This window comes from Coptis chinensis, chromosome 9, assembly GCF_015680905.1.
Source record: "Coptis chinensis isolate HL-2020 chromosome 9, ASM1568090v1, whole genome shotgun sequence".
NCBI classification, from domain to species: Eukaryota; Viridiplantae; Streptophyta; class Magnoliopsida; order Ranunculales; family Ranunculaceae; genus Coptis; species Coptis chinensis.
Window position 1 is genome coordinate 76,947,054 of NC_141464.1, and position 142,466 is coordinate 77,089,519.

Sequence of the window (142,466 nt, forward strand, 5' to 3'; positions counted from 1 at the left end):
TTACCATGCAAATGAACACCATAATTGTTTCGACCCCCACCTACGTGGCAAACGTCCATTAGTAGGAGTCTCTATTTTATTCATTTAATCGATAGGCTAAAGCCCAATTTGTAATCTGTGGATCGTGATGCGGGCTATTAACTCGTGTGTCCGCGTGAACTTAGCGTGGCGTGGCTCACATTAATGTACGTTGATTTACGCCCGTGATTCATTTCTTATCAAAGAGATAATTATCGGTTGAAAGTTATAGTCATCACAATTACTCAATTTACAAGATTACTTAAAATTTCAAGGACTCTCTACTCTACCTATATAAATACCAAACTATTTTTATTGAACCACGTTCGGGACTTGATCCCATCGATAATTTGGGCGTGAAGCAACCGAAAAGGTACAGCCTCATCATTCTCTCAATCACCATCACTTTCCTCACTACTCTTCTGCGTTATTCACCTCTTTTAAAATTAAATCGGCAGTGTTTTGATCATATTTGGTCAAAACAATAATCATTAAAAGCAAGATCATATAAAATACAAGAAAATCAATTTGGATTATCAAGAAAACATACTGAGTACTGACTAATAATTTTCAGCAACACAAATTCAAATTGGTTCACTGGCAAAAATCCGAGTATGTAACGTGATCTCGAATCTGCACCTAACAAGTTGAAACTAAAGTTAAGAAAACATAAAAATAGATAACAATTAGAAACTGAAAAAAAAAAAAAAAAAAAAAAAAAAAAACACTAACAGATCAATTAGAAACTAAGGTACCATCACCATTCAAAAGTTACTTTTACCATTCCTCTAATCATTCATTTATCCTCATGCAAGAATTCAACTACAACCACAATTCCTACATGCATCTTCTATTTCATCTATTCCACATAAAACATCTTCACAACCTACTTCAATTATATTTTACATTCACACTCATCAATTCCAATACCTTTGCATTCAAACGTACCTACTTCTCTATCAAACTCACAGTCACCTATCCAGCACAAAACATTCAATCTCTGCCTCTCATTCCATCTGTAGAAGTTTCAAGTTCAAAACCATTTAAAGCAATCTCCTATACAATTAGAAATTGAAACTACACATGAATGTCAACATATTTATTGCAAGAAAAATATGTGGAACTCATTTTAGAAAACTTTGCTGCAATTAGAAGAGATGAGAGAAGTTTCACATCGTCGGGTCTAAAGTAATGCGCCAATGACTTTATATTTATTGAGGTCCTCCCATTTTAGTTCACTCGAATACAATTAAAGTTGGGCTCATACTATCAAAGAAAATATCGGCATGCATGTAAAGTAATATTGATATTTTTATGGAACATACATGTGCATATTCGTTTAGCTAGAGGAGGCCAGGAGGGTACAAAATATCGGTATGCATGTGGATTGCAATAGAATTGATGTTAATTGGCTGATTCAACTATAAAGCCTGATATTCAAAGTTTTTGTTCATCATCTATTCATCTGTTTCTTAGCCGTTGACATTTGTATCTTCTCTTTTTACCCTTTTCTTTTAGCACTTAGTCCCGAACCACAAGAAAGAAAAGAAGCTCTCCTGCGGCTTAAAGCAGCTCTCCTTTCCTCGTTCTTTTTTCTTTTTTCTTCTCTGTTTATCTTTTCTATGGTTTTCTTGATGTTCCCCAACTCTCCCCACCTCTCTTCTGTCTGTCTTCTATCCTTCTTGGATTTTCTCCTTTAGGGTTCATCTGTTTACGGGTTGGGTCTGAGTTGAGGGGGTTTTGTGAATCCCAGTTAGGTTTGTCCTGTTTGTTTTTTCTCTTGCTGTGTCGGTTATCATGGGGTCTCCACAGGTAGGAAGGGAGAGTCCCTCGAAACAAGATAGTTCTTTTAGAACAAGTGTAGAAAAATTACAAGCTGAAATGCAACATTTGTTCTGCACCAAAGAGAAAAGGGTGGTCACTATTGAAGGTAAGAACATGGAAGAAAGTACCCATGGAGAAACTACTCTGATGGGTAAGCTGTATGGGAGCAAAAACATAGCATTACAAGATCTTGCGGACGAACTACACCGTTGCTGGCAAACGAGGGGCAACACAAAGGTAGAGCTGATTTCAAGGGGCTATTACAGACTGGAATTTGAAGTAAAGGAGGAATACGAGCATGTCAGGAAAAATGGCCCATGGATAATATCTGGGGGTTTCTCTTCTCTCGTGAAGAGAAAGGGATCCAAACCATCGGTGAACACAACGCAGAAGTTCGACTTGGTAGATTTCTGGGTTCAAATGTATGGAATCCCTCGAGAACGCATAAATGAGGAAAACATTCGAAAAGTGGGGACTAGCTTGGGCAAAGTCACTATGGTCGATCTATGTTGCAGAGCGGAGTTTAGAGTTCCAGTAGCCAGGGCAAGAGTGAGAATGGATATCAAAGAAAGGTTAATGAAAGGAATCGAGCTCCGAACTGAGGTAGGGGAATTGATCCCAGTTACGTTCAAATACGAAAAATTGGACATTTTCTGCTACTTTTGCGGGTGTATAGGCCACGACATCCACTACTGCAACCAGAGAGAAGCCTACAGCTTAGAGATGCGCAAGTGTGGAGGATCCCCCAATACCATAAAAAACAATTTTTCCTTTTCTCTAAGAGCCACGGTGTTCTTCAATGGAGTTGCCAGCTCCGGACCAGACATAGTAACTTTTTCGGGTACCCCAAGGAAACCTAGGCCTGACCAAATTCCAGCCAGAAACAGGGGATCACCGCTAAAAAGGGTATGGAAAGGGGCGGGCTTGGTGGCTACACCGATAAACGAGGCTGGGGAGAGTGGAGCTGACGACGGCCCTAGTAGTACGGAGGAAAGAGAGGGCTGTGTGTCAGGATTCAGAACGGCTAGCACAGAGGAGGGGGCGAGTGGCTCAGTGACCGTTGGAAATTCAAATTTGATGCTAGAGAATTTTGGGCTATCTAGATGGATTGTAGGAAGGAAGGCCTAAAGCCCAGCCAGAGAATCCAAAGGAAACAACCGGATGAAGGGCGAGGGGCCCGAGGCCCATGTGGGGGCTATGGTGGTTTGGACCTCAGTAACAGAGCCTGTGGGCATGGTGCTGGATGAAAGACCAAGGGCCCTGGATGAAAGACAACACCCAACACAAACTAAATTGTCGGGAATAGAACCGGATAAGACCAAGGAATGGGTAGGTTGTTGTGCTGGCAAGCTAGAGGGGATAGCTGGGGTGGGTGGATGCTTGGGGACTAGGGGAGATCTGAAGGAGGATCACGCCTCGCCGTTTCTTGAAATCCAAACCACCAACGCTATCATTACCAGTCTTGAAAACATCAAGAGTGATGGGAGCGCGCAGAAGCACCCAACAGGAGAGAGTGTATCAGCTGCGTTTCGTTTTAAGGGACGATCGACGCGTGGAAGAGGCTACAAAACTATTATGTTCAGAGGGTCGAGAAAAGGGCAAGCAAGGAGAAACCAGCAAGGGAACCAAGGGCTACAGGTGGGCAACAAAAGAAAAAGTTCAAATTTGGAGGTTGACAAAGGCACAAACATGGACGATGATGGAGAGAGTAGCCGGAGTTGGAAAAAGGCGGCAAGACAGTCAAAAAGAGTAAAGAGAGAGGCTGATGAGCTAAGGGAAAAGGGATTGGGACACTTGCTAATCCCAGAGGACGCACCGATCATATCGATCTCCAGTGAGACGCTGGAATCAGAAGAACCAACTTTCTCAAACCACTCCATGGACTCAAGTGTGTATTCAGAGGGGAGGTGGGGGCCAGAAATACCAGAGGAGGAGATCCCTTCGGATGCATTCACTGAGGAGGAAGAGGAATATCAGCCTGAAGAGGAAGATATGGACATGGTAGTGTTTAACATGGAGTCCCAAGAAGAGGTCTCAGTGGATACTGCACCCTTGGAACTGAAACAAGGAAGCCAGGAGGAAGATGGTTATGAGTCTGAAAAAAGTAATGCTTGGATATATCATGATCAGCCACGACCTCTGGCCATCGATGATTCAACAGTAGCACGAACACCAGCGGGGGAAGGTAAGCAATCCAGGAAGGGGGAAAGGTATAAGAACAAAGGAAGTGTGTCTAGTGGATACAGTGGGGATGCCAGTTCTAATGGAGAAAGTGGCGCCAAGGAAGCCGAAAGAAGGGAAAACAAGGGAAAGAGTCTCCAAAGAAAAGGAATGAAAGAAGTAGCAAGCAATCGAAGAAGCAAGCGGTGGGGGTCCAGACTGCCTCCTCCGGGGTTCGCGGCAGCTGTCCCTTTGTCCCCATGACGATTCAATTCGGAATTGGGGGATAGGTACCACCACGGCGATTCAAAGCAACTAAAGGACGATGGGGAAGTTTGATGTAGATATATAGTGTCCATGCGAAACCAAGACAAGTAAGGAAGGTATAGAGAAGCTTGGCAAGAGTTTGAAGCTAAGTGGTAGGTTTGCAGTTCAAAGAATAGGTATGTGTGGGGGTTTGGGTTGTCTGTGGAAAGAAGCGTGGACACTGGAGATTCTTGGAGCATCGCGAAACCAAGTGATGTGTAAATTTCAAATTATTTTAGTAAAGATCCTTGGTATTTTTCGTTCATATATGGGGAACCCATGCCCACAATAGAAACAAAGTATGGAATGAGCTAAGGGGAGTAGCCCTCTAGTTCTGGACCTTGGTGCTTGTTTGGTGATTTTAATGCGATATCCGGCCTAGATGAAAAGATAGGGGCGAAGTATTATCACAAAAGTATGAATGAGTTCAATAGCATGATCACCGATCCGGGCTTGGTGGATTTGGGTTTTAAATGCCCTAAATACACTTGGAGCAATGGCGAGGAGAGTTAGTGATCACATTCGAAAGGCTTGACAGAGCCTTGGCCACACCTGATTGGTTGGCGACTTTCCCCAATGCCCAGATCAGGACATGGGCAAATGCTACCTCTGATCATATATCTCTGATTATCAATCTGAACAAGCATGAGGAAAAATTACCTAGACCTTTTAAATTCTTTGATATGTGGCTTAAAAATGAGTCTTGTTTGGATGTTATTGATAGGGCTTGGAACTCGATTACCCATGACCTCCCTGACATTAACTTTGTGCATAAAATAAAAAAAACTAGGAAGGACTTGATGGTTTGGAACAAATATGTTTTTGGGAATATCTTTACCAATATCAAGGCCACTCAGACCAAGCTTAATGAGGTGCTGGCCAGGCCTTTTAGTGTGGATAACTATAACAAGGTGAAAGTTTTAAAAAATGATCTTCAAGATTGGTATAGCAAAGAAGAGGATTTTTGGAAACAAAAGTCCTCTAATGATTGGCTGAGGGATGGGGGAAGGAATACCAAATTCTTCCATCTCTCCACCATCTACCGTAGAAGAAGGAACAATATTGAAAAGATTAGAGACAATGAGGGGGACTGGAAGGAAGGCAGACATGAGGTGGGGGTCTCTTTAAACCAATATTTTAAGGAGATCTTCACCTCAGACAGCCCAGAGAGAAATGAACATATCCTTGAGCTGTTTCAACCTTGCGTCTCCCAAAGAGAAAATGAGATCCTCACTGCCATCCCCACAACAGAAGATATCTGGAAAGTGGTGAGGAAGATGGGGGGTCTAAAGGCACTGGGCCCGATGGATTCGGGGCATTTTTACCGTAAATTTGGGGTATCATTGGCCCAGTGGTGATAGCTTTTGTTCAAGATTTCTTTCACCAAGGGATCCTGCACCCTGAGCTTAATGAGACTCACTTAGCTCTGATCCCTAAGGTGGATAACCCTGACCATGCCTCTAAGTTCAGGCCCATCAGCTTATGCAACTTTGGATATAAGATTATATCCAAGCTCCTAGCCAATAGGCTTAAAGGCCTTATAAACAAGATTGTTTCCCCTTTCCAAGGGGCCTTTATAAAGGGCAGGAGCATTGGAGACAATGTGGGCTTGGCCTGTGAAGTCTTCCATAATATGAAGAACATGAAAAACAAGAAGGAAGGATGGATAGCCCTTAAGCTGGACATGGCAAAAGCTTATGACAGGGTGGAATGGCCTTTTCTGGATAGTATCTTTGAGAAGCTTGGTTTCAATACCAAGTGGAGACAGATGATACACCAATGTGTCTCTACTGTCTCCTTTCAAGTTATGTTGAATGGATCTCCTCTGGACAAGTTTGTCCCCGAAAAGAGGGATCAGACAAGGGGATCCCATCTCCCCCTACCTGTTCATCTTGGTATCTGAGGCTCTGTCTAGGATGGTGGCTAGAAACTTGAGCAAGAGGGTCGATGCATGGTATCAAGATTAAAAGGAATCCCCGCTTCTAACCCACTTGCTTTATGCTGATGATCTCATTCTCTTTACCAAAGCACATATGGGGGAAAGTGGGAAAAAAAGATACTGGATGATTACTGTGAGGCTTCTGGTCAAAAGATCAACTATGAAAAATCCAGTATCTTCTTCAGTAGGAATGTCACTTACAGACAAAAGCTTAAGCTTAAGAGGTTCTGGAGGATGAGGAACTTTGCTCCTAAGGAAAGGTATCTTGGTGTCCCTATCATGCTATCTAGGAAGAAGTCTGAGGACTTTGACTACTTAGTGGATAAGATACATCAAAAGATCAAGAGCTGGAAAGCTAAGGTGCTATCCCAGGCTGGGAGAACCACTATGATCCAAGCTGTGATCCAGGCCAGCCCCCTATATGCTATGTCAACCTATTTGCTCCCTATTTCTACTTGCAATAAGATTGCCGCAGAGTTCAAAGGGATTCTCGGTGGTCCGGATCGGATTACAAAGACAGGGATCCATACCAAAGGGTGGGATCACATCTGTCAACCCAAACAAGTTGGAGGACTGGGGCTGAGAAAGACTAGAGATATGAATTTGGCCATGTTAGCTAAAGCTACCATGGAAAGTCTGACTGATGTCCGTCACTTTGGACTAGAACTATGTACAAAGATATATGGAAAACAATGGATTGGTGATGTGAAGAAACCACCGTGATAAGGCCTCTTTCTTCCGAAAGGTATTCATAAAACCTTTAATGCCATTAGTAAGGGCCTGATCTGGGGCATTGGGACTGGGGATACTACCTCTGTTCTTCAGGATCCTTGGATCAAATGCAATGAACAACCAATGACCTTGACAGAGCTGGGGGTGTTTGATCCACTCCTACAGAACCTGATGGTGTCAGATCTGTTCTTACCTGATAAGAGTGGGTGGGATGAGGCTAAGATCAAAGCTCTTTTTAACCCTCTCATATGTCAGTCCATCTTAGAGATCAAGGTGAGACCTGAGAATGCTCCAGCTGATAAGATGAGATGGAACAAGGACAAACATGGAGTCCATACTGTCAAATCCACTTATAGCTTTCTTAAGTCCGATGAGGAACGGGCCAAAGTTCAACCAAAGAACCCCTCACTCTGAAGCACATTTGGAAGTCTCCTATTCCTGCATACATCCAAATGTTTCTCTCGAAGATGTATATGCAGAGATCGCCAATGGGGATGTGTTGAGAGAGGAAGTCGCAAGGAGAGTTTCTCCGCCCTTTTCGCTACAAGGAAGTTGAAGTCCGAGAACACTTGTTTTAGTTTGTGGCCCGGACTAGAAGTCTGTGGTTCAGTTCACATATGGGACTGAGGATGCAAAAGCTACCAGAACAAACTTTGAGAGAAAGAGTGGATACCTTTGTAATTGGAGTTGTGACTCCAACCACGGACCCAGTATGGTAGGCACACACTCTGCTTTCTTGCTAAACCAGATCTGGAAGGCGAGGAACGAATGCAAGTTTGAAAATAGGAAACCTAACAGAGAAAGGATGCTCAGAGACAGTAGAAAACTGGCGGACAACTGCATTCAGGCGCACAGAGAAGAACATCTCACTTCTAACCCACCTTTAAATTTATTAGACAAATGTTTTGAAGAAGTTTTTCCAAATATACCAAATGAGAGTATAATCATTAGATTTGATGTGTCATATCACAGGAAGACAGGGTGGGCTGGAGCAGGAGCCATAGCAGTAGATAGTGAGGGACGCATAGTGGGAGCAATTTGCCGAAAGGTTCAGGGCCTTGGATGCCAGGTTCGAGCTTGAAGCAGCTGAAGTTGGGGCTTTGCTGGCACAACATCTTGGAGAGAAACATTTTGTTTTTGAAGGAGACAATGCTGAAGTGATCCAAGCCTTACAAGGCACTTCATCCAGATGGGGATGGACAGCGCTAATAGCTAATATTACCTCCTTGTTATCTAGTTGTAATTCTTCTGCTTTTAGATGGATTAGTAGGTTGTTGAACGGAGATGCAGACTCACTGGCAGCTTGGGCTTACCACCAGCTAAGGAGGTCTGAGCTGCCAAGTTGTATGATACAGTCAAACTGTGTGCCTCTAGTAGTTTGATGATATATATATATAAGAGTATGATTTGCACCAAAAAAAAAAAAAAAAAAAAAAAAAAAAAAAAAAAAAAAAAAAACTATAAAGCCTCTCCCAGTATCTTGATGTACTTCCAATCTCCTTTTGAGTAAGGCTGGCAGCAATAGATTCCTGATATAAGAAGATGACACGGAATAACAAATGTTAAAAATTAACTACATACAATATGGGACAATGAATTCACAACCAGAATATTGGCAACAATAATTCCCTATTGAACTTCATGCCCCTACCTACCCCACACCACCAATCTGAACTTAAATTACATTTGGTATGCTAATGTAATGCGTCGATGTAGTTTACATGCTACTAGGGCAAGATAATTGTGTGAACTTTTAGATAAATCATAAGAATATTTACTCATATTCAATAACAAAGAAAGGGAGAATTGAGACTAATATCTGAACTAAAAATCTGTTTTTATCTCTGAACTAACAATTACATATTTCATAATCAAGAAAAAACATGTAAGAGACTTACATTTTTTGTCACATACTCCCATAAAATAGATGAATGATTGATTATTTAGAAGACGTGTCTATCCGCATAATCCGTATAGAAAAACAAACTTCAAGCAAACAGTGACAAACACGAGCACTATATATGGAACACAACAACAAACAAATTAAGAAATAACTAACAAAATTAATAAAAACAATACCAACACCAAAATATTAACCACAACAACTCATGATTCATGACTAAACAAGAAATCAAATTGATATAACAAATATATCATGAATAAACCTTTAATTTCAACAAACAAACAAACATTTTAGTTCAACGAATGAACTTAATTTACCAATTATTAAATCCGAGCTTAGTGATGACCACTATGTCCTTAAGACAGATTTTCCCCCTCACGGTTGATCTGTTTGTAAAACAGCAGTCGGGTTTGTCATTTCATTCGCATTTTAATGAAATTGCAAAATGTCATTTATAAACAAAACTAATCTGATCACGTGATGTTTGTGAAAATGGATTTAGGTGAGAAAATGATGGAAATACAATAAAATAGACTTTGATTTTGGAGATAGAAAATCTGTTTGAGCGAATCATATCTCCGTTAAAAGAGTTAGTCTCGATTTTTGATCCCTAATAACGACTGTTCATCTCTGAACGAGCGTTATTAGCGCGTGGAATCGATTCAGCACCCATCTCTGGGTGAACTTACTCGATTTCTAATCGTTATAATTATCGAAACACCCTCTCTAACGGATATAATCCTCACTCGAGCAGAGTTTCTGATCTGAGATCACAGAACTAAAGTGTTATTCTAATTAACATAAAATAAAATTGAATTAAAAACATTTTAATTAAAAACTGAAAATTAAATTCTTCATTATACTAGAAAAGCAGTAAACTACTCTACTCCTATGATGGAATGCTGACCATTCTATGAGAAAAACTAAAACTAGACCATTCTATTTATAGTTTTTCTGACGGTCTAGATTCAATCCATCTAATCTAAATCTAATGGTTACAAATAAAATATAATATCCCAGGGAATATTCTAGGAAATATGCTAGGGAATATTCTAGGAAATATTCTCTAGAATAGTAATGGGCTTGGACTAAATAGTAACAGGCTTTGGCTTTATCTTCATATTCTAAACCGTACGACCATTTTTTGGAAGCTAGATACCGTTGCGTAGAGTTTTCTGCGCTGATCATTTTAGCTAGTTGAATGCTTGAATCAAGGTTAGGATACGGAAGATATCACCATTTGAAGTTTCTCCTGACTTTCGGGCTGATTTAGGTCAGTTTGACCAAAATCTCTTCTTTAATTAGTTGGCTTAGGGACTCAAGTTTGGATTCTTCAACTTGTTTCATGATTCTCCGAGTCCATGAGCTTTAATGGCAGTTTGGAGTTTTAAATGAGCTGATACTGAAGATTTCAAGTCCAAGCTTTTTTCGGATGTATTTCATGCTAAAACGCAGGTTCTGTGTGTATTTTATCGTTGTCTGTTGAAACTTGTGAAAACATGAAAATATAATTAATTTATATTTATTAAACACATAATTGACCCGAATGTAATGTCTTTACGGGGTTTAAAACACAGTTTTGGGTACTTATCAATGGTGCTTGAAGGTTGATGGAAAACTGTCTCCCAAGATAGAACGGATTTCCTTCTATAGAAAGTTAGCACTTCAATTCTATAGAATCAGCGAACACAACATAGTATTTGACTAAGAACAGGGGGAGAAGAGAAAGATCAGAACTCTATGTGATCTTGTGTGTCTTTCTCTCTAAATTCATCAACTATTTATAGGTGAGTGGTGCCTCTTCAAAACAACACAGTGACTCTTGGAAAAAAGTAAGCAACTATTTGAAAAGTCACATGTTTGAAAAAGGACACACCATTTCAAGCATAAAGCATTTGTTTGAACCGGTGCCTATTTCAAAAGGTCACACCTTTTCAGGATGATCTGCTTGTTTGAACCAGTGCACATTTCGAAAGGTCGCACCTTTTCGGCATGATGCACTGTTTCGAACCAGTGCACCTTTTCGAAAATGTTTTTCTCACTTTACGTACTGTTTCAAGAGAAACCCATTTCATCTCAATGTGGGATAAATTGGGGGACAAATTACTCATTCATATCTCAATGAATTTGTGCAAATCCATTTTTCTAACAATCCCCCACATGAATGAAAATTTGGCTTCTTCTATCATAAATATTAGATTTATGTTCTTTTACAAATGAAAAGATACCATACCAGGTCAAGTAGCATGGGAGGCCTTGAACTTGCCTTAGTGAAAGACGATCGGACATAATTGGACGATCAGTAGACTTCAATTAATGTCCTTGAACTGTTAGCCGTTTGTATAAACCTAGACAATCATTTTCACGCAGTACCTTCTCGAATACTGTTGGTTCTTACGTTTGTGTTCATTTTGGCCTTAAACAATTCTTGGTTTAAGATAGTGCTTTTGAGACATTTGCCTTTAAAATTCTCATAGAAGCGGCCCCACTTCGCACTAACATAGGTGATTTCTATAAAGAGTATCCTGCAATACTCCATTTGGATAACATAACTTTCCAAGATATAGTAAATCATTAAAAGCTTGACCTATCCTGGTTATCGCGGCAGATATGCACTGTCTTATATAGGAATGGGTTAGAGTATAATATTACTCTCTAGTGCTAACTGAGTCACAGACATAATTCAGTTGGCCCATTTAACCTAGATCTTGGGATCTCCAGTCAACTAGGTTGGTTTTTCAAAGTCACCAAAAAAACAAGAGTCTAAAACTATTTGTGTAATGAGGGATTTCAAAGTCACCAAAAAAAATAAACTTCTCACTAAATTTAGTCCAAACGGCCCAGTCATGTAGTTCCATAGAGGGTCCAAACAACCCAACCATGTAGTTCCTTAGAGGGTCCAAACGACCCAACCATGTAGTTCCATAAAGGGTCCAAACGACCTAGCCATGTAGTTCCATAGAGTCCCCAAACGACCCAGAGGTGTCGTTTGGGCTTGGGTTCTAAATGTTGTTTATTTATTCATTCAATCAATCAAGTGTTTTGCATTCATTCTAATCAATGCTCTTGTCACACCCCAAATTTCCAGAAAAATTAAAACTGATATTCAATCATCTGGAAACCCAGGGTGAAACAAAACCCACTAACATATTATCAACTACACTATTTAAAAACTGAGATCAAATTAAAACTGAAAGAACAACGCTTCATTTACAAATAAATTTTTTACTAACCAACTCTATTACCTTTGTTTCAATTCAAAACCATACACTTTCAAAAAACTTAAACCGTAAGACTCCAAGAGCAAATCCAAGTCACGTGTCTTCATCCATCGCAGACTCCACCATCTATGTTCCTAAGAACACACCCACGAAAAAAAACAAAGCAAACATGGGTCAAACAAATTGAATTTCTTTGGTATGAGTAGACTAACAACAAAATATATATATAATAATCTTTCAAATGAATAATATAACATTACAAACAATTTCAACTTGAAGACAATATAGTTCCGCTTTTCCAAAAATCCGTGTAGTTTCTTCCCAAGTAAGATTTCACCCCCAACATACAAATTCCAAGAATCTCATATAATATTACTTTCGTCATTCCCACTTTCCAAAATAACTCACAATACAATACCACTTACATTTCATTTATTAACCGCACATATGATAACCTAATTAAATATGAGTTTGGTATACCTTACCTTTAAGCCCGGACACGCCGCTTAGGGGTAGGATATTTACGCCCCCGCAGAAAAGATTAATAGATCCTACCCTCCCCTCAGAAAAGCGAGTTAGTCATCACAATAAATTGATTTATCTCGGTACCAAAATTCTATTCATGACCCAACCTCATTTAAGACATTGAAGTCTAATTGATATAACTTTGGTTAGCCCCAGTATCTTTGAGGAATACCACTTATCATAATACCTATATCAATGATAGTCATTCATATGACATCATTACGCCATAAAGTTTCTAATGCATAACCATAGATCTCGGACTATCACAAGTCATTAATATTTTTCGTAATAACATATCAAGTTATAGTCATTTCACAGCGGTCACATAGAAATTACAATCATTTACTAATATTATTCACCGTCACACTTCATATCCATAACATCACACAATTCATATACTTTTACTTTAGTATCACTCGCCTACTTATGAGAGCGAGGAAAAGTCACAACCAAGGATACATTCATCCCTTGTGAGTATCAACTCATACAAACCACGTAAACATTTATCATAAGAAATCATATACATCATATCGCGATAACTCCATCACACGTAAAATCAATATTTTACTTTGCTTATTACTTATCTCGTTGACTCATTTATTCAAAGACCACCTAACCTTTAGTTCTACTCCACGATTTGCAGACTACACACATTTGCCAAATCACACATATCCGTCTATTTCACTCACACCGAAGTACCACTACAAGACATACGTCCCAAGGGATATCGCCTCCAGAAACATACTTTCATCTTGTAAACTTCGAACTCATGAGAAGTCACAAACCCATCTCGGGCTTTCCATACACATAATCACAAAGCCTCTTTGGGCATAACAAATATCGGTCATTCATGGCACATTCATGAATACCTCGGTCATTCCCGCCACATTCAAGGAATACCCATCATAACACTAACGGGCCATTCATGGCACATTCAATGAATGCCCCGAGTCATTCCATACCACATTCAAGGAATACCCAAACCTACATTCCCGTACATTCAAGGAATACGACCAACCAAGGCTTAATACCTTAGTTCCTCTCTAGGGGCGGATCCAAACGATTGGGTCATTCATGGCACATTCAATGAATACCCGGTCATTCATGGCACATTCAATGAATACCCATCTATCACATGACATCACAAGTCATAAACATTTTTTTCATTACAAAAATCCCGAGGTGGAGAGTTCTAAAGATGTGGGCGACACATTAAAACATTATTATCACTTATAATTATCTCAAGATTACTCATGTCAAAATAGACCACACATGCAAAGAGTCACTTTTCGTGGCGTCAAGGCAAATCAAAGACTTAAATATCATTAAATGTAAAGCGGACTTATAATCAAACAAATACAATTTATATAACCATACTCATATATACAATATAAAAACAAATAGTTCATTAGCCCAAATTCAAGTCCACACACACTAATGTCTAAAACATATCCACATATACTAAAGTCTATATTCATATACAACTTCTATCTCCCACATATATATTTATGTAGTCTCAAAACAACAAGAATTTCTAACATAATCACATAGTTATCACACAAACTAATATATATATTATAGATATAGTGTAGTAATGACTTTTGCTCAAAGTTTTTCACGTGATCCAAATCTTTCAAGATTGGAATCAAGCCCGTCAGTAGTTCTTTATCACCCACATAATCAATGCTAAGGTTTTTCCTACATTCATCCAAATGACATGTAACTTAATTATTTAAACTAAGGTATTTAGATATACTTTTCATGTTTAAAAAAAAAATACCTAATCATCAAGGTCAAATCTTTCTTAGATAATGACAACCAAAGTTATACAAAGCTTCCACAAAGATTTTATTTACTATATGTGTCCATATAATATACACATAAAACGTAGTATAATTAAACAATCCACGTCCACAATCAAAGTTCCCAATACGCTTTTACACACTACTCACGTCAAATCTAAATTAGATAATTTACCAAACCAAGTTATACAATATCCGAAAAGATTTTTATTACTATATATATATCCATATAAGCAAAAACATATGAAAACTGGACTGGAAATAACATTCATCAACCAAACGGTCAACAAATCAAAAGTCAATCGGTCAATCCACAAAAGGTCAACACCCTTGCGTGGTGAGTCAAACTCAACATGTCATAGTCAAAGTCAAACCGTCTCTAGTCAAAGTCAAACCTGTCCTAGTCCAAAGTCAAACCGGCCCAAGTCAAAGTCAAATGTGAAAGTCAACCGGCCCATGGTCAAAGGTCAAAGTCAATGATCGATGGTCAAAGGTCAAAGTCAATCGGTCGATGGTCAAAGTCAAACCCGTCCTAGTCAAAGTCAAACCGACCAAGTCAAAGTCAAATGTGAAAGTCAACCGTCCATGGTCAAAGGTCAAAGTCAACAAATGATGGTCAAAGGTCAAAGTCGGCGGTCGATGGTCAAAGTCAAACCGTTCCAAAGTTCAAACCAAAGCTGGCGTTTAGGTGTTTAGTCAGGAGTCATGCCTATGGTTCATGGCTAAGGTCGTCAGTGCGATGGGTTGGCTCTGCTCGTGATTACGAAATGGTTCGGACCTAACTCGCTGGCCAAACCTTAGAACCCTAAGTCTAAAAGCCCACTTATTTATTCTACCCCGACCTAATTGGATCTATATTAAATTATATGGACCGCCTAAAGTTAATATTAAACGGGCCCAAAAACAGTTAAGTGGTTCGGTCCAAAAATACAAATGAAACGGGCCCATAGACTAATATTAGAACTGGTCCCAAAACTTACTTAAACTGGGCCCAAACTAAACTTAATAGAACTGGTCCAAACTTAAAACAAAACTGGCCCAACACACTAATGTGGTCCGAAAATTTAACTGAAATTTCGGCCCAACTACCACTGAAATTTCGGCCTAGCCACTAAAACAAAACAAGGTCGGCCCAACTAAAACAAAACCGGCCCAAAACAAAACTTAAGGTTTCGGCCCAAGGCCCAAACCGAAATTCAGTTACTGTTCATCTTCCCCTCCACCAACAGCCACCAAAAATCCGGCCACCACAATTCCAATCGACCACCCAAACAAACCAATCGGTTTTAACCCTTGCACAAACCCCTATAACATTAACAAAGCCAAAAACTCTAATTCTTAACTTCCACATATCGACCAAACCTAGATCTGAGACCGTCCGCCATTAACAGAGCTTCCACCAAGCTCTAATCGACAGCCCCACACACCCTACACTACTCCACTTCACCCAAACATCAACCCATCATCACTCAACCAAAAGAAACCAACCTAAAATCAGCCCAACCCTGGTTCGGCCACCGCCATTAACGCCTCCAAGCTTTGGCAGCACCTTACCATCACCCAAACATCAGTCACTCCCATAACCACATACAACAGTTTAACATAAAAAAAAACATAGTTTATACAATATGAACAGGACGATTCCGTTCCCTTGGCCTGGGCGACGCCATTGACGCCCATTCCGAGCTTGAACAGCTTAAGCTCAGAGTTTCCAAAAACCGAGTTTACACGAAACACAAACCGACATCTTGCTGTGGGGCTTGCGCCGCCATTAACAGCTCTGTCGAGCTTTCGACAGTTTTAAGTTCAGAGTTCAACAGAGAAACAGAGAAGCAAACAAAAAAACGATCTATAGCTTGGGCTTTAACTGCCGGCCATAAAGCTTGGACAGTTCAAATAAGATTTCTCGAGTTTCAAGAAAAACAGATTTACCAATTTATAAAAACAGAAACCTATACACCGATATATGAAAATTATAACTTTCGGTGAGATAGCAAAATAGCTACTCACCTGTATGAACAGCTCGACGAATCCTCCTAAAAATTCGGGATTCGTCAAGGCCCCGATCTTCCAAAGAAACCAAATTTTCTTCCATTTTTAATATATTATATTATCTTACGAACCCTATTTTTAAAGAAAAAATGTTTATATCTTGGGTCCAAAACCAAGCCTCTCAACACGCACTCGGCCCAAAACCGCCCATGTGATCCCGAAATTCCAATCCAAATTAATTTTTAAAATAAACAATTAAATTAATTAATTAAATAAAAAACATGATAAAAACACGGGTGTTATAGCTCTCTTGTAGATTCATTCATTCATTAATTCAATCAATCAAGTGTTTTGATTCATTCTAATCATGTGTTACCCTCATTATTTAGGTTTGATTGCTTTGTTGTTGACGATTTTCTAAGATCTCATTTGTTCGACCAAAGATCTTCTATTTCTTCAACTTCTTCACCTTCACCTTCAACATTTTGTGCGACTTCTTCACTTTCAACATTTCTTCTATTTTCTCCTTCTCTAATTTGTTGTCAGACTCAAGCATTACCTCAAATGCTTCTTCTTCATTTTCGGTGTTCCATTTAGGATTTTGATTGGGTATTCTATGTAGAGAAACTTGAGTATTATATGTAAGGAGTAAGGATTTTGATGAAAAAAGGAGTAAGGAGTAAATGAGAAACTTGAGTATTTTATGTAGAGATATTTGAAATTTTGATATATTTCGAATAATTGAATGAAATATATTTGTAAACCCTAAACCCCAAACTAGTTTATTATTCACAATTGAAAAAAAATGGAAAATAACAAGTTTAGATATAAAACAAATTATTATTTTATATTTGGATAATTGAGTGAAATATGTTTGAAATTAAAATTTTTTTATGTTGGTACGAAATTTGTAAACCCTGAATCCTAAACCCTAAATCCTAAACCCCAAACCCCAAACTAGTTTATGATTCACAATTTGAAAAAGAAAATGGAAAATAACAAGTTTAGATATAAAACAAATTATTATTTCGAATAATTAAGTGAAATATGTTGGTACAAAATTTGTAACCCCTAAACCCCTAAACTAATTTATGATTCACAATTTGAAAAAGAAAATAAAAAAATAACAAGTTTAGATATAAAATAAATTATTATTTCGAATAATTAAGTGAAATATGTTGGTACGAAATTTGTAAACCCTAAACCCCAAACCCCAAACCCCAAACTAGTTTATGATTCACAATTGAAAAAAAAATATGAAAAATAACAAGTTTAGATATAAAATAAATTATTACTTTAGATTTTGGCATGTTTGATTACATTATTTCAGATTTTGGCATGTTTGATTACATTATTTCAGATTTTGGCATATTTGATTACATGTTTTAACTTGGTTATATATATACTATATCATAAGAGATAAAAAGTGCAGAATGCATGTAATTGTGTTGGTGCAACTAATTGTGTTGTTCCTAACCCAATTTTTTAAATCGGATTTCAATTTTGCTAATTCAATTGGGATGTGTTGATAATTGATTATTACTAATTCAATTTTATATATTATTTTTTAAATAAATTATTGTACAATTATGATCGATTAATGATTTTATTTTATAAGAAAAGTGTTCGGTGTTTATGTATAAGAAAAGTATAATTGGTGTTTATGTAATCAATTTTTATTGGTTAATCGGGCTAATCATTGGTTAATCAGGGATTTAATTAGTTAATCGGGCTAATCAATTATTTTAGTCCAAACGACTCACACAAGTTCCCCCATAGTAGCCCCAAACAACTCAGCCATACCGCTTGCATGTGATACCAAATGATATTTTCAAGTCGTTTGAGTGTACACTCAAAATATCGTTTAAGTGTATACGCAAACGACATGGTGGTATCGTTTGAGTGTATACTCAAACGACATGGCGAGACCGCTTGAGTGTACACTCAAATGACCCGGAGGTTTTGTTATGACGAGACCAGTTGAATTATTTGTTGGGCCTGGGCTTTGATGGCAAACTTGTAATTTTTTTGGGTTGCCCAATCCAATTTAATGAGTGCCCAATTAAACTACCCAAAAAATAAATAAATAAATCTTTATATATATATAATAGCGGTCCCTTTTCAGGTTCATTGGGGCTGTCCACGTAAGCAGGGGATTAAGAAAAAATATGAGAAAAAAAATAGTAAGAGTCCCAATTAATTATGTTTCCTTTATATATTAAATCTCTTTTCAAGAGTCCTAATTAATTATGTTTCCTATTTTCTAATCTATACACATCCAAACAAAGAATAATAAGGATTACAAGAGAAACTCTCTTCGTCAAGAGTCCTAATTGATTCTCTTTCCTGTTCCTAATCTATACACATTCAAACAAAGAATAATAAAGATTATATGAGAGACCCTATTCAAATCAGGAGAAAAAAATGGCTGATAAAAAAACCTAGAGAAACAGGCTGCGAGAAAAAAAAAACTAAATAGGAACTAAAAGTCCCAATTCTTGAACTTATAAGTATCTCATATTCTCGAGTTCTTCAATTTACAATTATTGTGCTGATTTCAAAAGTCTTCTTTCTACAAGTCTTCTTTCTCTACCTCCCCAGTATGCGTTGATTTCAAAAGTTTTTATCTTTTGATTTGTGTTTACCATAAAGTTTGGAGTGTTAAAGGAGAATGTAATGCAAGTCTAACATTAGTACGTTTGACTGTGACTTCCGAGATTGACAAATCAGTCTACTTCCTCATCTAGGGAGAATGTTAAGTTATTTATTTTAGTCGTCACTATCTATATACTATCCACATATTTTAGTATGTTCCATAAGAACGTTAGTAAATGGATCTAAAGCTTTAAACCACACATGTATAGTTTCGGAGCTTTGAACTTCTCTTTCATATGAGCAATTCTTTATCAATAAAAATTTTCAAGTAACTATTTTCACTCACCTAATCCTCATCTACTAGCTGTATTTTATATAATGTGTTTAAGACTTATATTTTCTTTTTCTGTAGTTATTAGCAAGCCCCATCCATGCTAACGGATAAATTTCTTTTGACATAATAATAAGATTTCAGTGCATCCTAAATATGTAAATGTAATTACTTATTGATGGATCTGTTAACCAAGTGTTTTTTCCCCATATTCTATATTGTTTTTATTTGTTTCAATATGTGGTTGTTATTTTTTATTCTTCACTCTTAATTTCCTAAGAGCATTTCTAGACCAATTCGTGCATGAGTAGGACATCAATGATTCAATCCATAATTTAGAAGTTGAAGTAATCCAAACTTACTTTCATGGTTGTTATTTGGTTATATTTGCATAATCTGATAAGTTCATGGTCGTTGTTTAAATTTTGAAGGTGGTTCTTGGTGTTAGTAGTGTACTCAAGTGGGAATGAATTACTTTGTACATGTTTAAGGTTTGTGTGTTAGTAGTTTGCATGTCGACGGTATTTTGGAGTAGATAAATTTCTCAGGGAGTGTCAGTGGCGCTATCAGAAATAGGAGATTCTTACATGGAAACACAAATAGGAGATTCTACAATAGAAGGTGAGTTAGTAAACTAAATGAGGTCTTCTTATTTTTTAGGGTATGTTTTGCTGAATATATATATATATATATATATCATAAGTAAACCTTGCAAATCTAATACGATATAATTGAGTTAGGTTGTGTTTTGTGAAGTTGCATACTTAAAGTAAAATGATGTAAACCTACATGATAATATAGATACTTGAGGGAAACCAAAAGGTTCCATGATCATGTACCATAATAGTTGAGTAATATGCTCCTGTAAGTTGTAACATTCATTATGGTATTTGAGTGTATATATTTAATAAATAAATATGTGACATGTGGCAACATCTTCTTAAGGCTTGGATATGGTCTTGGTGTAGGTAGGAAGTATCATAACACCTTTTAAGTCCAAATCCTAACTAACTCACTTCCTAGGTTCGAAAGTAAAATAAGAAAAGGAGGTTCGGAATTAGTTGGAGTAGTAGGCTCGGAGAACTAGAGGTTCATAACTAGTTGGAGTAGTAGGCTCTTAGAACTGGAGTTTCGGAACTGGTTGGGAGTAGTAGGCTCAGAGAACCAACTCCTGACTATGAACACCAAATTCGGAACTACTAAATTTGAAACTCCAACTCCCAATCCGAACCTGAATATGTTTTTTTGTTGTTCAAGTCAATAAATGAGACTTATTGATTTGGGAAACATGAGCTTCAAGAAGAGTCTAGAGTAAATAAGACTTATTAACTTGGGAAACATGAGCTTCTAGAGGAGTCTAGATAAGACTTAACAAGAGATTGTTTCCTAGTTAAATACTAATTATTTAATTTACAAATAATTATGGGAAACCTAATCTATTCTTATAAATAGAATAGTTGAACTATGTTTTGAGTTTGATTTATCTTTACAAAATACGTAGGTAGCTATTAAAGAATATGGTTCAACTCATCATCTTTTAGATCTTTTTTTTTTTTATTCAATACTTCTCAATGCTCTTTGATCATCAACAAAATACTTGTGCTTCTAGATTAGGAAAAATCATCACACAGTATTGATCATGAAAAGTGAAGGAAACATTTAGTATCAAATTGTGCAAACCGTGACGTAATGTTGTTTCAAAAGACGCATCATCCTGTATCCCGAGGGCCACTATATTCAAAACATAAAACTTGGACTAATTCAGTGGTAGCTATGGGCTGCCACCCCACCATAAATTTCTAAATATCTGAACCCTAACTAATAATTATAACAGCTTAACAATGTCCGTTTACACACTCCAACTCATGGCGTTTGAAATTTGTTAAAAAACCACCCCGAGTATCAGGTTACAAAAATTTAGGCCCAATCACTCAAATTGGAAATTATTTATGACTCCAGGACCGGGTAAGATATATTAACGGTTTTAGGACAAATCAACTGGGTTTGTAAGTAATTACAGTTCCAGGACAACTTTTTCTATTTTTGTTTTATTTAATTCCAATAATAAACTTCTCCTCTTATACATAATGCCTATGGAGATTCCTAAAGATTGTGATATAATGTCACCTGATGTTAGGAGAGGTCCCGGAAGGCCGAAGAGAAAGAGGATTGAAAGCACAGGAGCAATAAGCGGGAGACGTATTCGTTAGAAGCTATTGCAATTGATTGAACTTCTTGTTTTTTGTTAGAGATATTATTCGTTCGAAATTCTTTTTTTCATGGATGGATAATCTCAATTAGTAGAGTATACCATAATTAACATGGACATTTAAATTGGACCAGCCTTTTTTTTACTACTAAATACCCTTGATAAAATATTCTAACAAATTTTTCAATGACTTTAAGAAAGACTATTTCGTCATTTCAAAATTTACTACCATCTATACCCTTAAGATTACATAGCATCTTAAGGACGTATGTGTAAATTCAAGTCGGAAATCAACTACACGCCACTATTCAATTGTTTGCTATTTAGCCTTCGTATTAATTGCCAAATTATTATCATTTATACCGAAATTAAATGCAAGGAAACCAGCCGTCTCTTTCTCCTTCTCTTCTTCTTATGGTACCATCTCTCCCTCATCTTCCCAGTTCCCACGCCAGTTCATCTTCCCATTTCCTTTTGCTCTCTCTCAGAAACAATAGAATTTTGTTGATCTTTGGGTTTATTATTTATTATTTTTGATTCTATATTAGTAGTTAAGACATACATATAACAAATAGTATTAAATATTAGACTGGAGTTGTTTAATTCATTACCACTCTCGTACCAATATATATGCAGTCTTTATTTTCATGGCTAGAAGTTTGTTTTTACATGTATATGGTTAATATCAAATTTATGTACTAAAGCTACACATGCATACTACCAATATGCATGTGTATAGTGCACCTGCATACACCAGTTTGCATGTGTTTTTCTTTCTACCGTGCATACGCATAATATTATTAGTTCTCCCACTCTACTTATTCCTAGTATGTAATTATTTGTTTTTTAATTTTTACATACTTTAAGACTCCAAAATTCTTTGAACACCAAAATTTTGAGCAATTTTCTCAAATTATGGATACCGAAATTGAGCTTTAGTAACTGGTTACCGCTTTACAAATACAATTTTCAGCAACTGAACACCAAAATTTTGAGCAATTTTCAACACCTAGATACCATTTATCAAATTAGCAACTGGATACCGAAATTGAGTTTTAATTTCGATAACTGGTTACCGCTTTACTATTACAATTTTCATCAATTGAACACCAAAATTTTGAGCAATTTTCTCAAATTAGGGATACTGAAATTGAGTTTCAGTAACTAGTTACCGCTTTACAAATACAATTTTCAAGAATGAACACCAAAATTTTGAGCAATTTTCAGCAACTAGATACCATTTATCAAATTAGCAACTAGATACCGAAATTGAGTTTTAATTTCGGTAACTGGTTACCGCTTTACTATTACAATTTTCAACAACTAGATACCAATATTTTTCAGCAACTAAACACCAACATTTTGAGCAATTGTCAGCAACTAGATACCACTTTACTATGCTTTGAACAGTAAATGCAATGTCTTCAATTTAGAATCCCACTACCAAAATCTAATTTCTCTAAAAAACAAAGCAAAAACTCCAAACAAAACGAGACTCGGGTGTTTTTATGTCGGTAGTAGTTTTAACGTAAAGAAAGAAGAGGAGGAGGCGGCAGGGGTGGCCGGGAGCAGGAGAGAAGAGAAAGTCTCGAAGGTATTTTGCACTGTTAGTAACCTATGAAAATAGTACTAAAAACCTGTATACAAAGTCACCCGGTTTCAGGAGCGTGCCCCTCTAATTTTTTAATGAACCGGCTGGGTTACTCTTAACCAAAACCAGTTCCTGGGTCGGAGAGTGCCCTCTTAGGAACCGGAGCGTGTATTTAACAGGACCCTTCTATATTTACATTCCAAATGTACAAAGTATTGAACATGATAAGTTCCATAACCATTTTGCATTACAACATACCCATCAACTCCAACTTAATATTGCATAATAGGTCCAAATTATATTGTCTCTATTTATTGATTGTTTACTTTCTTCCTAAAGACCTAAACTTCTAGCTTCCCCTGTCCAAAAACTTCCTGCAAAAGTTCAAAATATAAATTGGAAAGAAGAAACTTGGAAGTAGAATTTAAAGTTAAAAAAAAAGGAACATAGAACTGCGAGCACCATCCGACCAGTAGACTGCACACGTCTCTTATTTAAGAATGTGATAGAAAACCTGCAACACTCTTAGCACCCTATGGTACAGTGAATTAAACCAGGCTCTTGAGTTTTGACCGTCTACTTACACATTATGCTGCAAACATCAAACCAACACAGGGCTCTGCTCCAAAGCTTCTTTCCCTGTAATGCCATCCTTCAAAGTTTTGAAATATGTATCGTAGTCCTTCTCAGGGGGAAGGTTTTCCGGATCCACTGTGAATGGCTCGCTGTATGGAATGACACTTTTAACCTGAAAACAAGTGAAAGTCTTAATTTGATATGTGCCCACATTGTTAATAGGTTTTGGTGCTTCCATTATGACAAGGAAATTTGTTTAAGCTCAAAGTGATGAAAGTATATATTCAGATTACAGTAAAGAGACCGTGCTTCAAGTGTAATCTAAAGCGAACTGTAGCTCCCCTCAATAATAGACCTCCATGTTGTGAGGAGAAGGAATTAATTTAAGATTAACGAACCATTGTGTGTCAAGCACAAGATAATTGTACTAGTCTCAAGTTGATATTACAATGAAATGATTCCATGCAAAGCATTAGAACAGTAGTTCATATTTGCCCCTACAAGACATTGGAAGTGCATGACTATCTTGTTGATGGAAAACAGTAGATGAATTCATACCATAACTGAACATCTTGCTCAACGTTCAATGACACTAGTTAAATATCTGAAATTTGTTGCGTCATATGTGGAGTAGAAGGATAATAAAAAAGTCTGAAAAGTTTTAGGAGTGACCTCAAATGTCTTGTTACTTGCATATGGACTTTCTAGAGCAGCAACGCATATGCGAGCAACCTCTTCCCTTGAGATTTTACCCTGTACCGATCATGCAAATTGGAAGTATCCTATCAGGAGCCTGAGATTGTTTTTACCTTGTAACTTGGAATTCACGAAAGATATCCTCCTTATAAAATACATGATACACCAAAAATCAAGATGTTCCAACGTACTTCAAAGAATAACCTAATGAGTTACAGGATACCAAGTAAAGGGTCAAAAAAGCTTATTGAATGGGAATACCATAATATTGTCTCCTTGCTCAAAAATGAGATCAGCTCCAGCAGGCTCTTCTGTCAATGCACAAGGCCTTATTATTGTGTAAGGGATTCCACTATCACGGATCACATCCTCCCCCTGTTTATGAAATGATAAGAAACCTGAGGGAGCTAGAGCACTAGCACAATGTACAGACAAAAGAAATGATACAGTCATGGGTGGAAAAAAAAATATAACACCCTAGCAGAAGGGGAAGAAAAAGTGAGAGAATATGTCATTTATCAACTGTGCCTCAGTAATTTGCTTAAAAAGTTACCTATCCCGAGATCCGTATTCAGAAGGATCATCTCGAGGTTATTTAACTTACAAATAAAGTGTCTCATTTGTGTTTTATAGATTATTAGTACACTGTTTTTTTCCCATTTTGTTTTCTCTATCTTTGTTACATTCATGGTGATGTTGGAAAAGTGTCTCCGTTTTACAAATGTCATGCTTTTGATTTAACTGCAAGCTCCCTACCCTGCTTAAGTGATTTCTGATGGTTATTGTTCTAAATCTAATCTGCCGTGAAAATGAGCCTGTCCTCGTTTATAAATACATGGAAGCCACAGAAAAAACAGTAACATATTATTCCATTAGGCAAAAGGAATCATTTTCCATCTCTAGAACATATCATTGAGGATCTCAACATATTCAGATACTAACTTGCCAACTTAAAAATCTTGCACTCAACTATAGATTTCTTTCCTCACCTATGTTGCAGAGAAACAAGACGAATTTAAAAACTGCAGATAAGATTCAGCATCATCTATAATCTAGTAAAAATATAGACACAAGATTTACGTATTTTCCAAAATCAGACACGAGGTTATCTCTAGTTTTAATATTTCAGAACTCAGCAGCCACAGTGACACAAAGATGCACACCTCTGAGAGGAGTAGTGATAAGGTTGATTCTTGGGATTTTATCACAAACCTTTCACTCAAGTTGGTAACACACTTGGCTTCAGCTACACTGACAAATATGATAGTGTCGCTCAAAATAGATTTTGGAAGGTTTTCTAGAAAAATAATGTGAATAAGAAGCACCTGGTTAGACATTCAATTTGAAATCCATCAATAAAATACCAGACCAAGGATTTCCCTAATGAGAGCAGGGCTAATAACAGTTCCAATGTGGAGTGACATGAACTCCACATTCTTTCTTTTGAAGCTAATTGGATGGGAAAACAAAATGCAAAGTGCAAACCTTCAACTTGAATGTGAGAATAAAGTCCAGCTCCTTATTCAAGCGAACAGCAGGAGGCTGTTTAGTCAAATCAAGTCCAGGTCTGTCAGGTCTGGTGACTCCTGCAGAACTCACATGTACAAACCTACCATTGGACAAATATATCAACGGCCAAAAAGTGAAAATATTCTTAGAAACCAAAACACTTTCAGGTGCTATAGTTGAAAACCTGGGAGTAATTGGTTCTTTCATATATGCATTTATGGTTGATACTGGAAGCTGAAATGGCCCTTCCACAAAAGTTGGATTCAGTTTCCCATCGTATTCAAACTTGCTGAACATAAGCTGGTAAAAGATAAGTTAGAGTAACAACAAATGAGTTTGAGAATACATGTAGAAGATGGATTAGATTGGGTGTGAAAGGAAAAAGTGGTTATAAATCTACCTGCAAAGAGACAATTTTGCTTGGATCAAAGGGTGGAGCATCAAAAACAGTCTTTGCTCGAAATATAGGTCTCAAAGAAGAAAAAGAAAGGCTTATCTGAAGAAAAATATCAAGACCAAGAATATGTTAAACCGGAGATTTTATTAAGAGAACGCACTGCAATGCATCAATAATGTGACTTAGTGACTATCACAGGAAAAAGAGAAAGGCTCACTGTCTGCCATTGATCTTTAACAGTGTCAAATCCTGTTGTATAGCCTACAGTATCCCACTCAGCGCTAGTTCGAACAATAAATTTATAACGCCGGCCATCACCTTTAACTCGCAATTCTAGTCCTTCGTAAGCAGAAAGATCCTCAGGTACAGAAAAATTCTGAAAAGAGAGAAATCATTTACAATATGTAGGACTTTTTCTATCTTTGTCTAGCCTTTTTGATCATCAGGAGACAGTGAGAATGAGAAAAACCCTTTGGATAGGAAACCCATCCAAACAAATACAGGATGTAGCAGAGGACAGATTAATCAGGTAATGGAGGTTGTGTGTTGCACCAGCACACGGTTGACTCATCATTATCTTTCTTTAGAACGTTTTCCAAGTGATACCAGGTCTAACTTATAAGACTCAAAATATGATGGACTGGTGGCCTCAACTCCCTCAAGCCAAAGGTTACCTAGTTCTCAACATTTAACTGGGGTTTTGGCTTAGGCAAGTAAATATACGCCATCTAAACTTTGGCCAGGAGTAATATGGGTTCCAGTTGTTGAAGTATGGCTATGTCTGGATTGTAAAATTGTAATTCAGTCGAAGATGGTAGTAGTTTCCCAGAGAAACCTTGGATACACATCTGCAAGGACATCCTGGGCTTTATACGTAACAGGAGCAAATAAATTTAAGCACAGACACTTGGTTCAGTCGTTTTTAACAACTAAATTGTATCAAGCTGAAAAGTCATACAAGTGAAAAACATTAATTTGCTTTGAAATGGAAGATTCAAGTTTTAAGAAAGTAGGATAGGAAACACTTTATATGTGAACATCGCTTCTCATTAAAATGACTCCAGAGCACCATGTGCAATTTCAACAGTACCAATTTCATGACCCAACTAAGAAAACATTCAGAAAATTGAACAGCAACAAAAATCCAAACACTTCCCAGGCATACCTTGGTTCTGATGCTAGTAAAACCACCATTGTTTGCAGTGGAGACAACACCTGAAGGATATCAGAACAAACTTCTTAAGAAACGAAATTAACCAATATACGACCTAAAGGTCCTCAGAGCGATAATACACATTAATCATATATTCTTGGAAGTAATTGAAAGGTATTAACCTTTAAAGAGTCCAGTGGGTCCACCACTCTCACTGCCTGTTGGATCAACTTGAAAAGTACTTTCACTAACTCCTCCCATGACAACATCATCTAAAGCACCCCAAGGTAAATCTGCGGATAAATTATCTGCAGTGGAAACTCACTATGTTATTGACATATGGGTGAATAAAAATGTCCTTAGGAACAGAATTTCCATCTGACAAATGTCCTGATCAACATAAGTATGAGACACCTTCAATCAACTGTTGGAAGTTAACTACGTTTTCCCAACGCCAACCAAAGCTATACCTTGAAATCCAAATAGCAACTTCCCATTTTGAAGGCCAACACTTTTCTTCACAGCAGTAATTACATTCTGCATCCCGATATACTCCACCATTTCAGGTGAATCACCTTTTATCTACACAACAATCACAGGAATGTTAAAGGTTAGTCGATAATCACATGTATAGACATATCACAATATAAAAAAATAAGATCCGGAATTCAAAATTTTATAAGATAATGAATCTGACTCCTGACACAATAGAGACAGTCATATACACACCTCTGGTTCGAAAAACTTGATTCCCTGTAAACACAAGGAAATCCAAATGTTAATATACTAAAAAACGTTTACACACTTCTAAATGTGCATTCAAGCTTTAAGATTAAGAAAATAATAAACAATGAAGTTCAATATGCTACACTCACTCAGCTGTCATCAAGAAGTAATAAATTTAATCAACTGATTAGGGATCAAGATCCTACTTGGCTGTATTTTTGCCTATCAGGAGTGTCTCCTTCCTTAGGGCCAACAATGACAGATACTACACTGATAACTTTCTTCACTCCTTTGAAGTACTCAGGAGTTAGAGTACTCTCCTTGGTAATGTCTCCAACAATCTAAAAGAATAGGATACCAAATTATCATTTTATGCACAAAATTATTTTCTTTCACATTCATTGGTTGAGAGAAAATAAGTTACCATGTCAACATCCGGGCCTAGCATTCTTTTCGCCTTCTCTTCATTTCTAACCTGAGAGAATGAACATTTGTAAATGAAAATTTTGAAAGAATAACAAAAAGGAAAAGCAAGATAATAGGATCAAATCACATTTACCCGGAAAACACAAGCACACACACACACTCTAATGGGCAGCAATGTAATGACTGCTGGTTCCAATGATTGTGCATGTAGACATCTTGATCTTGCAAACAGCAAGGTGATAACGTGATACATATCATGTATACTTCTAGCTCTGTCTTACATTTAAAAATAATACTTGTTACATTCACCTCAAATATTTCATCAACGTTCTCTCATTTCATCTGAAAGGGCATAAACGCTGCTTGACAATAACAAATGTTTCTCTCTCGTTTTTATCTCAATCTCACATTTCTCCTCCCCTCCTCCCACCTCTTCTCTTTAGTCTTCAATCATCTTGTCACCATTGCGACATTGCACAACATACTAGTTTATTTTTCTATGTAGCCTTCCATAAATGTGACACCGTCCATGACAAGGAGATGGGTATAGTATACCAACAATTAAAACATCGAGAGGTGATAGTGTTAGTCAGAAATTGGTATCCTTCCCATTTTAAACATATTATAGAACTTCAAGCAGCTAAATTATCGAAAACACAACAAAAACAAAAGAATTACTGTTGAAATTCTAAAATAAAAATGCATGAATCGGAATATGAGCATAGTAGTAATACCAGTACTCTAACAGGCAATCCTTTTTTGCGCAAAACCTCAACAACCCTTCGCCCAACACCCCCAGTAGCTCCAGTTACTAAAATCACATCAGAAGTTCCCATTTTCTTCACTGGTTCACTTGTTGTCGAATTCGATAATTTATCAATCAAAGATGCAAAGAACTTCACAAACACAAAACAAAGTTCACCTCATTTCAATAACCAAAAACGTCTAAAGACAGCGTAAATTTTACTAAAAAATGAAACATAATGATCATACATACCTTGGCAGGAGAAGGAGGGCCATTAAAGTAATACAAAGTTTTCAAGAATCTACCAATATCCCAGCCTTGTTTCCCACTTTCTGCAACTATAGAACCTCTTCTATATGTTCTCAAAGAAGTGAAGGTGGTGGTAGTTTCTAATACTTTTGAATGTAAAGAAGAAGTGAACAGCTTGTTATGTGAAGTGTTGTTGTTATAGAATCCCTGTAACATTAAATGAATCAGTATATAGTTATAGTTATAGTTATATTTAAAATGCAAAGTGTGGATATGGTGTTTATTAGTGTTACCTGGGGTTGAAGGTTAGTTGACAGTTTAGTTGAACAAAGACACTCCATGTTCTTTAAGAAGCAAAGAGGTTCAAGTATGATGAGCTATTAATATAAGATGGAATGTTGTGGAAAGTTCTGAGGGTGGTAACGTTTGAATGTAGAACCAAATATAGGCCACATAAAATTTACTGTGTAAAGGGATGATCATGAGAAAAGTTGGTTGCATGGGTGTCTGTTGAAATGAAATTGATGTGAATGTTTCAACGGTTACATAAGAACCACGTAAACTTGTTGAACCGTGCTATATATATTCTAGAGACAGGAGTCATCTGGACTATGAGTTTGAGCATGGCACTTTGCAAGGACCAATAGAGCCAATTTAGTTTTGGGATAAATAGGAAATCAAATATATATTTATTATTAGTTGGGACTCTGGTTTTGATTAGAACTGAGAAAATTATTCTATTTATTGGTTGATTTAATTATCTTGTAACAAACTTCATAATAATTTTGCTCATAGACTTTAAAGATTTGAAGCTCGTTTCTTAATACATAGCAACAAACTGCACAAATTATGGAGTCTGTACACAACTTAATGCACATACAAACAATTTTTGTCGTTTGTTCATCTATGTTTAAACCTGCTAAAAAAATCTCATTATAACAGTTTGACACGCCAAATGTGACTCAAAATTAGACTTAGGGGTCGTTTGTTTTTCTGAACCTCGAAATTCTGAATGCTAAATGACCTTTGGAATGCTAAATTATGAATGCTGAACTCATAAAAACATGTTTGTTTTCTGTTAGAATAATCTGACTCTGAATGCTGAATATAAATCATTTAGGCATTTTTACCCTTGCAATCTATTTTGAGCATTAACTTGATTATTTGTAAAACAAAAGAGTTAAAAATAAAAAATGCGTAGAAGCATAGACGAATGCAGTTTTGAATAAAAACAAATATTTGCACAGTCTACTCACTAAGAAGAAACTCATGGTGAAAAATTCCATGCAGTTTCATATCCTAAATGGAAACTGAGTAAGTGCACTTATTGTGGGTACAGAGATAAATAACTATGTAAATGAGGACAAAATTAAATTATCTCCAGCTGCTAATGGTGAGTTCTCTGCAAAGTCTGCAGACGATGCTTTAGGAACACCAAGAGCACAAGTAAAATGGTACAACATGGTTTGGGTCAATTGGATGTACCAAAGCACTTTGTTGCCTCATGGTAGCTCTTCTCAGTTAGTCTACCAAACTGTCAGAGATGTCTACTAGGTGAACCGAAGAAATATATGTAGCAGAAACTAGTTATAGTCAAAAGTTTTCATAGACAAAAGTCATTAATTAGGCAAAAGTCGTTAAGACAAAATATACAATATGCTCGTAGCGTGTTTGTAATTTACACAAGCTATAGACTAAATGTTTCTTGCAAAAGTTGATCGAGAGTAAAACAAATCATCACCTGAACCATGAAGCTTGAACTACATCATTGCATCAGAATGCACGCAGGGCAACAATAGTGAACTACAAGATACATGTTTAGTGATAACTTAGAAGGCACACCAGCCATTCCACTAAACCACAACTCGCACACAAGACGACTGGCATGTATCTTCCTCTCCAACCAACAGCTGAAGAGGACCCCTTAATCAACATTTCTTAATTCTTAATATTTTCGTGAGTTGATCTAGACACTCAACTCCAACATGTCTATGCGTGAAAACAGATAAACAAATCTGAGCAAAATTTGACTAGAACTGGGTTGCCATTGATAGTAATTTATTCGAAAAAAGCTACTCGCACCATTCCCATGACCCATCACAATGCTATTTCGAGAGATATTAACACACTAATTAGACATAAGTGGTGTCACGAAAAAACAAACAAACATGATGCCTTGAATTTGTGCTTTACCAGAGACTCAATGCTTCTTACAAAAGATGAGTTACATTGTGGAAGGGTTATCAAGTTATGGAATGGTAGAGGTGGAAACCTAATATGAGTGACTTTTTCTTCAGCATTCAGTGAGAAAAGAAACGCGGAATGCTGAAGTTGGTTTGGTACCTTTGAATGCTGAAGACCCCAACAAAAACAAACAACTTACCTTTGTTGTTTCTTCAGCATTCAGTGAGAAAAGAAACGCGGAATGCTGAAGTTGGTTTGGTACCTTTGAATGCTGAAGACCCCAACAAAAACAAACAACTTACCTTTGTTGAATGCTGAAAACTTAGTTTTCAGCGGTGCTGAATGCTTAAAAATAAAAAAAACAAACAACCCCTTACTCTAATTTTTCCAATCAAACCCAAAGTAACATAAAAAGAGGGATAACCCCTCCAACTAAATGAGCCAATTAGGATTTCTCACCACTGGAAATTAGGGTCCTATTTTTTTATATATACTTGGGAGGAGATCCTAATTACCCCATCTAGCAGGAGAAATCTTAATTGGTCACCTAATGGGAGTAATACTAGTTAACCCTAAAAAGAGTCCTGACATGGAGAAAATGATCTCTCATTGAAATAGAGCACAATTTTGTAGTGACCGTCTAAATAAAGTTGCCCTTATCTTCAGACTGACAGGTGGGTTTTACTTGCACTTTCCATTTTGTGTTGGGAAGACTCAAAAAAAAAATATATATATTACAAGTTTGTCAATGCCTTAAAAATACGTGTTTTGTGTTAGGCACCCCCAACTACATCAAAGATAACCTATTAGATCTCCGGTTGCCCTTACCCCCAAAGGTTCGAAATTTTCACAATTTTTGAAATTATTTATTGTTTATCTTTTTTTTTTTAATTGGTTAACAAAGCAATGAAATCTTATGTAACAGACGGCCCATAAATATCGTTGTGTAGTTACTGACCCAATGAAGTCGTCCAAAGAGAGCTAGGACGACAGTGGCTAAGTCATTTCAAAGTAGGTGATTTGGCTTGAGGGAGTCGCTCAAAATGTTATAGTGTCAAGTCATTAGTGTAGTCTCCATTCAACATCACCAAGTCGTTTAGGAGAACTATAAAGCGGCACCACCACGTTAGTAATGGTGTTCATATGGTGTTCAAAGAGATCATTTCTACCAAAAAATATGTTTGGTTTCAAAGAGGTTGTTTACAAGCTTCGGGTTACAAGCTTTAATGAGCTAACATTGCAACTTCAAATGAGAAGTCTAATTCGACTTTTACAAGCTTCAAACGGAGAAGTCCGTGTTGAAATTTGGTTAGTAAAAAGGAGTATTGATACTCAATTCTTGTGGCAGTTAAATCAGCAGATTGAGTACTCGTACAAGCTGGGTAATCGCTAGTCATCACTCAGCCCATCTGTATTACCAACTACTCCCCAAAACAAATTAGGCTCCTAAAGTCGCAAATTAATCTACCGATTAGCCAGTTAATCGTTTCTCGACAAATTTGTTTTTTGTTGTAATTATAATATTCTATAATTTATAATTTTATAATATGCTGCCCAATCGTTTTTTTTTTATATATATTTTATTTTGTTTTGTAACATTTGTATTTGTTTATCCCCCTTTTTTTTCCATATGAAAAACATACCACCCGCTGTTGATTGGATGAGTATGATTCCAACAATACATGACCTCTGTTTTTATTTTCATATTCATTACGTTTTATATATATAAAAAAAAAGTAATAATAATAATAATTTTAAAAATATATATAAAGAAAGAGGAAAACATGGCCATTGAACCTCTTAGTTTATTTTTGGGCTTCAAAATTAAAAAAAATATGAATAAAAGACACATAAAACAAACATTAGAGAGAGAGAGAGAGTGGATAGTGTGTGTACGTGTGCACGCGCACACACGCCTAATAAAAGAGAGAGAGAGAGGTAAGAAATCTATAACAAAATAGACAGAGAAAGAAAGAAAAAAAAAACACGAGCATCGGCGCAACTTCGTTTCCATGCTGTATCAGGTTTCCAATTTCACATAGTTAAGCTTATATTTAAGCTTTCTAAAATGTACAATTTTGATTTGAGACAAAGGGGTTTGGCTAGTTATTTTCTAATTCAATAATAAGATGAATGACGTATTGTCTGCACCCATAGTCCCTGTGTTGCGTGCATGTTATAATAACTATGTCGGTTTTTATTTCAGATAATTGTTATGCCCACTGCACTGCTGTATCTGTGGAGAGCTTGCTACGGATTAAAAAAATAATTACGAGTCCGTTATCAGTATCAAAACTCACCAACTATAACTGTGAAATAAATAACTTCAATCCCAGAAAATGTAGTTCTTGCACTTCCTCAATGTATTACATCGCGAAGTACGGTATCAGACACTTCGTTAGGTGAAAATGTAATTTACGCTTTATGGAATATAAAATAAAATTAATTTGCCGATTACCTAGTTAATCATTTCCAACTCAACAATTTTTCTTTTATTTTGACTTACAATAAGTAACACCCTATTAGGCTACCCCTATTAGACTTACTTTAATCTTTCCAATCAAACCCAAATAACATAAAAAGAGTCTTGATATAGAGAGAACGATCTCTCGTTGAAATAGATCGCATTTTTGTAGTGACCGTCTAAATGAAGTTGTCCTTATTTTGAGATTGCCACGTGGATTTTACTCATAACTAAAGGAGTTAGAGAAAAAAAGATAAATCATTTTATTTATTGAACCACCATTTTATTCAATTCTCTGAGTCATCTTATTTTTTTGGCTTTTCTCATATGTTTTAGATTTCATTATATTATTCTCTCATCAGATTAAAGACCAACCCATTTTCATCACATAATATAAAAAAAATAAGCAGACTTATAATTTATTATAATTCATCCAAACTTGATGAAAATAATACTATTTTTATCATCAAGACCGATATTTAAGAATATACTTGCAAGTCGCAACGAGAGAATTATAATACCTCCATTATATATATTTTATTTTTTAATTGTTTTTTTTCTTCACTAGAATTGCATATTATTTTTATTTTTGCTTAACAGAGAAAATAGGAAATAGTTGAAAAGGATAGAGAACCTTAGAGAGAGAAAAGAAAACACCAAAGTAATTAAGTAAGAAACTAATAATAGCAACCTACACGAGAAAACCAGTAGCAACTGATTGGTATGAATTTGTGACTATTTATATAATATTAATAAAAACTAACACATCATTCATACCGATTAGTTGCTCAAATTTAAAGACTATAACAAGGCGGTCCCATCCTGACAACTTAGAAAGAGAATAAAAAAAAAATGCCAAAAAAACAAAAACAAGAGCAAATAAAAATGGTAGTGAGCTACCCTATTCATTTTTTCATTTCTACTGGTTTTCTAGTGTCGGTTGTTATTACTCAGGTGTTTTTTTTTCTCTCTTATAATGTTCTATATCTCTTTTCAATTCATCCATGCTTTATTTGTTAAGCAAAAATAATATATAATTCTAGTAGAAATAAAAAAACGATCAAAGAATAAAAGAATTATCTTATGATCTAAAGGAGGTGCTACTCGAATTCTCCCATTGCCACTTGCAAGTATATTTTTAAACATCGGTCTCAACAAAAAAACAATATTATTTTCATTAAGTTTGGATGAATTATAATAAATTATAAATTTGTTTATCTTTTTATAGTATGTTGATGAAAATGGATTGCTCTATAATATAATCCGATGAGAGAAGAATAGAATAAAATTTTGAAACATATGAGAAAAGGCAGAGGGAAAAATACGACTGGTTCAATAAATAAAATGGTTTATCCTTTTTTCTCCGACTATGTAAGTAAAACCCACGTGGCAATCTCGAGATAAGGATGGAGAGATCTAATCAGGACTCCGTAAATAAGAGGACACGTGCAAAACAATGTCTTTTGCTGGCCTAAAAGTAAATCTGCACTTGTTCGACAGGCAGACAGACATACAAACAGACAACCAACGACTTTAACATGGAAGTACCAACTAACTAACGTTAACGTCCCTCCCTTCCTCAAATACAACTAGTATAAAAATTTATCTGTCCTATAAAATCCCACTTATTAGATTTCCAAATCTACTCCTCCTCTGCCCCTTTCTGTCTTTTTCCAGAAATAAAGATCTGTTTTTTAAGGTTTTTTTCTCTCCCAATTGTTAAATTTACATTAAAGGATCTATCTTTTATAATGTTTATTGATCTACTTGATCAGTTTCTGTTACAGTCAATCTATTTTTGTTACTATTGTTGAATTAAGAATTAAACTTGACTTGTTATTAATATAACTAGTTGTAATTTGAGTGGCCAACTTGTTAGTAATGAGACATTGATCCATTGTGTGGTTTTGTAACAGGGTATAAGGAAACTGGGGTGGATATTATTAGTATAATAAATGGCTTTTTCCTAGCAGGGTAGTAGGAGATGTTAGAGAGTAATTTGGATGAACATATTGAGATTGAAAAAGGAAGTGATGCACCAGTTCTTAGGAGGGAGCCTTCTTTCTCACGTTGGTGTGACAAGGATGGGATTGCCCATGCAGAACATGATTCAGATAATACAAATGAAAGTGTAGAGGACTCTGATTTTGAATTACCTTTGCTTCAGAGTTCCGGGATAGAAAACAACAAGTTTTTGAACGGGGCGAGACTGCAGTTCACTAGGTTTAATCAGAGAAGCATGGATTTGAATGGGGACACACAATGGATAATGTATCTAATTATGTTGATGAGAATGGGAGTCATTTGAAGTATGTGCCTTTTGATATTGAAAATGAACCTTCCAGGCAACGACACGATGATGGTTCTAGCTCAAGAGGAAATGATGATACAGAAACAGATACTGAAAGCCCGGTTTCTTTGGCTACTGTGCTCAAGACGTTATTTTTCATTCTAGTATGGTACACTTTCAGCACGAAGTTTAACACTGTGAGTGCTTTGCCTGTGCAAATACTTTACCGAAGTTAATTACTAATTTTGTCTCATTTCATCTTTTATTTTTATCAGTCTGATTACTTTATCTTTGTTTTGAGTAGGTATAACAAAACACTGTTAGGAGATAAACTGGGAAAGTTTCCAGCTCCCTTGTTAATGAATACCGTCCATTTTGCAATGCAAGCTGTTCTATCAAAAGGCATTATGCTCTTTTGGTCTCAAAGGTTTCAACCTAAAGTAACAATGTCATGGAGGGATTACTATATGAGAGGTAACCACTTCACTTCCGTTTCCCCTCTTCTTTTAAATGTTAGATTAATTCCATTATAGCAGACTCTTGTGCATGTCTGCTGGCTTATGGATTTGTTTGCCTTAAGGTTTCCTGTTGTTCAACTGAAACAGCACAAACGTTTGCAACTCCTGAGGAGAATTATAACTTGAAATTAATCACATAGGGAGTCTTAATTCCTGTCTTATTAATGTGGCCTGGAACTTGTCTAGTCCATTACATACTTATGGAGTGCATGCTATATACAGTAGTTGGTTATGGCTGATACATCACTGCTTCGGTAGTTCCTCGTCATCTTAGGCATCATCCCTGACCTTTTTTTGCTGTATCATCACCCTTTAGTCCAATTGTTTCACTCATGACTTGTTTTCCTCCCTCTAACTATTTGTGTTTCCGGTGTCTCATCATTTTTTATCTTCAAAATAAAGTGTTTTGGTTTGATCACATCTATATTATTGTTATACATTTTCTCATCTGTTGTTGTGATTCAAGAGTTCTTCTTTGATTGTTTCAGCTGTCAAATTTGTATGCTGCTTAGTTTATTAACTTCTCTAACAACTAATGCTACAGATGGACTTTGCCTTGAACAGTTGTACCAACAGCACTTGGGACTGCACTGGATATAAACCTGAGCAATGCCTCCCTTGTTTTCATCTCTGTAACATTTGCCACCATGGTTTGTATTTGCCCCTCTTCATACTATATCGTGATTTATCATCATCATGTGAAAACAACATTATTTTTCTTTTGTTGTTTATTTCAGTTACCAATTAGCCTATTTTGCTCATTGTAATATTATTTACTTATACTTTTCATGTTTTTTTCTCTCTCTTTACAGTGTAAATCTGCGGCTCCTATATTTCTTCTTCTATTTGCTTTTGCATTTAAGTAAGTTTCTTCAGTTAAATTTTGGGGGATTTAGAAATTAGTCCTACTTGATAATGTGTATTTAGACATTGAGGACAAAATAATGTGTAATTAGGGATTGGTCCTATTCCAGTCAGTTGACCAGTTTGTCCGTAAGTTGAAAGTTATATATTTATGAATTCCCATAATACCCTTTAGTGTGAGAGGCATGTGCTTCAAGATCCAACCATAGTGCAGAATGTTGAAATTAATGAAATTTCCATTACTTTATAAATCGAAATTTTATACAAATGAATTAAGACCTTTTGCTCTTTCAGAACAAGTTTAATATCAATCTGATCCCTTCGTCCCTTCATCCCCACCAATGTCATCTTAACCTACTAATTTGAGTAATTTCATATGGGACCCATCTCTTCCATAACACCCCATTCTTCCAAACTTTCATTTTAATCCACTAATTCATTATAAAGCTTGATAGCATGTGATAACTATTAGTCATGTAAAGGATTTCAACTCAATTGATCTTACCTTTAGTCATGTTAAGGATTTAAAATATCTAGAATTAGTTGAAAACATCAAGCCAGTAACTAGGATTAGCTCTTGAAGTTTATGAGAAATGAATTGGGTGGTTGTTTGGTGGGGTTTAACATTTGGGATTGGAATCTAGAAATGAACTGGGTTGTTGCATGTTGGGGTTTAATATTTGGGTTGAGAAATTTGTTAGAGTTAGTAAATCCCCCTTCAAAGAGTCATACTGTCTCAAGGTTATGAGGCACAATTTGGAGAATAAGAAATGGGGTGTTTCTATCTTATGCTTTAGAAGTTTAGATTGAATTTTTCAGAGTTGAATGAAAAAGAGAATCTATTAGCCGTTGGATTATATGTAAGATTATTACACGTGACATCTTTTTTATTGGGGAAATATTAAAAAACATGTGTTTTCCATGTAATGGGTATTCGTATTTCAGACATTACACCAACTTTTAACAGATGATTTTAGTCAAGTGACAGTCAACCTATGGTCATATTGGTCCAGTGACGGGAGTAGGACCAATCCCTAATTACACATTATTTTGTCCTCAATGTCTAATTTCCTATTATCAACTAGGACCAATACCTAAAATTTTTGTAGCCCCTATATAACCTTCTTTATTATACTATTTTCTTACTGCATCAAATGAATGCTTCATGTTTATTATCTGGAGGATATGTGAAAGTATACTTGAGCATCCCTACGCTAGTGTGCAGCTCAGAAATCCACATAGAATGGATTAAGACAATTACATGTCAAATTCCATGGCTAGCATTGTGGTTTAAGATGTCAATTGCAAATGCTGAGGTTTTATTTTATTTTATTCTCTTTAGAAGTTTTTTTCACGGAAACGGACTTTCAACCTGGAAAGGATAAAAAGAAAAAGACCACTCCTTCTCCCAATTCATATGTTGGTTATATCTATTTGACCAATTAATCGAGCATTGGTTATGTTTCTTTAATCTCTCATAGGAAAAATACTGAACTACATGCGGCATCCAAAGAAAGACTATTCCTTTTTCCGATTTTTATATTGGTAATATCTACTTGACCAATTGATCGAGCATTTGTTATTTTATTTTATCTGTTATAGGAAGAAGGAAAATCAATCTCATTTTAGATGTTAGTATGATTCTTGTACAAGGTAGTGCACTATTGAGACCAATCTGTTGAGTTTATCCAGTTTCTTTGTAACACTTTTACATTGTGTTTTATTTCCAGGCTGGAGAATCCAAGCTTTAAACTTCTAGGAATTATGCTCGTCATCTCCGCTGGAATATTGTTAACAGGTATATAGCTTTGTCAGATGCTTTTTTGCTAATAGAGTATTGATAATTTAAATTATAAGAATGTGGTATAAGTCCTTTTAAATAGAAAGTGTTCCCACCTGGATTACCTTTATGTAAAAGATGTTGTAATTTAATAACTTAAAGGAGTTGCTGTGGTGGTACTTGGGGATGGGTTTGAACCCAACACCTTTGACTTGGATTGCAAATTCTATACCACCACAATAACTCCTTTAAGTTGTCAAAATACAACGTCTTTTATAAAGGTAATACAGGTGGGAGTTGGCACCACTTTCTGTTCACAGAGATTTATCCAACAAAGTTCTCGTACTCCATGTATACCTTGTTTCTTTGTGTATATATGCACACATACACAAATGTGGATGTCACTTTCTTATCTCTTTTATTGCACTATGCCGTTGACATTCTTCATAATTACCACAACGCTATACATGTAAAGTAAGCTGGAGATGGTTCCACATCTTAGAAATTGCTTAAGGAGAACCCCAATCCTTTTCCTAATGTCGTGTTCCCTTTGGAACTGTCATTTCAATTAAATATATCAATGTTATACGTCTGGAATCAACATTCTCAGTAATGAAATTATGGTTTGTCATTAGACAAATGTTATACATCTGGCACTGTGTAATTTGATGGGTTGGTCGACTGTTATAGCCCGATGGGAATATTGATTGAATTATACACAAGTGTAAGCTTCTATATAGGTAGATCAATAAGATGGTTTTTGATTGAAGGACCTATATGTTATGTTACTAGTATTTAATTTAACACCCTTTCACTGAAAAGTTTGATTATGGTAGCCATACCTTAAGTAGAACAGTTTTGAACAGCATCTTTTGCTTGGATAATAATTACTCTCCTGCAAGTAGACATGTTATTATTCCATGTTACAAGTACGTCAACTGTCATTCTATTGTATGATATGGCATGAATGGTTTAAGTCTGCCTTGGCAGTTGCAAAGGAAACAGAATTTGAATTCTGGGGTTTCATTTTTGTGATGCTTGCTGCTGTTATGTCTGGGTTTCGTTGGTCCATGACTCAGATTCTTTTGCAGGTTTGTCATCCGTGCTTCTGTTTTCCCGTTGAATCTGCTATTCATATGCGTTTTAGCGTTTAAATTGTTTGTCTGAATTTAGGGTTTTAATTTTTTTTCCATTAACTATGCCATTCTAATGTGTCTAATGCAATTTTCCATTTCGATTTTTTCCCCGCTTCTCTTTGTTATTCTGAATCTGACATTTTCTTCTGTTTGTGTTCCATGATTCCAAAACCGGCATAAAGAAAGAATGTTATGGTACGTAGTCAACTTATTTGTTTATGCCATTATGATAATTCAAAAGAGAAACTGTGTACAGTGCAAAGCAATGCTTAGAAGTGTGGTAATTTGCTTTTTTCGCTCGCTTTGAAATCTGTTTGTTTTTGTTACTTATTTCTTTTAACATGTTTTTATTTGAAATTTTCAGGTTTAAAGGACCCCATTACTTTAATGAGCTATGTAACTCCAGTGATGGCAGTGGCAACTGCCCTGCTCTCTCTCTTTTTGGACCCATGGGATGAATTCCGAAGGAATATTTACTTCAATAGTTCATGGCATGTCCTGCGAAGTTGTCTATTAATGTTTATCGGTGGAACCCTAGCCTTTTTTATGGTAAGAAATGTGAAGCTTATTGTGTATAAAGTATAATATGGAATAAATCTGTATTGGGATTGTTCACGAATTAGTAGAGGGATGTAATAATTTCTGGAGATTTTTTTCGAAAAGAAAAAGTAAATATTTCTGAAGAATCAATACTGATTTTCAATTTACATACTTCAAGGATACTGTTTTTTCATCAACTAAGTTATGAATTACATAATTAGTGACCTTTGTTTATTATTCAACGTTCATTGATATTTATATTAGATGATAAAAAAAGTTGTATGCTTTTGTGCTCTTCCTTTTGTAGGTTTTAACAGAATACATTCTTGTCTCGGCAACTAGTGCAGTAACAGTAACTATAGCAGGAGTTGTGAAGGAGGCTGTTACTATTCTGGTATACCGATTTTCTTAATCTCATTTTCACGAGTTTTGACACGCTATCTGGCAATCTTTGTGATAACTCCTTTTCTTCTTGCTTCCAGCCTTCACGTATGTTTGTTAGCCTCAGTACATTTTGAAGGCTTATAAATTTTCTCTGTTTTTTTATGTATCCTAGGGTTTACAACCCTTGATCATCCCCAAATTAGTTGCTATCATTGTTGTTATTTATTGTTTTTAGGGATTTAGACATGAGTTCTGATTAGTGTTTTGGCTATTTCTATTTCAGGCTATTTATATTTCTGAATTTCATATTTCTAATTCCATTAGAATTGTTTTTAGAATAAGTTTATCTTGAGATGTCTAGTTTAGTTCTACATGGGGCATTGAGTGCCTTGTATAACAGTATATAGGTTCCTAGGGCCTCTCCACTTATTTGGTTTTGAGTTGGATGCCCATAAAAGTTTAAGATGGTATTAGAGCAGGCTATTTTGTTTAGCCCAAAGGGCTTGTTGTTTACTCCACGTTGCCCAAGTATGTTTGTCCACTTATCCTTACACGTGAGGGGGTGGGTGTGTTGAGTTGTTTAGTCTCACATGGGGCATTGAAAGCCTTGCATAACAGTGTATAAGTTCCTGGGCCCTTTTCACTTATCACCAATTGGTTTTGACTTTTGAGTTGGATGCCCATAAAAGTTTAAGAGTTTCTATTTTCAAAAATGTAGAAAGTTATAATTGAATTGTAGGCTTCTAGCCATAGTTAGAGTTGCTGATTAATAAAGTTTGAGTTTAGAGAAAGGTTTTCGCTTTTGGAATTTTTTTGTGTGAGAGTTTGTGTTCTTCGTGAGGAACTAGGTTGTCAAATCCTTACATCAACAGAGACTTTGGAATTAGGTTCCAAAGACATATCTTTGGACAAACGTGTCCAACAATTTTTCTTCCACGTAGACAAACACACTTTACATGTTCCTAGAGATAATGAAACGATTCTGCTGATTACATAAATATGAATGTGTCTTTAACTTGTAGCTTGGTAATCTGCTAATTAAGGATGTTTGCAAATTGAACATATGTGCCAGACTATAGATCCCTTGAGTCCCTCTTCCTACAATGATGAGAAATGTAGCCCTTGTAGCACCTAAGACAACAGATGGGAGCTATTGCACAATAATGAGGAAGGCTCAGAAGATGTTAACATCTCATCAAATTCTGGAAATCTGAGGATTCCTTTTTCATTTTGCAGCAATTTTGTAGTTTTGATCTCATTGAAGTCCCTTAATATGTTTTAGTACCTCAACTTAATTTTAAGATTTAACACCGACTCGTGCAGGTTTTTTGACAAATTTAGCTTACTATTTGCTAATGCTTTGTCAGAGGGGTTCCTTTCTTTCTTTTTTGTTGAATTATAATTATTTATTTAGTGAAACATTCTGTCAAGTGAAAACTGATTTTGTATTGTATTGTATTGCATGTCAGGTTGCTGTATTTTACTTCCATGATCAGTTCACCTGGTTGAAAGGGATTGGACTTTCCATAATCATGGTTGGTGTCAGTTTATTCAACTGGTACAAGTAAGTTGTTTGTCCTTGTACATTTCAATTCCTCTAATTTGGTAAAGTATAAACTGTTTGTAGTTGCTAAACGTGTAAAGCAAGCGCTTCTATTTTCTCTCAAGCCCCTTTTTGTAATTAACACACTTGTATTTAGTATAGAAAATTTAATCTATAACTTATGGAGGTCTATTATTTGAATTGTATATAACTAGAGGCCAGGAATACATTATCCGTGACTTAATTAGGGAGAGCAAAAAACATGATATGTGCGTAAAGATTAAGTGATCAAATTCCCAGATTGTCATCATATTTTCTGTTTGCTACAGTTTCTTATCAACATAAGGGTTCTCTCTGATCTGACTCTGTTATCTAACACCTTATGCTATTCATTTTGTTAGATACGAAAAGCTAAAAAAGAAGGGTCAAATGAGTGAAAATGATGAATCAGGACCATCCACAACAAATGCACCTGCAAAATATGTTATCCTTGAGGAGATGGATGATCAAGATGATGAAGCATGACAGTTCTTGTGGGTGAATTGACTAAAATCTGTGATCTATTGGTGAGTTTCTTACTAGTTAGATTCTTAATGTACATTCTAGTGTTACACTGAGACAATGCTGCACACATAGACGTATAAATGCACATACGATTCACTTGTGAGGATGAGCTCCGCTAGGCCATGGTTAGAAGTTCAAAAGGTCAATGGAGTGTTGGAAAATTCGCATAATTCGGTAGAGGGACTTTGAGCCAAACTAATATGTGTAGAGTGTCCCGATCTTTGATGAGTTAGTAGTCTTGTGTGGACATTTTTCTCACCAAGAAAAGCAGCTCCAGCCACAACAACACCAACTCACCCCAAACATTTGAATTTGGCTAAAGAAATCATACTTGATGAGTTAAATATGATAATTTCTTATTATAGAGATCACTCCAAAGATATGGAGGCCAATCCAATCAAAATTTTGTAGTTAAGTTGTGGTAGCTATCTAATGATCATTGAGTTTGAATCATGTTTGATTGTGAATTGGTAATGGGCTGTGGGGCCACCTACCAACTTGACTAATTCCCTCAAAGCACTAACTTTTGATTTGACAAGCAAACTTCTGCTACTGCAGCCGTATTTGTCTTTTAGCATGGAAAGCAATTAGCATACACTGACATATGTTACCCGGTTTTGTTTATTTACGGGTTTTAAGCTTGGACTCGAGATCTCTACAACCGGGTACAGAGATCATCTCTGTAACCGTGTTATCTCGCCGTTGATTCAAATCCGAGATGTGTGTGTGTGCCTCGATATCTGTGTGTGTGCTCCGAGATGTGTGTGTGTGGTACAGAGATTGATCTCTGTACCCGGTTATAGAGGAACCGGACTCTTTAAGCTTTGTACAGCATTTTAGCTCATGCAGTTGGTATAAAATATGGATGCAGATCATCACCGTCATTGCCACGTGCCAAAATATAAATAGATTTTCCAGGCATTCTCTTGACAAAGTGATGATGAGTGCAAGTTCACAAGATAATCCTAGCAATGCAGCCTTCACTGAACGCTGACAAGGCAATTTTTCTCCGGAGTGCTTTGTCTATGCACTTATGTAGTTTCTCTCGAGTGGTATTCCGAAGATTATAAGGTCAGATGGAGCCAATATCAAGGATTGCATGGCACCAGAGAATCCTTAATCAGCAAATTTTCATTTCTTACCAAACATCTTTGGTTTCATTTGTAAACGTGTATATATGTTGATTGATTAGAACTTCCGAATGCCATAAGATTTGTTTTTTGGTTTTTCATCAATAATGTTAAAAAATCAAGGATGAATTGGTGTAAGTTTGTAACACCAACTGCAACAGAACATTAATTATCTTGAGTTTTTCCCTTTCCCCATCCAGGGATATTAGCAGCAGTCGGTTTTAGATACCATGGGAGATGCATTCCATTTTCTATTAGCAATATACTTACTGATTACTGACATAGAAAGTAGAGATAGCAATTTGAAAAACAAGTTATTACACCACTTGATGCAACTAGAGACTAGAGGCTTGTAATAATTTTGCTTCATATGAAATCCCCAAGTAATTTTTTACAAATCCAAAACTGTACAATTCTTTTTCCAATTTTGCAAAGTTTTCGATTTAGCAATTAAATTCCCCATAAATATTTCCACAAGAAAAAAAAAATAAATAAAAAAACTAAAACATTCATCTGCAAAATCTCTTTTAAAGTCTTGGTCTCAACTCTCAAACAATCTTCCACACTCCCATCAAAGGCACTCTTTTTCTCTCTCTCTCATTCATATTTGATTAAGAAACTGCTAATTGAGGTTGGGTCTTTCTCACAATAACAGAAAAAACATATATTCTATAGTTTATTTAAAGCCTTTGACATTATTTGTACCCATCATTGCAAGGGCACACCCATTCTTCTACATCTTTGACAAGTATCTCACTTTTCAATATTCAGCTCTCAAACTCAACCTCAGGTACTATCTTCTTCCCCTCTCATTCTCTTATGGAATTAGCATATTTTTTTGCTAATCTGTCCATCTCTGTACATACCACAACCGGAATGTTCTTGTTTAAAGCTTGTTACTGAAAAATATGATTAAGGAAATTTCATTATGAACAGTATGGCGTAATGGCTAAGGCTAAGTGTCTAACTATGGCAGACTTTAAATTTGATGAGGAATTTTTTTAGGCAGACGCAATTAATTTGGATCACTAATTGGATGAAATGGATTATGGTGTGAATGCCATTTCTTTAGTAGATTGGTTGTGTAACGAAGTGGGACAATGCATGGCTACTTCTTTTTGTGGTTTTGATCGATCAGAAAAAAGTTACTAGCTTTTGGTTAGTAAGAATTGATTTCATTTGAGTTTTGAATATTCAAAATTTAACTCGTAGTAAGAATTCTTTCCTAGTTTTTGTTTAATGAAATTTTGAAATACCCATTCTTAATCATAAAACATTTTTTTATCTCATTCTATTAATCATGGTACAACTTCTTGGTAGTATCATATGCTTATCTATTAATTGTAACTCTGTTGATCAATAATGGATGTCTTAGGAATATGGATGACTACGAAATAGCTGCAGTCTTTTGTGTAATTGCTGCAGTGTTGTTCTAAAACGTTTAAAGCGGCCGTTTCAGGCGGTGCCTAGCCCATCTTGATTTTCACCCTAAACGGTTGATAAAACGGTGGACCGATTAATCGGGACTAGGCGGTGGATTAATCGGCCTAGGCGGGCTGGACGGTTTACAAGCCCAATTAAAAAAACAATCGGTCTCTCTGGGGCTCTGGGCTTAAGTTAAAAAAAACTAAAAAAGCCCGATAGGGCTTAGAAACAATCGGTCTTCTCTCTTCTTCAGTTCTTCAACAAACAAACAATCATCAACAAACAACAAACAAACAATCATCAACAAACAAACAATCGGTCACTCTTCAACAAACATCAGCTGCAATTCTCGGTATGTATTTTCTTCTCTGCTCTCTTTTTTTCTTCTCTGCTCTCTTTTTTTCTTCTCTTTTTTTTTTCTTCTCTCCAGCAAGGCAGCAACCAAAATAAATTAAGACTCTTCTTGGCTGTCAATTCACTAATTCGTTTTGACTGAGTCAATTCACTAAGTTTGGTAGAAAAAAAACTGAGTAAAAATATGATGGCATGAAATTAATATGAAACTGAGTCAACAATATGAAAAACTGAGTTCGGCTAATATGAAAAAAAACTTAGTAAAAATCTTCTTTAGTTTACGATATAGAACTCAGTTATAGCTGCTCAACTGCTATAGCCGCTCAGTAAAAAACTTGTTATAGCCGTACTGCTATAGCTGCTCAGTAAAAAACTTGTAAATCAGAAACTGTTGCATAAGCTATGTATCTGCTTAAATTATATATTGGAAGTCTTGAAGTCTGGTGAACCAGGGGACTGAATTTTTGTAGACACAACTTCCTTTTGTTTTGCATTTAGAATTTTAGATATCTTATTAGGTTCCTAAAGGCACCAATTCTTGATTGAATTTTGGTAAAGGTCTTGTAGATGTGTAAGTATCCATTCACGGGTTGAACATCGTGCACTCATGTAATACTTTGTATGAAACAATAAACAAATAGGTTATAGTCGTATTGGAGATCATTGAGTCTTTAGTGGCGCTGTCAGATTTATCTTCACCTGAAAATTGATTTGTATTGAGCATGCTTTGAGTAGCCATTGTTCTGTTCTGTCGGTGTGTAGTGATCACTGATCAGTGAAGATAGGTTTTGAACTATGTCTTCAGCATCACAGGCTCTATTTTCTTAGTGGAGCAGTTATGAAGAAGTATTCAATTCATGTCGAATTCAACCGGCAAAAGGAAAATATTGATTTCATTAAAAGTCGTTCATCCCATTGCAATAAATTCATACAGTTTACCATACAATACAATTACATAAAAAACAATCACTTCAACCAAGAGAAACAGATGAAAGAAAGAAGAAAAACGATGACCCATTTTTCCATTTCGTTTTGCCTTTTCAATTCCAACAACTTTGATATCAAGCTAAGTCTTGAGGTCTTGCCACATATCAAATAAGTGAAATAACCTGTTCTATCCAGAGAAAAAAAAATTAATTATACAATATACATATATATTTAAAAAATTAATTAATTAAATAATTAAATAAAACCGCTTTAGCCTAGCTAGATCTAGGCCTAAGAAAGGCCTAGGCTTAGGCGCCCCCTACCGTCCGACTACCGCCTAGCGTTTTTTAGAACATTGAATTGCTGCATATTTTGTAATGTCTCGCATGCTTGAGAACATGCCTATTGATAGGGCACCACATAGAAATCGGGACTACGAGAGGCACCTAGCTCTAGAGGGGTTGTATTCAGAAAATGATAATAATGGCCATAAAATGCTCCAGTTGAATAGAGCATGTTTTAATAGCTTATGTGAGCGACTTCAAGAAAGAGGTTTGACTAGAGGTTTGAAGTACTCAGAGACAATGTTAGCTTGCGGTAACATACAGAAAACTGGTCTTACGGTGGATGAGGACGCTACAGCGGCAAGTGAGATGGACATGTCATCACAGGTTCAGTATTCAGATACTTTGCTTAGCGAAGGCATGCATATCCATGTGGATTGCTTCCCAACAACTAGTAACGAGGGTGGAGGCTCACACACTGCTACTTCTCAACCATCAAGTCAGTCTGCCCGTTTAAGCAAATTGCCTCAGAAGAAGCGTAAAAACATGGAAGGTGGAGATAATGATGTTATGGAAGGCATGAGGCTTGTTATGCAGAATGTGGCAGATTCTTTGCGTGAGAGGAGTGAAATTAAGCGTGAGAGGACTGAAATTGAGTGTGAGAGAATTGCAGTTGAGGCTAGTAAGAACAATGCTCTAGCCCTCACTTGGGACCAAATTTGTTTAGCCATTGATGAAATTGACGTGTTGGATGAGGAGCAAAAGATTGCAGCCATGGAGTTGTTTTCACAAGATGGTGCTGAAAACCTGAAAATGTTTTTTCTCAAGATGAGTACCAACAAGCGTGCTAGTTGGTTATTGAAGAAGCTTGGTGATAATTGAGTGGATGGGTTTTCAAGTCTTTTGTGGGTGTTTTAGATACACTTTGGATATGTTTTAATGTGTTATTTTTCTTTTTATGATAGAGTGTTAAAGTCTTTTGTAGTGTTTCAGATCAATTAAGTGCTTTGGATGTTTTCAAGATTAATGTAGTTTTTTATTATTGTTTTAGTGAATGCAACAATGGTTATGTATTTGAGGGAGTTCTCTATTATTATTGTTAGACAATATTATATATGAGTTTGCAGGTGTCATACAAGTGTTTATACTTTTAAAACAGGGTAGTTTTTGTCTTTTTTTTTTGGGGTTCTATATGCTAAATTCATTTTAATTTACAAGTGTCATCTATATATCCGCAAAATGAAAAAGGTCGTGCCATTTGTTTTTAAATTTTTTCCCCCCAAGAGCAATGAGTTTTGGAGAAAAATGATAAGTAGTTTGGAGAAAAATGATAAGTAATATGGATGAATTATTCATGTTTCCAGTTTTTTTTCCCTTTCCATAGCTTTTGTATAACAAACAGGATTATTCCTTTCCTCAGTTTTACTTTCTTTTCCACAGTTTACCAAACATACACTATTTTAAAACTCTTTCTATTCCATTCCATTTCATTCCTTTCCATAGTGGACCATTTTTTTTATTTCCTTTCCTTTTCATTAGTAAAATTTTAACAAACACACCTTAAGTGTTACATAATTTACTTTTATGTAGTAGGCATAGTTACAATAGTATATTGTATAGAAGACTCTGGAAATGTGTAGCTTAACCGCGTTTTCCTTCCGACCAAAATACAATGGAAAATGACACCTAACATGGGAAAATCATTTAGAGTGAAAAATGAGGGCATGTATATGTGTAAATGATCGTTGACCTCTGAAACTTTATTCTGCTTTGAGATGGAATTCTCTAGCTGATAAATATATATGAAATGGTAGGTAAATGAGAATATGGATTTACACAATGCGGTCAGTGTTTTGTTTGATTTTGTGATCACCACAAGTAATATTAATTAGTGCATTTTGTTTATTTTATAGGTTATTAGCCAAATTTATAGATAGATTTTTAGCATGGTTGTGTTTTCTAATCTTTCGTCTATACCAGTTACTTACTTTGTATATCTTACAGGTGTTTGCAGCCTAAGGTCAGAGCTTGCATTGTTGAGGAGTAGGAAAGCTTAAAGCAATATTTGAGTGTGAGAGGTTGTGTACGTGAGCAAAGCACAATGTTTCAGAGCAAATTGGCTTCTTTTCTCCGAAGAAAGAAGACCCTTAGTTTCTACTCCCAGATCAGGGATTCTTCTTCAAGGTTCTCAAATGAATCCTCCCTCATCTCCTCGAGATTGTTCTCCTCAAAATCCTCTACAAGTTCTTACACCTGGAGAAGCACCTTATATGGATATAGATCTCTTAATAAGGGATTTCCTTCTCGATCATCAAGGAATATCTCCACTACTGCAACCATATCTTCATCACCTAAGGAGGGGTCGAAGATGCTTATAACTGCAGGTTCTCATGCTCAGAAATTGGTGGGGATTTGGATTTTTGGTTCTGCTGCATGGGTGTTTAGTATGGTAGTTCTTGGTGGTATTACTCGACTTACTCGATCTGGTCTTTCTATGACTGACTGGAAATTTACTGGTAGCCTCCCCCCTCTGTCAGAGGAACAGTGGTTGGTTGAATTTGACAAATATAAGCAGTCTCCTGAGTACAAGCGAGTAAATAAGGGGATGACAATAGAAGATTTTAAGTTCATTTATTGGATGGAATATGCCCATAGAATGTGGGGAAGGGGATTAGGTATAATGTTTGCTTTGCGTTTTAAATTATTTTCTTAAGTAAAGGGATACATTACCGTCCGACTTGGGGTTAGACTCTCTGCTCTCTTTGCACTTGGTGCTGGTCAGGGTTTAATTGGATGGTGGATGGTAAAGAGTGGCTTAGAGGAACCAGAATCTGAATATGTTCAGCCTAGAGTAAGCCCTTACCGACTTGCAGCTCACCTTACATCAGCATTTGCAATATACTGTGGCCTTCTTTGGATTGGTCTTTCAGTTGTCATGCCAGAACCACCTGCAGGCTCTATGGCTTGGGTTCGTGGGGCAGCTAAACTTCAGAGACTTGTCCTTCCTATAAGTGTCCTTGTTGGCATTACTGCAGTATCTGGAGCTTTTGTTGCTGGAAATGATGCAGGCCATGCTTTTAATACTTTCCCAAAGATGGGTGATACATGGATTCCCGACGATATCTTTAGTATGAAGCCACTTATTCGCAACTTCTTTGAGAATACCCCAACCGTGCAGCTTGATCACCGAATACTAGCTAGTGCAACACTACTCTCCATGGGTGGTTTGTGGTGGGCATCTAGAAAGTTAGACTTACATCCTGCTATAAGATCTTTGATTGGTAGCACAGTGGGAATGGCGGCCCTTCAGGTCACTCTGGGAATATCAACACTTCTCTCATATGTTCCAGTTTCCCTTGGTTCTGCCCATCAAGCTGGAGCATTAACTTTATTGACGCTTATGATACTCCTCAATCATACTATTAGGAGGCCATCATCAACCCTGCTCAAATCCTTGGGTTCAGTTGTGAGAACTCCTGCTGCATCTGGGTCATAATTTAAATTTATCTTATCACTGATGGTGGACAATGATTTTGCTATGGCATTTTGAGCTTAATTGCTGGTCTTGAACTTGGAGAAAAGAAAAGTGGACGTGTTTCATTGAACTTATAGAAAAGTAAGTTCTGAGTATCTTTACAAGTAATTAATTGTTGATGAATTTGACACATTGAATATGTGAATCAATAAAATGGTCCTGTTCGATCAGTTTGTAATGTGTTTGGTGCTTTTTGGATTACTGAGCAAGATAAAATGCTGAAACTGTGCTCCTTTTTCTTTGTGCTCCTCCCAAAGTGATATTTGGAAGGAAGAAGAAATAATTTGTCGCACCATGATCTCTTCTATATATGCACAAATCAAGGCTAATGCCGTTGCAGTCTAAGTTGTGACTGATATGGAAATAGCAAAAGTTAAATTGCTGCACAATTAAACAAAAAGGCCGAATGGAGTTATGTGGAATAGCCGCCGGCCTACATATGAGAATGTAGCTGACCAGGTATGTCACTTGAACAGTGCAGTGTAACTTGTAGTTATCCATGGCCACATCTGTATGTTTCTTTTTATTGGTGAACCATGAACAAGATTATGAAGTATATTAGCAAGATGTGGTAAGAATATTTCCCCTTGCAAGCTTCCAGGGAATTTTATGCTTTCACGGAAGAAATCAGCATTCTTGCTTTGATAATAAAGAAAAGAAAGGTTGCAGTTCACATCACTCCAATATTTTTTTTTGGTAACACACTTCACTCCAACACTTATTCCCGTGAGAGATAGTTGAAAAGGACCTCAGAAAAAGTTTAATAATTTCAGTCAATTTTTTTTGGCAATATAATATATCTTAACGTTTAGAGTTCGGATAATTGTAGCTCGATCGTAGATTCTCCATTAATCAGAAAGTAGTGTACAGAACTGCATAGGTTCATCTGTTCATGTTGCATATTATTATTGGTGATAATGACTTTGTATCACTGACTCACTGTATGATTTGAATAGGTACGCTGTACGCTTACGTTGCAGTCTTGCCCACTACAAATTTATATACTGGCTTCAAATTTAAACAGGCGTAATTAGGCCCACATATTGGTCGTATGATCGTATCACATGATACATTGATACCAAATTACCAATTGCAATTTTCAGCTTCATGGATATAAAATTAAGAGTAAATTCAATAGTGCAACTTATACCATGATTAGATACGTTTTTCAACCATTATTCTCAGGAAGAATGGACCGGTTGTAACAACTAATTTGACGACTGACGACTTTAAATTGGTAAAATGAAGCTGTCAAACTTAGTAAAATGGTTGATTTTTACCTAGTTTTCTAATTTATCCACTTTTGACTTTAAGGCAGGAGCAGTTTAAGCCCTGCCAATAATAGTCATTTAATCAGATTTTAGTGTACGAACTTTCTAGCCAATATTTTATCAACAAGTTTATCTATCATATGCGGACCATTGTCCAAGCAGATTAAGCAGCATGGCATTTTGTTTTGTGACAAGTTTTGCATGCACTTGAAAATTTGTTTGGATGTTATCGCCAAAATAAGTTTTGAAAAGTTGCTTTCATCTTACTATATCATCAAACTCAACTTTTCAAGCAAACTGTTGCATATAATAAAGTTTTTCAAAGTTAAAGCTGGTCTAACTGATTGCAAATGAGAAATACGAGAAGCCTATCTTGTTCATCTCTTCTTCTTCTCCACTTGATTCTTGGGTTGGTTTCGGATTCTGTTGGAAATGCTTACATATCTGCGGTAGCTGGCGATCCAGGAAATGATTATATATCGGCCATAGGTGATCCAGGAATGCAAAGAGACGATCTTCGTGTAGCAATTGAGTCTTGGAATCAATGCAATGAGGTTGGTGATGAAACTCCTGGCATGGGTAGCCCAAGGGCTGCTGATTGCTTCGACGTTTACAAAAGTTCAACACAAGGTGAGTTTTATTAATACAATCTATATATTGTCTATCTTTCGGTTCATGAAATTTAGTTTTATTTGATTTGACAAAGATTTACTACGGTCTGCATTTCTAGCTTAGATGCCACTGTTTGTAGAAGATGGAACATAACTCAATGGTTCAGCTGGTTTGGAGTTGAATAAGGGTTGTTTTAAATTGTGTGGAAATAGCTCAACAACCAAGTCAAGCTAAAAAATCTATTGACCTCATCAATAATCTAAGTTCTTTTCTTAAGATGATACATTATTTTTGATCCTCAACTTAATGTATTGATGGTATGTAATTTACATTCTCTATATTCCTGTAGCTAGTATCATGATATGTAATTCCTGTAATTTACTACTTGGTCTCCTGTAGCTAGTTCATGAATTTCGTTATTATTTAGGTGGGAAGGATTGCAGCATCTGCAAAAGATTCCCTCACATGGTAGTTCACAGGGTGACCGAGCATGATAACAAGCTAGGTGTAGGAGACCCTTTTCTGGGAGGAGAAAATATAACCGACGTAGACCTATACGCTGCCGAGAAAGAATTGTATCTGGGTTCTAAATGTGAAGTGAACGACACTCCAAATCCATGGCAGTTTTGGATGATCATGCTCAAGAGTGGTAACATGGACACATATGCTGCTAAATGTCCAAAAGATGGTCACAAGGTTGGCCCATATGGCCCAGATTCTAGGTTCCCATGCTTCGGTAAAGGGTGCATGAACCAACCATTGATTTATCACGACTATACTACTCTACAAGGACCAAACAGGACCACATTAAGGGGGAGCTTTTATGGGTCTTGGGACTTGGATGCTAATGTCAGCATGGGAATGGAAGCAAATAAATCATACTACTCAGTCACTTGGGAGAAGGAATTTGGAGAAGGAAGTTGGGTGTTTCACCATGTGCTGAAGACATCAAAGAAGTACCCATGGTTAATGCTCTACCTCAGGTCAGATGCTACAAAAGGGTTTTCAGGTGGTTACCATTACCAAACAAGGGGGATGTCAAAGATAGTAAGTACTTATCAAAGATTTTTTATAATTTTACCCCATATTCTTCCTCTTGAGTTGCTTCCAAATTAATATTTCAGTGCTGAAAGTGATTTTTTGAACAAATGATGGTCAACATTATGTGGTTTGGACTCGGGGATTCAAAACAGCCCTCAGACCGGTCCATGGGCTAAAATATCATCAAAATCGAACCCCTCACAGATTTGTGTGGGTTGGGTCTCAACTTATGAGGGGGCCGGTGAGGGCTTGATAGTGTCAACTGTCTAATGCACGGTGTTAAGGTGCAGTTGACACCTTACTTTGGATTGCGTAGTACAGTAATAAGCCTTTCATATAGATTGAGAATGAGGACTCAATAGAAAATTTGGCCGTGATAATGTTATAGTACTGACTGATTTGAAAATTTTGCAGATTCCAGAGTCACCATATTTTAAAGTGAAATTCACCTTGAATGTGATCAAAGGAGGAGGTCGTAATAGCCAATTCTATCTAATGGATATGGGGAGTTGTTGGAAGAACAATGGGAAACCTTGTGACGGGGAGGTAACAAGTGATGTCACTCGATATAGTGAGATGATCATTAATCCAGAGACGACTGCTTGGTGTACGCCTGAAGTCCTTAAATTCTGTCCTCCTTACCACACATTTCCTAATGGAACACGAGTACATCGCACTGATACTACTAGGTACCCTTACAAAGCATATCACCTGCATTGCTCTCCTGGGAATGCACAACACCTTGAGAAACCATACGACCTATGTGATCCATTCAGCAATCCTCAACCTCAGGAAATACTTCAGATACTACCTCATCCAGTATGGGGAGCTTATGGTTATCCTACAAAACAAGGTGACGGATGGATTGGAGATTCAAGGACTTGGGAGCTAGATGTTGGGGGTTTGTCCGCTTCACTCTATTTCTATCAGGTACGCACTCTTACTTACAGAAGCTAGAACTTTATGATTTATGTTGGAACCAAAATGAGGGGTTCGTTCTGGTGGTGTGTTGATAATGGATAACTACTCCTGATCACATGATGGCTACAATTATTAAAAGTAATGGATGGCCAAGCTGATCGAATAATGTCAAATGATTTTCTGTAAGCAAGTAGTGTTCATATGTGGTAGAACATCAACCATAGCTATTTCAGTTGATGAAGTTTCAATTGTAAGGTATTGTACTAATAATTGACTCTCAATATCAAAATGCAGGATCCTGGAACACCACCAGCAAGAAGACAATGGATGTCCATTGATTTAGGAACAGAGGTGTATAGGGATGATAATTCTTTGGCCGAGTGGAGTGTTAGCGAATTGGACATTGTTGTACCTAATAAACAATCAAGTTAGAAGGAAGTGTCTTCCCAATGCAAATACCATTTAGGATAGGTTAGCTGAATTCTAACCAAGTTGTAACCTTAAATGTGAATATTGCTTTTGCATGAGAATTGCATGGTTAATTGACATTTTAAGCTCCGATATTTAATTTGACTCGGTACATGCCAGTACGTCCCCTATGCCAAAGCAATGGCACTTGCTATTTTTCAATATTGGACGTACAGATTTTACCACCTCATTTACTTATTTTTCCTTGAACATTCTCCCTCTGTGTAAGATACATCATTAAGAATGAGATGAACCAAAATTTAGCTGGTGATTCTTCTCTTCTTGAATACATCTTTCAACTGTTTATCAAGGACAAACAAACAACAATGCAGAATTCATTTAATTTTAGAGACATTTTACATCTCAGAGTTCAAAGATAGCTATCGAATTGTACGTTCACATCTCAGACACAACATTTGATGTTAACTTCTCAGACATTGGCCACTCTAATTTATGTGGTTTAGAAATAAATCGTTCTCATTGCAAGAAAGTAATAACAATGGGTCCCAATAGCAATACTATGCTTATCAAACATTTGATGTCAACAAAGTTATAATTCAAATATAGATTAGTATGCAGTGTGCATTGATTATGCATCATGTCATTGTTACTTTCAGCGTATATCAAATTCAAAATTTGCAACTCTATATCTATATCTTAATATTAAAGCTCCCGCAAGGGGTATTTTTCGAGCTCTATTAAAATTCCACGTCATCTCCTATTAAAACGAGAATTTCTCTCCTATTCAAAAAGCGGGGGAAATTTCTCTTCTATTATAACGAGTAATTTTTACCGTATTAAAACAAATTCTAACACTTTTAAATAAAAGCGGGAATCCTTTCTCCTATTAAAATGAGAATTCCTCCCTATCAAAAAATTAAGCGAAAATCAGTATCTAATTAAACGGGAATCATTCTCCTATTAAAACATAATCTCTCTCCCAATTGAAAAAAGCGGGTTTTAAAACTTAATTTAAAACAATTTGTTATAAAATTAAAATAGTTAGCGACTAAAAGCGGTAGTCCCAATTTTTTTTAAAAATATAAATGTTTTCAAAAGATTCCAAAGGGATATTTTTTGTTCTCTATTAAAATTCCACGCCATCTCTATTAAAACGAGAATTTCTCTCCTATTTGAAAAACGAGAATCTTTTTTATAACGGAAATTATTCTTCTATTATAACGAGAATTCATTTCCTATTAAAACAAATTCTAAAGACTTCTAATTAAACAGGAATCATTCTCCTATTAAAATGGGAATTCCTCCACCATTTAAAAGGGAAAATCTAGCATATCTAATTAAAATGTGAATTATTTTTTATTAAAACAAAGATCTCTTCCAATTGAAAAAAAGCGGGTTTTAAAACTTAATTAAAACAATTTGTTGGAAAATTAAAAGCGGGTTAGCGACTAAAACCGTAGTCCCAATTTTCTAAAAAAATCTAAATGTTTTCAAAAAAGAAAGTCATATCACGGGCATACAAGCTAGTCTTAATATTAAAGCTCCCACAAGGGTATTTTTCGAGCTCTATTAAAATTCCACATCATCATCTCCTATTAAAATGGGAATTCTTCTCCTATTGAAAAAATAAATTTTAGACAATTCTAATTAAAACGGGAATCATTTTCCTATTAAAACGGAAATTCCTCCTCTATTAGAAAAGATAATTTTTAGCACTTCTGATTAAAATAAGAATCTTTCTCCTATTAAAACGGAATCACACTTTTAAATTAAATCAACTATTAAAACGGGATCCCTCTCCCAATTAAAAAATAGGTTTTTAAAACTTAATTAAAATAATTTGTTGAGAGATTAAAATGGATTTTTAAAACTTGATTAAAACAATTTGTTAGGAAATTAAAGCTCCCACAAGGAGTATTTTTTTTTAGCTCTATTAAAATTCTACGTCATAAATTTCTATTAAAATGGGAATTCCTCTTCTATTAGAAAAGAGAAATTCTAGCCCTTCTGATTAAAACAATAATCCTTCTCCTATTAAAACGAAATCACACTTTTAAATTAAATCAACTATTAAAATGGGATCCCTCTCCCAATTAAAAAATGAGTTTTTAAAACTTAATTAAAATAATTTGTTGAGAGATTAAAATGGATTTTTAAGACTTGATAAAAACAATTTGTTAGGAAATTAAAGCTCCCACAAGGAGTATTTTTTTAGCTCTCTTAAAATTCAACGTTATCAATTCCTATTAAAATGGAAAATTCTCTCCTATTGAAAAGAGAAATTCTAGCATGTACTTCTAATTAAAACGGCAATCACACTTCTAAATTAAAATCGGATCCCTCTTCCAATTAAAAAATGGGTTTTTAAAACTTAATTAAAACAATTTGTTGCGAAATTAAAACGAGTTTTTAAAATTTGATTAAAACAATTTGTTATGAAATTAAAACGGGTTAGCAATGAAAACAGGAATCACGAATTAGTTAATTAGAAAATTTATATATGTATAGTTATGATTGTTGAGCAAGTTTTTAAAAATGCCGGTGTGTATGCACGAGTCTACTTTTTAGTCTTAATATTAAAGCTCCTACAAGGGGTATTTTTCTAGCTCTCTTAAAATTCCACGTCATCAATTCCTATTAAAACGGGAATTCCTCCTATTGAAAAGAAATTTTTTAGCACTTCTAATTAAAATATGAATCTTTCTCCTATTATAATGGAAATTCCTCCTCTATAGAAAAAGAAAAATCTAATACTTCTAATTAAAACGGGAATCATTCTCCTATTAGAAACGAGAATCACACTTTTAAATTAAAACCGGATCTCTCTCCCAATTAAAAAACGGGTTTTTAAAACTTAATTAAACCAATTTGTTAGGAAATTAAAACGAGTTAGCGATAAAAATAGGAATCACAATTTGTTAGAATATGTATATATATATATATATATATATATATAGTTATGATTGTTAAACAAATTTTTAAAATAGCTGGTGCGGGTATACTTTCTAATCTTGATATTAAAGCTCCCACAAGGAGTATTTTTCGAGCTCTATTAAAATTCCATGGCAGCTCCTATTAAAACATAAATTTCTCTCCTATTTGAAAAACAGAAATCTTTTTTTACAACGAGAATTCCTATTCTATTATAACGGGAATTATTCTCCTATTAAAACAAATTCTAGCACTTCTAATTAAAGCGTGAATCCTTATCCTATTAAAACATAATCTCTTTTCCAATTGAAAAAAATGGGTTTTTAAAACTTAATTAAAACTTAATTAAAAATAATTTGTTAGAAAATTAAAATGGGTTAGCGACTAAAATGGTAGTCCCAATTTTCTAAAAAAAATATAAATGTTTTCAAAAGAGTCGGTGCGTATGCCGTGCCTACAAGCTAGTATATTGGTAAAGTCCTATTATTCTTTACAATATATCCTACAAATATTTGTAATTTAGAAAATAAAATAAATATATTGAAAAGCTATTAATCATCATAAAAATCGAAAAGAATCGCTAAAAATTCGGCAAACATCAAGAATTATAAGACTTTTACCGTTTTTATTGTTTATTCGTTTAAAAATTCAGTAACCAGTCAATTCGAAGACTTTTTATGTTATTTTTAGAAAATCAGAAATTTTTGTGACTATGAACTCTAATTTATATGGTTTAGAATAAAATAGTTCACATTGCAAGAAATGAATTATACTTTGCTTATCAAGAATGTAAGACTAAAAACAACTCTAGCGGATAGTATCACTTGTCAAAATTTTAAAATTTGAAGAAAAATTCTGAATTTTCCGGAATTCCAACTCTAGGTGGTAGTATATTTGGTCGCATCACCTGTCCGTTCGCATTTTTGTTCGCAAATTTGGTAATTTGGATGCGGATGCGGATGTAGAACGACATTGGTAATATCGCGTGACAAACCAACATCACGCGCCATTACTAATGTCGTCGCGCGAGTTATTTTTTTTTGCTTTTTCAATTTGGTGCGACAGTGGAAATGTCGCGTGAATTTTTTTTTTCAACTTGAGGGGCGACAGTGGTAATGTCGCGCGACAATAGTACTGGCGCACGTGGTAGAGTCTACAATCGCATTTACGGTCGATATTTGCGACCAGTTAGAATTGGTCAAAATTTGCGACTAGTTTCTCCAAATTTCTTCTTTAAATTTGAAGAGTATACTACCACCTAATAATTAATTTATATACAGTCAAACATTAATAGAAAGTGAAAGCGACCATAATTGCAAAATAAAAATTTTGTTATTAAATTTGCTGACAAAAAAAAAATCCATATATACATAAAATCTACGGTCCACGTAGCTGTCCGATGCAATGTTTTGAAAACCGAACCGGTGATCAAACCGATTTTTTGTTAAAATGGTTCAACCAGGTTCAACCGTGGTTCGACTCGGTCGGACCAATTGATGTTTATTTAGTAAATTTTTTAATAATTACAATAATAAAATGAATAAATACATGTTTTAATTCAATATTAATTGGTATTATATATCAAAATAAATTTATTATACAAGAAATACATAGTAGTATGTTGGTTTGGAGTTTGGATTATCTTGTTTAGGTGTTAGGTTCAACTCTCCATATTATAAATTTTTCAAAAAAAAAAAATAAATATATATATATATATATATATATATATATATATATATAAGGGTGATCCGGTTTAGAGCTGAACCGGTTCAACCGGTTCGCCGGTTCAACCACGGTTTAAGCTTAGACCGAGGGTCCAACCATAAACTCAAGTTTTAACTGAACCGAACCGAAAATTTACCGGTTCCGGTCGGACCCCGGTTCAACCACCGGTCCGGTCCGGTTTTCTAAACACTGCTCCGATGTCCTTTTTAAAAATTCTTCTTCTTCTTTTCTCTCCGACTCACTCTCATGCCTCGTATGTTCTCCATTTTGTCTCTCCGTTTCTTTTGGAATGTAACCGTCAGTGAAAGTGTAAGAACGTAGATTGGTATTGTTAGTTGTCGTTTTATTTGCCTATGCCATGCCTTGCACAAGATAGAGATAGTTGGAGATATTCAAATCTAAACACGGTCGGACTCGGACAATATTCGGAAGTCAGAAGATCGAATTCCATATATTCAGCCCTATGCCCCTATGATATATAACTACGACAAAAGTGAGGAACTGATCGAAGCAATTAATAATTGAAACGTGACAATTATTCCAATCTCACACACACATACTATACTTCTTGTTCATCTTTTGATCGATCACCAAAGCATCATCTGTTTACCGTACGTACAACTCTTGTGGACAACAGTGAGCTCATGATCTATCATCATATCAAAGATGGCCAAGCGCACATATAGACGACTTCATGAAATCTTCTGCTGCCATTCAAATCCATATAATGTACGTGTGGTCAGAATTATTTTAGGTCCACATGATATGGTTTGCACTTTGCACCTTGTGCTCTCGTACGTGGTCAAACCCAGCGTCGGCTGAGACCAATTAAGTGATATTAGTATATGTTTGTAGATTCTTAAGTCTACAATTCTAAGCAATTAAGCAGTGAGACAACAGTAGCAAAAGCCAACGAAAAACTTCGGCTAGCTTCTAATTTTGTTGAGATGGAATAGAATTGAATATTCTTGTAATGGAACCACCAAGAACATGATCGAGATCCTCTCACAACATTTGAAACACAATATTCTTAGCTTGGATGCGAGTTTCTTGCTTTTTGCTTCCGGTAGTGTTGAATCAACCATGCACCTCAGCAGTCTCTTCATTTAGAGGCAGCCAGTTTCCGCAGATCGAAGTAGAATGAGCGCATTTCTAACTCGTGGTATTTTTAAGAGATTGAAGTCCCTTGCGGCCATTGGTTTGATTGCTGGACTGATCCTAGGGCTTTTGGTGGGTGGTATTTTCTTCTGTTACAAGACAGGTATTTTAAGTGACAAGTTTTTCATGCTGTTGAAAATTTGTTAGAGCCTAGAGGATTATATTCTTCCTCTTCGTAAGGAATCCCAAGCTAGCTTTCGAAGGCTAACAACATTCACTATAATCATATCGTTCTTGGATGATATAAAAAATCGACAAAACAAGTTTTGAAAAGTTGATTTTTGGAAAGTTTTGAAAAATCTGTACTACATACTGTTGCATATAATAGAGTTACGCAAAGTCAACGCTGGTCTAACTGATTCCAAATGAGAAGTATGAGAAGCCTATATATCTTGTTCATATCTTCTTCTACTCCACTTGATTTTTGGGTTGGTTTTGGATTCTGCCGGAAATATATATAGCTTATATACCGGCAGTAGGTGATCCAGGAAATGATTATCTGTCGGCTATAGGTGATCCAGGAATGCAAAGAGACGATCTTCGTGTAGCAATTGAATCTTGGAATCAATGCAATGAGGTTGGAGAAGAAACTCCTGGCATGGGTAGCCCAAGGGCTGCTGACTGCTTCGACCTTTACAAAAGTTCAACACAAGGTGAGTTTTGATACATTTTAAGATCGATTTCTCAGTTTATGAAATTTAATTTTATTTGATAAATATATATTTGCTATAAGTCATGTAGTTTTCTGCATTTCTAATAAGCTTAGATGACAATGTTTGTAGAAGATGGAACATAACTTAATGGTTCAGCTGCTTTGGATATGATATGGCTAAACAATATATATCGACCTGCTCAACCATCTAAGTTCATGTCCTAAGATGATACGTAATTTTTTATCCTCACAATAATGTATTGATGGTACGTAATTTACATTCTCTATATTCCTATAGCACAATATATATCTTCATTTCATAATATCATAATATGTAATTTACTACTTGGTGAAAGATTGCTCATGAATTGAAATTCGTTATATTTATTTAGGTGAGAAGGATTGCAGCCTCTGCAAAAGGTTCCCTCACATGGTAGTAGTTCACAGGGTGACCGAGCATGATAACAAGCTAGGTGTAGGACACCCTTTTCTGGGACAAGGGAACATAACCGACGTAGACCTTTACGCTGTCGAGAAAGAACTGTATTTGGGATCTAAATGTGAAGTGGACGACACTCCAAATCCATGGCAATTTTGGATGATCATGCTAAAGAGTGGTAACATGGATACATATGCTGCTAAATGTCCAAAAGATGGTCACAAGGTTGAACCATATGGCCCAGATTCTGGGTTCCCATGCTTCGGTAAAGGGTGCATGAACCAACCATTTATTTATCACAACTATACTACTCTACAAGGACCAAACAGGACTACATTAAGGGGGAGCTTTTATGGGTCTTGGGACTTAGATGCTAATTTCAACATGGGAATGGATGCAAACAGATCATACTACTCTGTCACTTGGGAGAAGGAATTAGGGAAGGGGAGTTGGGTGTTTCACCATGTACTAAAGACATCAAAGAAGTACCCATGGTTAATGCTCTATCTCAGATCAGATGCTACAAAAGGGTTTTCAGGTGGTTACCATTACCAATCAAGGGGGATGTCAAAGATAGTAAGTAATTGTAAAAGATTTTTTATATTTTTACACTTGTATATATTCTTCCTCTTGTCTCTTGAGTCGTTGCTTCCAAATTTCAGCCTGTGTAAATAACTAAATATGCTGAAAGTGATTTATGACAAATGACGTTCAACAAGCAACAACATGTGGTTTGAACTGGGGGCTTCAAACCAGCCCATGGGCTAAACTATCCGTCAAAATCAAACACTCACAGATTTGGGGGGAATGCACCTTGGGGGCTGGCCTGGCAAGGTGCTGGGGTGCATTTGACACGCTACTTTGGATTAAGTAATACACAGTAATATGCCTTTTATATGGACTTGATAATTGAGCATGATGATGTTATAGAACTAATTAATTTGAAAAAATTGCAGATTCCAGAGTCACCATATTTTAAAGTGAAATTCACCTTGAATGTGATCAAAGGAGGAGGTCGTAATAGCCAATTCTATCTAATGGATATGGGGAGTTGTTGGAAGAACAATGGGAAACCTTGTGACGGGGAGGTAACAAGTGATGTCACTCGATATAGTGAGATGATCATTAATCCAGAGACGACTGCTTGGTGTACACCTGAAGGCCTTAAACTCTGTCCTCCTTACCACACATTTCCTAATGGAACACGAGTACATCGGAGTGATACTACTAGGTACCCCTACAAAGCATATCACCTATATTGCTCTCCTGGGAATGCACAACACCTTGAGAAACCATACGGCCTCTGTGATCCATTCAGCAATCCTCAACCTCAGGAAATACTTCAGATACTACCTCATCCGGTATGGGGAGCTTATGGTTATCCTACAAAACAAGGTGAAGGATGGATTGGGGATTCAAGGACTTGGGAGTTAGATGTTGGGGGTTTGTCTGCTTCACTCTATTTCTATCAGGTACGCACTCTTACTTAAAGAAGCTAGAACTTTATGATTTATGTTGGAATCAAAATGAGGGGTTCGTTCTGGTGGTGTGTTGATAGTGGATAACTACTCCTGATCACATGATGACAACAATTATTAAAAGTAATGGATGGCCAAGCTGATCTAATAATGTCAAATGATTTTCTGTAAGCAAGTAGTGTTTGTTAGAATAGTTGTATGAACACAGCAACTAAAGTAGAACAGAAGGAACAGTAGCAATGAAGAAACAAGGACAAAGATGGCGGGAATAACCAAGGTAGCGGATTAGAAGTCTGTCCTTAAGGAAAGATTTCGCCCCTTCCAAATGGTGCAGAAAGGCAACAATGATGGCGTCTTCCTCACAGGATTCAATGGTTATGGTTAACAACACCTGACTTTAGCACTAGAACAGACTACCCTCTGAAGCAATGAATATAACTCTCTCTGGTGAATGGGAAGAAGAGAAGAAGAAAAGGACTGGTTTTTGTTTCTGTTTCTCTGAGTTGAGTTTTTGATCAAGTCAATACCTCTATGGACTCATAGTCCTATTTATAGAGGTTAGGTTGGTCTCCTAAACAGAGACCAACTCCTAATAGAACACCGAAACTTGCTGCTGAAGAAAAAAGCAAAACAAGTTTAGGCAATTGGTCAAACCACTACCCACAACAGTAAGCCCAAGCCCAAGCCCGAACCCAACCCGATGTGGTGGATAACCAATGTGGGACTATCTACTATGCACTAAAGTGGAGAGAACACATATGGTTCATCTCCTCCACTTTGCACACACTCACAAGTATTTCGAAATACACTTAGAGATTCCAACAGTGTTCATATGTTGTAGAATATGAACCATAGCTATTTCAGTTGATGAAGTTTCAATCTTATGCTATTGTACTGATAATTGACTCTCAATTTCAAAATGCAGGATCCTAGAACACCACCAGCAAGAAGACAATGGATGTCCATTGATTTAGGAACAGAAGTGTATAAGGATGATAATTCTTTGACCGAGTGGACTGTTAGCGAATTGGACATTGTTGTACCTAAACAATAAAGTTAGAAGGAAGTGTCTTCCCAATGCAAATACCATTTAGAATATGCTAGCTGAATTCGGAAATTGTCCATAACCAAGGTGTAACCTTAAATGTGAATATTGCTATTGCATGAAAAATGCACGGTTAGTTGATCATAAGATTTTCCTTTCTGAACTCTTCATTCTGTACCATACCTTGCTCATCACAGCACAATGCAAGTAGTCTGTAAACAGAGGCCTCTGAGTCTTTTGAGTATTACCTACGTACTGGTACATGGTGAAATGAACTTCTATCACACTCATCTTTCAGTTCCTTCTAGCACATAAAACGGGTCTGATCTGTTCTATATACTTATGTGCTTAGCCATTTAGACGTCGATTTTGTTCTTAAGGAAGGTATAATAATGTGTTTTGTTTTTCTTTAAAGGCAGGGTTGTGAAGAGCAACACCAGCATCCTAACAAGTTAATGTGACTCCGTACAATGCTAGTCCCCTATGCCGAAGCAGTAACACATTTTTTTTTTTCAATATTGGAAGTGTTTATACATCATTAAAAATAAGATTAACCAAAAATGAGATTTACCCAAAGTCAAGTCCAAACTTTTTTCTTGTGACTGTCAAGATCAAGACAATGCACAAGCTACAAATTAAACAACAATATATAATGCGTTTTACAATATATATGTCGAAGATTTCAAAGATTCTTATCTAATTGTTCACATTTACAATATCTAATTGTTCACATTTCAATATTTGATGTCAACTTCAATATGGCCACTCTAATTTATGTGGTTTAGAATAAAAAAAGTTCACACTACAAGAAATGAATAATACTTTGCTTATCAAATTTTATTCAAGATTTTAAGACTAACCATATGCACAAATCATGATAAATCTAATGGTCCACACGTTTTTTTTCCACTCGTGTTACACGGCCTTTATGTCTTCAAACTATAACTAAATTTGGTTGGAAGTTGAGGTAAAGTCAGAATGTAGTCAGAAAACTCTCTGACAATAATTGATAATGAAAAGTAGAAAGTGAAAGCACAAGAATATCTATCTGTAAATTTATTATTATTAAATTTTGCTGACACACAACACAAAATTATTCCATACATCAAATCTACTGGTCCATGTAATCATCACACTCATTTCTCTATTGTCTGATCTCCTTTTCACTCTTATGCCTTCTATTTTCTCCTTCATTAAAGAAGGTAAGTGATTCATTTTCTTGGTTTATGAGTTTGTGTTATTTGATTATGGATGTCAGTTTGTTTCTGTTGATCAGAACATGAACCTTTTTTAAGTATATTGTATGGATCAATTTGCCTTGTTTTTTTTTTAAATTTTGCTTATTTGTTTTAGTTTGTGGGGTTTTATGGTTATGTTTGGAATTTAATTCATGTCGAAATGAACTTGGAATGTTGACTTTTATGATGTTTCTAGTAGTTAGATTTGTATTTAGAGGAACAAGTGGAGCATATTGCATTCTCTGATAGCTCTGTTGTACACAAAATAAGTTCTTTGGCTGGTTTTAGAGTCCGGCTTCATGGTGTCAAGGTTATTCTCATATTTGTGGAGTGGTTCCTCTTATAATTTTCAAGTTAAAGGGTGCTTTTTATTGATGAAAATTGATACATGAAAATATTGATTTCAATGTACCTGTGTATAATAGTTTGACTGATTCTCTGGAAAACAATTCCATTTATTAGACATTCCTTCGTTCATCCCAAATTCTCTATGCTGAAAATTTTAGTCATGATTTCTTGGTCAATTTGAAATGCATTGGTTTCCTTTGTTATGCATTGTTTATTTGAGGCTCAACTTTTATGCACTCGAGTAACAGTTTGAAAGAATATGAATAAGTTTGATTCATGTGCTCTAGACCTGGAAAATAAATTTGATAGACTTAATAACCACTTTTGGGATGGCAAAGCATCGGTTATAATGCTGCCGGCTGCCCCCAAACAGTCTGCATCATTCTGAACTGTGATTATGTTGTTTCTCATCCAAACCTGCTGGTAACCTTTTTTACCTTACTATTCTTTTCATTAAGCTAGTTCTTTTTTGCTTATTGATATTCTTTCTAGGAATATTTGATCCTCAATTCAGGGTTTTGAGTAGCTAGTTGATAATTTATATTTAGTTTTGGTGATGTGCTAGAAATTGTATATGTCAATTATCTTCTTTGTAATTGCTATGTATTTTGTGTATAGCATTTTGATGTTTAAATTTTCTACATCTTGATCTGTTTTTTAGGTCTGCAACCTACTGTTAAATGGTGATGGAGCTAGTTCCTTATAACGAACCCGATGCTAGCAGCACCAATCTTCCATGGCACGAAATGTTTCGTTCTGCTTCAGTTCGAAAACCAGACTCAGACCCGGCTCCTCAAACCTCCACTTCTTCTTCTCCTCCTCCTCGTCCTTCATCGGAGAACCAACCATCGGATCACAAATCACTGACAGGAGATCCTCAAGTACGTCTCGCTCTTTACATTGCCATGGCTCATGCTGGTGTTGCTTTTACCATTTTTACTCTCTTTGGCTTTTTTAAACTACTCGAAGAATACCTTCGACCCATTCAATGGGCTGTCCTCTGTTCGATTCCATTGAGAGGAATTCAAGATGCCCTGGTTGACTTTTGGTCTGAGCCCTTGCAATTGGGCCTTACTGAGACCCTTTTAGCCATACCGATTGCCATTATCAGAGTTTCCATCGGTAGCCTTGTTGATATTCGTAATGCCTGCTCTCGGGTAATTCTCCGCCGAAAGAAACCTGGTGTTTCAGGGAAGAGAATAAATGGGTTCTCCAAGTTGGTCCGATGGCTTGTTTCCTTTGGGGCTTTTGTTATTGCATACGAGGAAATGGGTGCTTTTGGATCTCTTGTGCTTCTTGGATTCGGGTTTATTTTTGCTTCCGGTAATGTTGAATCAACCATGTCAGCAGTCTCTTCATTTAGAAGCAGCAGTTTCCGCAGGAGTAGAATGAGCGCATTTCTAACTCGTGGGATTTTTAAAAGATTGAAGACCCTTGTGGCTATTGGTTTGATTGTCGGACTGATTGTAGGGCTTTTGGCGGGTGGTATTTTCTTCTCATACAAGATAGGAGTGGAGGGGAAGGACGCTGTAATCTCGCTGAAATGCCATGTTGAAAAGAGTAATTATGCTGAGAGGATCGGTGTTAAGCAATGGATGGATGAGAATGATATTCCTGGATTGATGGATAGATACACTACTATGTTCTACGAAACTGTGTCTCAACAGTTGGATAATTTAGCAATGCAATACAATATGACAGACTTTGCTACTGGAATCAAGCAGTTTGTGATAACACAGCCTGCTAATTCTTCAAAGCCTTCAACAGCACTAGTAAACCAGTCTCCTTATACAGAGAAGCTTGTGAGTATTAGAAACCGGGTAAGAAACCGAGAATGGGGGCAGATCTATACGGAAGTAGATGCCATATTCAAGGAGTTACTTATCAGCAGAGAGGATTTGATTGTGAAGGCAAAAGGTTTTGCTGTTCAAGGGATGGATGTATCTAAGCGTGTTTTTGATAGTAGTAAGTCCCTTTTGGGTGGAAGTGCGAGTCTCATGTTCTCTATTACTAATTCCATTATATCTGGAGCTGCAGGTGTTCTAAACTTTGTATCCCAGACCATGGTTTTCTTCTGGGTTTTGTATTATCTAATCACATCGGAGTCTGGTGGGGTGACAGAACAAGTCATGGGTATGCTACCAATCTCACAGTCCGCGAGGTTCCGTTGTGTTGAAGTTCTCGATCATGCTATTGGGAGCGTGCTTTTGGCTACAGCTGAAATGGCTATATTTCAAGGATGCTTAACGTGGCTCTTATTTAGACTCTACGACGTACATTTCTTGTACATGTCAACTGTTCTTGCATTCTTCAGTCCTCTATTTCCAATCTTTCCGCCTTGGCTTTCAACAATCCCAGCAGCTGTGCAACTGATAATGGAAGGGAGATATCTAGTGGCTGCCGTTTTGTCTGCAGTTCACCTTGTGCTCATGGATTATGGAGCAACAGAAATTCAAGAGGATATACCAGGTCATAGTTCATATCTTACTGCGCTCAGCATTATTGGTGGGATGGCTCTGTTCCCATCTGCATTAGAGGTAATCGTCTATCTATATCTTTTGTTTTCATGTTTTATCTGAGCTTTTGCAGAGGTATATAGGGTGCCAGCTTGTTTGGTTGGCAATATTTGCTGGGATTACTACCACAGACCTGGGTTTAAAACTCGCTAGCACCATACCATATCTTTCTTGAACTGGAGTTTTTAGCACACACTATTTCCTTTTGTGTGCTTAATTCTTGTTTTATCTGCTCATGTTCATAAGAACATACGACTGCTATGTTTAAGACTTTCAGAGTTTCAGTCAATTAGGTACTTCCTTTCAACTAGAGTCTGGCACGTAACAAATTGGAGATTGTAGTTTACTAGATGCTAATAGATTTCGAATGGAGAACCTGTGCAGAGTCAATTAGGATTTTCTCCCTCATGTTTTTCCTTAAAAAAATCAGTCCATCTGCTCCTTATGTAAGAAGTTGGATTTTAGAAACTGATGATTCTTATGTTGAGATCTTGGACCTAAAAAGGAAAATTTGAGACAGTTTTGGCTCGTGTGGAAAAATTGACCAAATTATTTATTTCTATGACATTACTCTTTTCCTTTGGGTGAGTAATGATTTACTCTTTCTAAAAAACGAAAATCTGAGAGTCTGAGACAGCTTACCACTGTATTACTGTTGTTTCATTGTTTTATCTGTTACAGATAATTGTAGTTAGTAAATGATAGGGTAACTGATATCCGTTGTCTGGTTTCCATCTTCTGTTCTGCAGGGTGCTATAATGGGGCCTCTCATAACAACAGTCGTGATTGCTCTGAAGAATCTGTATGCAGAGTTTGTTCTAGCAGAACCAAAGAAAAGTGACTGATTAATCATCGAATGTGAGATTGTAAGCATGTGTGTACTTTACCCCCTGAAGTGCCATGAGATCCAAAGTAAAGCAATGGCATTGGGCTGTTGGCAGCAGTGAAGTTCTACAAAACATTGTCGATACCTCTCAGTCTCATGCATCGTTGTTGTATACTGCAGTACTACTGCTTTTCTTTCTTATCGATCTACATACATAGAGTGTTTTTTCACTTTTTTGTTAGATTACTCATTTTTTGTACAATGTTATGGCCTATTTATACTTTTAGCTCATCGATATTTATTGAAGATTGAATTGTATATTTTTCTTGTACAATCTCTATAATCATTTGTCTTGTATGGATGTAGAGGTACATTTTAGTCACGACTTTACAATTTCAGAGAATAGAGTTTGTATAAGATGTTTGACTGAACTTCGTGTCGGTGTTACAGTTTTGCCCTCGTAAGAGTTCTCGATGATGGCTGGAATCAAGTCAGACGTAGTTCATTTTGAGCGATTGAGTTGGAGATGGAGAAAATGTGAGCCTCTCCCTTTGAGAATGGAGAAGACGCCTTCTTTTATAGGCGTAGATCCTTTTTTTGCGCTGTCTTGATGATTGTTTTTACTCTTTCCGTTATGAAGTAATGATCTGTTATTAATGATGTTGTTGACTGGCTTGCAGTGGCTACGTTTTCTGGGTCGTTTGGACGACCTGACTTTATATGCACGACCTGTTTGTAGTTTGGACATGTGGTCTGCCACGAGTGATTGAGAGTGTAGGGTACTGACAATGGATATTGGAATTTTGATTGAATAGACTTCTAAAATAGAAAGGCCCTGAGAAAGATGAAATGTCAAGATCATATAATGACTCAGCTCAAACTCTCAACGTGATTCATATACGGCTCAACTTGGGCCAGTTATGGGGGCAAGAAATATAAGCGATGTATTTCAGAAAATCAGAAGTCCAATTCCGATATATGCCGATATATATCGCTGGTATTTTGGAGTGTGCACGTGACTCAAAATTTTAAACACGTGATAAACCACGATAAAAAGGGCGGGAAAAAAAACAGAACCCAATAAGTAAAAACGAGCGCAATCCAATTTTTCGCGGGAAATTTTCATCTCTCAATTTCGAGCGTTAATCTCATGGCAGAAATCGGAACCCTAAATATTCTTGGTGAAATTCAATACCTCGTATCAGACCAACTCCAAGTTGTAAGTATAATTTTTTTTTTTTTTGTTTTTTAGTTGTGAAAAAAACAAATTAGGGTTTTAAATGATTAAAAGTTATTCAATTCGTCGAGATTTGTAATAATTGGAGTTAAAGATTGAATCTTTACATTCAACTTGTCTACAGGTTTCATATAAGTGGCTAAGTAGGAATTTTTCAGTGTCTTCAAATGAAGCAAAGAGGTAAAAATATATATATATATATATTGAAGTTATGGTTTTGTACTACTGATGTTGGAATATTGGTGTTTTTTGTGATTTATGATTATTAGGATACTTATGGAGTTTGTTGAACAAAATGGAAGCGGGTTGGAAATAGTATATACTGTGTCGGGTTGGTTAAAGGATAGCGATCCAGTTTATCATGTTCGGCTTGTTTCTGGAGTTAAGCTTGCAGGTTAGATTATCTGGTAAACGAGATGTGGTTATACTTTGTCTTTTGATTATGTGGAATATTTTTTGTCCAGATAAAAAGTGATATTAACGAAATAGGGGGAAGAACAGGTAGTTCCCCACTTAGTTTAGATGGGATAGGTTGTCGCAAGCTATTCTTTTGATGTATCTTAAAGGTTATTGTAAAGAATAGGAAAAAAGTGAAAAGCATGAACCGGTAGTTTGCATTTCGCTAGAAACCTCTGCGCTTAACTATGCTTTATGAGGCACAAACGAAGTGAAGATCTAACTGTTGTAGAAATGTTATTATCACTGCTTAGATGAAGAAACTTGCATGCTTTCTTTTATCTTAAGCAGTAGTTTTCAATTATTAATGTGGAACTTTGTAAATAGTGCACTGACAACTTGAACAAAGACTGAGATGTTAATATCTGTTGTTTGCAGAAGTCAAAAAGAAGTTTGAGGGAAACTGCTCACTTCAGGTTTATAGTGTGCAACCATGTATCCCTAAGGATCCTGCAGCTCTTTGGAACTCTGAATTTGTCCAGGCGGAAGAGCTCTTTAATCAACCATCTACTATTGATAATTGCTTGAGAGACAACAGGTTAGATGTGTATATGTTACTGTATTTCATAGTAGCTTTCCTAGTCTAGGACACTGTTTTTCACTTTTGCATTCGAGATAGATCCAAGTGTCATGGTGTTACCATGAGGTTTTCTCAAGAAGGAAAATGTAGTTTCATAGTAGAAAAGTTTGGTCTGTCTGAATGTTGTAGCTCTAGTATATCTATAGGATCAGGGCAATGTTCTGGTTCGGTTTCTTGTAATACTTGCATGAAAAAAAATGATAGAAAATATTAAAACCTCCTTCGGAACTTTGGTAGATGGACTTTCTGAATAGAAGCTGATGTGAATTAGGGTTTCACATTGATAATTGAGTCCTATATTAGTGTCTATGTTATTAGGGAGTACTAGAATTGGGTCTAATTAGTGTTTTGAGGTTATTTTGTATAAGGGTATTTTGGGGTTATTATTAATTCCGAATTTAGGGTGTTTTATTTGTTTTAGAAGTTGTATTCCTATATAAGGAGTTGTAGGCCTTTGGCCATAGTTAGTTTTGGAAATTGAATTGAATTGATTTTATTGGAAATTCGTAGAATTCGTTTCTTTGCAATTGCAATTGCAATTGCATCAGAAACATTTTAGCTTTGTGGGTTGTTTGCACCATAGTACAAAATATCAGGATATGGGTATTTTCGATATTATTACGGATATGTCCGTGGATATATTTGAGGATATTTGACATTGTTTCACATACAAAGTTGGATATATCAAAATATAAACAAATATCGTAGATATTGTAAATATTTCTTGATATATCATGATACATTATTTATATTTATTTGAAATATAATGGTAAATATTAAATAAAATTGTTTATACACAAAAATGCCAAATATCTCCAAATATTGCAAAATATCGCAAATATCGTTTAAATATCGTCGATATTTGCAATCGTATATATCTCTGAACATATCGTGATATTTATGTATCTTTTTTTGAAATTTGGATAGATATCCCCAAATATCGCGATATATCGGGATATTTTGTACTATGGTTTGCACTACCTAACTTATGCAATGGATATAAACATGGTGATTTCCTGCATTTAACTGAATAAGAGGACTATGTTTTCTAAGCATTGGATCAATCAGATTTTTTTCCAGTGCTCAAAATTTAGGTTTGTTGATCCATTTTCGTGTGGATTTTATTTTCAGGTTCTGTGGTGTTTCAAATTCGTTTGTCATACGCAATGTCAGTGGAACATCTGCAGGTGTTCCTCCTGCACAGTCCAAAATTGGAGGGATCACAGCATCATGTAGAAGTAGTAGTGCAGTTCAAACTCCAACTGTTCCACAAAAAAAGGCTTAAGGTACAGCAGTCAAGTCCCAAAATTGGTCACTCTCCAGTTGTGGCAACACCAGTCATCAAAAGTGAGAGTACGGCTTCAGGCAGTAATGCTCAGGCTCACACAAATACTGGAAAAGTTGCTGCATTGCCTGCTACTAAGAAGAAGCCACAGAGTGAGAGAAGCTCTTCAGGAGCTGGAGGGTCGCTGGCCAATATGTGGGGCCGGGCATCTGTAAAGTCAAAGCCCACTTGTCTTCCAGAAACAAGCAAAACGGTTACAGATTCTACTGGTGGGAGCTTTAATCTGGAATTCGTTTTTAGGTTTGATTGTATGAATTTTTTCCACTCAAATGAATGGGGAAGACTAACTATCCCTGTTGTCACCTGAGTAAAATCATACTTGTTTATTCTTAGCAATTACTATCTACTCTTCAGCCATTATGTGTTTATTTTTCCAGATATTTCAATGATTCTCTTTCGTCTGTTGTAAACAGGAAATTTACCTACAGCAGAGGCTCAAATATGTGCTAGTGAAGCAATAGATACTGTTAGCAGTGATGATGATGATGTGCAATGTGTGAACCATAAGAGAGTCACCAATGGTAAAAGCAATAGAAATAGGCGGGTTGTTTTTGATTTTTCAGATGAAGATGATTTTGAAGATGCAGTCTGTCTGGCCTCAGCAGATCCTCCAAAAGAACAGTCAAATCAAAATTCTGAATCGAATACTAAAACATTGTTGGTTGGGAAGAATAATTCGAATGTTGAAATGCAAAGTGTTGACCAGTCAAATATCAAGCAGGAGACAACAGCCGAAAGAGAAATTACACGGCCATCTAAGGAAGATGAAGTAATTGCTGTTAAGAACAAGACTACTGAAAAGCCTGTGAAGATCCCTGATCCCAAAGTAGTTGCGTGCCCAAAGGATCAACCAACAGAAGATGTCTGCCATTCAACCAAACGGAGAAGAGTGCTCAAGACACGAATTGATGAGCGTGGAAGGGAAGGTATAGGACCATACTATTACTGTCTTTTTGCTTGGTACTTATTCCTTGTTGAGTCTGTTTTTGTATTGTGCACTTGTATCCATATATAGTTGTTGAGTTGTCTCTACGCATGAAAAGAACACTTAGTGAAGAAATTTTTAACAAAGAAGTCTTAATTTTCCTCAAAAGTGGATGAAGTTAAAAATAATTTTGTTTGGTTGCTATTGAATACTTTAAAACGGATGATATTTAGAAAACGTTTAGATACATACTTCATTTGTCTTTTATACTGCATGTAACTGTGGATATTCTAGTGTTTAAGAAGTAACAAAATTTCTATAGTCACGTTGTGGATTTGGTCTAGGAATTGGTTACATCTGTTTATAGTAGTAAAAGTTTGTGGATTTGATTGTACTTTAATTAAATCAGAAATGTTACCAGCTTCAGATTCATTGGCTGTAACCTCGAAAAGTCATATCGGTCTGGTGTCTTGATCATTTCCTGAAACCTTTACTATAAATTATAACAAATTAATTTACTTATTTACAGTAACTGAAGTTGGATGGGAAGCAGAGGAGCTACAGGACAAAAACTCTGACAAGAAGGATGCAGTGACTGAAACTACTAACAACAGGTAACGTTATTACTTACTAATTGTCTTGATTTACATTAAATATTTGGATGATTCTTCTGCCAAATGTAGTTAGAACTTGTGGTACTTGCGTCAATTTGCGAATATGATATTGGTGTGTATTCTCACATAATTTTAATGGGCATCTAGAGCATGTGAATCTGAAGTTTTGTTGCCTACTTTTGCTACTTGATTTTCTATTACTTCTCTATGGCTCTATATGCTTCGGCTGTAATCTACAGGAAATTAATAGACCTCTAGAAGTTAATATAAATAAGTTGATAACAATTTCATGAACCCAAATGCACTAAATTAAGAAAATTAGGATTATCATCCCAGAGACAGAGGGAAAGAGGTCAAGATTATAGAAAACACTCAAACAGTCGAGAATAAGAGGAATTTCAGGATTTAGAAAACAGTCAAGAATGGAAGTCTTTTGTTTCACTGGGGAATGGAGATTAAAACAAGGGAATATGGCTAGTACACTAGTCTGTGGAATGATCTTCTGGACTTAACGTCTGAGTGGTTGTCACTTAAAGTCTATCTGGGACATCGCTTGGGGGAGAGTTCTTTACCTTGTGGATCGAAAAGTAGATCTGGTACTTGGTAAAAGCACCCTACTTCCTCCAGTGTACTTTATGCCTCTCTTCTCAACTCATGTTATGGAGACCTTTTTCCTTTTTGATCAGTAAAAGAAACATACATTGTGGGATTTATTGATACAGATTGATACCAGTACTCGAGTCTTTCCTCATTGAATGATGGTTATTTCCTTTTGTGTTATTGAAATCAATTCTTATCTTGTGTTTATGATTTCAGACCTTCAGAAGCTAAGAAGTCTCCTGCGTTGGCAAGCAATGCTCCATCTATTCCAGTAGGCAAAGCCGGAGCCAAGAAATCAGGAAAAGGTCGTGGTGTGAAGGATGCTAAGCAAGGAAATATTATGTCATTCTTTAAAAAAGTTTGAAGATTGTCTTCTCCTAGAGAAATTTACTTACATTGCTATTTTTCAAATTACACCAGGAGCATGTAAGATCCAGCGTTAATGTGTTGTATATGTTGTAAGCAAGACAGAATGGTTGAGTTATTAACTTACTCTCCGATTAGGTTGTTGGGAATGCGCAAACTCCTCAAATGGCCAAATGTTTTTGCAAAGATTCCTGCGCGTGTGCTCCTGTCGTGGAAGAATCATATGGGTTGGACCAACCATCAAGGGAATAATCAGTATGGACCGAGAAACCTATATTCTTCACAAGTATGGAAAATCTGATTATTCTCTGATAAGATTTTCCATTTGTTTTCTTCAACGGGAGGAATAAGGCCAATGTTCACGCGCTTGATGTGTGGATGTCAATTCAATTGCGTTTGTGCTCATTTGATGTGTTGCAAATATGTAATTCCTTTTTTCTACTATTAACAGGCTTTCTGTTTCACTGTAAAAATTATAGAAAAGAATTACTGGTTAAATGTTTAATTGAGTTCTAGAGTCCGTTTAGCCTAGCACGAAGTGCATTCATCAAAATTAAAGTTCGACAATTAAAACATGTAGCGAAGGGAGTTCTTTTTAAATTTACAGTGTGATAGAGCCTCCCAAGAATTGGTCTTCAGCTTTCTCGCCTTTCGGCACAACCTGGAAAAGCTAAAACGTAAAAGACAGAAATTTGAATTGTTTTCGTAATTTTCTAACAAATCATGCATGGACACCGCACATTCAGATCCAGGAAGAAGTTGCATAGCAGATGTAATATTAATACGGGTACTTATGGAAAACCATGTTCGTAGAGTGAGATAGCTAGACAGATAATGAATCTAAAACAAAAGGCTAGAAAGAGAAATAGTAGAACATATGTGATTCGTTGCTTGGGCGATCTGGTAAGCTTCCTTCTGGGCATCTTCTATCATTTTCAGGGCCAACAAAGGCATCTCTAAGACACCTTTTATGAGCAAAAGCATAAACAATACACAAACGCTAAGTATGGCTTTATCACTTGACTCCAAAAGGAATAACAGGAGAGCACAAAACAAAATGCAGGTTGAACCTCCATAATCATTATAGCGAGAAATATGAGCGGTACTGCCAACGACCTCCCATTTGTACCCGGAAACTGGAGATCAGGGAGCGAAAGTAATATTTATGCTCCTAGAAATAATGCTTGAACTGGCCATCTGCGGGAAGAACTCTTTCCTACAGTACAGGGATTGCCCGAGAGGGAGGCATGAGTGATTCTACTGACACACGTTCACCAGTCACAGAGAACTGGAGAGCAGGAAGCAACTCAGATGTCCGAGAACCTAATAGTCACTGGAACAGGCCTGCTCATGTACCTCGACCCCTTCCCTACAGACCACCCGTAAGTATTCACTGTTGTCTCCCAGTGTGTTTTTTTTTTTTAAGAGGTGTCCAGACTTATATTTTGTGTCTCTCCCATGAAAATTTGTTCTCGTTCCATGGTTTCTTTCAGGAAACGAGTAGAGGCACCCAGGATCCCTGGAGGTTATTTGAAGACAGAGTAAGAACTGGACCTTATGCTATAAACAGGTAGACACTAAGTTTATTAATTTCTATGGCCTAAGTAGTTTACGACCCTGAATAAACCAACTTGTATTAATCATTAACCAATCTTATCATTCTCTAAGAAATTGCGCTGTCACACACTCACACATCAGATTCTTACAAATTAACTTTATCATCTCGATAAGCTGTTTTATAAATGCATGTTTCAGATTCCCATTGCATCCTTTTTCTCCTATGAGAATTGTTGTCCTAGAAGAGGAAGTGGTACCAGAAGTAAACCCAAGGCTTAGGCAGTTTATTCAAGAATCACCTCCAAGGATTAGGGGTCAATGGAACACGCAGCTGACTTCAGATGAAGACGAATCCAGGTTGACCCAAGAGGAACAAAAGAAGGCCTTAAAAAAATTAAAGAAGCAAATATACAACCCATACCCAAAGAATAAAACCAAAAAATTGGCCCTATACTATAGAGATAACGCTAGTTTGAACAAAAGGGAGAAAGAGCAAGATGATGATGGCAAAACATGCGCAATTTGCTTGGAAGACTTTGTTCCCAAACAGGAAGTACTTGTCACTCCTTGCAACCACATGTTCCACAACGAATGCATTGTCCCGTGGGTGAAGAGCAACGGTCAGTGCCCTGTCTGTAGATTTGCACTTGGAAAACAGAATAGGGAGAATACGTTGCTCCTGACCAACAACAACAATGCTCATTTGGCTGCTAATGATCGTATGACAATCCTGACCAACAACAACAATGCTCATTTGGCTGCTAATGATCGTATGACAGTTGAACTTATATCACTTATAAGAGCCATGGAAGAAGCGTTTGAGTGGGTGCATATCCCGGAGTAATACCATAAAAGAAGAGCAAGACTAGCATTTAGCATGTACAATTGCCAATATATGTTTATATGTTTTACTTTTACATGCAAGACATTAATCTTGCCTGATACTATTTTCCTCTCTAAGTTTTGCAGTTACAAAATTCTCATAACCCTCGACTAATGCTATATTATTTGTAAAACAATGGCACCAAGACAAATTCTTTGACGTTCATTATACACGGGCGGATACCGAGCAAAAAATAATAATACCAGGTTAGATAGGCTTAATCTAATCATTCTATTGTAGTAGAGGCATATTTACTCCAGCTTCAGTTATTTACACACTATTTCAGGAAAGGAAGATGCTTCATTAATCAAAACCTGGGTAAGATTTTACAGAAAAGAAATTACAGATGTTTGCTTGTTCATTTTAGCCAAACATTTGAACAACAAAAGCTTGAGAAGTTGAAGTTGATCCAATGGAAGGGTACAAACAAGAATCTGCAGACGGACTCACAGTAACAATATCTAAACAGAGTGAGAGTAATTTACACGATTTTACATGAATTCCTGTTGAAGCATAATACTCCCCTTTCTGGCAGTAGTCAACTTTCTCGAATCAAGTTGATTGGCTCACTCAACACATATCTGGGTAGTTCATACTTAGCACCTGCAGTAGACGTTCTGTTTAGATAAAAGAAAATTTACTGAACTACATTCTGAAAGAATGAAAAATGAGCAAGAAGGTACCTCTTTCATCATAGCAGGTTGTCAAGTCAGCACTTGAAACGATGACACCTGCACTGTCGACAATTGCTTGGGCGAAGGCTATGTCAGCTTCAGCCGCAGCTCGGAGTGCATCCCAAATCTCTGAAAACAACGAACTCTTATGAGATATGCTTTATCCATTATAATTGGAAAAAAAAATGTGAATTTAAAGGAGAACTGCAGAACAAATCCAAGAAGAGTCAGTAGATACCCATCCAATCTTATATGCAAAATAACACGGTGGAGTATCAAGAACTGCATGAAAGCAACTAGTAACCCGGAATTAAAATAACAGGACACTTAACTATATATGCCTTTTATTGTCAGCGGTTCACATTATCACATAACAGTACACCACAGGTCACTGCAGACTTTCATTTTGAATTCAGAAATAGAAAGCACTAAGCTAGGTGTTACTGTGCGTGCTGGGAAGATTATGAGGGGGTCAATCTTTTGCCAGTTAACAGGTCCACAAAGTCTAGTCAGCTAGATTTACATCACAGTAGCAGCAAAAACTGAAATCCTGAACCTCGCTTTATACATATCCACAGAAAACGGTAGAGTTCTTGGCATTCAGTGATTCAGTTCGGTATTCCCAAAGCAAGTTTCCCAGGCAATGCAAATGTCACAAGGAACGAATATATCAAAAATACCTACCATGGAAACGCTTACTAAACTTGGAAGACTGCAATAATTTCTCCATTTAAGATTAAGCCCATAGAGTATGGGCGACTGTATTTAGTTCTTTTTTATATTAATAACCAAATATTGGGCCCTAACATACCTACAACAGACCCTCCCCAATAATGTCCAGCATACAAAATATCCCTAAATACACCAGGAGGGTTGCATTACTAAAATAGCAAACATGTCACTACTAGCACATCTTGCCAGATAGTCAGCATACTTTGCTTCTCTATAACTATTAATTAACAGCTTTTATGAACCTATTACAGACTCCCAAAATCCTCATCAACGGGTTCTTTGAGCACCAAGGCACTACATTAAGATACCGGTTGGCGACTGTATTTAGTTATTACTTTTGAAATTTATTCTTCTAAAATAAGTTTTCAACTATTATTATGCATTCAGTTTCATAGGGTGATATAAAGTTATTTTACCAGGAAAAGAAAGCAGGACAGACAATATCATGTGATAATGTAGCTTGTGGGTAATTATGTTGTATATAATCTATACCCTAAACGACTACACTTAGCCAAATAAAAGCAAAGTAGCCCAAGAAGAATTCTTTCGACAAATCAGACTCTATTGGTTAAATTACTGTGGGATTTTGGGATGATGAGCTGCCTGTTATGAAATATTATCTCTAGTTGGGAATGGGTCTTTGGGAGGAAGAGTATAGCAATATTCTTAACTTCTTATAATTAACCAACACAACATCGGGTAGGCCAAAGTTTCCCAGAAGGTTCCGTTTCTTGCATATGTACACAAAGTTAATAACTTACTAGCAGACTGAAATTGCTAACGTGGTTGAAAGGTTGTTAGGTATAGGCATATAACAAGTAGGTCATTTGAAAACTTATATAAATTCGGCCTTTCAATACCAAATCGGGACAAAACTCGTTGCCACTACCAAGCTTGAAAATGAAGTTTCCCCCGCTCCCCCAGCAATGAATCGTTTAGCAAGATCTAAACAATTCTCAAACCCATATTACACACTAAATCAAATTTGTTGTGCTTACACCAAGCAGAGGCTAATAACATGAGAAGAGCTGGGGAGCAATAATATATGAATATTGCTGGAAGTAAAAGTTTACTTTATTGAAATACAACTCATACATTTCATTTTCCTCAGCGGAGTTGGGATCTACACCACTAGACTTCATTATGATTTACGGGTTAAGCATCGATATTAAAGCAACCGATATACCTTTTAATACAAATTATGAAAAACATTGCTAGTATGCTTATGATTTTTCCTCTAGATGCTAATGCTTATGATTCTTCCGGTATTAAGCCATCTCATATTAAGACTGCATACATGGAACATCTTTTTGATCTTAATACACCCAAATGTAATTAGTTTTAACCGCTCTACCCGTCGTAATGGTGGTGTCGGATGCAGTATGTTAGATTTTTATGTTTTTTATTGGGCATATTTTGTTTCCAAATAGTCATTCTACTGTACAATTTGGATATTATGCTTATATTTCTAATTTGCATAATATGAGATTATGACATTGGTAGCTCAATATATGTCACACTAATAGCGGCAGTAGACAAATCTTCACAGATATTTGGAAATAAAAGTCCTCAGATCGCAAAATTCACAGGACTTTTGAAGATTTGGTTTTACTTAATACCTCCGCTGTCTTTGTCCTAACATGTATATGATTGTGATACATTCCATAGATTTGCAAGTTGGTCAGGGCCTCACTTGACTCGTAACAGGAGGCAAATTATAAATAATATGTGTATGGCTCGTGCTCAAATTGATATTAGATCATTGTCATCTATTGAGTGGAGACTTTGACATTTGTTTACTACCTTTGACGATCTATTTGTGCAGCATGCTTGTGTTTTATCACGACACAAAGTTTTTGCCGCATTACGACCGTAAGGTTTGGTAATCGTGAACGACGCATGTTGTTAGAGAACTGACCGGATCGCTATGGAGTTTCATGTGCTCTCGTACTAGATGTTAGTGATGCTAAGTCTTGGATTATAACTCAAGTTCATGAAGTTCATGCCAATGGTGGTCCTCGCCGCCATTTACTTCTTTGTTGTCATGAACGCATCACCGATCAATATTATAGATGGTGGAACCGCGTTCTATGGGTCCATTGTTGCCCTCTCTCTAGTCGGGGTAAAGAACTTCGAAGCTCATGGCCTACAAGGGATTTAGACGCGGAGCTACATATTCCTCATCCGCCACAATTGCTTACAACCCACAACTTGTGAATACATATCATCCAAATTTCAGATTCCGCCAATAATCCGATGATGTTTACCGTGGTGTGGACCTCGATGGGAGGTGCTACTTTACCTTTCCATTCCCTCGGCGCCCGATGCTCAAGCTTCCATGAAAGTTAAAGCCGCAGATTTATCAAGATACCCTCCGTGAAGTTCGGGCTTGTTTTATTTATCTTCTTCATTATATATATAATATGTACTCACAATCAGATTTTCTTGATTTTCGTGATGTTTATTAGGAAAAATATGAAAACAATATTCAGATGTTTGATGGATTTAGGACTCACCAGATCAGTATCATTACGTACCAAGAAAAAGATGACGATATTCTCAAACATATCAACAATCCCAACGCATGATGATGAGAGACACCTAAAACGTATGAGGATAATCGCAAGTGTGTACACGCAACATCGCATATGAGAAACTTCAGCCGAGGTAGTTAACTTTTTGTACAAAAGAAAAAGATCTTGGTTCTCAAGTTATGAACTTATAGAATGACCTTAACATCCAAAATGGAAATAAGAGAGTTATCGAAAGTGAAAAGGGGTATAAGAAGAGCTAAATAAATTTTATGTAATACGAAGTTGTATAAGAATATGTAATATGAGCTCATTTTTAGGTCAGGATATGGTATTATTGTTGATTTTCAAAATGTATAACAGATTTGGGTCAGATGACAGATTTGAGTATATGAGAATTTTAAAAATACAAAAAGAGACTCATTGATCCTAATACATGAGCGGAGTATAATTCATTCCTAGTCTCATTTTCATTCTCAAACAATTGCACAATTCATTCTTATTAGATACATAATCAAATATTTCGACATTATAATTCAAGTCCAGTTCCTAATTCCGGTATCATTCAAGTTCTGTTCCTAATTCTGGTATCATTTTTATTTATATCATGCACGCGGTTTTAAATAAACCGCGCCATAGAAGCCCACAGTCTAGCCCAAACCCATACAGTGTTCGAAACACCGCGCAATTTAGCCAAAACCACAAGAGAGATTTAATACAGCACCAAAACAAACACCAAATTTTGGCCAATTTGGTGTTTGCTTTGGTATTTTTATCAAAAGGTCTCTCCGATGAAAAAACGCCAAATTTTCAAAAAACACCAAATTTTCAAATAGTCTCTCCTAAAAATGCTCTTAGTAAGCTTTTAAATAACAAAATAATTTTTAATTCTCACTCAAATCCAAATAGAAATCCGCTTAGAAAAAGGAACATTTAGCACGCCTTTTCCTTTATGCTCCTTGTTCTCCCAAGACTTTGTTATACACTTTCGAGTTTATGACTATTTAGTATTTAGGCACTTTCGTTTTTTTCCTAATGGTACTTAATTTTGTTTCAGCTCATTATTTATTCACTACCTAAATTTCAATTTGTTTTAATTTAGTACTCGCCAATTTTCCTCATCCAATTTCACTAACAACATTAGTGCTATTCAAGTGAACTATTTACACAAGATATTCACGTAAACATTGCTTTTCACTATTCACGTGAACATTGTTTTTCAAAAATCAAATTTTGAAAACAAAAACACTATTCACGTTAGTTTTTTTTCACTATTCAAATTTTGAAAAATCAAATTTTAAAATAAATTCATTAATAAAAAAATAAAATAAAAATTAATAAATTAAAAAAAATAAAAATTTTGCTATTTCAGTGAACAGCTTTTTAAAAGATTATTATACCAAAAAAAATTGTTCACATGAATAGTAAAAACATTGTTTATGTTAATAGTGTTTTTTATTATTTTTCATTAAAGAATTTATTTTTAAGATTCTTACAAAAAAAATTGTTCACGTGAATAATGTTTTTTTGTTTTTCAAAATTTGATTTTTGAAAAAACATTGTTCACGTGAATAGTGAAAAACATTGTTCATATGAATAGTGTTGTGTGAATAGTGCTAATGCCAAGTAATGAAATTGACTAATTGGATGGAAAAATAACTGAAGTATTAAATTGAAACAAATTGAAACTTCGTTGTACGAATAGACGAAAAACAAAATTCGGGTACCATTTAGAAAAAAAAACGAAAGTTTGTGGTACTAAATAGTCATAAACTCTACACTCAAACACCAACATCCTTCAAATACCCCCACAAACAGTAATATAGAATATAATAATTAATAAGAGTAAGAAAAAATAATTAAAGCAATACAAAGCATCTATTGCAACAAAATTTAGACACCAGGAAAGAATAAAAGTGTTTGATTTCTAAAATGGGTTAAGCTCAATGTTGAACACGAGCATAGTAAAAACATTCTAGAAGAAAAATAAATCTCTTCGCCTCAAAAAAATAATGACAATAGTTGAAGTACTCAATAGAGAAAAATAAAACATTTTTATTTTGGTTCTATCTCAACATACAAGAAACTATATATAAAGGTAAAAACTTACCAAATGAGGAGACTAAAAAAATCAGAGAAAGAAAATAAGTCTTCTAGATTAGACTTCATTACTTTAGAAAATAAGTGATGAGTTTTGTTTTTGCAATAGAGAACTTCAGTAAAGTGATAATATCAACTTTGTTTTTACCAATAAATACATGAAGGATTATTGAACAAAGTCTATGAGTTCAAGATATTTGTGCGAAAGTATTGAGGAAACCATCAAATCATAGACATTAGTCCTCCATATATTTATTAATAGCAACAAATTTGATTTTATCATTTTACTGAAGTTTCTCCATTGCAAAACAAACAAAACAAAACATTTTCTTTTATATTCTAAAGTAGTGAAATCCCAATCTAGGAGACTCTTATTATTTTCCTGATATTTCTAGTATATATATATTGTTTTGTTTGTTGAGATGGAACAAAAATAAATAAATAAAAATAAAATATCTATCGAAAGTGTTTCAACTATCGCCAAGTATTTTTTGAGGTGAAGCGATTTTATCGCTTCTAAACGCTTTCACTATGATTTATGTTTAACATTGAACTTAACCTATTTCTAAATCAAATACTTTTCTTTTTTCCATTTGTCCAGATTGTTTTATTCTCGTTCAAAAAAAGCCTTGTGAGAATGTCTTGTATTGCTTTTTTTTTTTCTTACTATTTTTATACAATACACTACTGTTTGTGGGGGTATTTGAAGGATGTTGGTGTTTGTGTATAACAAAGTCTTAGGAGAACAAGGAGCACAAAGAAAAGACGATGCTAAATGTTTTTTTTTATTGCATAGTTCAAAAACTTAGTTACAAAACCTATTACTAATTTAATAAAATAATTAGGCTCTTTAAGCCAACCGAACAGGTAAAAGAGATAAAAACCCTTGTTGATATTGTCCTATGACGGTTCCCCAAGTATAACATCTCATAATATGGTTGATAACATCCTTAGAGAGGTCAAGAAGACAATAACACACTTCTACAACTAAAGTAATTGTCTTATCATGACTCATATGAGCAATAGATCTCCACCTTGAATCACAATAAATTCTCCAAAAGAACCATGAGTGATGTAACAATTTTATCTCGAGGAAACATTAAACTACCCAGTTTCTAACATGTTTCCTTCTCTCTTATTAGACAGAACATAAATTCTGAAACAAATTTGTTGTACTTGTTTAGGACTTTAGGATATAAACCAAAAATAAAATCAAATCAAATAGTGAATTGGCAACAGAGTGGTATGCTGTTATCTTCACTGTGCATATGAAAGGAACTCTATGGTCTAGACACAGCATATAGTTTTTCTGCTCAACTTTCCCACCCAACATACATCATTAAGCAAATATGTGGTGATCTACGTATAAAGCCTCCGAATTGATAGGGTCTCTTCCACATCAGTATTTTCCCCTACTTAATTGAGTTAGCTCCACTTTCCCATAGATATCAAACTAAAAACCAATAGTGAATTAGCGATAGAGTGTTGATCTCCACTATCCGTTCACTAAAAAAGTCCCTAATTGTCTCCACTATGCGTTCACATACGATGGTAACAGAATCCGCAGCTTCTCAGCCCTATGCAAAACTACAATTATCCAAGTGTAAATCCACTGAGTTTTGTGTTTCCACTTTAACAAAACTACATAGTATATACTAACTAGACACAGGCACACAGCTAGAGCTACTAATAGAGCTGAATATAAAGAGATCTAAAAATCTCCACAACAGATCTAAGCTTAACTTAAAAACAGACAAACACATTGAACCAACTCATCTATGAACTGAACTAAAACTTCTATGAACACTTCAATCCTAACTCGCTTAAAACTACTCAGATCTTTATCACTACAACAATATAACAAATACCATACACAAGACAACAAAAACATCAAAAAGCTTAAATATTTTAACAAAACAAAACATGAACTACCCAAGTTGAAAAAAGTACCTCTCTTGGCCTGCAGTGTCCCAAATCTGAGCTTTAATAACTTTTCCATCAACAGTTAAGCTCCTTGTAGCAAATTCCACACCAATAGTAGACTTTGATTCAAGACTAAACTCATTTCTAGTGAACCTTGAAAGCAAATTAGACTTGCCCACACCTGAATCTCCAATTAAAACCACTTTAAAAAGGTAGTCATAGTCATCTTCAGTTCTATAAGCAGCCATCACTGTACTTGTTTTTGTTGCAGTTGGGAATGATTTGAAGTGATGAGAAGATGAGGTTTTGATTTAGTCTGAGTTTTTGTGTAAAGATTTGATTTTTATTTTGTTTTGGTGGAGTTTTTTGGGAGGGAAAAGTGTTGAAAAGAGTGCTTGTCTGGCTGTCTGACAAGAAATGAGGATGGTCTTCTAATTTTCTTTTACAAAAGTAGTTAATGATGAGAGGAAATTACTCAAATGACCTTACTCAAAGAAGTTGAATTGTCTCATTTTAAGGCTAATTAAGTCATATGAGGTCTTATGGCAACTGTTTTTGGTTTTAGTTGCACAATTTAGCATCAATCTTAGTTTCACACTTGTGTGTTGAATCCTGTACACGGTTGTCTGGTAGAGTGGTGAAGAACATCTTAAATTGTAATTCTATAATAGTACCAAAGACCATGGTATGATAAATGGAACTTATTAAAGGTGTGATACATGTTGTCATCTAAAGGATCAAACTCAAAATAGTTATCCATCCTAAATCATCTTGCTGATCAATGATTGTCAAAAAATAATGGATTGTCTACTCTTTCCCTCTTTGTTTATTCAATGACTACCTAAAGCATTGCAGTCAGAGAAACGAAATGACCCTCAACCTTAGCAATGTTTTGAACTTTGATCAGTACAAAACATAATCAAGCCGAAACGCAGTAATAGACAAGAAGGGGGACAAGGCACAGTACTGACTTAAAAAAGAACTTTGATCCAAATAAATTCGACGGAAGCAAGGAGCAATCTACCATTCATTTTCATATGAAAAAAGTCTTCATGATCCAAATAAATTCGACTGAAGCAAAATGAAGTACGGAAACAAATGGATACTGTCAAAACTGTGCTTATATTTATTTACATTCCAAATGTACAAAGTATTGAACATGATAAGTTCCATAACCATTTTGCATTACAACATACCCATCAACTCCAACTTAATATATTGCATAATAGGTCCAAATTATATTGTCTCTATTTATTGATTGTTTACTTTCTTCCCAAAGACCTAAACTTCTAGCTTCCCTTGTCCAAAAACTTCCTGCAAAAGTTCAAAATATAAATTGGAAAGAAGAAACTTGGAAGTAGAATTTAAAGTTAAAAAAAAAGAACATAGAACTGCGAGCACCATCCGACCAGTAGACTGCACATGTCTCTTATTTAAGAATGTGATAGAAAACCTGCAACACTCTTAGCACCCTATGGTACAGTGAATTAAACCAGGCTCTTGAGTTTTGACCGTCTACTTACACATTATGCTGCAAACATCAAACCAACACAGGGCTCTGCTCCAAAGCTTCTTTCCCTGTAATGCCATCCTTCAAAGTTTTGAAATATGTATCGTAGTCCTTCTCAGGGGGAAGGTTTTCCGGATCCACTGTGAATGGCTCGCTGTATGGAATGACACTTTTAACCTGAAACAAGTGAAAGTCTTAACTTGATATGTGCCCACATTGTTAATAGGTTTTGGTGCTTCCATTATGACAAGGAAATTTGTTTAAGCTCAAAGTGATGAAAGTATATATTCAGATTACAGTAAAGAGACCGTGCTTCAAGTGTAATCTAAAGCGAACTGTAGCTCCCCTCAATAATAGACCTCCATGTTGTGAGGAGAAGGAATTAATTTAAGATTAACGAACCATTGTGTGTCAAGCATAAGATAATTGTGCTAGTCTTCAAGTTGATATTACAATGAAATGATTCCATGCAAAGCATTAGAACAGTAGTTCATACTTGCCCCTACAAGACATTGGAAGTGCATGACTATCTTGTTGATGGAAAACAGTAGATGAATTCATATCATAACTGAACATCTCGCTCAACGTTCAATGACACTAGTTGAATATCTGAAATTTGTTGCATCATATGTGGAGTAGAAGGATAATAAAAAAGTCTGCGAAAAGTTTTAGGAGTGACCTCAAATGTCTTGTTAAGTGCATATGGACTTTCTAGAGCAGCAACGCATATGCGAGCAACCTCTTCCCTTGAGATTTTACCCTGTACCGATCATGCAAATTGGAAGTATCCTATCAGGAGCCTGAGATTGTTTTTACCTTGTAACTTGGAATTCACAAAATATATCCTCCTTATAAAATACATGATACACCAAAAATCAAGACGTTCCAACGTACTTCAAAGAATAACCTAACGAGTTACAGGATAGCAAGTAAAGGGTCAAAAAAGCTTATTGAATGGGAATACCGTAATATTGTCTCCTTGCTCAAAAATGAGATCAGCTCCAGCAGGCTCTTCTGTCAATGCACAAGGCCTTATTATTGTGTAAGGGATTCCACTATCACGGATCACATCCTCCCCCTGTTTATGAAATGATAAGAAACCTGAGGGAGCTAGAGCACTAGCACAATGTACAGACAAAAGAAATGATACAGTCATGGGTGGAAAAAAAAAGAATAACACCCTAGCAGAAGGGGAACAAAAAGTGAGAGAATATGTCATTTATCAACTGTGCCTCAGTAATTTGCTTAAAAAGTTACCTATCCCGAGATCAGTATTCAGAAGGATCATCTCGAGGTTATTTAACTTACAAATAAAGTGTCTCATTTGTGTTTTATAGATTATTAGTACACTGTTTTTTTCCCATTTTGTTTTCTCTATCTTTGTTACATTCATGGTGATGTTGGAAAAGTGTCTCCGTTTTACAAATGTCATGCTTTTGATTTAACTGCAAGCTCTCTACCCTGCTTAAGTGATTTCTAATCGTTATTGTTCTAAATCTAATCTGCCGTGAAAATGAGCCTGTCCTCATTTATAAATACAGGAAGCCACAGAAAAAACAGTAACATATTATTCCACTAGGCAAAAGGAATCATTTTCCATCTCTAGAACATATCATTGAGGATCTCAACATATTCAGATACTAACTTGCCTACTTAAAAATCTTGCACTCAACTATAGATTTCTTTCCTCACCTATGTTGCAGAGAAACAAGACGAATTTAAAAACTGCAAATAAGATTCAGCATTATCTATAATCTAGTAAAAATATAGACACAAGATTTACGTATTTTCCAAAATAAAAAACGAGGTTATCTCTAGTTTTAATATTTCAGAACTCAGCAGCCACAGTGACACAAAGATGCACACCTCTGAGAGGAGTAGTGATAAGGTTGATTCTTGGGATTTTATCACAAACCTTTCACTCAAGTTGGTAACACACTTGGCTTCAGCTACACTGACAAATATGATAGTATCGCTCAAAATAGATTTTGGAAGGTTTTCTAGAAAAATAATGTGAATAAGAAGCACCTGGTAAGACGTTCAATTTGAAATCCATCAATAAAATACCAGACCAAGGATTTCCCTAATGAGAGCAGGGCTAATAACAGTTCCAATATGGAGTGACATGAACTCCACATTCTTTCTTCTGAAGCTAATTGGATGGGAAAACAAAATGCAAAGTGCAAACCTTCAACTTGAATGTGAGAATAAAGTCCAGCTCCTTATTCAAGCGAACAGCAGGAGGCTGTTTAGTCAAATCAAGTCCAGGTCTGTCAGGTCTGGTGACTCCTGCAGAGCTCACATGTACAAACCTACCATTGGACAAATATATCAACGGCCAAAAAGTGAAAATATTCTTAGAAACCAAAACACTTTCAGGTGCTATAGTTGAAAACCTGGGAGTAATTGGTTCTTTCATATATGCATTTATGGTTGATACTGGAAGCTGAAATGGTCCTTCCACAAAAGTTGGATTCAGTTTCCCATCGTATTCAAACTTGCTGAACATAAGCTGGTAAAAGATAAGTTAGAGTAACAACAAATGAGTTTGAGAATACATGTAGAAGATGGATTAGATTGGGTGTGAAAGGAAAAAGTGGTTATAAATCTACCTGCAAAGAGACAATTTTGCTTGGATCAAAGGGTGGAGCATCAAAAACAGTCTTTGCTCGAAATATAGGTCTCAAAGAAGAAAAAGAAAGACTTATCTGAAGAAAAATATCAAGACCAAGAATATGTTAAACCGGAGATTTTATTAAGAGAACGCACTGCAATGCATCAACAATGTGACTTAGTGACTATCACAGGAAAAAGAGAAAGGCTCACTGTCTGCCATTGATCTTTAACAGTGTCAAATCCTGTTGTATAGCCTACAGTATCCCACTCAGCGCTAGTTCGAACAATAAGTTTATAACGCCGGCCATCACCTTTAACTCGCAATTCTATTCCTTCGTAAGCAGAAAGATCCTCAGGTACAGAAAAATTCTGAAAAGAGAGAAATCATTTACAATATGGGGAAAAAACTAGTAATCGTGCAAACATATTTGTAGGACTTTTTCTATCTTTGTCTAGCCTTTTGATCATCAGGAGACAGTGAGAATGAGAAAAAGCCTTTGGATAGGAAACCCATCCACACAAATACAGGATGTAGCAGAGGACAGATTAATCAGGTAATGGAGGTTGTGTGTTGCACCAGTACACAGTTGACTCATCATTATCTTTCTTTAGAACGTTTTCCAAGTGATACCAGGTCTAACTTATAAGACTCAAAATATGATGGGCTGGTGGCCTCAAGCCAAAGGTTACCTAGTTCTCAACATTTAACTGGGGTTTTGGCTTAGGCAAGTAAATATACACCATCTAAACTTTGGCCAGGAGTAATATGGGTTCCAGTTGTTGAAGTCTGGCTATGTCTGGGTTGTAAAATTGTAATTCAGTCGAAGATGGTAGTAGTTTCCCAGAGAAACCTTGGATACACATCTGCAAGGACATCCAGGGCTTTATACGTAACAGGAGCAAATAAATTTAAGCACAGACACTTGGTTCAGTCGTTTTTAACAACTAAATTGTATCAAGCTGAAAAGTCATACAAGTGAAAAACATTAATTTGCTTTGAAATGGAAGATTCAAGTTTTAAGAAAGTAGGATAGGAAACACTTTATATGTGAACATCGCTTCTCATTAAAATGACTCCAGAGCACCAAGTGCAATTTCAACAGTACCAATTTCATGACCCAACTAAGAAAACATTCAGAAAATTGGACAGCACTGCAACAAAAATCCAAACACTTCCTAGGCATACCTTGGTTCTGATGCTAGTAAAACCACCATTGTTTGCAGTGGAGACAACACCTGAAGGATATCAGAAACAAACTTTTTAAGAAACACAATTAACTAATATACGACCTAAAGGTCCTCAGAGCGATAATACACATTAATCATATATATATATATATATATATTCTTGGAAGTAATTGAAAGGTATTAACCTTTAAAGAGCCCAGTGGGTCCACCACTCTCACTGCCTGTTGGATCAACTTGAAAAGTACTTTCACTAACTCCTCCCATGACAACATCATCTAAAGCACCCCAAGGTAAATCTGTGGATAAATTATCTGCAGTGGAAACTCACTATGTTATTGACATAAGGGTGAATAAAAATGTCCTTAGGAACAGAATTTCCATCTGACAAATGTTCTGATCAACATAAGTATGAGACACCTTCAATCAACTGTTGGAAGTTAACTATGTTTTCCCAACGCCAACCAAAGCTGTACCTTGAAATCCAAATAGCAACTTCCCATTTTGAAGGCCAACACTTTTCTTCACAGCATTAATTACATTCTGCATCCCGATATACTCCACCATTTCAGGTGAATCACCTTTTATCTACACAACAATCACAGGAATGTTAAAGGTTAGTCGATAATCACATGTATAGACATACCACAATATAAAAAAATAAGATCCAAAATTCAAAATTTTATAAGAGAATGAATCTGACTCCTGACACAATAGAGACAGTCATATACACACCTCTGGTTCGAAAAACTTGATTCCCTGTAAACACAAGGAAATCCAAATGTTAATATACTAAAAAACGTTTACACACTTCTAAATGTGCATTCAAGCTTTAAGATTAAGAAAATAATAAACAATGAAGTTCAATATGCTACACTCACTCAGCTGTCATCAAGAAGTAATAAATTTAATCAACTGCTTAGGGATCAAGATCCTACTTGGCTGTATTTTTGCCTATCAGGAGTGTCTCCTTCCTTAGGGCCAACAATGACAGATACTACATTGATAACTTTCTTCACTCCTTTGAAGTACTCAGGAGTTAGAGTACTCTCCTTGGTAATGTCTCCAACAATCTAAAAGAATAGGATACCAAATTATCATTTTTTGCACAAAATTATTTTCCTTCACATTCATTGGTTGAGAGAAAATAAGTTACCATGTCAACATCCGGGCCTAGCATTCTTTTCGCCTTCTCTTCATTTCTAACCTGAGAGAATGAACATTTGTAAATGAAAATTTTGAAAGAATAACAAAAAGGAAAAGCAAGATAATAGGATCAAATCACATTTACCCGGAAAACACAAGCACACATGCACACACACACACTCTAATGGACAGCAATGTAATGACTGCTGGTTCCAATGATTATGTATTTAGACATCTTGATCTTGCAAACAGCAAGGTGATAACGTGATACATATCATGTATACTTCTATCTCTGTCTTACATTTAAAAATAATACTTGTTACATTCACCTCAAATATTTCATCAACGTTCTCTCATTTCATCAAAGGGCATAAACGCTGCTTGACAATAACAAATGTTTCTCTCTTGTTTGTATCTCAATCTCACATTTCTCCTCCCCTTCTCCCACCTCTTCTCTTTAGTCTTCAATCATCTTGTCACCATTGCGACATTGCACAACATACTAGTTTATTTTTCTATGTAGCCTTCCATAAATGTGACACCGTCCATGACAAGGAGATGGGTATAGTATACCAACAATTAGGTATGTGACCGTAAGCCGTAGCAACAAAAACATCAAGAGGTGATAGTGTTAGTCAGAATTTGGATCTTAAGCAAATTTCAGCAATTGGTATCCTTCCCATTTTAAACATATTATAGAACTTCAAGCAGCTAAATTATCGAAAACACAACAAAAACAAAAGAATTACTGTTGAAATTCTGAAATAAAAATGCATGAATCGGATATGAGCATAGTAGTAATACCAGTACTCTAAAAGGCAATCCTTTTTTGCGCAAAACCTCAACTACCCTTCGCCCAACACCCCCAGTAGCTCCAGTTACTAAAATCACATCAGAAGTTCCAATTTTCTTCACTGGTTCACTTGTTGTCGAATTCGATAATTTATCAATCAAAGATGCAAAGAACTTCACAAACACAAAACAAAGTTCACCTCATTTCAGTAACCAAAAACGTCTAAAGACAGCGTAAATTTTACTAAAAAATGAAACATAATGATCATACATACCTTGGCAGGAGAAGGAGGGCCATTAAAGTAATACAAAGTTTTCAAGAATCTACCAATATCCCAGCCTTGCTTCCCACTTTCTGCAACTATAGAACCTCTCCTATATGTTCTCAAAGAAGTGAAGGTGGTGGTAGTTTCTAATACTTTTGAATGTAAAGAAGAAGCGAACAGCTTGTTATGTGAAGTGTTGTTGTTATAGAATCCCTGTAACATTAAATGAATCAGTATATAGTTATAGTTATAGTTATATATAGTAACTTAAATGCAAAGTGTGGATATGGTGTTTATTAGTGTTACCTGGGGTTGAAGGTTAGTTGACAGTTTAGTTGAAGAAAGACACTCCATGTTCTTTGAGAAGCAAAGAGGTTCAAGAATGATGAGCTATTAATATAAGCTGGAATGTTGTGGAAAGTTCTGAGGATGGTAACGTTTGAATGTAGAACCAAATATAGGCCACATATAATTTACTCAGTGTAAAGGGATGATCATGAGAAAAGTTGGTTGCATGGGTGTCTGTTGAAAACTTGAAATGAGGTTGATGTGAATGTTTCAACGGTTACATAAGAACCACGTAACCTTGTTAAAGTGTGCTATATATATATATATATATATATATATATATATATATATATATATATATATATATATATATATATATTATTCTAGAGACAGGAGTCATCTGGACTACGAGTTTGAGCATGGCGCGCACTTTGCAAGGACCAATAGAGCCAATTTAGTTTTGGGATAAATAGGAAATCAAATATATATTTATTAGTTGGGACTCTGGTTTTGATTAGAACTGAGAAAAATATTCTTTTTATTGGTTGATTTAATTGTCTTGTAACAAACTTCATAATAATTTTGCTCATCTTTAATATATAGAAAAATGTGGGAGTTGAGTAACAGTGTTTTGGTGTGTCCCAAGGGCAATTTTGGTAATTCCCATTTTATTTTATTTTTTATTTTTTTAAAGGTAAAATAGTAATTTAACGTTTATAATTTTTTTTTTAAACTCAATGGAGCCCACGTGGTATCACGTGGCTAATAGACTTAAATATTTTAATAGGGCAAGAGAATCGGGTTGGGTAGACCCGAATCCGACCCGACTCGATTACCGAATACATCAGGTTCGTGTGTTAGTGTGTATTTTCATATCCATTTATTTATTCGGTTCGGGTTCGGATATAATTTTTGAGTTTTTTTTAATTTTTAGTGTTATCCGATCGGGTCGGTCGGGTTTGGATATTAAATTTCAATTTTATTTAGATTCGGGTTCGTGATCATATATTACCAAACTATTCGAGTCCGAATTCTAATATAGCCATATCCGACCCGAACCCAACCCATTTTCTGCCCTAAATTTGAAGCTCATTTCTTAATACATAGCAACAAACTGCACAAATTATGGAGTTTGTACACAACTTAATGCACATACAAACAATTTTTGTCGTTTGTTCATCTATGTTTAAACTTGCTAAAAAAAATCTCGTTATAACAGTTTGACATGCCAAATATGACTTACAAGAAGTAGGGCACCCTATTAGGTTTCCTCATTAGACTTACTCTAATCTTTCCAATCCAACCCAAAGTAACATAAAAAGAGGAGTTAACGAGTATTACTCCCCTCCAACTAGATAAGCCAATTAGGATTTTCCTCCACTAGAAATTAGGGTCCCCTCCCCTACCCAAGTTGACTTTTTTTTTATGTGTATTTGGGAGAGACCCTAATTTCCCAAGAGAAATCTTAATTGGCTTATCTAATGGAGGTAATACTAGTTAACCCTAAAAAGAGTCCTGACATGGAGGAAATTATCCCTTGTTGAAATAAAGTACACTAAATAAAATTGTCCTTATCTTGAGATTGCCAGGTGGGTTTTACTTACACTTTCCATTTTGTGTTGGGCAGACCCAAAAAAAAATTATTACAAGTTTGTCATTGCCTTAAATATACGTGTTTTGTATTAGGCACCCCCCAACTACATCAAAGACAACCTATTTAATCTCCCGTTGCCCTTTTCCAAAGGTTTTAAATTTCCACAATTTTTTAAATGATTTTTTTTTTTTAAATTGATTAACAAAGCAATGAAATCTTATGTAACAGATGACCCATAAATATCGTTGTGTAGTTACTGACCCAATGAAGTCGTCCAAGGAGAGCTAGGACGACGCTGTTGAGTCATTTCGAAGTAGTTGATCAGCATATGGGAGTTGCTTGAAAATTTTGCTGAAATGTGGGCTAGGGCGACAGTGGCTGAGTCGTTTCAAAGTAGGTGATTCGGCTTGAAGGAATCGCTCAAAATATTATAGTGTCAATCATTGGTGTAGTCTCCATTCGACATCACCAGGTTGTTTGGGAGGACTATAAAGTGGCACCACCAAGTCGTTAGAAATGGTGTTCATATGGTGTTCAAAGAGATCATTTCTACCAAAAAAACGTTTGGTTTCAAAGAGGTTGTTTACAAGCTACGGGTTACAAGCTTCACTGAGCTAACATTGCAACTTCAAATGAGAAGTCTAATTTGACTTTTATTTACAAGCTTCAAACGGAGAAGTCTATGTTAAAATTTGGTTACAAAAAAGGAGTATCAATACTCAATTCTTTTGGCAGTTAAATCAGTGGATCGAGTACTCGTACTCGCCGGGTAATCGCTAGTCGTCACTCAGCCAATCTGTATTACCAATACTCCCCAAAACAAATTAGGCTCCTAAAGTTGCAAATTAATCTGCCGATTACCCAGTTAATCGTTTCCAACTCAACAACTTTTTTTTTTATTATGTAATTATAATATTCTATAATTTATAATTTTATAATATGCTGTCCAATTGTTTTTTTTTATATAGACTTTATTTTGTTTTGTAACATTTGTATTTGTTTATCCTCCTTTTTTTTCCATATGAAAAACATGCCACCCACGTTGATTGGATGAGTATGATTCCAACAATACATGACCAAGGATATGATATGAATGTGTACTAGCTTGGGCTCCTTGTTTTATGTAATTTTCACCTCTGTTTTTATTTTCATATTCATTACGTTTTATATATATAAAAATAATAATAATAATAATTTAAAATATGTATATATATATATATATATATATATATATATATATATATATAGAAAGAGGAAAACGTGGCCATTGAACCTCTTCGTTTGGTTTTGGGCTTCAAAATTAAAAAAATAACAAATAAAAGACACAAAAAAGAAAAGTGAGAGAGATAGTGAATAGTCACATACACGCACACACACGCCTAATAAAAGAGAGAGAGAGGTGAGAAATCTATAACAAAAAAGATAGAGAAAGGAAGAAAAAAAAATAACGAGTATCGGCGCGACTTCATTTCCACGTTGTATCGGGTTTCCAATTTCACATAGTTAAGCTTAGATTTAAGCTATCTAAAATGCACAGTTTTGATTTGAGACAAATGTGTTTGGTTAGTTATTTTCTAATTCAATAATAAGATGAATGACGTATTGTCTGCACCCGTAGTCCCTATGTTGCGTGTGTTATAATAACTATGTCGGTTTTTATTTCATTGAATTGTTATGCGACTGGATTGCTGTATTTGTGGAGAGCTTGCTAAGGATTAAGAACAAAAATACGAGTTTGTTATCAGTATCGGAACTCACCAACTACAACTGTGAAATAAGTAACTTCAATCCCCAAAAAGGTGGTTCTTGCACTTTATCAATGTATTACATCGCAAAGTACGGTATCGGATTCGAAGTTCGTTAGGTGAAAAAGGCGAAAAGGTAAGGTGAAAATGTAATTTACGTTTTCTTTATGGAATATAGAATAAAATTAATCTGCCGATTACCTAGTTAATCATTTCCAACTCAACAACTTTTCTTTTATTTTGACTTACAATAAGTAGCACCTATTGGGCTACCCCCATTAGACTTACTATAATCTTTCTAATCAAACCCAAATAACATAAAAAAATTATTGATATGGAGAAAATGATCTCTCGTTGAAATAGAGCGCACTTTTGTAGGGACCGTCTCTTGAGATTGCCACGTGGGTTTGACTCACAACTAAAGGAATTAGAGAAAAAAGATAAATCATTTTATTTATTGAACCACAATTTTATTCTTTCGAGTCATCTTATTCTCTTGGCTTTTCACAGCTGTTTTAGATTTCATTATATTATTCTCTCATCAGATTAAAGACCAACCCATTTTCATCACATAATATAAAAAAATAAACAAACTTATAATTTATTATAATTCATCCAAACTTGATGAAAATAATAATATTTTTATCGTCGAGACCAATATTTAAGAATATACTTGCAAGTGGCAATGAGAGAATTCTAGTACCACCTCTCTCTCTCTATATATGTATATATTTATTTTTATTTCGCTGTAATATATTAGATATATTTTATTCCTTGATCATTTTTTTTTACTGGAATTGCATATTATTTTTGCTTAACAGAGAAAATAGTAAATAGTTGAAAAAGGATAAAGAACACAAGAGAGAGAAAAAAAACACCAAAGTAAGTAAGAAACTAATAATAGCAACCTACACTAGAAACCAGTAGCAACTGATAGTTATGAATTGGTGACTATTTATACAATATTAATAAAAACTAAAACATCAGTCATCCAGACAACATAGAAAGAGAATAAAAATAAAAATAAAAAATGCGACAAAAACAAAAACAAAAACAAATAAAAATAGTAGTGAGCTATCCTATCCTATCCTTTTTTTTTTTTTTTTTTTTTACTGGTTTTCTAGCGTCGATTGTTATTAATTTGGTGTTTTTTTCTCACTCTTATACTGTTCTATATCTCTTTTCAATAAAAATAATATACTATTATAGTAGAAATACCAAAATGATCAAAGAATAAAAGAATTATCTTCTGATATAATTTTTAAACATTGGTCTCGACAATAAAAACAATATTATTTTCATTAAGTTTGGATGAATTATAATAAATTATAAATTTGTTTATCTTTTTATATTATGTTGATGAAAATGGATTGCTCTATAATATAATCTGATGAGAGAAGAATAGAATAAAATTTCGAAACACATGTGAAAAGGCATAGGGAAAAATATGAGTGGCTCAATAAATAAAATGGTTTATCCATTTTTCTCCCACGTGGCAATCTCGCGATAAGGATGGAGAGATCTAATCAGGACTCCGTAAATAAGAGGACACGTGCAAAAAAAAGTCTCTTGCTGGCCTAAAAGTAAATTTGCACTTGTTCGACAGGCAGACATACATACAAACAGACAACCAACGACTTCAACATGGAAGTACCAACTAACTAACGTTAACGTCCCTCCCTTCCTCAAATATAACTACTTATAAAAATTTATCTGTCCTATAAACTCCCACTTATTAGATTTCCAAATCTACTCCTCCTCTGGCCCTTTCTGTCTTTTTCCAGAAATAAAGATCTGTTTTTTAAGGTTTTTTCTCTCTCCCAATTGTTAATTTACATTAAAGGATCTATCTTTTATAATGTTTATTGATCTACTTGATCAGTTTCTGTTGCAGTCAATCTATTTTTGTTACTATTGTTGAATTAAGAATTAAACTTTACTTGTTATTAATACAACTAGTTGTAATTTGAGTGGCCAACTTGTTAGTAATGAGACATTGATCCATTGTGTGGTTTTGTAACAGGGTATAAGGAAACTGGGGTGGATATTATTAGTATAATAAATGGCTTTTTCCTAGCAGGGTAGTAGGAGATGTTAGAGAGTAATTTGGATGAACATATTGAGATTGAAAAAGGAAGTGATGCACCAGTTCTTAGGAGGGAGCCTTCTTTCTCACGTTGGTGTGACAAGGATGGGATTGCCCATGCAGAACATGATTCAGATAATACAAATGAAAGTGTAGAGGACTCTGATTTTGAATTACCTTTGCTTCAGAGTTCCGGGATAGAAAACAACAAGTTTTTGAACGGGGCGAGACTGCAGTTCACTAGGTTTAATCAGAGAAGCATGGATTTGAATGGGGGACACACAATGGATAATGTATCTAATTATGTTGATGAGAATGGGAGTCATTTGAAGTATGTGCCTTTTGATATTGAAAATGAACCTTCCAGGCAACGACACGATGATGGTTCTAGCTCAAGAGGAAATGATGATACAGAAACAGATACTGAAAGCCCGGTTTCTTTGGCTACTGTGCTCAAGACGTTATTTTTCATTCTAGTATGGTACACTTTCAGCACGAGTTTAACACTGTGAGTGCTTGCCTGTGCGCAAATACTTTACCGAGTTAATTACTAATTTTGTCTCATTTCATCTTTTATTTTTATCAGTCTGATTACTTTATCTTTGTTTTGAGTAGGTATAACAAAACACTGTTAGGAGATAAACTGGGAAAGTTTCCAGCTCCCTTGTTAATGAATACTGTCCATTTTGCAATGCAAGCTGTTCTATCAAAAGGCATTATGTTCTTTTGGTCTCAAAGGTTTCAACCTAAAGTAACAATGTCATGGAGGGATTACTATATGAGAGGTAACCACTTCACTTCCGTTTGCCCTCTTCTTTTAAATGTTAGATTAATTCCATTATAGCAGACTCTTGTGCATGTCTGCTGGCTTACGGATTCGTTTGCTTTAAGGTTTCCTGTTGTTCAACAGAAACAGCACAAACTTTTGCAACTCCTGAGGAGAATTATAACTTGAAATTAATCACATAGAAAGTCTTAATTCCTCTGTCCTATTAATGTGGCCTGGAACTTGTCTAGTCCGTTACATACTTATGGAGTGCATGTTACATACAGTAGTTGGTTATGGCTTATACAATCACTGCTTTGGTAGTCCCTCGTCATCTTAGGCATCATCCCTGACCTTTTTTTGCTGTATCATCACCCTTTTGTCCAATTGTTTCACTCATGACTTGTTTTCCTCCCTCTAACTATTTGTGTTTCCGGTGTGTCATCATTTTTTATCTTCAAAATAAAGTGTTTTGGTTTGATCACATCTATATTATTGTTATACATTTTCTCAGCTGTTGTTGTGATCCAAGAGTCTTCTTTGATTGTTTCAGCTGTCAAATTTGTATGCTGCTTAGTTTATTAACTTCTCTAACAACTAATGCTACAGATGGACTTTGCCTTGAACAGTTGTACCAACAGCACTTGGGACTGCACTGGATATAAACCTGAGCAATGCCTCCCTTGTTTTCATCTCTGTAACATTTGCCACCATGGTTGGTATTTGCCCCTCTTCATACTATATCATGATTTATCATCATCATGTGAAAACAGCATTGTTTTTCTTTTGTTGTTTACATTTCAGTTACCAATTAGCCTATTTTGCTCATTGTAATATTATTTACTTATACTTTTCATGTTTTCTCTCTCTCTTTACAGTGTAAATCTGCGGCTCCTATATTTCTTCTTCTATTTGCTTTTGCATTTAAGTAAGTTTCTTCAGTTAAGTTTTGGGGGATTTAGGGATTAGTCCTACTTGATAATGTGTATTTAGACATTGAGGACAAAATAATGTGTAATTAGGGATTGGTCCTATTCCAGTCAGTTGACCAGTTTGACTGTAAGTTGAAAGTTATATATTTCTGAATTCCCATAATACCCCTTAGTGTGAGAGGCATGTGCTTCAAGATCCAACCATAGTGCAGAATGTTGAAATTAATGAAATTTCAATTTCTTTATAAACCGAAATTTCATAGAAATGAATTAAGACCTTTTGCTCTTTCAGAACAAGTTTAATATCAATCTGACCCCTTCGTCCCTTCATCCCCACCAATGTCATCTTAACCTACTAATTTGAGTAATTTCATATGGGACCCATCTCTTCCATAACACCCCATTCTTCCAAAATTTCATTTTAATCCACTAATTCATTATAAAGCTTGATAGCATGTGATAACTATTAGTCATTTAAAGGATTTCAACTGAATTGATCTTACCTTTAGTCATGTGAAGGATTTTAAATATCTAGAATTAGTTGAAAACATCAAGCCAGATAACTAGGATTAGCTCTTGAAGTTTATGAGAAATGAATTGGGTGGTTGCTTGGCGGGGTTTAACATTCGGGATTGGAATCTAGAAATGGACTGAGTTGTTGCATGTTGGGGTTTAATATTTGGGTTGAGAAATTTGTTATAGTTAGTAAATTCCCCTTCAAAGAATCATACTGTCTCAAGGTTATGAGACACAATTTGGAGAATAAGAAATGAGGTGTTTCTATCTTATGCTTTAGAAGTTTAGATTGACTTTTTGAGAGTTGAATGAAAAAGAGAATCTATTAGCCGTTGGATTATATGTAAGATTATTACACGTGGCATCTTTTTAATTGAGAAAATATTAAAAAACATGTGTTTGCCATGTAATGGGTATTCGTATTTTAGACATTACACCAACTTTTAACAGATGATTTGAGTCAAATGACAGTCAACCTATGGTCAAATTGGTCCAGTGATGGGAGTAGGACCAATCCCTAATTACACATTATTTTGTCCTCAATGTCTAATTTCCTATTATCAACTAGGACCAATATCTAAGAACCCCTTAAATTTTTGTATCCCCTATATAACCTTCTTTATTATACTATTTTCTTACTGCATCAAATGAATGCTTCATGTTTATTATCTGGAGGATATGTGAAAGTATACTTGAGCATCCCTACACTAGTGTTCAGCTCAGAAATCCACATAGAATGGATTAAGGCAATTACATGTCAAATTCCATGGCTAGGATTACGGTTTAAGATGTCAATTGCAAACGCTGAGGTTTTATTTTATTTTATTCTCTTTAGAAGTTTTTCACGGAAACGGACTTCCAACCTGAAAGGATAAAAAGAAAAAGACTACTCCTTCTCCCAATTCATATGTTGGTTATATCTATTTGACCAATTAATCGAGCATTGGTTATGTTTCTTTAATCTCTCATAGGAAAAATACTGAACTACATGCGGCATCCAAAGAAAGACTATTCCTTTTTCCGATTTTTATATTGGTAATATCTACTTGATCAATTGATCGAGCATTTGTTATTTTATTTTATCTGTTATAGGAAGAAGGAAAATCAATCTCGTTTTAGATGTTAGTGTGATTCTTGTACAAGGTAGCGCACTATTGAGACCAATCTGTTGAGTTTATCCAGTTTCTTTGTAACACTTCTACATTGTGTTTTATTTCCAGGTTGGAGAATCCAAGCTTTAAACTTCTAGGAATTATGCTCGTCATCTCCGTTGGAATATTGTTAACAGGTATATAGCTTTGTCAGATACCTTTTTGCTAATAGAGTATTGATAATTTAAATTTTAAGAATGTGGTATAAGTCCTTTTAAATAGAAAGTGTTCCCACCTGGATCACCTTTATGTAAAAGATGTTGTAATTTAATAACTTAAAGGAGTTGCTGTGGTGGTGCTTGGGGATGGGTTTGAACCCAACACCTTTGACTTGGATTGCAAATTCTATACCACCACACCAACTCCTTTAAGTTGTCAAAATACAACACCTTTTATAAAGGTAATACAGGTGGGAGTTGAGACCACTTTCTATTCACAGAGATTTATCCAACAAAGTTCTCATACTCCATATATACCTTGTTTCTTTGTGTATATATGCACAGATACACAAATGTGGATGTCACTTTCTTATCTCTTTTATTGCACTATGCCATTGACATTCTTCATAATTATTACAACGCTATATGGTTCCACATCTTGGAAATTGCTTACGGAGAACCCAATCCTTTTCCTAATGTCATGTTCCCTTTGGAACTGTCATTTCAATTAAATATATCAATGTTATACGTCTGGAATCAATATTCTCAGTAATGAAATTATGGTTTGTCATTAGACAAATGTTATACATCTGGCACTGTGTAATTCGATGGGTTGGTCGACTGTTATAGCCCGATGGGCATATTGATTGAATTATACACAAGTGTAAGCTTCTATATAGGTAGATCAATAAGATGGTTTTTGATTGAAGGACCTATATGTTTTGTTACTAGTATTTAATTTAACACCCTTTCACTGAAAAGTTTGATTATGGTAGCCATACCTTAAGTAGAACAGTTTTGAACAGCATCTTTTGCTTGGATAATAATTACTCTCCTGCAAGTAGACATGTTATTATTCCATGTTACAAGTACGTCAACTGTCATTCTATTGTATGATATGGCATGAATGGTTTAAGTCTGCCTTGGCAGTTGCAAAGGAAACAGAATTTGAATTCTGGGGTTTCATTTTTGTGATGCTTGCTGCTGTTATGTCCGGGTTTCGTTGGTCCATGACTCAGATTCTTTTGCAGGTATGTCATCCGTGCTTCTGTTTTTCCGTCGAATCTGCTATCCATATGTGTTTTAGCGTTTAAATTGTTTGTCTGAATTTAGGGTTTTAATTTTTTTTCCATTAACTATGCCATTCTAATGTGTCTAATGCAATTTTCCATTTCGATTTTTTTCCCGCTTCTCTTTGTTATTCTGAATCTGACATTTTCTTCTGTTTGTGTTCCATGATTCCAAAACCGGCATAAAGAAAGAATGTTATGGTACGTAGTCAACTTATTTGTTTATGCCATTATGATAATTCAAAAAGAGCAACTGTGTACAGTGTGAAGCAATGCTTAGAAGTGTGGTAATTTGCTTTTTTCGCACGCTTTGGAATCTGTTTGTTTTTGTTACTTATTTCTTTTAACATGTTTTTATTTGAAATTTTCAGGTTTAAAGGACCCCATTACTTTAATGAGCTATGTAACTCCAGTGATGGCAGTGGCAACTGCCCTGCTCTCTCTCTTTTTGGACCCATGGGGTGAATTCCGAAGGAATATTTACTTCAATAGTTCATGGCATGTCCTGCGAAGTTGTCTATTAATGTTTATCGGTGGAACCCTAGCCTTTTTTATGGTAAGAAATGTGAAGCTTATTGTGTATAAATTATAATATGGAATAAATCTGTATTGGGATTGTTCACGAATTATTAGAGGTCTGTAATAATTTCTGGATATTTTTTTCGAAAAGAAAAAGTAAATATTTCTGAAGAATCAATACTGCTTTTCAATTTACATACTTCAAGGATACTGTTTTTTCATCAACTAAGTTATGAATTACAGAATTAGTGACCTTTGTTTATTATTCAACGTTCATTGATATTTATATTAGATGATAAAAAAAGTTGTATGCTTTTGTGCTCTTCCTTTTGTAGGTTTTAACAGAATACATTCTTGTCTCGGCAACTAGCGCAGTAACAGTAACTATAGCAGGAGTAGTGAAGGAGGCTGTTACTATTCTGGTATACCGATTTTCTTAATCTCATTTTCACGAGTTTTGACATGCAATCTGGCAATCTTTGTGATAACTCCTTTTCTTCTTGCTTCCAGCCTTCACGTATGTTTGTTAGCGTCAGTACATTTTGAAGGCTTATAAATTTTCTCACTGTTTTTTAATGTATCCTAGGGTTTACAACCCTTGATCATCCCCAAATTAGTTGCTATCATTGTTATTATTTATTGTTTTTAGGGATTTTAGACATGAGTTCTGATTAGTGTTTTTGGCTATTTCTATTTCTGAATTTCATATCTCTAATTCCATTAGAATTGTTTTTAGAATAAGTTTATCTTGAGATGTCTAGTTTAGTTCTACATGGGGCATTGAGTGCTTTGTATAACAGTATATAGGTTCCTAGGGCCTCTCCACTTATTTTGGTTTTGAGTTGGATGCCCATAAAAGTTTAAGATGGTATTAGAGCAGGCTATTGTGTTTAGCCCAAAGGGCTTGTTGTTTACTCCATGTTGCCCAAGTATGTTTGTCCACGTATCCTCACTCGTGAGGGGGTGTGTTGAGTTGTTTAGTTTAGTCTCACATGGGGCATTGAAAGCCTTGCGTAACAGTGTATAAGTTCCTGAGCCCTTTTCACTTATCACCAATTGGTTTTGACTTTTGAGTTGGATGCCCATAAAAGTTTAAGAGTTTCTATTTTCAAAATTGTAGAAAGTTGTAATTGAATTGTAGGGCTCTGGCCATAGTTAGAGTTGCTGATTAATAAAGTTTGCGTTTAGAGAAAGGTTTTCGCTATGGGAATTTTTGTGTGTGAGAGTTTGTGTTCTTCGTGAGGAACTAGGTTGTTGAATCCTTACATCAACAGAGACTTTGGAATTAGGTTCCAAAGACATATCTTTGGACAAACGTGTCCAACAATTTTTCTTCCACGTAGACAAACACACTTTACATGTTCTTAGAGATAATGAAACGATTCTGCTGATTACAGAAATATGAATGCGTCTTTAACTTGTAGCTTGGTAATCTGCTAATTAAGGATGTTTGCAAATTGAACATATGTGTCAGACTATAGATCCCTTGAGTCCCTCTTCCTATAATGACGAGAAATGTAGCCCTTGTAGCACCTAAGACAACAGATGGGAGTTATTGCACAATAATGAGGAAGGCTCAGAAGATGTTAACATCTCATAAAATTCTGGAAATCTGAGGATTCCTTTTTCATTTTGCAGCAATTTTGTAGTTTCGATCTCATTGAAATCCCTTAATATGTTTTAGTACCTCAACTTAATTTTAAGATTTAACACCGACTCGTGCAGGTTTTTTGACAAATTTAGCTTACTATTTGCTAATGCTTTGTAAGAGGGGTTCCTTTCTTTTTTGTTGAATTATAATTATTTATTTAGTGAAACATTCTGTCAAGTGAAAACTGATTTTGTATTGTATTGCATGTCAGGTTGCTGTATTTTACTTCCATGATCAGTTCACCTGGTTGAAAGGGATTGGACTTTCCATAATCATGGTCGGTGTCAGTTTATTCAACTGGTACAAGTAAGTTGTTTGTCCTTGTACATTTCAATTCCTCTAATTTGGTAAAGTATAAACTGTTTGTAGTTGCTAAACGTGTAAAGCAAGTGCTTCTATTTTCCCTCAAGCCCCCTTTTGTAATTAACACACTGGTATTTAGTATAGAAAATTTAATCTATAACTTATGGAGGTCTATTATTTGAATTGTATATAACTAGAGGCCAGAAATACATTATCCGTGACTTTATTAGGGAGAGCAAAAAACAAGATATGTGCGTAAAGATTAAGTGATCAAATTCCCAGATTGTCATCATATTTTCTGTTTGCTACAGTTTCTTATCAACATAAGGGTTCTCTCTGATCTGAACTCCGTTATCTAACACCTTACGCTATTCATTTTGTTAGATACGAAAAGCTAAAAAAGAAGGGTCAAATGAGTGAAAATGATGAATCAGGATCATCCACAACAAATGTACCTGCAAAATATGTTATCCTTGAGGAGATGGATGATCAAGATGATGAAGCATGACAGTTCTTGTGGGTGAATTGACTAAAATCTGTGATCTATTGGTGAGTTTCTTGCTAGTTAGATTCTTAATGTACATTCTAGTGTTACACTGAGACAATGCTGCACACACAGACGTATAAATGCATATACGATTCACTTGTGAGGATGAGCTCCACTAGGCCATGGTTAGAAGTTCATAGTCACAAAACAACCTGCTATTTACTAATCTCATTGTGCCCCCTCTCCCCCCCCCCTCCATATATATGGCAAAGGTCAATGGAGTGTTGGAAAATTCTCATAATTCGGTAGAGGGACTTTGAGCCAAACTAATATGTGTAGAGTGTCCTGATCTTTGATGAGTGAGTAGTCTTGTGTGGACATTTTTCTCACCAAGAAAAGCAGCTCCAGCCACAACAACACTAACTCACCCCAAACATTTGAAATTGGCTAAAGAAATCATACTTGATGAGTTAAATATGATAATTTCTTATTATAGAGATCACTCCAAAGATATGGAGGCCAATCCAATCAAAATTTTGTAGTTAGGTTGTGATAGCTATCTAATGATCATTGAGATTGTGAATTGGTAATGGGCTGTGGGGAAGCAAACTTCTGCTACTGCAGCCGTATTTGTCTTTTAGCATGGAAAGCAATTAGCGTACACTGACATATGTTACCCAGTTTTGTTTATTTACGGGTTTTAAGCTTTGTAGTTTGTACAGCATTTTAGCTCATGCAGTTGGTATAAAATATGGATGCAGATCATCACTGTCATTGCCACGTGCCAAAATATAAATAGATTTTCCAGGGACTGCATTCTCTTGACAAAGTGATGATGAGTGCAAGTACAAGATAATCCTAGCAATGCAGCCTTCACTGAATGCTGACAAGGCAATTTTTCACCGGAGTGCTTTGTCTATGCACTTCTGTAGTTTCTCTCAAGTGGTATTCTGAAGATTATACGGTCAGATGGAGCCAATATCAAGGATTGCATGGCACCAGAGAATCCTTAATTAGCAAATTTTCATTTCTTACCAAACATCTTTGGTTTCATTTGTAAACGTGTATATATGTTGATTGATTAGAACGTCTTAATGCCATGAGATTTGTTTTTGTTTTTTTTTTGCTTTTCATCAATAATGTTAAAAAATCAAGGATGAATTGGTGTAAGTTTGTAACACCAACTGCAACAGAACATTAATTATCTCGAGTTTTGCCCTTTACCCTCCGGGGATATTAGCAGCAGTCGGTTTGAGATACTATGGGAGATACATTCCATTTTCTATTAGCAATATACTGAATTACTGTTTACTGACATAGAAAGTAGAGATAGCAAGAAATGATACAAGGTTTAAGGGGAAGAAACCAGATCCATGATACAAGGTTTAAGGGGAAGAAAACAGATCCAGTTAAGTACATCAATAGAGCTCTAAAGAATATACAGATAGTGTAGTCAAGGCGTAAAGCACACCTAATGTGCAACACCCTCTTGTGCTTTAGGTGTGGCGCGTGCCTGATTGAAGTGAGGCGCGTAGTAAAAAAAAATAAAATAAAGATATATCAAATACAAAATAAAATAAATATTAAATATGACATGAATTATCACTAATTTGTTTAGCCAAACTTTAAAATTAATTTTATGTGATTGTAAACATGAAGCTATTGTAGTTATTTAAAAGAAAAATCTTAAGGAATAAGTAAAGAGCAAAATAAAACTCGTATCTCTCAATACAATCTAGCTTAACTTTAATAAACTAAAATAATAAACCAATCGAATTGAGCCAAATGAATTCTTCATGAAATAAAACACGTGATTCAAATTTCAAAATCTCGTAAAACTTCATTTAATCTATCTTTGTGTCTTCTCTCAATTCATACAACTTAACAAAAACTAATCAAAATTAAATTTAAAGTGTACTCCACAATAAAACTTACTAAATTTGTACAATTTCTTGTACCATACAACAATTGGATCGAGTATAAATGTGTCACGTATATCAAAAATTGTAAAAAAACGAAATAACTGTAAAAGTTGATAAGGCGCGTGCTTTGTGCGCCTCAACAAAAGGCTCAAAAAGGCACAAAAAACTCGCGCCTTATGTTATCTCTCGTGCCTTGGTCAAGGAGAGACACTAAAGTGCGCCTCGCACCTTAGACGCGCGGCTCTTTGCACCTTCACTACACTGATACAGATTGTCCAGTTGGTCATGACGCAGAAAGTTACAAAAGAAAAATGCTTAGTATATAGGGTTAACTAGTATTACCCCCCCCCTAGATGAGCCAATTAAGATTTCCCCCTTACTAGATGGGAGATTAGGGTCTTCCCCCTAAGTACACACACAAAAAAATCAACTTGGGTTGATCGTATTTTTTGTGTGTATATTTGGGGGGGAGGGGGGAGGAGACCCTAATTTCCCATCTAGCGGGGGGGGTAATGTTTGTTAACCCTAGTATATATTAAATGGTTCTCACCAAATTCAGGATGGGTAAAAATGAATAGTGATGGTTCTTCACTTGGGAATTCAGGATATGCTGGTGCTGGATGTATCCTAAGGGATTCGGAAGGGAAGTTTTTAATGGGTGCAACAGTACCTATTTTCTATGCAACAAATAACGAAGCAGATTTTCTTGCTCTGTTACATGGTGTTCAACTTTTGTCAAGAACAAATTACAGGAAAATAATATTTGAAACTGATTCTCAACTGCTCTTTAAAGTCATGACTGATAGGACAGCTAGTTGTAATTGGATTTTGTCAAGAATAGCAAACCAAATCAAGATATTACTGTGACATTTTGATGAGGTCAAGTTCTATTGGTGCTATAGGGAAGGGAACACTTGTGCGGATGTTTTTGCTTCATATGCTGCGTCTTGGGTAAAGAACTTTAGAAGGCAAGCTCAAAATGTTGAGCAATCAACCTTGCCTTTTGGTGATTTGTCTTTCCTTCCTGTTTGGTGGGATAAAATATTTTGTAAGTATGGATGTCTTCTATGATGTTGCTGGAATATGTAAAGCTTGGTTTATATAAATAAAATTAAGCTTCACAAAAAAAAAAAAAAGACTATTATTTACCAAATTTTTTTTTTTTAGAAAAACAAGTTACACCACTTGATGCAACTAGAGACTGGAGGCTTGTAATTTTACTTCCAAAAGCATAATATAGGACTTTTGACAGTGAAATTCCCAAGCAATTTTTTGCAAAGTTTTCAATTTAACAATTAAATTCCTCAGAAATATTTCCAAAAAAAAAAAAAAAAAAAAAAAAAAAAAAAAAAAAAAAAAAAAAAAAAAAAATTCTAACCCAAAAAAAAATCATAAAAAAAAAGGGAGAGCGAAGTCAGCGAACCATACTCCAACAACCATTCTTCTTCATCTTTGACAACTATCCTACTTTTCAATCTTTAGCTCTCAAACTCTACCTCAGGTACTGTCTTCTTCCCCTCTCATTCTCTTATGGAATAAGCATCTTTTTTTAGATATATTTGAAATGATTTTTTTTTTTTTTTTGGCTAATCTGTTGTTGTACATACTACAACCGGAATGTTATTGTTTAAAGTTTGTTACTGAAAAATAGGATTAAGGGAATTTCATTATGAACAGTATGGCATCATGGCTAAGGCTAAGTGGCTAACTATGGCAAACTTTAAATTTGATGAGGAATTAGAAGACTATTTTTTTAGGCAGACCCAATTAATTTGGATCACTAATTGGATGAAATGGATTATGGTGTGAATGTCATTTCTTTAGTATATTGGTTATGTAGCAAAGTGGGACAATGCATGGCTACTTCTTTTTGTGGTTTTGATCGGTCATAAAAAGTTACTAGCTTTTGTTTTTTGTATACTATATGGGTAGATGCAATTAAGTTAAGTATATTTGTTCGAAAAACTTTTGTTAGTTATTGTAGTGTAGTGAGTATTTAGTTATTAGAGGTTTATATTTTAGTGTGTGAGATGCAAATGCAAGTGATACAAAGGTTAAGGAAGCATTAGAACACAAGCTCTTGTTTATGTCTGTGCAATCTAGCTTGTGTTCGTCCTACCACATCGATACTGTCCCCACTTAGTTACTACGGACCTTCGACAGTGTGGGGTTTTCGGATTCCGAATAGCAGCTTCCCAGGAGGTCACCCATCTTTGGACTACTCCAGCTTGTGTTCGTCCTACCACATCGATACTGTTTCCACTTAGTCACTGCGGACCTCCGACAGTGTGGGGTTTTCGGATTCCGGATAGCAGTTTTCTAGGAGGTCACCCATCCTTGGACTACTCCTGCCCGAGCACGCTTAACTGTGAAGTTCTCACCAACCCCACAGCCAAACGATCCAAAAAAAGGCTTGATGTTATGATTTTGTGGATCAATTACTCATAGCCAGGATCTTTGGACAACTGCTTAAGCGAAGTGGACAAATACACATGCGCCAGATTGTATAATTATAATATATAGTTATAAGTAAAATTATAAGTAGAACATTATAATATATAGTTAGAGTAAAATTATAATAAGTTGAGTAAAATTAGTGGAACATTTAAATTATATTGACAAATATATATTATAATTTTCCCTTTAAGTGTACCGAATTTTTGAAATCCGAATTTTTATTTCAAAACGTTTAATATTCTTATAAAACATACTACATATTATTAACGTATTGCGAATTTTTTATCGAATTGTTGACCGGATGTTTCTAACATGTCAACGAATAAAAATCGAATTATTCCCGTCCGAATAATTCCCGTATTCCGAATTGCTAACAAGGCTCATGATATAAACATAATTTTTCTATTTACATCAATCTTAGTCCACGGGTTTGGAATATATATACAGTAGATCGAGTAGGAAAGTAAAAACATCTATGGAACTCCATTACTAATTAATTTTTAATTTTACTAAAATCTACCATCTTGGTTCATGTTCCTAGAGAGTATCAAAGAAAAGAGGATCGTTCCACCCTTCCCAATTTCGAGGTTCCTCTCGAGATTCAGCCTTAATACCAGTCTCTTTATCTTTATCCTCCTTTCCATCCCCTTCCCCTTCCTTTTCATTTTTTCTTTCTCTGCCTTTTCTTCTTCCTACCATTTTTATTCCAAAACCAGCTTTCACCACATTAACTAAATATCTTACTGATACGACTATACCAATTAGAACACCCAAGCTCCCACTCAACCACTTCAAAAATGACTCACTTTTTTTTTTAAAAAAAAAGTGATGATTTGATTGAATAAACCTTTTGAGTAGTCGTATAATATGTTATACATTATAAGTCTATTATATATAACATTATAGGTTATATAGGCCTATAATGTTATAAGTCTATATAGGAAGTTAACATTGTAACATTATATAGTTATAACATTGTAAGTCTTATAACATTATATAGATAGGTCTATCTATCTAATAAAACACAATGGTGTGGGGCCCTTGTGGCCTCCATCCAAATTACCATTGTCTTTTCTAAGTTGTGACATGACACTTTTTCAATTCATCTAGGTGGTGTCTTTGCATTTAAGTTAATTGTGGTTCTACCATATATCTCTTCTTTTCTCTCATTTAGAGTAAAAAACATAAAGAATTGTTTCCTTCCAACATCCGCCTCTAAACGCCATCATCATCGTTTCCTTCCATCATCTCGCCCTAACATTCCCTCCCGTTGGTTCGGGGTGATGTTAGCTACTTCTCAACGTTGTTTGCTAATGCAAGTCAGCACTTCTCGATGCTAAAACTGGTTTGCCGAAGTAGATAAATGATATAGCTACTTTCCATGTGATCTATGTGAATCTAACTCCTCTTGGATGCAGTTGTGATTGGTAACATTGATTTCTGAGCCTTATTCAAAATTTCTAGAACTGTAATCTCTCATATGTAATATGTAGTTTTGTTTGACTAATAGATTCAATCTCTCAATCTCTAATGTAGCTGAAATGCATAATTACCTACTTAATTTTATTTGTCATATGCATCAAAATGTTTCTCTATATATATATTTTTTTTCACGATTACAGCGGCTTATACAAAGGAAAAGATAAAATTTAGTTGTGATAGAAAGGGGGTGTGTGCTTGGTGATAGCCTAGGCTCTAGGCTCTCCCTGGAACCTAGCCATCCCCCGCACACGTGACTGCATACCTTCCAAATTCTTATTTGTAGTTTGATTAGCGCAATCTGTTGAGATTTTACTTATCTCAATCTTTACATATAGTAGTAACAGGGTTGTTGGTCTTGAATATATTCCACCTCTGTTTATCCTCCTTGCGACCATACCAGATTATTAGAGCCATAAGCTGCTTCCAGTTTGATTCTTTGTGCAATTTCAGCTATCCTTTTGCTAAACCCCATTCCACCATTCAATGGAACTATAAATATGGCTTGGCTCCAATCCTTTTCAAAGGACTGGTAGAAAATTTGAGAAAGTTGGACCAGAAGTGTAAATGCTTTTGTAGAGTCTAATGTTTGTGGAGATTCCAATATTTTTGGAGCTTTAAGTAACTAAGCTTGTAGATTTAAAGGACTGCAAGAAAAGATGCAACGTATATAGCTAAGTAGCTTCATAAATCTTTCTTGTTAACAAAATGGCACAATATGAAGTATATGGATAATTATGTTAACATAAGGCGTAATCCTAGGTCAAAATGTGAGGGAAGTGATTTTTCCCTTGTGTATATGGTTTTGTAGTGTCCATTTGAGTTAGCTGCAAGTCTTGATAAAAGTCCGTCATTGTGCTTCGGGGATCTCCTCCAAACACACCCCCAAACACACACACACACAGAGAACTTTCGAACACAATTATGTGCACCTTTGTTTTTGTTCAAGAATGATTACCCACTCTGGAAGTTCTAGATGTCTATAAATATTTGTATTGATATTTTTTTTTTTTTCTTTTCCGTGAGGTGGACCGAATTTTACTATGTCAAAAATCATGCACACACAAATCCTATCTTTTACTTTGCTTGAAAAGATTGCGAGGCTTTTGCTTTCGGGTATGATATTTACTTTATTAGTTCGAACCCGACTCTCTTGCATCTATTGTGGAAAATTTTAGGTGCGGATGTCAATTATTGACATGATTCATTGAAGTTGCCTTCTTGGTCAAGCCTTGGGAGGTTGGAGGTTGGGCCCCAAGGTCTTGGGATTGATCCCCACCTTAACAGATTCACTATTTCTCGAAATTTTATGTAGTGCACTTACGGTAATTAACTAATAAAATAGGCCAAATCTGTTGTAGGTTTTGGTTGAGCCAGAACACCACAAGGATATAAAATCATAGCTCAAATGCGATCTCATATTTTGTGGATGGAGAAAAGGGTAAGTCGTATTCTTTCCACAAACCGGTTTAGCACAATGCCTAATTTGTACATGCGTTGGTTGTGCATACTGCAGTTCTGCTTAGCCTATAATTATCGCTGCATATTACTAAATTGATATTTATGATTCTCCATAAATGCCGTAAATCTAAAGCTCCTATTAACGAGGTTTCAAAAGACATGGTGTCTTACAAGAAGATTGGTGCATTTGTAGTTGCTCCCGTAAGTAGCTTACTACATACATTTTTAAGAACTTTGCTACTTCCATAGATTCGTTTCTCCATATTTTCCATGTGTTCTTTGCGTCCTTGTCATTGCCTCAATTTTAAGGAATGTCAGATGTTACTTTAATTATAACTTAATTTTGATAAGTCAAATTTTATATCATTATCATACTTCGAAGTATATTTTCTTGTGATAACTTCGTGAATTGGATATTTACGACAATATTCTTGTGAAGCGAGTTATGGAAAGTCTTCAAAGATCGTCTACTTTGTGCAAAATTGGAATTGCAACTTCTTTATCAAATTCGACAGCAATGGTTAGTAACTTTTCCATTATTTTTCAAGTTTTACAAAGACTCCAGAAGTTATTTAGGTTCATGATAACTCATATATCGGCCGTTTTCCTTTGGTTCATATCCCCGACTTGAGAAAATGGAACTGAATAGGGACTTTCAAATGGTTGGGCTCCACTTTGCAACACATGATTATTGAAGGTCTTGCCGTCTCACAGTTCGAGACGCAAGATCCATGGCGAGGATATTGCTGTGAAATGGCTTAAAACAAACTATGCGACTTTTACAAGAAAACAGGCACAATGCATGAAAAATAATGATGTGGAATCGTGTGGCGTTGGAGGGGTGGTGAATACATCCCTCAAGTAAGTTACATAGTCTATTTGCAAATATTTGAAATTGTGATTAATTATCATAAAAACAAAATAACCGTTAATCCTCGTTTACGTAATAGATAATTTCCCTTGAATCAAGAGCAATCACGCACAATGATGTGTGGGGTGATCTCAATTCTTATGTGTTTCTGGTGTACCTATATGCATACTGGTTTTGGATGGACAAACGGAGTAGTTTTAGCATTTTTGGAAGAGTTTGGGTGGCCGCAAGACCCGGGAAATATAGATTCTTTGACATCTTTGGGTACAACCGATAAAAGGAAAAGTAGCATAAATAAACTGAAGCATAAGTAGAATTACAACCAGCTCAGTTACTTTCTAGGTTAACATTGTTTGATTCTGCTCTAACTACAGAGAACTTTCCGGCCATACTTATTACAATGTATCAGGACTTAGATGATAAACCTGAGTTCATTTCAAATATTTTGTTACCCTCATTTATGTACAACCGTTTGTGTTCTTGAAACAAAATGCACTATTATTGAAACTGTTTGGTTACCTACTTTGTTGTTGCCTGCTTAGGTGGATAGTGATCCATATGGTGTTTTTTCAGTTAATTGTAGTTCACTACTTTCGATTAGGAAAATTTATACTTTTAGATAATATAGTTCGGTATAAGGATTTCTATTGAACGATATATGTGTTTAGTGTTATGTGTGTGTGTGTTCAAGTTCAGTCTTCTATAGAGTTAGCGTCGCAGACGACTCTTCGATCTTAGTCTGACGGGCATACCCTAGTATAACAATGTTATAGGTCTATATAACATTATATAGACTTATAACATTATAACATTCTTCTTCCTCCTACCATTTTTATTCCAAAACCAGCTTTCACCACATTAACTAAATATCTTACTGATACGACTATACCAATTAGAACAGCCAAACTCCACCTCAACCACTTCAGAAATGACTCACTTTTTTTTAAAAAAAGGGATGATTTGATTGAATAAACCTTTTGAGTGCGGTGGAGGTAGAGATAGTGGTAGGTGGGTGGAAGAGGTAAAAGTGGAGTAAATAGTGGTGGTGCTGGGGCGTATGGTGGTGGTGGTGGTGGAGAGAGTGCTGGGGCGCATGGTGGTGGTGGTGGTTTGGATCTTCATTGATGTCCAGAGATACTCTGATTGCCAGTGTTCAAAGTTCAACTCCAATTAAGTACCCATGCTAAATCAACTCTCCCATGCAAATATAAATCCCTATCATGCATGAATTTATAAGTGATAACCTATTTATAAATAGGTGCAAATATAAATCCCCCCCCCCCCCCTGCACTTATAAAAGAGTGTGTCACAACACAACTCACAACTCACAAGCCCAGGAAAAAAAACTCATCAGAATGCTGAACCTCCTCCTCACCCTGGTTGTGATTTGTAGCTTTCCACCACTACCAACAACACTCTCTCCACCACCACCACCACTACCAACAACACTCTCTCCACCTCCACTGCAATAAAAAACCGATCAAATCATCTCATTGCTAGAATGGTTGAGTGGGAGTTTGGTTTTGATAATAGGTATAATCGTATCACTAAAGTATTTAGTGAATTTTGTGAAAAGTGTGTTCGGAATAAGAAAGGGAAGAGGAAGAAGAGGCAGAGGAAGAGGACTATATAACATTATAGGTCTATATAATGTTATAATTTATATAACGGTTTGGCTATAGTGACACTCTTAGGGTGACACTCTAATCTTACACCTCTCCTGAATCGTCCGATCTAATCTAAGTCTCAAAAGATCTAACACTCTAAATTTCAAACAACAAAATGGGGGTAAAAACATATTTTATGTCTCATCTTCTCAAAAACAAAAGAAAAAAACCAGATCTACAAATATAAATCAGTTCCTTAAGTGGGTGTTTGGTTCTCATTTTTTCAAAAAATCATTTTTTCTTAAAAAACATTTTTATGAAAATGTATTTATTTTAAAAACAGTTTTTCAATAAACATATTTGGTTGTGATTTTTCTTAAAAGGTATTTTATCAAATCAGATTTCGCATTATGTTTCTCGATATATTTTGGCATATCGTGGCATAAATCACTAAAGTCTAAAACATCCTGGGAGTTCATTTGCCTTTAGGGCATCTCCAATGGGGGGTGTAAACCGTATAGAGTGGAAATTTTACACCCCAAATATAAAAAAAACTCTCTCCAATGGGGGTGCTAAACCGTAGGTAATAGTGTATTAGCTAATAAAGAGGGGGGAATTCCCCTCGCCATTAGTTAATAAAAGCCCGGCGTCACTTAAAATAACGTTTGTTTAACTTAAAAACTTCGAGGCGCGCCACTTCAACACACGTTTGAAGCTTTATTTTTTAACTCGGACGTCACTCCAAGTGACGTCCCAGTTTAAATTAAAGAGGGACGTCACTTGGAGTGACGTCCGAAGTTTAAAATCTATTTTTTTACACTCTTCCATTGGAGAGTATAGAGTGTGGATATTTCTGAGCTATACAATACTATACAATTAGAGGTGTAAAATCCTAATGGCACCTACGTGGAGCCTAGGTGGAGGTGTAATTTTACACCCCCCATTGGAGATGCCCTTAGCACCCAAAGTGTTTCCTTCAAAGAAAAATAGTTTTTTAACTTGAAAAACAAGTTTTACCTAATTATCATAAAACAAGTTTTTGGTATATATTGTTATATAAACAAGTCTAAAACAAGTTTTTGAACACGAGTATAATGTTATATAGACTTATAACATTATAGGTCTATATTCAGTCCTTGTCTAAGATAGCAAAAATTAAATGTTCTGCATTGTTTCACTTGTCATGACTTTGAAGTATGAAACCACCTTGTTGGAGCTTGGAAGTTTGACCATTGTTTGACAAGGTCTTATGTTTTTCTCTTTTATGGTAGAGTTAATCAGATACATATAATGTATCAAAAGACGTTTTACAAAAGGAAAATAACCAAACAAAGGTGTAGATGTTTGTTAATTTGGGTCTATGACCTGATGATTTGTTGGATTGGGAATGGCCACACTCTTCTTGGGATTAGAGTTGCCTACGTATCAAGTTTTTTGGAGTAAACTTGAATCAAGCCTTACGTAGTTTATCTCTCTCTATTTATAGATGTTTGAGCTGACCTTCCATATTTGTTCTAAACCGTTATGAAGTGTAGATCCACCTTGTGTTTTATCTTGATAATTCGTCATTACTCTATTGTTACAAAATTAATGTCTCCTTGGTTGTGGCGTTAATTGAGCTCTAAGATTGCACTAGTTGATTTGCTTCTATAAATGACTGTAACTGATGTTGTGGATGACTTAGGTGTCAGGTCGTGGGTACGCTCTGATGGTGTGGGACAAGTTGAAGGAGGAGGACCTGGTATGAGGCCACGTGTACTGTAGTGTGGAACGGAAGGTACTTATACAACCCCTTTATTTTTTTATTCGTTATTTGGACAACTGTTGGGTGGAAAAAGGACGGTTTAAAAAAATAAAGTTTTGAAAACACGTGTCTGACAGCTGTTTGTTTTGAATTTAGGTTTCGGAGAATGTGCAGGAACAGTTGGGCTGGATTCGTGTGCCCGAAATTACGGCGATTTGTAGGCGAATAATGATTTAGGTATTTGGGAACACGAAACATTTTTGTATTCTCGAGGTTTTGGCAGTTGAGGGGTTTTGACTTGTTAAGGGTTTCCCTTTCTCATTTCTCAATCTAGAAAAAAAAAAAAAAAAAAAAAAAAAAAAAAAAAAAGAGCGAAAGAAAAAGAAAAGAAAAGAAAAACTTTTCCCATCTTTGGTATCAGGTGCGTCTTTTGATCTTGCAAATTTTAAACTTTTGTTTATTTTAGAACTCGTAATGTCTGCTACCAGTGATAGCGTGAGTGGTGAAGTTGAAATTGATGAATGGAGAGAGAGAGAATAGTAAGTGATGAAGAGGTTGATGATAGGGTTTGTAATGGTGAGGAGGTTTCGTCTTCTTCATCGTTGGACATGATGGCTGAGGATGCGAGGGGGCCTAGGTCGAAGGATTGTTATGCTGCTTTGAGGGAGGAGTTTGGCTGGGTGGAGGCCGACCTGGCCATGTATGGCCTGCGTGGGGAGAGGAATTTGTATAGTAATGACTACATTCCTTGGGTGGAGGAGTAGTTATTTGTTATGGACAGTTGAAGGCTGGGATGAGGTTGCCTTTTTCCCGTCTTACTGTGGAGGTGTTGAATTTTTTGGGAAAAACCCCTTGTCAGTTCGTAGGGAATAGTTGGAGGATTTTCCATGTGTTGGACTTGTTGAATGACAGGGGATATAACATTTGTTTATTAGATGTGTTGGAGCATTTTGTTGTGAGGAGGTTGGGTGCTTTGAATTTCAGTTTTCAGGTGGTAAGGGGAAATCTCCTCTTATCGTGGGGGTGAGTAAGGAGGATTGGGGGCATAGGCCGTTGTTAGTTGTGGGTTGATATTGTCCTCCTCGTTGGGAGTTGGAAAATTGTGTTATACAGTTGGCTGGTAGGTCGTTGGTTTTAGGTCGTAATATGTGTATGATATATTATAATTTGAACGCTCTGATTTATTTGTGTTGTTTTGTAGAGGTTTCTATTCGTGGTCGTACTAAAGCCAGTGTTATTGAAAGGTTTGCTTGTTTGAGCTGGGATGAGAAACGAGCTTTGTTGGGGGAGGTTGCACATTATTTTAAGAGGCGTGGAGGAGAGAAAATCAACCGTAAGAAATTAGAGCAAAAGGCGAGGGCTCGCAAGGCTGTGGTTGTTATCTCTGATTCTAGTTCGGATCCTGTCATAGAGAGGGAGAGCCAAAAGAAGGCACCTGTTGCTGTGTTGAGAAAGGCTGGAGGGGCTGGTGATAGCCGTTTTGGGGCAGCTAGGACGGCTGGCGGAGCTGCTGAAAGCCGTTCTGCAATCAGGCGCTTTGAGGTGGGTGATGCGGATCGCTTGGCATCCCAACGTCCTAAGTTGGGGGATGGAGGACGTTCTGCATCCAACCGCTTCTCCTCTGGCGATGTGGATTGTTCTGCATCCAACCGTTTCTCCTCTGGTGATGCGGAGCGTTCTGTATCCAACCGTGCTGAATCGGGTGCTGGAAGTGCTGGTGGTCTTGTAGTTGATAATGTTGGTGGAAGTGCTGGTGGAGATGGTGATGCTCCCACTTCGTTCCGGAGGCCTAATCTGAAAAGGCGCTCCGAAGCGGTTGAGACGGAGGGGATGAAGAGGTCCCTGAGTCTGAGGAACGACCTGTTGCTGGTGAGGGTCGTCCTTCTTCAGGTCAGGTTTCTTTGAAGAAGATGAACTTGAGTGAGTTGGCTGTTGATGCTGGGGTAGCTGATGCCTGTGGTAAGAAGAAGGTTGTTGAAAGTGAGCCTGCTGCTCAGCAGTGCAAGTGGTCAGGGAGTGTGGCCCCAAGCGACAAGAGTGGAAGTGACAAATTCAAAGAAAACAAATTAAAACACATAATAAAAAGAAGAGTATTACGAGCATCTTTAGCAGAGCAACCAAAAAAACACCAAAATTTTGAACCAAACTAAACACCAAACCAAAAAAACACCAAGCAACTTTAGGAGCAACACCAAAAAAACACCAAGCAACTACACGGTTTTGCCAAAACCGTGCCATATAGCCCACGCGGTTTTTCGCCACTAAAGTCCAACTGACAGGCCCAAGCCCATGTGGTTTTGCCAAAACCGCGCGGTGTTCTCAAAGCCGCGTGCTACTTCTATATATATACTCCAAAGCTACGGTTTCACCATTCATACTTTCACCTCTTCTCACAATTATAAAATCCTCTCTTTAGTTAAAAAAAAAACAAAACCTACCTAAACTCTTAAAATTTGATATGGATCCTTTTGAACCTTTTCGGCGGTGATGATTGGCGATTACCGCATCGACATTGGTGATGAGGAAGTAGAATACGATGGGGAAAGACGGTGGGGAAGAAGAACCGAGGATGTCGCTACCGGGCCGATAGACATCCCTATGTAATTGGAGTATCGATGAACGACTTTGATTGACAATTTGCACCGGAGAAGCACTTGATATGGAAGTTGCGTCTTCTACACGATACAAAACACATGTCGAAAGTGCGAAGGCTAATACTCGCTTAATTAATTAGTTTTGATTAAATATTTTGAATATTAATTAGTTGAGTTGGACCAATTAATTATTTATCTTATAATTATTATTATTTTATAATATCAGATGTTGTTGACTATCGAAGTTAGATCGGGCTTTACTTGGTGTTAGAGAGTGGTGAAAGGTTATTAGGAGTTTGGATGAGTTTGTACATATTAGAGATAGTATTTTGTATACACCTTTGGGTATTTTGATTGATAATGGATTATGAGAAGGCTGATTTGGCAGCGGGTCATAGCTTTAGTAGAAAGATGGTGGAGTAGAACTCATACATTTTATTTTCCTTGTGCGGAGTTAGGGTTCACACCACTAGACTTCACTATGATTTCTGGGTTGAGTATCGGTATAGGCCAACCGATACCTTTTCATACAAATTATGAGAATATGGATAGTATGCTTGTGAGTTTTCCTCGTTTGGTTGCGGATGCTTATGATTCTTCTGGGATTAAGCTATCTCATATTAAGATTGCATATATGGAACCCCTCTTGCATCTTGATACACGAGCGGAGTTAGCTTTGACTGTTCTACCGGGTAGTGAGGGTGCTGATAAGTATGTTAGGGCTTTTTTGATGTTTTTTATTTGGCATGTTTTGTTTCCTAATGGTTATTCTACGGTACGACTGGGATATTATGCTTATGTATTTGATTTGCATACTATGAGAGATTATGACCTGGGTAGCTCAGTATATGCCACATTGATATCGGCGTTAGATAAAGCTTCAAAGACATTCGGAAGTAGAAGTCCTCGATTGCGGATTCACGCGGGACTTTTAGAGATTTGGTTTTATGAGTACTTTCGATGTCTTTGTCCTAACATAGACATGATTGCCGATATTTCGCCCCTAGATTTGCTAGTTGGTCGTAATCCTCACTTTGACTCGTGAATGTAGGGCGATTAGGAATAATATCCTGTATGGCTCGTGCTTTCGATTGATATTAGATCATTGTCATCTATTGAGTGGATACCTTGGCGTTTGTCTACTGCCTTTGACGATCCAGCAGTACAACATGCTTGTGTGTTGTCACGTCACAGAGTTGTTTTTGCCGCGACGTGGTATCGGGTTTGGTACTGGCGGCCGGATGTTGGAAGAGGATGACCGACGTTATGGAGTTCCATGTGCTCCCATGCGAGATGTTAGTGATGCAAAGTCGTGGGGTAGAATTCAAGTTCATGCCAGTGGTGGTCCTTGGCGAGATGCGTCTTCTTTTGTTGTAGAAGCGGTGATCACGGCCGATCGCGATTATAGATGGTGGAACCGTGTCTCCATGGGTCCGTTGTTTGCCTCTTGTTGGTCGGCTAGCAACTTTGAGTTTGTGGACCTGGAAGGGATGAGACGTGAGCTACGTATTCCTCATCCGCCATACCAGCTGTTTAACCGACAACCTCTGAATGCATATCATCCGCTCCACGTAATGCGCGCCAATCCTCCTCGATGTTTGTCGGTGTGGACTTGATGGGGAGCCTACTTATATTTCTATTCCCCGAGGTGCCTCATGCTCGTTTCTTTGAGTTAAAGTCGCGATATTGATCAAGATACCATGGTGAGTTTAATTGTTTTATTTATCTTCTTCATTATATATATATAATATGTACTCACCTTTGTATTTTCTTGGATTTTCAGTGAGGTTCGAAAAGATATGAGAACCGTGTTCTTATGTTTGATGGGATGATGACCGCCTGTATCATTATAGCCAAGAAAGAGAGGAGGCATATTCTCGGACATATCGGCAATCCCAGCCATGTCGTATGATGGCCGAGACTTCGGAAAACGATATGAGGATATCGCGCAAGTGTATCTATACGCAAAGCAACATCGAGGATATGAGAAACTTCAGTTTGAAGTAGTTAACCTCCGTCGCATGGCGAGAAGATCATCGGCCTCAGATTAGGAACTTAGAGGAGCGGCTTTCAAAACGTCCAAATAGAGAGGAGAGGGATCGAGTGGTAAAGGGCGAAAGAAGAGAGCTAAATAAATTTGATGTAATATGATAGGTTTTAGATTATTTTGGATATTATATGATTATATCATAATCATAGATTTTGGACTGCATAATCATAATCATAGGTTTTTAATTTCTTTAATTTTTTCGATTTTGAATTACAATTCTTAATTTCTTCAATTGCACAAATGTTAATTTCTTAACTTCTATGCACAACTCATAATTTTTCAAGTTCTATGAACCACAATTTTAATTTTCAGAAAAAACGCACGCGGTTTTGGCAAAACCGCGCCATAGAAGCCCATTTAGCAGCCCAAGCCCACGCGGTGTTGCCAAAACCGCGCTGTTTTGCTAAAACTGCATGAGTGATTTGATACAACACCAAACCTGGAACCAAATATTAGTCGATTTGGTGTTTGGTTTGGTGTTTTTTTGGTGTTTTCATCAACATGTAGTTCTCCTGAAGTTGAAAAAACACCAAATTCTTGATATCACTGCTAAAGATGCTCTAAATTATTATTATAAACTATAAATAGTCAATAATCTTACACTTTCCACCACCCAACACCTTGTGAACTGGCTTCTGACGTCCAAAGAGGCTATTTATCTGATTAGAAACTGAAGCTGATTTATCTTCCTAAAAAAAAGACATGTTCTTTGGCTTCGGGGCATTTTCCGTAAAAGTGTCCATTATGTTGCTCAGTAGATTCTCGACTGTAATCTTTTCAGGCATTTTTTTTTCTTCACAATGTGGGGTATTACATGTTAGTGCCCAAGCTAATATTTTATGTTCCTTTTGTGACAAATAATATAGTGTGTAAGCGGTTTTTCTTGGTTTAGTTTTTGTTGTCGGTTCAAAAGATTCTTGAAAAATCGTGCTTGAGAATTTGGTCACAGGGCTTGAATCGGATTTTTAGATCTGTGAGTCTGCGTTCCAATACAGTTGGATTCATCTTGTTTCGATATTTGCACAATAAGTTATGACTGTTTTAGTACATAATCCATAATAATGGTTAGCCTGGATTTTTCTGATGAAGTTGTGTTTGGTGGCGTTCTATGTATTTTCTATTGGGAACTTGCTTTCATGGCCTGAAAGTTAGTTATAGAAAATTTAGTGTAGTTTCATACCCAATTTACTTGTACTAATCCAAGTTAAACAAATAAAATTATGACAATTTTAACGCAGATAGGTCAAACAGGATTTTTCCTGATGACCTTTTGTTTGCTGTTAGGCTAAGTGAATTTGTGAGTCGGAATCGGTTTTTCGGGTGTGAACAAACGTTGTAGAGGTTGGAGTGTAGTTTCTGACCCATTTGGATTTGTGTCAATCTAACTTATATAGAGAAATCTAAGATTGTTTCAGTGGAGTGTGGTTAATTATGATTTTATTCTTCACTACTAAAAGAAGGGCTTTTTGTGTCACTTTTTTTTTATGTCTCGTGTCACTTACTAGAAAAAAGTGACACACAGAGTTTTGATGTGTCACTTTTTTATGGATCGAGGGCTGATGTGTTGCTTCTAGGAAAAGTGACACAAGTAATTTTATTTTTTATGTCATATTATTTGAAAGTGACACTATTGGTTTGCCTTGTTGTGTCACTTCTGGGTGTAACAGAAAACAAAAACAAAATTAACATACTATCGAAATACAAATAATTTTATGGGCTACTGAAACTCAAATTGCCTGATTTGAGGCGTGGGGCTATATTTTTAGGTTCCCTCAGAAAGAAAAAGAATCAACAAAATAAACCTAAAAGTAAAAGAAAAAGAAATAAAAAGAGAATAAATTGAAGTCTCCCAAAAACACTGAAGTCTAACAGACCTCACTGCGTTCCCCCGAAAAAAACCATCACAGCCTCACTAAACAAAACAGCCATCCCACCATCTCGAAACCGCCGTCTGTGCAACTTCTAACGCTCTAGGGCTTAGAACGAAGCTAGTATCGTCTCTCCAAATCCCAAGCTTAAGTTTCATCTCGCCAAATCCCAACTTTCTCTAACTTTAAACCCCCTTAAGATCGTGCTTCATCAATTAATTCGTCCTTTGTTTATTTGGTAAGGATTTATCTTTTTCTTAGTTGACAATTGATTGTGCTTAATCTATGTTTGTTGTCCCTTTGTTGCTCTTTGCTCCATTTAATCCATGTTTGTCGTCAAATGTAGTTTTAAAATGTTTGACAAAATGTCATAGTAATGTGGAATAAATTATTTGTTTTAACAGCTGTTGCTTTTCTGCCACTCTTTGTAGTTGCAATTTAATTTGTCTTTTGATATATGGAACAATAAGTAGAAGAAAGATATATGTCTCGATTGAGTTTGATTTGCACTAAGCACCTCTAAGCAAACTTGTTTAATTCTGTGCGTATCAAAGTGATTAAAGAAGGTGTTTCGGTGCAAATTTAAGGTTTCTTAACAATTAGAAGTGCATTGTGTTTATTGTACAATCTAAGATAGAGAATATGAGGAGATATCCACAAATTTTGAACCTGTAACTTTTAAATATATATTTCGTTCTAAGGACATATTATTGGTACAATCTGGACTTGGCATTTTGATCGAGCATCCTTATTTCGTTAATTTCTACTTTGAAATCTCAAATCTCCACCTTATTATTGATTTAAAGTTTGGGAGTTTCGATGAACAACAAAAGGATAGGTGTATTGGGTTTCTAATTTCTTGTTTTGGGTTACTTTTGTAGTGATTGGAAATCTTGTGCTGTTGTAAAAAAAAATCCCACCTTTCTCTAGCGCTACTTAACGATATAATACACTTGGAAACCGTCAAATATTGCAATCACGAACTTGTAAGTTCCTTGTATATTTGATTGGGGTTTATCTAAATAAAATTTCTGAATTTTCTTGTAGTTAAAGTGTTGATTTATTTCCTTTTATCTTGTTTGTTAAACTTCTGGACATGTTGTTGGGGTTGGGGTTTTCATCAGGCGTGGAAGCCTTGCATATAAGTTTGGGTCTGCACTCTTCGTGTTTGCTTGCGAAATCCCCTTGCCATTCCCTAATTTCGATCTATGGATATATATGATGTGGAGTTCTCTCTCAAATTCTTGCTGCTGTAATTCTTAAATTTGCTCATCATCTTGTTGGTTTTGGAGTGGGTTTTTGGTTGCTCAAGGCTGAGGTAGGTGCTCTGCTCTTCTTTTATTTCCATCATATTAGGAGCATGCTAAGGATTTAACTTAAGACTTGATTCATGTGTTTCTTGTGTTAGACTTCACCTCATTTATTGAGTTCTAGCTAGTGTATGTATAGTGCTGAATTTCATGACCATGTTCTAACTAGTATGGTTTTTTTACGCATATTGAGGTATGGCTCACAAAGCTTGTTTAGATTGATGTAAATCCATTTTCATTGCTTGTAGTAGTTTAGTTATGACTTGTAAATATGTATTCAACCATAAAACTTGGACTGCAACAGGTCTTAAGATCTGAAAATTGCATTAAGAGGTTCGGATTTGGTGATTTTTTGGGTTAAAAGGGCAATATACCCTTTTTGTCTTAACTTTCTTGTTATGACTCCGTTTGGGGAACCGTTTTCACCGTTGTCTTTGTGATTTCAATGAGCATCTTTTAGAACTACTTAAATGCTTAGAGTTGGTACTTTAGTTCTATCAAATTGTTCGTCCTTTGTTGTTGGTCGATGTACGTCGAGACTTAGTATGTTGGTTCTGAAAATGCCGAGTTTAAGGTAATAGAGAACAGAAGTTGAACTATGTGATGTAGTTTCATTGTTTGACTGTCACTTAACCAAGTTTTAATAGTAACTAGTGCAGCTATATAGCGGTTTCCTTTCCTATTTCTCATATTGTCACAATTTTTTTGTGTATTCAGGTCATGAGACCTTAATTACAGATCTGATAGATTTTATATATGCTGCTCGAATGGCAAAGGTGATTTATTAGATGTTAATATGGTAGGCAATGCAATGCCTGCATTATTCATTTTCATAATATTTATAATATATTTTTTGTCGAACAGGTATTGGAGTTCTCTAGCAAGAAGAGTTACACCACTAAAATAGATGAACTTCATCTTGAATTCATCGATTTTATCCAGCAATTTATCTGAGTAGTTAATTTGGGTAAGTGGGCTTCCATATTTTCCCTTTTTTTATGTATATATACTTTTCTTATTGAATTTTTTTTTTTCTTACTTGTGCAATATACCCTTATTGATTCACTTGCTTTTTAATTTTATATACTAGTTATAGTGGAATGACGACTTCATGATATGATGCGGTGCATGGATCGATTAACAGATGAATAGATGACAGCTAGGTTTTTTGGTGTTGGAAGTGCGTACAATAAGCTAAGATATTGCTAGGATAGCGTTAACGTCATGTAGTTTTTTTTTTTTTTTTTTTTTTTTTTTTACTTTAATTTATTGTGATTCTTTTGGTATTGGAATGACTTATTTTGTTGGGAGTCAAACTGGATAATAGATACTAGGTTTGATCCATGGAATCAATAGAAGTTAATTGTTTTGAATGTTGTTTATTTTTTCCCGAGTGGATGTTGTTTCTATATCATAAAAGCGAAGTTAAAGTGATTTTGGTTGTGATGTTTTGATAAATGTATGTGGATGTTGTTTTACATAAAAGCAAAAGTTAATGAGATTTTGGTTATGACGTATAGGATGCAGGTTGAGAAATGAATACGATCGAATACAAAAATGAGAAAATATTTTCATTTGTCTCACTTTTGGAAAAAGTGACATAATATCTATTAAAAGTGACAACTGACCACTCTTATGTGTGGCTTTTGACGTATGTGTGTCATGCTCTGGTCTAAAAGTGACACGACTAGTATACTTAATGTGTCATTTTCAAAAGTGACACAACTAATATATTTAATGTGTCACTTTTGACGTATTTATATCTCGCTCTGGTTCAAAAGTGACACAACTAGTATATTTAATGTGTTATTTTTGACGTATTTACGTATCGCTCTGATCCCAAAGTGACACCACTAGTGTACTTAATGTGTCACTTTTGATGTACTTATGTCTCGCTCTGGTCCAAAAGTGACACAACTAGTGTATTTAATGTGGCACTTTTGAAGTACTTATGTCTCGCTCTGGTCTAAAAGTGATACAACTAGTGTACTTAATGTGTCACTTTTGAGGTATTTATGTCTGGCTCTGGTTCAAAAGTGACCACAACTAGTGTACTTAATGTGTCACTTTTGACGTACTTATGTCTCGCTCTGGTTCAAAAGTGACACAACTAGTATACTTAATGTGTCACTTTTCACGAGATTATGTCCCACTCTGGTCCAAAAGAGATACAACTAGTGTCACTTTTGACAAACATTGTGACACTCTTTCTTAAAAGTGACACAAGAGGCTATTCTTAAGTGTCACTTTTATTAACAAAAAATGACACATTTAATAAGGCTTTTGTGTCACTTTTGGTAGAACTTTATGTGTCGGGGGCTGATAGGTAACTTCAGAATTAGTTTCAAAAGTGACACAAGTGACTTCTTGTGTCACTTAAAAAGTGACACAAAAAGCCCTTCTTTTAGTAGTGCTTGATTATATATATATTGAACCAATTGGTTCAATATTTTTTTTATTGAAATTCAATTAATATTTTTTTATGTTGTAGCCAAACCCGAAAAAGAAGACCTATAAAGGTAAGCAAATATCTAGGTTGTTGGAGTTATCTATTATTATTGTTAGACTATTATATATGAGTTTGCAGGTGTCATGCAAATGTTTATACTCTTAAAACAGGGTAGTTTTTTTTTTTTTTTGGTTATATATGCTAAATTTATTTTAATTTATAAGTGTCATGTATATATCTGCAAAATGAAAAAAGTCATGCCATTTGTTTTAAAATTTTTTTTTTCCCAAGAGCAATGAGTTTTGGAGAAAAATGAGAAATAGTTTGGAGAAAAATAATAAGTAATATGGATGAATTATTTATATTTCTAGTTTTCATTTCCTTTCCACAGCTTTTGCATAAAAAATAGGATTATGCTTTTTCCCAGTTTTATTTTACCAAACAGACATTCCATTCCATACCTTTACTTAGTGGACCACTTTTTTTTAATTTATCTGCAAAATCTCTTTTCAAGTCTTGGGCTCAAACAATCTTCCACACTCCCATCAAAGGTACTCTCTTTTTCTCTCTCTCATTCATACTTGATTCAGAAACTGGTAATTGAGGTTGGGTCTTTCTCACAATAACAGAAAAACATATTCTATAGTTTATTTAAAAAATGATTCTTTATTTGTGCCCATCATTGGTTATATGTTGTCTTTGACATTGCAAGGGCGTAGTACAGGATTGTAATCAAACTAAACATTTTTCGCTAATCGTTGTAAGTGTTACATAATTTACTTTTAAGTAGGCATAGTTGTATAGAAGACTCTGGAAGATGACACCTAACGTGGGAAAATCATTTAGAGAGTGAAAAATGAGGGAATGTATATGTGCAGATGATACTTGACCTCTGAAACTTTATTCTTCTTTGAGATGGAATTTTCTAGCTGATAAATATATATGGAATGGTAGGTAAATGAGAATTTCGTATTGGTTTTACACGATGAGATCAGTGTTTTGTTTGATTTTGTGATCACCACAAGTAATATAAATTATTTATTTTATAGGTTGTTAGCCAAATTTATACATAGATTTTTAGCATGGTTGCGTTTTCTAATCTTTCGTCTATACCAGTTACTAACTTACTTTGTATATCTTACAGGTGTTTGCAGCCTAAGGTCAGAGCTCTCATTGTTGAGTAGTAGGAAAGGTTAAAGCAATATTTGAGTGTGAAGGGTTGTGTACGCGAGCAAAGCGCAATGTTTCAGAGCAAATTGGCTTCATTTCTAAGAAGAAATAAGACCCTTGGTTTATACTCCCAGATCAGGGATTCTTCTTCAAGGTTTTCAAATGAATCCTCCTTCATCTCCTCGAGATTGTTCTCAAAATCCTCTACAAGTTTTTACACCTGGAGAAGCACCTTATATGCATATAGATCTCTTAATAAGGGATTTCCTTCTCGATCATCAAGGAATATCTCCACTACTGCAACCATATCTTCATCATCTAAGGAGGGGTCGAAGATGCTTATAACTGCAGGTTCTCATGCTCAGAAATTGGTGGGGATTTGGATTTTTGGTTCTGCTGCATGGGTGTTTAGTATGGTAGTTCTTGGTGGTATTACTCGACTTACTCGATCTGGTCTTTCTATGACTGACTGGAAATTTACTGGTAGCCTCCCTCCTCTGTCAGAGGAACAGTGGTTGGTTGAATTTGACAAATATAAGCAGTCTCCTGAGTACAAGCGAGTAAATAAGGGGATGACAATAGAAGATTTTAAGTTCATTTATTGGATGGAATATGCCCATAGAATGTGGGGAAGGGGATTAGGTATAATGTTTGCTTTGCCGTTTTCGTATTTTCTTCGTAAGGGATACATTACCGTCCGACTTGGGGTTAGACTCTCCGCTCTCTTTGCACTTGGTGCTGGTCAGGGTTTAATTGGATGGTGGATGGTAAAGAGTGGCTTAGAGGAACCAGAATCTGAATATGTTCAGCCTAGAGTAAGCCCTTACCGACTTTCAGCTCACCTTACATCAGCATTTGCAATATACTGTGGCCTTCTTTGGACTGGTCTTTCAGTTGTCATGCCAGAACCACCTGCAGGTTCTATGGCTTGGGTTCGTGGGGCAGCTAAACTTCAGAGGCTTGTCCTTCCTATAAGCGTCCTTGTTGGCATTACTGCAGTATCTGGAGCATTTGTTGCCGGAAATGATGCAGGCCATGCTTTTAATACTTTCCCAAAGATGGGTGATACATGGATTCCCGATGATATCTTTAGTATGAAGCCACTTATTCGCAACTTCTTTGAGAATACCCCAACCGTGCAGCTTGATCACCGAATACTAGCTAGTGCAACACTACTCTCCATGGGTGGTTTGTGGTGGGCGTCTAGAAAGTTAGACTTACATCCTGCCATAAGATCTTTGATTGGTAGCACAATGGGAATGGCGGCCCTTCAGGTCACTCTGGGAATATCAACACTTCTCTCATATGTTCCAGTTTCCCTTGGTTCTGCCCATCAAGCTGGAGCATTAACTTTATTGACGCTTATGATACTCCTCAATCATACTATTAGGAGGCCTTCATCAACCCTGCTCAAATCCTTGGGTTCAGTTGTGAGAACTCCTGCTGCATCCGGGTCATAATTTAAATTTATCTTATCACTGATGGTGGACAATGATTTTGCTATGGCATTTTGAGCTTAATTGCTGGTCTTGAACTTGGAGAAAAGAAAAGTGGATGTGTTTCAGTGTTAAAGAAATAAAGCTGTGTCTTCAACGCTGCTGTAATTTTGTAAGCTGGTTTCGAGCTTTTGTTTTCATACAGCAAAAAAAATTCTATATTTTTTACGAGGTTTTTTACTTGCATAAATTAGTACTTGCCATGATCTATGCAATGACCTTATTCTTGTAAATCTTAAACATTCTTTTTTCTTCCAACTCCTGCTGTAATCGTGGCACAGGGAAGTGCAACTTGAAGCATACGAGAAGCATGGCTAACCTTCAAAGTATGTTGCAGGTGCCAGGTAACTTAATTTGAATAGCTAAATATCGGAGATGAATGCTGTGAGCATGTGATTACTAGTTTGTATAACATAATGCGGGAGATGAATGTTTTGAGCATGCAATTACTAGTTTGTATGTCTGTGCCCATCCCACATGGAGTAAAAGTGTAAAACTATTTTCTAAAATCATTGAACTTATAGAAAAGTAAGTTCTGAGTATCTTTACAAGTAATTGTTGATGAATTTGACACATTGAATATGTGAATCAATAAAATGGTCATGTACGATCAGTTTTTAATGTGTTTGGTGCTCTTTGGATTACTGAGCAAGATAAAATGCTGAAACTGTGCTCCTTTTTCTTTGTGCCCCCTCCCAAAGTGATATTTGGAATGAAAAATAAATAATTTGTCGCACCATGATCTCTTCGATATATGCAAATCAAGGCTAATGCCGTTGCAGTCTAAGTTGTGACTGATATGGAAATAGCAAAAGTTAAATTGCTGCACAATTAAACAAAAAGGCCGAATGGAGTTATGTGGAATAGCCGCCGGCCTACATATCAGATTATTGTAGTTGACCAGGTATGTCACAGTGCAGTGTAACTTGTAGTTATCCATGAGCACATCTGTATGTTTCTTTTTAGGGTAAATCTAGAGTGCGCAGGAGAGAGAAAGTGAGGATGAATCTGGGCCATTCACACAGAGGTGAGGGTGTATTTCAACAAAGAAGTACTGATCCAAAGGCCCTCATTCCTGCGTACCCATACATCATGCGCACTGAAGACATGCTCTTCTTTTTATTGGTGAACCATGAACAAGATTATGAAGTATATTACTACAGCAAGATGTGGTAAGAATATTTCCCCTTGCAAGCTTCCAGGGAATTTTATGCTTTCACGGAAGAAATCAGCATTCTTGCTTTGATAATAAAGAAAAGAAAAGTTGCAGTTCACTTCACTCCAATACTTTTTTTTTTGGTTACACACTTCACTCCAACACTTATTCCCGTGAGAGATAGTTGAAAAGGACCTCAGAAAAAGTTTAATAATTTCAGTCAATTTTTTTTGGCAATATAATATATGTCTTAACGTTTAGAGTTCGGATAATTGTAGCTCGATCGTGGATTCTCCATTAATCAGAAAGTAGTGTACAGAAACTGCATAGGTTCATCCGTTCATGTTGCATATTATTATTGGTGATAATGACTTTGTATCACTGACTCACTGTATGATTTGAATAGGTACGCTGTACGCCTACGTTGCTGCAGTGTTGCCCACTACAAATTTATATAGGGTAGCTTCAAATTTAAAAAGGCGTAATGCGTTGCACATTACAAATTTATAATGGCTTTTTGAATTTTGACTAGGTCCACATATTAGTCGTATGATCGTATCACATGATGCATTGATACCAAATTACCAACTGCAATTTTCAGCTTCATGGATATATAATTAAGAGTAAATTCAATAGTGCAACTTATGCCATGATTAGATACGTTTTTCAACCATTATTCTCAGGAAGAATGGACCAGTTGTAACAACTAATTTGACGTCTGAAGACTTTAAATTAGTAAAACTTAATAAAATGGTTGTTTATTTACGTAGTTTTCTAATTTATCCAGTTTTGACTTTAAGGCAGAAGCAGTTTAAGCCCTGCCAATAATAGTCATTTAATCAGATTTTAGTGTACGAACTTTCTAGCCAATATTTTATCAACAAGTTTATCTATCATATGCGGACCATTGTCCAAGCAGATTAAGCAGCATGGCATTATCTTTGTGACAAGTTTTGCATGCACTTGAACATTTGTGTTAGAGAATTCATCCTCTTCTTAAGTCTTTTCAAAGCTAACAACATTCACTATAATCGTTCTTGGATGTTATCGCCAAAATAAGTTTTGAAAAGTTGCTTTCATCTTACTATATCATCAAACTCAACTTTTCAAGCAAACTGTTGCATATAATAAAGTTTTTCAAAGTTAAAGCTGGTCTAACTGATTGCAAATGAGAAATACGAGAAGCCTATCTTGTTCATCTCTTCTTCTTCTCCACTTGATTCTTGGGTTGGTTTCGGATTCTGTTGGAAATGCTTACATATCTGCAGTAGCTGGCGATCCAGGAAATGATTATTTATCGGCCATAGGTGATCCAGGAATGCAAAGAGACGATCTTCGTGTAGCAATTGAGTCTTGGAATCAATGCAATGAGGTTGGTGATGAAACTCCTGGCATGGGTAGCCCAAGGGCTGCTGATTGCTTCGACGTTTACAAAAGTTCAACACAAGGTGAGTTTTATTAATACAATCTATTGTCTATCTTTCGGTTCATGAAATTTAGTTTTATTTGATTTGACAAAGATTTACTACGGTCTGCATTTCTAGCTTAGATGCCACTGTTTGTAGAAGATGGAACATAACTCAATAGTTCAGCTGGTTTGGAGTTGAATAAGGGTTGTTTTAAATTGTGTGTAAATAGCTCAACAACCAAGCCAAGCTAAAAAATCTATTGACCTCAATCATCTAAGTTCTTTTCTTAAGATGATACATTATTTTTGATCCTCAACTTAATGTATTGATGGTATGTAATTTACATTCTCTATATTCCTGTAGCACAATATCTTCATTCGATAATATCATGATATGTAATTTACTACTTGGTGAAAGATTGTTCGTGAATTTTGTTATTATTTAGGTGGGAAGGATTGCAGCATCTGCAAAAAATTCCCTCACATGGTAGTTCACAGGGTGACCGAGCATGATAACAAGCTAGGTGTAGGAGACCCTTTTCTGGGAGGAGAAAATATAACCGACGTAGACCTATACGCTGCCGAGAAAGAATTGTATCTGGGTTCTAAATGTGAAGTGGACGACACTCCAAATCCATGGCAGTTTTGGATGATCATGATCAAGAGTGGTAACATGGACACATATGCTGCTAAATGTCCAAAAGATGGTCACAAGGTTGGCCCATATGGCCCAGATTCTAGGTTCCCATGCTTCGGTAAAGGGTGCATGAACCAACCATTGATTTATCACGACTATACTACTCTACAAGGACCAAACAGGACCACATTAAGGGGGAGCTTTTATGGGTCTTGGGACTTGGATGCTAATGTCAGCATGGGAATGGAAGCAAAGAAATCATACTACTCAGTCACTTGGGAGAAGGAATTTGGAGAGGGAAGTTGGGTGTTTCACCATGTGCTGAAGACATCAAAGAAGTACCCATGGTTAATGCTCTACCTCAGGTCAGATGCTACAAAAGGGTTTTCAGGTGGTTACCATTACCAAACAAGGGGGATGTCAAAGATAGTAAGTACTTGTCAAAGAATTTTTATAATTTTACCCCATATTCTTCCTCTTGAGTTGCTTCCAAATTAATATTTCAGTGCTGAAAGTGATTTTTGAACAAATGATGGTCAACATTATGTGGTTTGGACTCGGGGATTCAAAACAACCCTCAGACCGGTCCATGGGCTAAAATATCCATCAAAATCGAACCCCTCAGGCCCTCACAGATTTGTGGACTGGGTTGGGTCTCAACTTATGAGGTGGCCGGTGAGGGCTTGATAGTGACAACTGTCTAATGCACGGTGTTAAGGTGCAGTTGACGCCTTACTTTGGATTGCGTAGTACAGTAATAAGCCTTTCATATAGATTGAGAATGAGGACTCGATAGAAAATTTGGCCGTGATAATGTTATAGTACTGACTGATTTGAAAATTTTGCAGATTCCAGAGTCACCATATTTTAAAGTGAAATTCACCTTGAATGTGCTCAAAGGAGGAGGTCGTAATAGCCAATTCTATCTAATGGATATGGGGAGTTGTTGGAAGAACAATGGGAAACCTTGTGACGGGGAGGTAACAAGTGATGTCACTCGATATAGTGAGATGATCATTAATCCAGAGACAACTGCTTGGTGTACGCCAGAAGTCCTTAAATTCTGTCCTCCTTACCACACATTTCCTAATGGAACACGAGTACATCGCACTGATACTACTAGGTACCCTTACAAAGCATATCACCTGCATTGCTCTCCTGGGAATGCACAACACCTTGAGAAACCATACGACCTATGTGATCCATTCAGCAATCCTCAACCTCAGGAAATACTTCAGATACTACCTCATCCAGTATGGGGAGCTTATGGTTATCCTACAAAACAAGGTGAAGGATGGATTGGAGATTCAAGGACTTGGGAGCTAGATGTTGGGGGTTTGTCCGCTTCACTCTATTTCTATCAGGTACGCACTCTTACTTACAGAAGCTAGAACTTTATGATTTATGCTGGAGCCAAAATGAGGGGTTCGTTCTGGTGGGTTGTTGATAGTGGATAACTACTCCTGATCACATGATGCCTACAATTATTAAAAGTAATGGATGGCCAAGCTGATCGAATAATGTCAAATGATTTTCTGTAAGCAAGTAGTGTTCTGTAAGCAAGTAGTGTTCATATGTCGTAGAATATCAACCATAGGCCATAGCTACTTCAGTTGATGAAGTTTCAATTGTAAGGTATTGTACTAATAATTGACTCTCAATATCAAAATGCAGGATCCTGGAACACCACCAGCAAGAAGACAATGGATGTCCATTGATTTAGGAACAGAGGTGTATAGGGATGATAATTCTTTGGCCGAGTGGACTGTTAGCGAATTGGACATTGTTGTACCTAATAAACAATCAAGTTAGAAGAAAGTGTCTTCCCAATGCAAATACCATTTAGGATAGGTTAGCTGAATTCTAACCAAGTTGTAACCTTAAATGTGAATATTGCTTTTGCATGAGAATTGCATGGTTAATTGATCATATGATTTTCTTTTCTGAAACTCTTCATTCTGTACCATCTTCACAGCACAATGCAAGTAGTCTGTAAACAGAGGTCTCTGAGTCTTTTGAGTATTACCTACGTACTGGTACATGGTGAAATGAGCTTCTACCGCACTCATCATTCAGTTCCTCCAGTCATGATCCAACAGAGTTATAGCTGAAGCGCATAAAACGGGACTGATATGTTCTATATACTTATGTACTTGGCCATTTAGACTTAGATTTCGTTCTAAGAAAGTATAATGTGTTCCGGTTTTCTCTAAAAGCAGGGTTGTATGAGTATCGGAACAAGATAAAGAGTTTGAGAATTTTCACCAAGGAAATAAAAGGAATTCTTGAGAGATGCTAATGGTCACTCCGACATTTTAAGCTTCGATATTTAATTTGACTCGGTACATGCCAGTACGTCCCCTATGCCAAAGCAATGGCACTTGCTATTTTTCAATATTGGACGTACAGATTTTACCACCTCATTTACTTATTTTTCCTTGAACATTCTCCGTGTGTAAGATACATCATTAAGAATGAGATGAACCAAAATTTAGCTGGTGATTCTGCTCTTCTTGAATACATCTTTCAACTGTTTATCAAGGAGGCCGGGGTTTCAACGTATATTAATCTTTCTCTAGATTTACCCTAACATTTATCTTGTGTGATGACGTCGACTGTCAAGATCAAGGACATACAAACAACAATACAGAATTCATTTTAGAGACAATTTACATCTCAGAGTTCAAAGATAGATATTGAATTGTACGTTCACATCTCACTATCTCAGACACAACATTTGATGTTAACTTCTCAGACACTGGCCATTCTAATTTATGTGGTTTAGAAATAAATCGTTCTCATTGCAACAAGAAAGTAATAATAATGGGTCCCAATAACAATACTATGCTTATCAAACATTTGATGTCAACAAAGTTATAATTCAAATATAGATTAGTATGCAGTGTGACAATGATTATGCATAATGTAATTGTTATTTTGAGCATATATCAAATTCAAAATTTGTAAATATATTGGTAAAGTCCTGTTATTCTTTATAATATATCTTACAAATATTTGCAATTTAGAAAATAAAATAATAAAATAAATATATTGAAAGCTATTAATCATCATAAAAATCGGAAAGAATCGCTAAAAATTCAGTAAATATCGAGAATTATAAGGCTTTTACCGTTTTTATTATTTATTCATTTAAAAATTCAATAACCAGTCAATTCGAAGACTTTTTCTGTTATTTTTAGAAAATCAGATATTTTTGTGACTATAAACTCTAATTTATATGGTTTAGAATAAAATAGTTCACATTGCAAGAAATGAATTATACCTTGCTTATCAAGAATGTAAGACTAACCTAATAAATTATTTCTCCCACTGTTTCTTAGTATCTTGGCCTGTGTAAGTACCCTCCGTTCTCAAACCAATCACTACAACATACATGTCCACACACCAGGTCGTATATTCACAGCTCGTACATCACCAAGTCGTACCACGCCACCAAGACGTAACCACGACCCAAACTCAGGTCGTCCCAAATATCAAATACAGCCATATATGGAAACAAATGATCTACCGCGATCCTGAAGCTCAGTCAACGCACCAATGAAGGAGACATTTACTTTGTAATAGCAGGAGTAATGACGAATCATCAAGAGAGCACAAAATATGGATCTACACTTGACAACAGCCTGAAACAAATAAGGAAAGTCAAACCAAACATCTATAAGTAGAGAGAGATGAACTACGTAAGACTTGATTCAAGTTTACCCAAAAAACTTGATACGTAAGTAACTTTTATCCCAAACAAGAGTGCAGCCACTCCCCCTCAACCTCAACATCAGGTCGTAAGTAGAAACCCACACATCTACATTGGCGTCGTCTGCCAGTTCGTTTTCTTGAGAAAAACACCCACACTATTTTCTCAAGCCTACGAAACTGGTTAAAAAACCACCATGGAAGAACAACTAAAAGCTCTAGTAGATCAAGTAAAATTTCTCCAGGAATCATTTACTACGCTCCAGCAAGAGAACCAAACTATTCGCAAATAAACTACTTCCAACACCAACAACCTGGCCCCAGATGCAATTGAAAACAATGCAATCATAGCCTTCACTACAACCACCAATCAACGTCTTGAGGACTTCGCCCAGCGATTGGAGAAGTCAAGCGAAAAGGCAAGCACAGCCCAGATCGTTTAGAAGATGCTCCAGTCATACAAAGCGTAACCATTCACAACAGAAGTCAGGGACAAACAACCTCCCTATGATTTTATCCAGCCAAAGTTCTTGTTGTACGATGGTAGCTTGTGTCCAGGCCAGCACATAGCTCGTTTTAGCCAAATCCTGGCGCTCTACAGTGCTCCAGACTTTGACTACCTAAAATGCAAACTCTTTCCAGCCAGCTTGAAGGACAGAGCATTAGATTGGTTCTACACGCTAACTCCAAATTCAATCTACAACTTCGACAAGCTAGCCGAGACATTCGCAACAAAGTTCGTCCACAACAGGAAGAAGCAAGTCAACCTAGACTCGTTGTTCTAGCTGAAGCAAGCACACGGCGAGACTATTCATGCTTTCTTAGGACGTTTCAAAAAGAAACTGCTATCAATGGAGTCAGGCCTCAAGGACAGCTTTGCAACCTCAGTATTCACCAACCCTCCTAGATGACTCCGAACTAGCAAGGTCTCTCATGCGTAATAAGCCAGAACGCCTAGACGACCTGTACCATAGAGTCGACAAGTACATGAAATACGAAGAATGGATGGCCCAGCGCAAAGGCAAAGAAGTCATCGCAGTAAGTGACAAACGGGGACCCAAAGAAAGTAATCAGTACTCAGGCAACAACAAGAGACCAACTCCCATAAGCCATCGTACACCAAAAGAGAATTCTCTAACTTCTCCAGGACGCCAAACCATATCCTGAAGAAGATATACACAACACCTCACTTCAAACCAAACATCAACAAGATGATAGCAATACCAGGACGTCTATATTGCCACTTCCACAAACTCCACCACTATGACACCGATAAATGTTGGAGCCTCAAGCACTACCTCCAAGACTTAGTCGAAGAGGGAAAACTGAAAGAGTTCCTGTCAGAAAGCGACCTCAGGCATAAATTGAATGCCAACCGCAATAGAAGCAGGAGCCGTATTCATTAACGACCTACTCGCAGAAGAACCAGAAGCAGAACATCACGACGATCTAAATCTCCAGGTCGGTCGAGACACAACAGAAGACAACACTCCTCTGAGCACGACGAGAAAAAGGTAATCCACATGATTACAGACACCTCCAGCAACGAGACCTCCGATCGTGAAAAGCGCAAGCGCGTAAGAGCATTGCAAGAAATCTACCACCTATCCCACAAAGCTGAAGTGATCACTCCTGCCAACTCTCAAACTATGAACGCAATATCGTTCACTGAGGAAGATCTCGACAAGGTGTGCCTACCCCATAATGATGCTCTGGTAGTGCACGTCAAGATCAACGGATGGACAGTCAAGCGGGTCCTAATCGACCCTGGCAACTCCTACAACATCTTCTTCTACCAAGCATACAAGGATATGCACCTGCCAGACTCGGTGATGATAGAGTCAAATGCGCCACTCTACAAGTTCAATAGAGATCGCACAGATGCCATTGGAGACGTCATCCTACCAGTCTCCATTGGGGAAAAAGAGGACATGGTTAAGACCTCAACACGCTTCAGTGTGATAAATGTCAAGTCATCATACACTACCATCTTAGGATGCAGGTGGATTCACAAGATCCAAGCAGTTCCATCAACCTTACACCAAGTACTGCGGTTCCCCAGACCCCGAGGCATCATGGAGTTTAGAAGTAACCAACTAGAAGCTCATCAATGCAATCAAGTAAGCACAACAACCAAGGCCAAAACTCAAGTCGTCCAGACAAACGACATCCCAAAGCTGCAAGATCCTCAAGCTTCCAGCCTTCCAGCATCAGCAACAGACAAGCTCAAGGAAAAACAAGCACAAGTCGAACCTGAACAGAAAGTCAATTTGGGCACAAATGATGACCCAAAATTTGTCTATGTAGGGGCTGATTTAGACCCAAGCTCAAAGAGCAACTTGTCAATTTTCTATATCTCAATAAAGATGTTTTTGCTTGGTCGTATATCGATATGTCAGGAATCGACCTTCAGGTCGCTTGCTACAAATTAAATGTAGATCCAACTATAAAGCCTATCAAACAATGACCTCGGAAACTAGCACTCAAATTTCAAAAAGTCATCAAAGAAGAGATAGAAAAGCTCAAAAAGGTTGGATTCATTAGAGAGGTCGAATACCCGACCTGGTTAGCTAACATTGTAGCCGTTCCTAAGAAAAATGGTCAGGTATGACTCTGCATCGATTTCACTAATGTCAACAAACATTGCCCAGAAGACAGCTTCCCCCTACCCCGGATTGACATACTGGTAGATCAAACTTGCGGACATAAACTTCTATCATTTATGGACGCATATAGTGGATACAATCAGATACCACTTGCAGAAAAAGACCAGGAAAAGATGTCCTTCATAACCGAACAAGGAACGTTCTGCAACAATGTCCTACCATTCGGCTTGAAGAACGCCGGCACGACCTACCAGAGACTTGTCACAAAAATGTTCAAAGACTTGCTGGGCGACACTATGGAAATCTACAGAGATGACATGGTAGTCAAAAGTGCAAAGGCTGGCAACCACATTTCTCACCTGCAAGAAGCCTTTGAAAGATTGCGTCAAAACAAGATGAAGCTCAACCCAGCAAAGTGCGTATTTGGGGTAGCCTCAGGGAAATTATTAGGATACCTCGTTTCACAAAGATGCATTGAAATTCGACTTGAAGAACGCCGACGCAACCTACCAAAGACTTGTCACAAAAATGTTTAAAGACTTGTTGGGCGACACTATGGAAATCTACATAGACGACATGGTAGTCAAAAGCGCAAAGGCTGGCAACCACATTTCTCACCTGCAAGAAGCCTTTGAAAGATTGCGCTAAAACAAGATGAAGCTTAACCTAGCAAAGTACGTATTTGGGGTAGCCTCAGGGAAATTATTAGGATACCTTGTTTCACAAAGACGCATTGAAGTAAACCTAGAACAAATACGAGCTTTTCTTAAAATGCCAGAACCAACTTCCAAACAACAAATACACAAGCTATATGGCATGGTTTCAGCTCTCAACAGATTCATCTCACGTGCATCTAACAAATGCAGACGGTTCCTGAAAATACTAAAGAAGGGCACAACATTCACATGGACAAACGAATGCCACAAAGCTTTTAACGACCTGAAGGCTTACCTATCAAATCCGCCCATCCTGTCTAAACCAAATGAAGG

At 36.1% G+C, this 142,466-nt stretch overlaps 12 protein-coding genes and 1 pseudogene across 22 annotated transcripts; 11 read left to right on the forward strand and 2 right to left on the reverse strand.

The window, feature by feature from the left end:
* Positions 1–5,950: 5,950 nt before the first annotated feature.
* Positions 5,951–6,970, forward strand: LOC147478218 (uncharacterized). Its single transcript, XM_086586192.1, has 2 exons — positions 5,951–6,141; positions 6,337–6,970. The coding sequence occupies exons 1-2, from the start codon at positions 5,951–5,953 to the stop codon at positions 6,968–6,970; spliced, it is 825 nt and encodes a 274-aa protein (XP_086442318.1).
* A 16,347-nt stretch (positions 6,971–23,317) lies between these two features.
* Positions 23,318–30,075, reverse strand: LOC147478219 (protein HIGH CHLOROPHYLL FLUORESCENCE PHENOTYPE 173, chloroplastic-like). Its single transcript, XM_086582364.1, has 17 exons — positions 29,919–30,075; positions 29,629–29,832; positions 29,366–29,527; positions 28,630–28,680; positions 28,412–28,546; positions 28,209–28,232; positions 27,950–28,061; positions 27,662–27,787; positions 27,492–27,541; positions 26,544–26,702; positions 26,330–26,425; positions 26,114–26,229; positions 25,906–26,029; positions 24,682–24,795; positions 24,397–24,477; positions 23,733–23,896; positions 23,318–23,522 (listed from the first exon to the last, which is right to left on the reverse strand). The coding sequence occupies exons 1-16, from the start codon at positions 29,964–29,966 to the stop codon at positions 23,750–23,752; spliced, it is 1,749 nt and encodes a 582-aa protein (XP_086438490.1). The 5' UTR covers positions 29,967–30,075; the 3' UTR covers positions 23,318–23,522; positions 23,733–23,749.
* Positions 30,076–35,775: 5,700 nt separating this feature from the next.
* Positions 35,776–45,253, forward strand: LOC147478220 (putative sugar phosphate/phosphate translocator At1g06470). Its single transcript, XM_086581708.1, has 13 exons — positions 35,776–35,972; positions 36,190–36,760; positions 36,868–37,037; positions 37,646–37,731; positions 37,894–37,943; positions 39,676–39,743; positions 40,716–40,816; positions 41,044–41,056; positions 41,226–41,410; positions 41,709–41,795; positions 43,255–43,349; positions 43,730–43,894; positions 44,764–45,253. Exons 3-12 carry the CDS (start codon positions 36,923–36,925, stop codon positions 43,851–43,853), a joined length of 924 nt encoding a protein of 307 aa, XP_086437834.1. The 5' UTR covers positions 35,776–35,972; positions 36,190–36,760; positions 36,868–36,922; the 3' UTR covers positions 43,854–43,894; positions 44,764–45,253.
* Positions 45,254–46,070: 817 nt separating this feature from the next.
* LOC147478221 (heme A synthase COX15 pseudogene) lies at positions 46,071–51,717 on the forward strand (annotated as a pseudogene). The gene is made up of 2 exons (XR_015207215.1): positions 46,071–46,180; positions 50,017–51,717. The product of XR_015207215.1 is annotated as a heme A synthase COX15 pseudogene (transcript).
* A 1,245-nt stretch (positions 51,718–52,962) lies between these two features.
* On the forward strand, positions 52,963–55,965 carry LOC147478222 (uncharacterized). Its single transcript, XM_086581707.1, has 4 exons — positions 52,963–53,448; positions 53,858–54,477; positions 54,886–55,401; positions 55,687–55,965. The coding sequence occupies exons 1-4, from the start codon at positions 53,169–53,171 to the stop codon at positions 55,822–55,824; spliced, it is 1,554 nt and encodes a 517-aa protein (XP_086437833.1). The 5' UTR covers positions 52,963–53,168; the 3' UTR covers positions 55,825–55,965.
* Positions 55,966–60,738: 4,773 nt separating this feature from the next.
* Positions 60,739–65,533, forward strand: LOC147478223 (uncharacterized). 2 transcript variants are annotated; one of them, XM_086584387.1, is made up of 5 exons: positions 60,739–61,738; positions 62,097–62,288; positions 62,680–63,302; positions 63,683–64,198; positions 65,130–65,533. In XM_086584387.1, exons 1-5 carry the CDS (start codon positions 61,618–61,620, stop codon positions 65,256–65,258), a joined length of 1,581 nt encoding a protein of 526 aa, XP_086440513.1. In that variant the 5' UTR covers positions 60,739–61,617; the 3' UTR covers positions 65,259–65,533. The 2 variants fall into 2 exon arrangements, with proteins under 2 accessions (XP_086440513.1, XP_086440514.1); XM_086584388.1 differs by having other exon boundaries at positions 60,740–61,738; positions 62,148–62,288.
* Positions 65,534–66,196: 663 nt separating this feature from the next.
* LOC147478224 (uncharacterized) lies at positions 66,197–70,497 on the forward strand. Of its 3 annotated transcripts, none has more exons than XM_086583355.1 (3): positions 66,197–66,216; positions 67,497–69,372; positions 70,101–70,497. In XM_086583355.1, the coding sequence occupies exons 2-3, from the start codon at positions 67,516–67,518 to the stop codon at positions 70,194–70,196; spliced, it is 1,953 nt and encodes a 650-aa protein (XP_086439481.1). In that variant the 5' UTR covers positions 66,197–66,216; positions 67,497–67,515; the 3' UTR covers positions 70,197–70,497. The 3 variants fall into 3 exon arrangements, with proteins under 3 accessions (XP_086439481.1, XP_086439480.1, XP_086439482.1); XM_086583354.1 differs by having other exon boundaries at positions 66,203–66,451; XM_086583356.1 differs by lacking the exon at positions 66,197–66,216 and adding an exon at positions 66,448–66,550.
* Positions 70,498–71,267: 770 nt separating this feature from the next.
* On the forward strand, positions 71,268–76,831 carry LOC147478225 (uncharacterized). Its single transcript, XM_086584631.1, is given in 9 exon segments — positions 71,268–71,396; positions 71,539–71,594; positions 71,684–71,808; positions 72,249–72,408; positions 73,582–73,708; positions 73,710–74,004; positions 74,209–74,721; positions 75,250–75,334; positions 76,151–76,831. Coding segments are annotated over 9 exon segments (1,578 nt in total). The 5' UTR covers positions 71,268–71,327; the 3' UTR covers positions 76,299–76,831.
* A 481-nt stretch (positions 76,832–77,312) lies between these two features.
* On the forward strand, positions 77,313–78,834 carry LOC147478226 (uncharacterized). 2 transcript variants are annotated; one of them, XM_086584396.1, is made up of 3 exons: positions 77,313–77,682; positions 77,794–77,870; positions 78,056–78,834. In XM_086584396.1, the coding sequence occupies exons 1-3, from the start codon at positions 77,548–77,550 to the stop codon at positions 78,699–78,701; spliced, it is 858 nt and encodes a 285-aa protein (XP_086440522.1). In that variant the 5' UTR covers positions 77,313–77,547; the 3' UTR covers positions 78,702–78,834. The 2 variants fall into 2 exon arrangements, with proteins under 2 accessions (XP_086440522.1, XP_086440523.1); XM_086584397.1 differs by having other exon boundaries at positions 77,794–77,841.
* An 8,969-nt stretch (positions 78,835–87,803) lies between these two features.
* LOC147478227 (protein HIGH CHLOROPHYLL FLUORESCENCE PHENOTYPE 173, chloroplastic-like) lies at positions 87,804–94,679 on the reverse strand. Of its 2 annotated transcripts, XM_086583276.1 has the most exons (17): positions 94,522–94,679; positions 94,225–94,428; positions 93,962–94,123; positions 93,168–93,218; positions 92,950–93,084; positions 92,747–92,770; positions 92,488–92,599; positions 92,200–92,325; positions 92,013–92,062; positions 91,037–91,195; positions 90,823–90,918; positions 90,607–90,722; positions 90,399–90,522; positions 89,175–89,288; positions 88,890–88,970; positions 88,224–88,387; positions 87,804–88,014 (listed from the first exon to the last, which is right to left on the reverse strand). In XM_086583276.1, exons 1-16 carry the CDS (start codon positions 94,567–94,569, stop codon positions 88,241–88,243), a joined length of 1,749 nt encoding a protein of 582 aa, XP_086439402.1. In that variant the 5' UTR covers positions 94,570–94,679; the 3' UTR covers positions 87,804–88,014; positions 88,224–88,240. The 2 variants fall into 2 exon arrangements, with proteins under 2 accessions (XP_086439402.1, XP_086439403.1); XM_086583277.1 differs by lacking the exon at positions 92,950–93,084.
* Positions 94,680–99,450: 4,771 nt separating this feature from the next.
* On the forward strand, positions 99,451–108,699 carry LOC147478228 (putative sugar phosphate/phosphate translocator At1g06470). Its single transcript, XM_086582765.1, has 13 exons — positions 99,451–99,648; positions 99,866–100,436; positions 100,544–100,713; positions 101,324–101,409; positions 101,573–101,622; positions 103,363–103,430; positions 104,382–104,482; positions 104,710–104,722; positions 104,893–105,077; positions 105,376–105,462; positions 106,903–106,997; positions 107,379–107,543; positions 108,243–108,699. Exons 2-12 carry the CDS (start codon positions 99,934–99,936, stop codon positions 107,500–107,502), a joined length of 1,482 nt encoding a protein of 493 aa, XP_086438891.1. The 5' UTR covers positions 99,451–99,648; positions 99,866–99,933; the 3' UTR covers positions 107,503–107,543; positions 108,243–108,699.
* Positions 108,700–125,484: 16,785 nt separating this feature from the next.
* On the forward strand, positions 125,485–132,501 carry LOC147478229 (heme A synthase COX15-like). 5 transcript variants are annotated; one of them, XR_015207629.1, is made up of 7 exons: positions 125,485–125,772; positions 126,416–126,520; positions 126,659–126,852; positions 127,562–127,620; positions 127,709–127,811; positions 130,438–132,071; positions 132,241–132,501. XR_015207629.1 is itself a non-coding variant. In XM_086582463.1 (6 exons), exon 6 carries the CDS (start codon positions 130,535–130,537, stop codon positions 131,921–131,923), a length of 1,389 nt encoding a protein of 462 aa, XP_086438589.1. In that variant the 5' UTR covers positions 125,485–125,772; positions 126,416–126,520; positions 126,659–126,852; positions 127,562–127,620; positions 127,709–127,811; positions 130,438–130,534; the 3' UTR covers positions 131,924–132,208. The 5 variants fall into 5 exon arrangements, 4 of the variants coding, with proteins under 4 accessions (XP_086438589.1, XP_086438591.1, XP_086438590.1 ...); XM_086582463.1 differs by lacking the exon at positions 132,241–132,501 and having other exon boundaries at positions 130,438–132,208; XM_086582465.1 differs by lacking the exons at positions 127,562–127,620; positions 132,241–132,501 and having other exon boundaries at positions 130,438–132,208.
* LOC147478230 (uncharacterized) lies at positions 131,933–137,109 on the forward strand. The gene is made up of 6 exons (XM_086582462.1): positions 131,933–132,071; positions 132,241–132,303; positions 132,926–134,563; positions 134,970–135,589; positions 136,009–136,524; positions 136,835–137,109. The coding sequence occupies exons 3-6, from the start codon at positions 134,284–134,286 to the stop codon at positions 136,970–136,972; spliced, it is 1,554 nt and encodes a 517-aa protein (XP_086438588.1). The 5' UTR covers positions 131,933–132,071; positions 132,241–132,303; positions 132,926–134,283; the 3' UTR covers positions 136,973–137,109.
* The last annotated feature ends 5,357 nt before the right edge of the window (positions 137,110–142,466 follow it).

What these genes read in the sequence shown, in the direction of transcription:
- LOC147478226 (XM_086584396.1), top strand. Translation starts at nt 77,548, where the DNA reads ATGAGTGATTCTACTGACACACGTTCACCAGTCACAGAGAACTGGAGA. An exon ending in CCCTTCCCTACAGACCACCC is followed by an intron (nt 77,683 to 77,793) that starts GTAAGTATTCAC and finishes GGTTTCTTTCAG; the next exon opens with GAAACGAGTAGAGGCACCCA. An exon ending in GGACCTTATGCTATAAACAG is followed by an intron (nt 77,871 to 78,055) that starts GTAGACACTAAG and finishes TGCATGTTTCAG; the next exon opens with ATTCCCATTGCATCCTTTTT.
- LOC147478218 (XM_086586192.1), top strand. Translation starts at nt 5,951, where the DNA reads ATGAAAAACAAGAAGGAAGGATGGATAGCCCTTAAGCTGGACATGGCA. An exon ending in AATGGATCTCCTCTGGACAA is followed by an intron (nt 6,142 to 6,336) that starts GTTTGTCCCCGA and finishes TCTTTACCAAAG; the next exon opens with CACATATGGGGGAAAGTGGG.
- LOC147478227 (XM_086583276.1), bottom strand. Translation starts at nt 94,569, where the DNA reads ATGGAGTGTCTTTCTTCAACTAAACTGTCAACTAACCTTCAACCCCAG. An exon ending in ACCCACTGGGCTCTTTAAAG is followed by an intron (nt 92,063 to 92,199) that starts GTTAATACCTTT and finishes GATATCCTTCAG; the next exon opens with GTGTTGTCTCCACTGCAAAC. An exon ending in TTAAAGATCAATGGCAGACA is followed by an intron (nt 90,919 to 91,036) that starts GTGAGCCTTTCT and finishes ATTTTTCTTCAG; the next exon opens with ATAAGTCTTTCTTTTTCTTC.
- LOC147478223 (XM_086584387.1), top strand. Translation starts at nt 61,618, where the DNA reads ATGAGCGCATTTCTAACTCGTGGTATTTTTAAGAGATTGAAGTCCCTT. An exon ending in TTTCTTCTGTTACAAGACAG is followed by an intron (nt 61,739 to 62,096) that starts GTATTTTAAGTG and finishes AAATATATATAG; the next exon opens with CTTATATACCGGCAGTAGGT. An exon ending in CAAGGGGGATGTCAAAGATA is followed by an intron (nt 63,303 to 63,682) that starts GTAAGTAATTGT and finishes AAAAAATTGCAG; the next exon opens with ATTCCAGAGTCACCATATTT.
- LOC147478230 (XM_086582462.1), top strand. Translation starts at nt 134,284, where the DNA reads ATGAGAAATACGAGAAGCCTATCTTGTTCATCTCTTCTTCTTCTCCAC. An exon ending in TTACAAAAGTTCAACACAAG is followed by an intron (nt 134,564 to 134,969) that starts GTGAGTTTTATT and finishes GTTATTATTTAG; the next exon opens with GTGGGAAGGATTGCAGCATC. An exon ending in CAAGGGGGATGTCAAAGATA is followed by an intron (nt 135,590 to 136,008) that starts GTAAGTACTTGT and finishes AAAATTTTGCAG; the next exon opens with ATTCCAGAGTCACCATATTT.
- LOC147478229 (XM_086582463.1), top strand. Translation starts at nt 130,535, where the DNA reads ATGTTTCAGAGCAAATTGGCTTCATTTCTAAGAAGAAATAAGACCCTT.
- LOC147478220 (XM_086581708.1), top strand. Translation starts at nt 36,923, where the DNA reads ATGAATACCGTCCATTTTGCAATGCAAGCTGTTCTATCAAAAGGCATT. An exon ending in CGCTGGAATATTGTTAACAG is followed by an intron (nt 39,744 to 40,715) that starts GTATATAGCTTT and finishes CTGCCTTGGCAG; the next exon opens with TTGCAAAGGAAACAGAATTT. An exon ending in AGTTTATTCAACTGGTACAA is followed by an intron (nt 43,350 to 43,729) that starts GTAAGTTGTTTG and finishes TCATTTTGTTAG; the next exon opens with ATACGAAAAGCTAAAAAAGA.
- LOC147478219 (XM_086582364.1), bottom strand. Translation starts at nt 29,966, where the DNA reads ATGGAGTGTCTTTGTTCAACTAAACTGTCAACTAACCTTCAACCCCAG. An exon ending in GATTGCCTGTTAGAGTACTG is followed by an intron (nt 28,681 to 29,365) that starts GTATTACTACTA and finishes TCATTCTCTCAG; the next exon opens with GTTAGAAATGAAGAGAAGGC. An exon ending in CAAGTAACAAGACATTTGAG is followed by an intron (nt 23,897 to 24,396) that starts GTCACTCCTAAA and finishes ACTTGTTTTCAG; the next exon opens with GTTAAAAGTGTCATTCCATA.
- LOC147478222 (XM_086581707.1), top strand. Translation starts at nt 53,169, where the DNA reads ATGAGAAATACGAGAAGCCTATCTTGTTCATCTCTTCTTCTTCTCCAC. An exon ending in CAAGGGGGATGTCAAAGATA is followed by an intron (nt 54,478 to 54,885) that starts GTAAGTACTTAT and finishes AAAATTTTGCAG; the next exon opens with ATTCCAGAGTCACCATATTT. An exon ending in CTTCACTCTATTTCTATCAG is followed by an intron (nt 55,402 to 55,686) that starts GTACGCACTCTT and finishes ATCAAAATGCAG; the next exon opens with GATCCTGGAACACCACCAGC.
- LOC147478228 (XM_086582765.1), top strand. Translation starts at nt 99,934, where the DNA reads ATGTTAGAGAGTAATTTGGATGAACATATTGAGATTGAAAAAGGAAGT. An exon ending in CTGTAACATTTGCCACCATG is followed by an intron (nt 101,410 to 101,572) that starts GTTGGTATTTGC and finishes CTCTCTTTACAG; the next exon opens with TGTAAATCTGCGGCTCCTAT. An exon ending in CTATTTGCTTTTGCATTTAA is followed by an intron (nt 101,623 to 103,362) that starts GTAAGTTTCTTC and finishes TTTTATTTCCAG; the next exon opens with GTTGGAGAATCCAAGCTTTA.
- LOC147478224 (XM_086583355.1), top strand. Translation starts at nt 67,516, where the DNA reads ATGGTGATGGAGCTAGTTCCTTATAACGAACCCGATGCTAGCAGCACC. An exon ending in TGTTCCCATCTGCATTAGAG is followed by an intron (nt 69,373 to 70,100) that starts GTAATCGTCTAT and finishes TCTGTTCTGCAG; the next exon opens with GGTGCTATAATGGGGCCTCT.